The sequence below is a fragment of the Rhinoderma darwinii genome, chromosome 5 (assembly GCF_050947455.1).
Source record: "Rhinoderma darwinii isolate aRhiDar2 chromosome 5, aRhiDar2.hap1, whole genome shotgun sequence".
NCBI classification, from domain to species: Eukaryota; Metazoa; Chordata; class Amphibia; order Anura; family Rhinodermatidae; genus Rhinoderma; species Rhinoderma darwinii.
The window spans coordinates 145,829,200-145,951,095 of NC_134691.1; the positions used below are offsets into that span (position 1 = coordinate 145,829,200).

Below are 121,896 nucleotides of genomic sequence, written 5' to 3' on the forward strand. Positions count from 1 at the left end.
ACACGACCGATTTTTTTGACGGGCCGGGAAAACCGGCCGTCAAAAAATGGGACATGCCCTATTTTCGGCCGGGTAGCCGGCCGCCCGGCTCCCATAGAAGTCTATGGGGCCGGGTAATACACGGCCATCACCGGAATGTGTCCCGCGCACTCTCTCTCCTCCTCCTCCTCCTCCTCACAGTGCAGAGTGCATGTGAGGAGGAGGAGGAGGGTCTTTTTTTGCTCCCTGTAGGAGTCGGAATCCCCAATCCCCGGCCGGGGATTGGGGATTCCGCTACAGGAGAAGTGCGTGACTACACTGTCCATATATGGACACAGCGAAGTCACTCACTTCTGCAGCGGAATCCCTGACTCTATGGCCGGGGATTCCGCTACAGGAGAAGTGAGTGACTACACTGTCCATATATGGACACAGCGAAGTCACTCACTTCTGCAGCGGAATCCCTGACTCTATGGCCGGGGATTCCGCTACAGGAGAAGTGAGTGACTACACTGTCCATATATGGACACAGCGAAGTCACTCACTTCTGCAGCGGAATCCCCGACTCTATGGCCGGGGATTCCGCTACAGGAGAAGTAAGTGACTACACTGTCCATATATGGACACAGCGATGTCACTCACTTCTGCAGCGGAATCCCCGACTCTATGGCCGGGGATTCCGCTACAGGAGAAGTGCGTGACTACACTGTCCATATATGGACACAGCGATGTCACTCACTTCTGCAGCGGAATCCCCGACTCTATGGCCGGGGATTCCGCTACAGGAGAAGTGCGTGACTACACTGTCCATATATGGACACAGCGATGTCACTCACTTCTGCAGCGGAATCCCTGACTCTATGGCCGGGGATTCCGCTACATACTTGGGAGTTACTACATCTGAGGAACCATATGGGTTAGTAGTTATGTAGGCTTCACTTCAATTTAAATACTTGCTATGCCATCTTCACTCTGTAACTTTGTTTACTTCCGTCTGAGATTCAGACAGGCTGAGCTGAATATTCAATGTCTCTTAAATATAGCGAGTGTGGGTGAATGGAGACTATCTTTATTTACCACTGTTGTTTTTCTCCACTACTTGCTATAAGACTCACCGGTTTGGTGACACGATAGAGTATTGGACATGAATATATGTATATTCTGGTTCTTGCAGTACATTTACATTTAAACTATCTTAGAGTGACTGACATATTTCCCTTTAGAGAAATTTTCTCTTTTGTGCAGTTACTCATAACTATTGTGATCCTATTTCTCCTCCTATACATTTGGAGATATACAGTTTTTCCGATTTGTAGTCTTTTTTAACCCCTTCCCGACATTTGACGTACATGTACGTCATGGAAAGCATTGACTTCCCGCAAAATGCTGTACATTTACGTCAAATGTTTGGCACCGGCTCAGAAGCTGAGTCGGTGCCATCATCATCGGATCTCAGCTGTATCTTACAGCTGACATCCGACTGTAACGGCGGGGACTGAAATTAGCTTCGATCCCCGCCATTAACCCCTTAAGTGCAGCGCTCAAACGCGATCGCTGCACTTAAGGTGTTTGCAGCTCATCCGAGCCCCAGCAATGAAATTGCCGGGGTTCCGGTGGCTGCAATGGCAACCGGAGGCCTAATACTGGCCTCCCGGTCTGCCTAGCACCGAAGCCGGTCAAGATCCGTCCGGCGGCGGAGCCTGATCGGCTTCCGTAGCTGCCGGCAAGATGGCGCCGGGTCAGGAGCTGATCCGGCGTCATCAGCGGTGGAAGTCAGCTGTACTGTACAGCTGACATCCACCTGTAACAGCAGGAACCGGAGCTAGCTCCGATCCCTGCCATTAACCCCTTCGATGCAGCAATCGAAAGCGATTGCTGCATCGTAGCGGTTACTAGCAGATCGCCAGTCCTGAGAGGCAATCGGGACTGGTGACTGCTGTTATGGCAACAGTCACAATGGTTTCCTGCTCTGCCATTACGGAAGCCGATTTAGGCCCCGCCAGGAGGCGAAGCCTAATCGGCTTGCTGTCAGTGAATGACTGACAGATCTAATACATTGCACTACATAGGTAGTGCAATGTATTAGAAAAAAAAAAATCTGACCGTTGGACCTTCAAGTCCCCTAGTGGGACTTGAAGAAAAGTGTAAAAAAAAGTATAAAAAAGTGTAAAAAAAAGTGCAAAAAATAAAAGTTTGAAAACAATAAAAGTTTCAAGTAATCAAATAAAACACAATCCCCCTTTTACTCTTATCAAGTCCTTTATTATTGAAAAATAATAATAAACCATATGTATTTGGTATCGCCACGACCGTAACGACCTGAGGTATCAAAATATTATATTATTTATTGCACGCGGTGAACAGCGTAAAAAAAAAACGTAAAAAACTTTACCAGAGTTTCTGTTTTTTGGTCACTTTGCCCTTCAAATATTAGAATAAAAAGTGATCAAAAAGTCGCACGTATCCAAAAATGCTACCTATAAAAACTATAGCTCGTCCCGCAAAAAACAAGCCCTCATACACCTCCGTCGACAAAAAAATTAAAAAGTTATGGTTCTCACAACTTGGCGACAGAAAAAATACATTCTTTTTACAAAAGTAATTTTATTGTGCAAAATGTTGTAAAACATAAAAAAGTGCTATAAATTAGGTATCGCCAGAATCGTACTGACCCACAGAATAAAGTTAACATGTAATTTATAACGCATGGTGAACGCTGTATAAAAAAAACGAAAAAAGCTGTGCCAGAATTGCGTTTTTTTGTTTACCTGGCATCCCAAAAAATAGGATAAAAGGTTATCAAAAAGTCACATGTACCCCAAAATGGTACCAATAATAACTACAGCTCGTCCCGCAACAAACCAGCCCTCATACCGCTACGTCTATGAAAAATAAAATTAGTTATGGCTCCAATAAGTCAGGAAATAAAAAAATATGCAGTTGTGCCCGAGGGGAACATTTCTTCTGTTTCAAGAGGCGATTTATCAAGGACCTAAAATTAGGGAACCAGGAAGGGGAGAGCCCAAACATATCCGCTGGAAGCGACGGTGCCCGTATTATACCAGGACAACACTTTCCCAGCAAAATTCCCCAAACTACAAAGTTGCGGAGTGTGGACCAAAGGGGGGATAAGAAATGACACCATTTATCAGTGCGACACTGGCCTGTGCGGAAAGGATTGCTTCACAGCGTAACACACATCTATGGATTATTATTTTTTTTTTATACCACCTGACTATGCCCCTTATATACTCCACCCCGCTTACATGTACCCCCACATTATAAAACACCAGCAATACTCAAACAAATATAGTACCAAGCAAAATCCGCGCTCCAAAAGCCAAATGGTGCTCCCTCGGCTCTGAACCCTACAGCGTCCCCAAACAGCAGTTTCCTTCAATATATATGGCATCGGCATACCCGGGAGAACCCTTTTAACAATTTTTGGGTTGTGTGTCTCCAGCGTCATAAGCTGGGCATGACATATTTGCCACTGAATGGCATATCTAGGGAAAAATATAAATTTTTAATTTGCACCATCCGCAGCGCATTCATTTATGGAAAAGACCTGTGGGGTGAAAATGCTCACTACACCCCTTAATAAATGCCTTGAGGGGTGCAGTTTCCATAGTGGGGGTCACTTATCAGGGGTTTATTTTTATTATTTCAAATCTGTGCCTCTGCAGTTGTGAACCAATACTTTGTAAATCGCCAAATTAGGCCTCCACTCCGCATGGTACTCTTCAATTCTGAGCCCTGTCATATGTCCCGACAAAAGATTAGGGCCACATGTAGGGTGTTTCTAAAACCGGGAAACACCGCATAATAATTAGAGAGCTGTCTTGTTATGGTGGCACAAGCCGGGCACCACATATTGGCATATCTATGGAAAAAAAATCCCATTTTCACTCTGCAACATCGAGTGAACACTAATTTCTACAAAACACCTGCAGAGTTAAAATGCTTGCTACACCCCTTGGTAAATGCATTGAGGGGTGTAGTTTCCAAAATGGGGTCACTTCTGGGGGGTTTCCACTGTTTTGGGCCCACAGGCGCCCAGAAACCAATCCAGCAACATCTGCACTCCAAATGGCGGTCCTTCCCTTCTGAGCCCTGCCGTTTGCACAAACAGCAGTTTATGACCACATATGGGGTATTGCCGTACTCGGGAGAAATTGCTTTACAAATGTGGGGTTCTTTTTTTTCCTTTATTTGTTGAGAAAATGAAAAAATTTGCGCTAAAGCTACGTCTTATTGAAGAAAAAGGACTGTTTTTATTTTCACTGCCTAATTCTAATAAATTCTATGAAACATCTGTGGGGTCAAAATGCTCACTACACCCCTAGATGAATTCCTCAAGAGGTGTAGTTTCCTAAATGGAGTCCCTTTTTGGGCGTTTTCATTGTTTTGTCCCCTCAGGGGCTTTGCAAATGTGACCTGGCCTCCGCAAATCATTCCTGCTAAATGTGATCTCAAAAAGCTAAATAGTGCTCTTTCCCTTCTAAGCCCTGCCGTGTGTCCAAACAGCCGTTTATTACCACATGTGGGAAATTGTTTTACTCGGGAGAAATTGCTTTACAAATTTTGTGGTGCTTTTTCTCCTTCAGTCCTTCTGGAAATGAGAAAAAATTAGCTAAACCTAGATTTTTTTTGAAAAAATGTAGATTATTATTTTCAGGGCCTACTTCCAATAATTTCTGCAAAAAAACTGTGGCGTCAAATCGCTCACTATACCCCTAGATAATTTCCTCAATGGGTGTAGTCTCCAAAATGGGGTCACTTGTGGGGGGTTTCCACTGTTTTGTCCCCTCAGGGGCTTTGTAAATGTGACATGGCCTCCGCAAACCATTCCTGCTAAATGTGAACTCCAAAAGCCAAATAGCGCTCTTTTCCTTCTCAGCCACGCCGTGTCTCCAAACAACCGTTTATTACCACATGTGGGGTATTGTTTTACTCGGGAGAAATTGCTTTACAAATTTTGCGGTGCTTTTTCTCCTTCAGTCCTTGTGGAAATTATAAAAAATTAGCTAAACCTACATTTTCTTTGAAAAAATTTAGATTGTCATTTTCAGGGCCTACTTCCAATAATTTATGCAAAAAACCTGTTGCGTCAAAACGCTCACTATACCCCTAGATAATTTCCTCAATGGGTGTAGTTTCCAAAATGGGGTCACTTGTGGGGGGTTTCCACTGTTTTATCCCCTCAGGGGCTTTGTAAATGTGACATGGCCTCCGCAAACCATTCCTGCTAAATTTGAGTTCCAAAAGCCAAATGGCGCTCTTTCCCTTCTCAGCCTCGCCGTGTGTCCAAACAGCCGTTTATTACCACATGTGGGGTAGTGTTTTACTCTGGAGAAATTTCTTTACAAATTTTATGGTGCTTTATCTCCTTTAGTCCTTGTGGAAATGAAAAAAAATTAGCTAAACCTACATTTTATTTGAAAAAATGTAGATTTTCATTTTCACAGTCTACTTGCAAAAATTTCTGCAAAAAACCTGTGGGGTCAAAATGCTCACTATACCCCTAGATAATTTCCTCAAGGGGTATAGTTTCCAAAATGGGGTGACTTGTTGGGGGTTTCCACTGTTTTGTCACCTCAGGGGCTTTGTAAATGTGACATGGCCTCCGCAAACCATTCCTGCTAAATGTGAACTCCAAAAGCCAAATAGCGCTCTTTCCCTTCTCAGCCACGCCGTGTCTCCAAACAACCGTTTATTACCACATGTGAGGTAATGTTTTACTCGGGAGAAATTGCTTTACAAATTTTGCGGTGCTTTTTCTCCTTTAGTCCTTGGGGAAATGAGAAAAAAAATCGCTAAACCTACATTTTCTTTGAAGAAATGTTGATTTTAATTTTCATGGCCTACTTCCAATAATTTCTGTAAAAAACCTGTGCGGTCATAATGCTCACTACACCCCTAGATAATTTCCTTGAGGTGTCTAGTTTCCCAGATGGGGTCACTTTTGGGGGATTTTTACTGTTTTGTCACTGCAAGAGCCCTTCAAACCTGACATGGTGCCTAAAATATATTCTAACAAAAATAAGGCCCCAAAATCCACTAGGTGCTCCTTTGCTTCTGAGGCCGGTGCTTCATTCCAGTAGCACGCTACGGCCACATGTGGGATATTTCCTAAAACTGCAGAAACTGGGCAACAAATATTGAGTTGCATTTCTCTGGTAAAACCTTCTGTGTTATAAAAAAAATTGTATTAAAAATTGATTTCTGCAGAAAAATATGAAATTTGTAAATTTCACCTCTACTTTGCTTTAATTCCTGTGAAATGTGTAAAGGGTTAAGACATTTTCTAAATGCTGTTTTGAATACTTTGAGGGGTGAAGTTTTTAAAATGGGGTGACTTTTTGGGGGTTTCTAATATATAAGGCCCTCAAAACCACTTCACAACTGAACTGGCCCCTATAAAAATAGCCTTTTGAAATTTTCTTGAAAATGTGAGAAATTGCTGCTAAAGTTCTAAGCCTTGTGAGGTCATAGAAAAATAAAAGGATGTTCAAAAAACGATGCCAATCTAAAGTAGACATATGGGTGATGTTAATAAGCAACAATTTTGTGTGGTATAACTGCCTGTCTTACAAGCAGATACATTTAAATTGAGAAAAATGCGAATTTTTGCAATTTTTCGCTAATTTTTGGTGTTTTTCACAATTAAACACTGAACATATCGAGCAAATTTTGCCAGTAACATAAAGTCCAATGTGTCACGAGAAAACAATCTCAGAATCGCTTGGATAGGTGAAAGCATTCCGGAGTTATTACCACATAAAGTGACACATGAAAGATTTGAAAAATGAGGCTCTGTCAGGAAGGTCAAAAGTGGCTAAAGAGGGAAGGGGTTAACCATGTATTTTGTATTGTCCAAATAAAATTTGTCTTTTTTATGCCTCTGGCAATTCATATTTCAATAGTATCTGACTCCTTTTTCTCTTGTGTTCTATTCACTGTCCATATATGGACACAGCGATGTCACTCACTTCTGCAGCGGAATCCCCGACTCTATGGCCGGAGATTCCGCTACAGGAGAAGTGAGTGACTACACTGTCCATATATGGACACAGCGATGTCACTCACTTCTGCAGCGGAATCCCCGACTCTATGGCCGGGGATTCTGCTATAGGAGAAGTGAGTGACTACACTGTCCATATATGGACACAGTGACGTCACTCACTTCTGAAGCGGAATTCCCGACCTGTGGCAGGGAATTCCTCTCCAGGAGAAGTCAGTGACTACACTGTCCATATATGGACATTGAAGTCAGTGACTTCTCCTGGAAGGGGAAGGGGGGGTGGGTGCAACCTACAGGGGGCTGTGTGGCATCACCTACAGGGGACTTGGTGGCATCACCTACAGGGGGCTGGGTGGCATCACCTACAGGGGGCAGGGTGGCATCACCTACAGGGGGCAGGGTGGCATCACCTACAGGGGGCAGGGTGGCATCGCCTGCAGGGGGCTGGGTGGCATCACCTACAGGGGGCTGGGTGGCATCACCTACAGGGGGCAGGGTGGCATCGCCTACAGAGGGCAGGGTGGCATCGCCTGCAGGGGGCTGTGTGGCATCACCTACAGGTGGCTGTGTGGCATCACCTACAGGGGGTTGTGTGGCATCACCTACAGGGGGCTGTGTGGCATTACCTACAGGGGGCTGTGTGGCATTACCTACAGGGGACTTGGTGGCATTACCTACAGGGGGCTTTGTGGCATTACATACAGGGAGCTGGTGGCATTACCTACAGGGGGAAGGGTGGCATTATCTACAGGGGGCAGGGTGGCATTACCTGCTGGGGGCTGGGTGGCATTACCTGCTGGGGGCTGGGTGGCATTACCTGCAGGGGGCTGGGTGGCATTACCTGCAGGGGGCTGGTTGACAATACCTGCAGGGGGCTGGGTGGCATTACCTGCAAGGGGAAGGGTGGCATTATCTACAGGGGGCAGGGTGGCATTACCTGCTGGGGGCTGGGTGGCATTACCTGCTGGGGGCTGGGTGGCATTACCTGCAGGGGGCTGGGTGGCATTACCTGCAGGGGGCTGGGTGGCAATACCTGCAGGGGGCTGGGTGGCATTACCTGCAGGGGGCTGGGTGGCAATACCTGCAGGGGGCTGGGTGGCATTACCTGCAGGGGGCTGGGTGGCATTACCTGCAGGGGGCTGGGTGGCATTACCAACATGGGGCTGGGTGGCATTACCAACAGGGGGCTGGGTGGCATTACCTACAGGGGGCTGGGTGGCATTACCAATATGGGGCTGGGTGGCATTACCAACAGGGGGCTGGGTGGCATTACCTACAGGGGGCTGGGTGGCATTACCAACATGGGGCTGGGTGGCATTACCGACAGGGGGCTGGGTGGCATTACCTACAGGGGGCTGGGTGGCATTACCAACATGGGGCTGGGTGGCATTACCAACAGGGGCTGGGTGGCATTACCTACAGGGGGCTGGGTGGCATTACCTACCAGGGGGGCTATGGCATTATCTACAAAGGGCTGTGTGTGGCAACAAATTTAAATGAAATTCATCCGATTAAAAAACGGTCAGGGAAAAAAACGGATGCAAATCGGGTCCAAATCGGCCTGTAAAAACGGCAACACGGCCCGTAACGGAATCGGAACGGATGCAAACCGGATGCAAACCGGCCGGGAAAATCGGCCAAAAACGGCCGACACTCGGACCCTGTCGTGTGAATGAGGTCTTAGGGCACACAGCGATCTTTGGCCGCGGTAGGAGACAAGCTAGAATACATATAGGGCCCTTTGTTATTTGGCATTATACTGTAGCAACTATAAGGGGAAGTTATGAAACCTTCTACGTAGAAAATTTGGCAACATTTCCATTTTTTTGCCGCCTTAAGAAGATGCACCTATTTATTTAGTAATTATATTATAAAAGGAAAAAAAGTAAGGAAATTTGTATTTTTTTCCCAATTTTTGCTATTTTAACCTTAAATTAAAAAAACATTTAAAAAAAATATATACTGGTTTTGTTTTTGTACCATATTAAAATCCCACCTGTGCAGAAAAAAAATGAAAAAAATATTTTGCTAGAATAAAAAAATAAATTCAAAATATATACCTAAAATGTGTCATTCCAAAGGTGACATTTCGCTGTGGTCCAGAAAGTGGTTGTGGTCTGCAGGCTGCTGGTACTTGTAGAGTCCAGCACCTTGTGCTCTACTTTCCGTTCTCTTTTGGTATGAATTTTCTATGTGATATGATGTAATCGTTTCTCGTAAATGTCATGGCGCTTTATTAGAATTGAGGAAGTGGTTACAGAGGACACCTAGGACGCATTACAAATCCCTAGTAATTTGACTTCAGCAGGACCAATACATTTTCACGGGTTATACTGCCCTCTAGCGTCAACAGCACAGCCATCTACCAGCGTGACCCTGTCAGAAAGAAAACTGTGAGAGCCTGTGGGCGGAGCGAGTTGCTTTTCCGGCCCCGCCTTTCTCCTTGTGACTATGACGCTATGAGGAAAAACAGCCCCGCTCGTTGCTAGAGGGTATGGTGCAGTGGTGGCCGCGGAGAGTCGCGTAGTTGACGCTTGTCCCCTGTCGCGGCAGGATGTTTGAGAACCTGAGGGAGCGGCTGCTCACTGTGCAGCAGGACCTGACCAGCGGGTAAATCTGTGCTGTCATGTGCGTGGCTGAGCGCTAGTGTGGGATGTCCCGGGGCGGCTGTCACTGCGCTGTGATCTCCCGCTGCATCTCGGGACCAGGGATGGAGGACGCTTGTACTGTGTGTTGCAACTAGAAGTTTGTGCAATTGCTGCCGCTGTCTGTTGTTTGTGCCCCAGTTGTGTTTAGCTTCTGGGGGGGATTGTCGGGGAAAGTGACGCTTTTTAAAATTTTTTCTGAAATGAAGTACACAGCATTCAGTGTGAACAGCAGCAAGTGATGGGGGAATATTCACACTGCGTTTGCTCGGTGTGTGTGTCGGGTAAGGTTACTGCACATGCGATCATAGGCGCAACTCCTAATAAACCAAAATAATAAACATAAAATGTAAATAAAGACACACTTGGGATAAATAAGGCTGTGGTGTTTATTAACCCCTTCCCGCTGCTTGCATTCTGGGCCCTAAAGACCAAGCCATTTTTTAAGTTTTTTCCATCGTCACATTCGAAGAGCTGTAACTTTTTTTTTTTTTTTGCCCCGACATAGCTGTATAAGGTCTTGTTTTATGCGGGACAAGTTGTATTTTTTTAATAGCACCATTTTGGGGTACATATTTATTGATTAGCTTCTTTTTTTTTGGGGGGGGGGTAGATGAAATGGATGAAGATTTAGGGACACACTGATGACAGTTGATCAGTATTTAATAGACCTTTTTTTCCACTGTCGTTTGACTATAGCCTTAGGGTATGTTCACACGAGGGCGTCCGTAACGGCTGAAATTACGGGGATGTTTCAGCCTGAAAACATCCCCGTAATTTCAGCCGTAACGGCATGTGCAGGCGCTTGAACGCCGCGTCAATTACGGCCGTAATTAGCGCTGCTATTCATTGGAGTCAATGAATAACGGCTCCAATTACGGCCAAAGAAGTGACAGGTCACTTCTTTGACGCGGGCGTCTATTTACGCGCCGTCATTTGACAGCGGCGCGTAAATATACGCCTCGTGTGAACAGTCAAACGTCTGCCCATTGCTTTCAATGGGCAGATGTTTGTCAGCGCTATTGAGGCGCTATTTTCAGACGTAATTCGGGGCAAAAACGCCAGAATTACGTCCGTAAATAGGCCGTGTGAACATACCCTTAGGGTTATCAAACATAAATAGCAAATAATGAAACTCCTAAACCAAAGGGCTTCGTCAGAAGACTCAAGCCAAATAGTCCAATTCAAAGGTATTTTTTTTATTAATTGACCCAGTCCATCCATATTTAACTCCTTCCCGACATTTGACGTATCCATACACCAAAGTCGGGTAGGGTAAGTGTGGAGCGGGCTCACGGAGTGAACCCGCTCCATACGATGCCGGTGTCGGCTGTTTGTTACAGCCGACACTTCAGAGTAACAAGCGGCATCGCGCTCGAGCGAGAGCCCGCTCGTTTAACTCGTTAAATTCTGCTGTCAGTGGCGACCGCAGCATTTAAATCGTTAGAAAGAGGGGGCGACCCCCTCTAACAGCTCATCGCGCCCCTCCCCCCCCCCCCCCGGCAATGCAATCGCGGGGTGGCGATGGTTGCTATGGCTGCCTGGGGGCCTAATGAAGCACCCCAGGTCCGCCATCTTTGTGCATCTATTAAGCTTAATAGTTGCCTGTCAGAATCACGATATACTGCAATACATTAGTATTGCAGTGTATCGTCCAAGCGATCTAATGATCCCTGGTTGAAGTCCCCTAGGGGGGACTAATAAAGAAAAAAGTACAAATGAGTTAAATAAAGTGTTTTGGGTTTTTTTTATGTAAAAAAAAAAAATTTAAAGTTAAAAAAAAAAAAACATTTCCCCCCTAGAGCATAGTAAAAAAATAAATAAACATAATTGGTATCGCCGCGTCTTTAAAAGTCTGAACTATTACAATATATCATTATTTAACCCGCACGGTGAACGGCGTAAAAAAAATTTTGTAAACGCCAGAATCTCAATTTTTTTGATCACCTCATCTTCCGCAAAAAATGAAATAAAGTGATCAAAACGTTGCATGTACCCAAAAAAAAAGTATTATTAAAGACCACAGCGTATCCCGCAAAAAATAAGCCCTCATACCACTTAATCGACTGAAAAATAAAGTTGTGGCTCTCGGAATTTGGCGACACCAAATAAATTTTCTTTTTTACACTTAGGTTTTTACTTGTAAAATATAGAAAAAACTATATATATATTTGGTATCGCCGTAATCGTATTGACCCACAGAATAAAGTTAACCTGTTGTTTTAATTGCACAGTGAGTTCCCTAAAAATGGCGTGGGGCAACAACCATGGAGGAATCGCTTTTTTAAAAAAAATTTCTACCCAACAAATAATAATTTTTTTTACCATTTCCTAGTACTTTATATGGCAAAATCCATGGTGCTACGAAAAACTTCAACTCGTCCCGCAAAAATCAAGCCCTCATAGGACTATATCGAAAAATAAAGACGTTATGGCTTTTTGAAGGTGGGGAGGAAAAAACTAAAATGAAAATGGGCTGCAGCGGGAAGGGGTTAAATGGGCGACCACCCACTAAAAAAATATAGCGACTTGTTGTTAGAGAGGAAGGGGTGCTGCTCTGGATCCTCTTCTAGTCAGACTGACCGCTTTTCAGCCGAAGCTCAGTTTTTTTATAGACTAAACCTTCCCACCGAAACTGCTGGTGGCCAATCAAGGTGATCCACAGCTTGCCTCGCGCAGATTCCAGTAGAAGCTAGCGTTCTTCCTGGTGATAACCTAGGCCAGTAAACTCAGTGAAAGGGTAAGTACCAAGAAACCCCCCATTAAAGAGGGGGAGAGGTTACAGAGGGGAACACAGGCGCATACCACTTAAATAATTTTAAGGGTGCCATGATCACATGTGGCCCCTAGGCTTAAGGCCCCGTTGCCTTACATACTTCAAACATATCCTTAGGACCCATCCTATGCTAAAGTATCCTTTTGTCATAAGTCGGGGAGGTAAGTGTTGAATAGCACAGTCGAATACGCAATTCAATACAATGTTATGTTTTAGTACCTTTAAAAAAATGTGATTTGAATTTTTTTACTTTTATTTAGCCCCCCCCAGGGGGCTTGAACCTGCGATCATTAGAACGCTTATGCCATATACTGCAATATCACAATATTGCAGTCTATGGCAAATCGGTGCATTGCTATTGAGACTTGTCACAGGTAGGTCTCAATAGCAATCTTCCTCGTTCACAAGGCTCCCAACTGCTATAGGAGTACACCTGCTCCGAAGCAAAAGGGCCAGTAAAAAACCCTCAGATGCCGGTGGTCACACCTGACACCGGCGTCTTAAGGGTTTAAATGGTTGCGATCAGAAATTTTTCTGATCACAAGCATTGCCGCTGGGTCCCTGCTGTGTAACACAGCAGAGACCCGGCGGATATGACGCCCTCTCTACATCTGAGTGGGCGCCATCCTTAAATACCCTTTCCTGACGTAAATAGTCATATTCGTGACAGGAAAAGGATAAGGGGTATTTCCAGAATCAACATTTATCACCTATACACAGGATAGGTGATAAGTGTCTAACCGCTGGTGGCCCCACTGCTGAGTACCCCCACCGGTCGCTAGAATGGTGGTCCCGAGCCCCCTGTTCCACCCCACTGCACCCCCCGCATTGAGGACTTTAAAGTGTAGCTAAATTGTTTGACAAAGTTCTGACATGTCCTAGTGACATGTCAGAAGTTTGGATTGGTGGGGGTCCGAGCACTGAGACCCCCACCAATCGGTAGAACGAAGCAGCTGTTCGGCTTTTTCCGGAAATAAACGTATCTGTGTACGGACTCAATAGAAAGTCTACGAGCCCGTACTCCGATACATCGGCTTTCCGGCAAAAGCCGAACAGACACGAGGCGGCTGAGTGCTCACACGATCGCTTCAGCTCCTTCGTTCTAGCGATTGGTGGGGGTCTCCATGCTCGGACCCCCACCAATTCAAACTTCTGACATGTCACTATGATATGTCAGAAGTTTGTCAAACGTTTAGTTACCCTTTAAAGCCTTAAAGAGGCTCAGTCACCACATTATAAGTGCCCTATCTCCTACATAAGGAGATGGGCGCTGTAATGTAGGTGACAGCAGTGCTTTTTATTTAGAAAAACGATCTATTTTTACCACCTTAGGAGCGATTTTAGCTTTATGCTAATTAGTTTCTTAATGCCCAAGTGGGCGTGTTTTTACTTTAGACCAAGTGGGCGTTGTACAGAGGAGTGCATGACGCTGACCAATCAGCGTCATGCACTTCTCTCCATTCATTTAGTCCGTGCATAGTGACCCTGCGTTATTCACTATGTGCTGTCTTATACTGACATATTAACGTTACTGAAGTGTTTAGACAGTGAATAGACGTTCCTTCCAGCCAGGACGGGATGTCTGTTCACAATCCTGATACTTCGGTAACGTTTCTGTGGTACTTACAGCAGAGCAAAGCGTAATCTCCCTGTAACCTGTCATTTACAGCGTGATCTCGCGAGATTATGCTTGCTCTTCTGTAAGTACTACAGAAACATTAACGAAGTGCAGGGATTGTGAATAGACATCCCGTCATGGCTGTACAACGCCCACTTGGGCATTAAGAAGCTAATTAGCATAAAGATAAAATCACTCCTAACGTGGTAAAAATAGATAGTTTTTCTAAATAAAAAGCCGTGCTGTCACGTACATTATAGCGCCCATCTACTTTTGTAGGAGATAGGCCACTTATAATGTAGTGACAGTCAACAAACCTTTTGGATGGTGTTTTTTTTATAAAAAAAAGTCAGTGTGATTTAGTGTAACTTTATAAATAGTTTTTATGAAATTTTTTTTCAACTTTTTGAGATGCAGCTGCTCTGTATTCTCTATACAGAGCAGCTGTATAGTTCGCTATAACCTGAATCTGTTAGTCCCATGGACCTGATGGGTTCAGTGTCAGCGGATCGAGCTGTTAACAATCACATAACCTAGATGTGATAGATTACCGTTGGATCGCAGGACCCGCTGTCACTGAATCTGTCAGGTCCGTGGGACTGACGGATTCAGGTCATAGCGAACGATACAGCTGCTCTGTATAGAGAATACAGATTATCTGCTTCTTAAAAAGTAAAAACATTTTTTTAATAAAGTATTTATAAAGTTACACTGATGCATTTTTATTAAAATGAAATATGCCATTCAAAGTTTTACATAGCCTTTAAATTATACAGCGGGTGAGCATGTGACCTGCAGCTCCATTCAATGCCGTGCAATTTGCAAACTTTTTCAGTTCTATAGACTTTGAATGGAGCGCTGCTTGTCTGCCGCTCCAGTCAAAGTTCTCCTTACTGTGGGGGTGCAGTGAGGAGGAATGGGGAGCTCAGGGCTTCCAGCAAAGGGCCCCCACGATCTAACAATTAGGGTAAGTTCACATACAGCAGATTTGTTGCAGAAATTTCTGCGACTGAAAATTAGTTTCATTCAATTTAATGAGGTTGTTTCTGCTGAATGCAAATAATTTTTAGTTGCAGGAATTTCTGCAACAAATGTCGCGTGTGAACTTACCCTCCTTGCATGAAATCGCTGCACGACACATTGCAGGTGATATTCTGCCGAGGAGCCTTGACCCGTTTCCAGGTAGTTATTAGATCTATTACTATACAGAGACTTTAGTCATGCGGCGGCCGTGCACCACTAGACTTGTGACAGAAGCGTTCCTTACAAATGCATTGGGGAGTGGTACGCCAGCATATAATTACGGTGTGGTATGCGCCCTGTTCCCCATGACCTCTTATCTGTGATGTCACATGGACAAGGAGACAATCATTGATTACATTCGACTAGGGAGTTCTTCGTAATCGAATCAACGGCTGCTAGAAAAGCAACGGTCAGTAAATAAAGTTGCTTTTTATCATATATTATACTGTAAAGTGGCAAACGCCTTTAACACAAATTATTCCGGTTTCACACCGCAGTACTACGCCCTCATTCTAATATCCGTTTTACGGCCTCAACACATAATAGTCCTCATAAGGCACATGACCTCATAATATAGCTGTAGGGCTAAGGTCATGCTGCGCTATTTTTCCGGTAAAACCATGGACACCCCGATGGAAATTATTAAAGTCAATTGGTTCCATTGGCCGCCGTTGGTGTCCATTGTGCAACAGACCCAGCGCTTCCAGTTTTTCCATTGTTCTGCTCCTCTGATGGAGCAGAACAACAGAAAGTTGGACGCAGGTGTGAACCCAGCCTTACTTGGCACTTCTGATTGGAGGAGAGCCACTAACTGACAGGGCTCTTCTAGCACCTCCCGCATATCCTTTTCTCAAGAACTGTGGTATTGCCGAACAGCACCCCTGATCTCTGTTTCTTCTTTCCTAACTGCTTATAAGCATGTTATAGATGCCTGTATTTACAGCGCCATAGGCTTATGATGATGTCCCTTTAAATTCTCCACTGTAAAACACCCTTAGGCCTTATTTACACAAGCGTATTTCACGTCCGTGAAAATCACGCACGTCGCATGGACCTATGTAAGTCAATGGGGCCATTCAGACATTCCGTGTTTTTCACGCAGCGTTTGTCTGCTGCGTGAAACTCACTGCATGTCCTATACTTGAGCGTTTTTTGCGCATCTGTTATTTTGACTTCAATGGGTGTGTGAAAATCAGACAGCACACGGACGCACACCGTGATTCGCACACCTTCGTGTAAATAAGGCCTTAAAAAGATTTTAGGTGGGTGATGTGTTGCTTCCTCTGTCCTTTTGACGTACACAATTCAAGTGATGCATTTTTCAGACACTGCAGAGTAGAAGAGGGAATAAAAAAAAAAATACCATACTCTCCCCTGCTCCCATTGGCTAGTGTCTGTGCATCATGAGATGACATTTTGTCCCATGTGACCACTCCAGCCAATTACAGCGTCACATGGTTCTAGACGTCATCCAAGGAGGCTGGCTCAAGAGTCCTGCCAATGTGAGCAAGGACGCTTCATTATGGGAGTGCTAGAGGAGGGTGATATGTGTTTTGTTTTTACTTTTCTGCTCTGCAATGGCAAATCCTGCTGAAAATTTGCACCAAATCAAACATGAATTTGCTGTCGAAATTCCCTATAGAATCTGGGTTGGATTTGCTCCGCAGCCACCGTAAGCGTACCCTAACAAAGGTTTGTGTAAAAATCCCCTAATGGTTAATTCCCTAAAGCTTTAGCATATCTCGCAAGACTTTCAGAAGCTATGTAAATTAACTTTACCAGTACAAAGGACTCTGCAAAGTGTTGGTGTGGCCTGGTAGCAACTTGGATGCACAGATCGCCCCATTAGGAAAAGCGAGCGTGCTATATCGCTAGTGAACAGACGTTATTTTGAATGAAGTGTATTTAGGAAAATGCATTCCCTCCCCATCTTTTTAAGGCATGATTCACACGAACGTGTTAAACGTCCGTGGGACGGCCGTTGAAACAGCGGCCGTCCCACGGACCTATATAATTCAATGTAGCCGTTCACACAGCCGTTGTTTCAATGGACCGTGTGAAGGGTCTGTGGAAAAATAGGACACGTCCTATCTTTTCACGCATCACGCATCCCTCCATAGACTCTCATCTATGGGGAATGCGTGACATCGCGTCCCGCAGCGCTGAGCACGGATGTGAAAAACGGTAGTTTTTCACGTCCGAGATGCTCAGCGTTCGTGTGAATCAGGCCTAAGATCTAGAGTACATAGGAAATACAACATCTTATACACAATAGATTGGGAAAAACAAACTTCTTGAATCATGGCATGTCATAATGACTGCAAAGTATTGTTGGTCACCAGCAGGCTGCTTCTATGGGAAATCCATATAGGACAATTCCAAGCAGGCAGGTAGTCAAATGGCCTGAACGTTAGCTACCAGTGGCTAATAGTATGGGTTGTTTTTTATTGAGGCCTAAGAAAGATTTTATGCTACGTCACTAAAGGACTGGCTCTTAAAGTCGGGCGCGTATGTCATAAAATGACGTTGATCAACGTGTGTTCATTTGGGTTTGCACCATTTCTCGAAATGAAGTGGCGCTAGTTTGTACTCTCAAAACCATTTACATGTGAATATACATCTTTATGGGGGAGTCGGGTAACATAGCTTCTCTTTCAGCTAAAACCGCTCTTGACCATTATGTAATGTATATTACCGTTATGACACTGAATAGATTCGCTAGGTCTAAATTTCAAAAATGGCCAAAGGTGATCTGAAGTGTAGCCAATCGATACATTACAAAAACACAGACATAGTGATTAAAAAGGCACCAATGTTCTGTTAGGCCCTGTTCAGACGGCGTGTATTTGACGCGTTTTAGAAAAAAAAAGTGACAGGGCAATTCCCTTTATAAGGACATCTATAAGATGCTCATAAAGGGTAAATAGTTTGGGGGTTACTGTTCCCAACTACCACAATTTGGGACTGTCCTTGTGGCAGTGATGGCTAGAAGACCCCAACATACAGGTAGTCATGGGTGCCGCCCACATATAGCGTCATCGCCCTAACATAACGCTTCACTTGCACTCTACTCTTGTATCTTGAGCACACATTTTTCATTGACACGTTGACTATTTTCACATGAACTGCTGAGCTGGCAGCATTCTTATGGCATATTATTTTTCTGCTGTTTATACTTTCTAAATTCAAGTAAAGGAACTCTCCAGGCAAAACAGATGGTGTGTACTGCCTAAATGCAGGGCCTGAGGGGGCGGTGCCTGACTAATATCTGTGGTGTTGTCATGCACCGCCCCTTAGACCCTGCCGTTGGCATAACACAGTGTATACATTTTGACGAGGGCGTTATCCTCGCCATGGTTTGCTTCAATAGTCTGTGACAGGTATTGATAACCTAGTATTCACTTCTGAAATGAATTACAATGCTTTCCTTTATACCTCCGTCTTTGGAATTTATTCCTGGTTTTCCTTTAAAACAAAAGACACAACTGCAGTGTGTGAAATTGGCCTAAATGCACACATGATTAGAAGGGGATATGACATTCTCTGGTCCAGTCCTTCAGCTGTAAAGTCATAGTAATGTTGTTCTTTACTAGATAAAAGCACAAATATGTTACTGCTTACATCTCAGCCACATGATCTCCGTCCATCATATGACTTATGTTCTGGTATAATGCATACTGTGTAGCTCATTTATTTTATTATGAATACTTGTCATTGTAATCCTAACTTTACTTTACCCAATTACGAACCACTTAGTCTGCCAAGAAAGTTTCAAGTGAACGCGCACCCTTTGATTCAATATACTATGGCTCAAAGCAATAAAACTACATTTATTTGTTAGATTTCCCTTGGTTTACATTTCATTGTATGCAGTTATGTTCCAGGCCGCCAGCATAGACTTTCTATTGAGCCCGTACACCGCTACTTTGATTTCCCGAATAAGCCGAAAAGACCCGAAGCGGCTGAGCTAGCTGTATGAATGGCATGTGTTTATGATTCTCCCTGGGGTGACGTGTGATAGGTTCTTGTGCTGTTTGTAATGTTCTCTCAGGGTAACCCTATTTAAGGAATTTATCTGTCATGTTTTGCATTCTGTGATTTCTTAGATAAGGGTCATCTACTATCCGTGAAACCCAGTTGTATTGGGATCTAGGTAGTGAGTTTTTGGTAGCTAGGGGATGGCAGCTGGAGTAAAGGAGTAGGCCATGCTTGTCAGTATCTTAAGTATATAGATCTGTAAAGTCTACCATATTTATCTTTCTTCACCAGCGTGTCTAAGAAACTTATCTCTGCCATACTATGGTTAAGGGCGAATTGTAACTCGGGCCATATGTTGTTGAGATATACCGTAAAACTCTGGAGACTATCTAAGGGTCCATGCCATAAGCAAAAAACATAATCAATGTACCTCTTCCACATAAGGGCATGTTTTTTTTTTATGTAGTGTTCGGATAAATAAATTGCTCCTCAAACGATGCCATGAAGCAATTAGGGAGGGGCCACATTGGACCCCATTGCTGTCCTTTGCAGTTGTACGTAAAATGTGTCCTCGAAGAGTGAGTATTTCTCAGTTGGTATAAAGTGGAGTTTATCACCACTTGGATCCATGATCTCAGGATGTTTCCCAGCATTGCCTCCAACCCTTTGTTATGTTGGATTGACTTGTAGAGGCTAAAGGTGGTGATTGATCACGTGTTCGAATAGATGTCAGGAAAGATGTAGTGTCAAGTAGGAAAGACCTAGTGTTTTTAATAAGAGGTGTGAGTAATTTTTCCATAAAGATAGATAATGGTGAAAAAATAGTCGGTTGACGCTACTATTCGTCGGCCTGGAGGTTTGTCTAGCCTTTTGTGAATTTTTGGTAAGATGTAAAATACCGGTGTCACCGGATGTCTGTCTGTTAAGAATGTAACAGCCTCCTGGTCTATTGTGCCATTGCCCATATGTTTATTCAAAATGTTTTGAACCTTATTCGTGGTCTGGCTAGTGGGATCGTAGTTGATAGGTTTGTAGACCGCTCGGTCTAGTAATTGCCTGTGGACTTTCTCCATGTAAGTATTCCTATCCATTACTACTATGGCGCCCCCCCCCCCCCCCCCTTGTCCTCTGGCTTAATAATTAAATCTTTGTCACTCGTGAGGGAGAGAAGGGCTTGTCTGTCAACATTACTCCTGTTAGTCTGGCATTTATAAAGACCCAAGCCAAAATCATGGCGAAAGGCCTCCACATCTCGGTGGACCAGTCCAGCGAATGTCTCAAGCGGGGGGCGAGTTTTCAGGGGGAGAAAACAAACTCTTGTTCCTCAGCCCTATGTCTTTGGAGGTGACCATGGAGGCCACAGTTGTTGTAGACGAGTCCTCTAGTCTTCGTGTTTCAACCTTGTTGGAGAAAAACACCCGGAGGCATAGAGGCCTAAAGAAGCGGTTTAGATCCATGTCCAATTGGAATAAATCATACCTATATAGAGGACAAAGGGATAGGCCTTTTTCTAAGAGAAGTTGCGCCGGACCCAGGGACTTGGAGGAGATGTTCACAACTAGTGATTGTGGTGTGTGAGTCATACCTGAGACCTTGTCGCCATCGAACGGCTTGCTTCCCCTGTGTTTCCCACCTCTCCTTGACCTCTTGGGCGTCTGCCTCGGCATTGGCCTAAAAAATTGTTGCTGTAGTTGTAGTATCCTGTATGGAAGTAGTCCGAACCTTCGCCGCCTGATCTGGACTGTGGTGATCCAGATGATTGGTGTTGTCCTCTGCTTTGTGATCCTGTTATGGTAAAGCCTTCCTGCCATCTATAGACTCAGTTTAGATAATCCTCCTGATCTCTCTGGAACTTTCTTCTTTTCTGAGCTTCGATCTCCCTTCGATGTGTGTTGCGATTGGATTTTAATTTGCTGTAAAAATTTGCGTAGTCAGAGGTGTATAGTGTGGATTTTAGTTGTTGTTCTGCAGCTGAAACCTTGTTGCTTAAATCCGTGATATTCTTCAGGAAGATAGGATACCGTCAATGTCCTTTTTTTTTTTTTTTTTTTTTCAGATCTGTCAGTCGTTCACTGACTGCAATCCGATTAGGCTTTGCCTCCGGGCGGGCCTAATCGGCTTCTGTAACGGCAGAGCAGGAGGCCATTGTTAGGCCTCCTGTTGCCATATATATGTCCTACAAATAAGGTCAATTAACACAAATTAGAAAAATGCTAAATATCCTTTATTAATGAACATGTATAAGACAAAACAGATTTAAAAATCAAGCATACACTGCAACATTGCGGTGTCTTGCAGGACAGGAAAACACATGTGTATACAAAAATATATAAATGTAAACCACAGGGGAGTAGCATCAATTACATGCAATATAGATAATGGGCAAATATCCCCATGCATGAAGTTGAAAATGGTCCAGAAAAAAGTGTAAGATAATGGTTCAAAATGGTGTGAACATTATATAGTATATAGTGGTGACCACCCCCGGACGAAGGCATCCCGCCGAAACACCCGTCGGGTTGGTGTCTCTCCAGTGCAGGAATAACAGCATTGGTAAGTAACCCTGTCATTACCATGTGTCACATAGGTTTGGTCTTATAGATTTGGTTACTCTTTGTTTATTATCTCTTTTGAGAGGCTCCTTATACAATGTTCACACCATTATAATTTGCCCCCACCACTACAGCAGGGTGTCGGCTGTAACACACAGCTGACACCCGGGGATGGTGGCACGGACTCCGCTTCTGAGCCGGTGTCCATCATTTGTCGTATGGATACGACAAATTGCGGGAAGCACTGGCTTTCTATGACGTATGCATACGACAAATGTCGGGAAGGGGTTAAATGCCATAAATTTTCACTGGATCATTTTTTTTTAATTTTTTTTTTAGTATATCGCCAACTGGTGTTCGCAGTGTATAGTTACGTGCAGGTCCACGTACTGAGCAGAGTGCTGGTGGAAAGACCTGCTCCGTTACTCACCAAAGTCGGTTCTCTTCATTGTGATCTTCTGTTCACTGTGGAGCAACCGATAGAAATCACTTTCTGCCATGCTTGTCAGGGAAGGAGCAGAGCTTTTGCACTAGTATAGCTGAGGAGTCTCCTTCTGCAGGGAAAGTAAGAAGGGACTATATCGTCAGCTGCCAGAGGAGGAAAAAAGACTGACTCGGCTCAAAACCCCTCACCAGCATCAAGGGGGACATGGTAGCAAATAATTTTTTCATAAACTCCTCAACACAGGAAAAGTGCAGGATGTACAGAAAAAAAGAAAAAGTATGTTTGTTTGTTTTTTTTTGTTTTTTTTAAATTTTATTCTAGAAACACTTTAAATTACTTAAACAGCTTGTAACAGCGTTTTGGTATGAAATGTTTTGTATGAAAATGATTCATGGGATAACACATTTAAAAATATAAAAAAAGGCAGAACATTTCTAGAAATGTGACATAAAGACTGCTGGGTGTTATGACTGATTTCACTGTGCCAAGCCAGCAGCATCCGTTCTATGTAGCATTTAGGATTTTTTTCGCTAATTACTCGGTGTCTTACTTAAAGACCTAACTGCAGGAACAGCGTAAATTAAACCTATATTATTCTCTTTTCCCGTTTGTGTTGGTCATTTCTGTTGTTCTCCAACGAAAATGACATCAGTCACTGATCCATCACATGACGTACACCAACGACAGCGACAGATCCCATTAACTTGGGTTGCGTTGTGTTTCCGTCATTTCACTGGACAACATAGCGCTGCATGATTTGCTATTTTGTCTGGGATTTTGACGGTATCCGCAATTGAGGCTCTTAATGGAGTCTCCAGCGCGGATGTGAACACAGCCTTAGCCATTAGCATTTTCTATGTCTCATTGTTTTCAGAGGGTTTTTTTTTTTTACTTATTTATTTAATATTTCAATTGCAGGTTGAAAAGTTTGGGTGACAAATCAAGAGATGTGAACATCAAAAAGCAGCACAGGTATAGATAAAAATGTGTTCTCTCCCTTAAGGCTGACTTCCCGTTTAGTTACAAGTTGGGACATACGGTAGCATTTTGTGTATGTCTGTGGTCTCCCCTGCAACAGCTCCCGTCTTCTCTTATTACTTCCTATATTAAAGATGGCCGTAGACATTAAAATAGATTAACCTGCCAATTTCAGTGCAACTGGCTGATGACCTAATGTGTATGGGTGGAGCCTGAAAGTCCTGTGAGGCCAGGCATTGGGGCAATCTGAAATTACGGATCTCAACATGCCTAATCCTGCCCTCCCTCCCCCCCCAGGAAGATCCGTAATAGGGATGGTCAGAAGCAAAAATTGTTGGCGGACCGAGCTGTCTGTCAATCTAATGTGATAGCCAGCGTTCTCTCCTGAAACAGTTATGCTGGATATAGTGTGTGTGTGTGTGTGTGTGTGTGTGTGTGTGTGTGTGTGTGTGTGTACACACAGAGGCTGCATAGTCTGGTTCAGATTAGGATTGTATATTTTTTTAACCTTTTCAATCTGTAGTGTAAAGTCTTGCAGTTTTCAGAATATCTCCCCTTAAATTCCCCATCTATGAAGTAACTGCTTATGAATAATAAAAAAAAATTTATACTAACTTTTTAGGTCAACAGAACCGTTTGTCAAGTTTCCAGCAGGTGTGGAACTTCTTAGCAGGTAATCGCTTCACCAATCTGTAATCCCTTGTGATGTGGCTGCTAAGAAAAATGCAATAGACTATATTAAATCCGTATTACTGAACGCTCATTTAGCTCAGTGCTTTTTTGTTTGTTTTTTTTAAATCAATGTTTGTACCTGGCACAACACAAGAAAATCGCTGCAGAGTGGCATAAATATTGATCTCTGTACTTGTGTGCCTACTTAAAAAAAAATTGCTGTGTAAATTGTCCACTTATGTAGATTCTCTTTCTCAACACATTTCCTTCTATTCCTTCATCCAGTCTTGTTATGTATGTTACTGTTTTTTCATGGGTGCTGGTATTTGTCCATCACAAAATAAAATAACTAAACTTTATTTCATGAACAAGTTATTTTGTGTTTGCTTTTTTAATCATCTATAATTTCCATGGTCAAGAAAGCCATTGCTGTGCGCCTATGGAGGAAACCTGTTTTCTTTACTGTAAGCTTTTTGTGTCCATTTTGTTGTCTCTAATTCCACTTTAGGAAAGGGTTGACACTGCGGCATCTTCTCCACAAACACACACACTTCTACTGTAGTGGTGGCCAGTCAAGCTAAGTTCAGCCCAAGTTAATAATTGAACAAACCAGGAGAAGGTAGACCCTTGTTTTTACTACCGCTTTTCCACACTGTGTGCTTTGTTTCAGGAGTTGGCAAGATGTCTTTCAGATTGGCAATCGGGGACATTTTTGAATCCCTGTTTTTTCTAGGTTTAGTGCCTCTCTCAAGGGGTTTTCCTGTAATCATTATTTATCACCTCGGTCACCGCTCCATAAATTTCTATGGGGCTGCTGAAGATAGTGCTTGGCAGCCCCATAGAAATTAATGGAGCAGTGGTCGAGCATGCGCGCTGCCGCTCCATTCCTATGGGGGTCCCAGGAATGGCAAGGTAAGCTCGTGATCGGTGGAAATCCCAGCGGTTAGACCCCCACCCATCAGATATTTATCGCCTATACTGTGGATAGGTGATAAATAATGATTATGGTAAAACCCCTTTACAGAGAAACTGACGGGATCACAGTGTCTGACTCTCACTTTTATGACACTATCAAAAAAATAACATGCAATCCGCAATCTAGTAGTCCCGGCCATTATCTTTCTGTGATGTGTATTAACATGCGCTGCCAACCTCCTTTACTCAATGAGTGACAGTGCCAGATCAGTATAATAATGTGACGAACCACTGTTATACAGAAATATACAAATTTTAAAATTCATTCGCTACTATAACTAACAAGCAACCTAGTAGTCTTTCTCACCACAAGAAAACCCCATAAATGCAATTGTTTGAGTAATCTCGCACTAACATACAAACATTAAAAACAAAACCGATACACCATATGTCTAAGTACACACTATGACTTATATGATATACACCATTTATTAGGAAGAAACGAACTGTAACTACATATTTAATAACAATTCACTTTCAACAATGTCCCAGCATACATGTATCTACTGGTTGCAAGTATGGCATTATTGTTGCAAACACTGTTCCCTGTTTTCCCTTAGCTGCAAGTCCGCTGCCAGTAGCAAATGAATGGAGCAGCGGTCGAGCATGCTCCTTGCTGGTCCATTCAGAGTGTATGGCTCTGACGGAAATGGCCCTACACTCTGCTTGGCTGTTTCCGTCAGTGCCATTGACAAATTTTAAAGGGGGTTATCCGGGGACCAAAAATTGCAGTAATATTTTTATGTAAAAAGAAGTCCCTTACTAATGTACTTTAATTTAAAATTCGGTACTAAATTGTGCCGTTCAAACTCAGTGAATTGTTCCCGGAAGACCAATAGCTTTTCCAATATTAATGATGCGCTCACACGGCCCCACGTGACTTGCTTCCTGTGCTGTTCATGTCGGTGTGTTATCAATGGCATGACCGCAAGGGGCTGTCACATTGCCTATTGTTGGAGTCCCTGAGCAGATCATCAGCTAGCGCTTTGCTCCGGACTCCAGCACTGCTCCCGACATTTGGTTTTCAATAGTTTTTTATTAAACAGTTTTTTGTAATATAATAATAACACAGACTCGCAGAGTCTCAACTTTTGCATATCAATAATACAATTAAACAAAGTATTAGACCAACATGGTCTCCAATAAATCTCACATTATATATCATTCATGATGTCAACACTTCTGCCAAATATATAGTATATAAATGCCTTCATTACTAACATAGGTAACCAATCTTGACATCACATTGCTTTATAGAGTACCTTAACATGGCCTCTAAGGAAAAAATATAAGAGAGAAAAACAAAATACACACAATAAACAAAAGAAGGATAAGGAGGGGGGGAAGGAAAGGTGTAGGGTAGAAGGGTCTTCTAACCATCTCTATGTATTCACGAAAATGTGTGGTTCCTCCATGGGTCCCAAATGGCATCAAATTTGTCTAATGTACCCGCCAGCTGATGTGTTAGGCGGTCATTAACCATTATCCATGAGATCTTAGCGATCAACATATCCATAGACAACGTGGGTGTTCGCCAGGCCCTAGCAATAGTTATTTTAGCTGCCAGAAACACATATCGGAGAAATTTACATGCGGGGGCCCGAACCTCGGGAATAGGACCGCATAGCAGAGCCGTAATCACATCCCTGGGGGGTTTGACTTGGATCACTGTGTTAATAAGCTGGTATACCTGGTTCCAAAATGTGGCAACCACTGGACACTCCCATAGAATATGCATTAGTGTACCCTCCGCACCACATTGTCTAAAGCAGTGCTTATCCACCAATGGGTTAAAGCGAGCTATACGAGTAGGGACCATATACCATCTCATTAATACTTTATAACCCGCTTCCACCAAGGATGTATTGATAGATAGTTTTGAGGTCGTACATGCCATCTCCCGCCACTGCTCCAATTCCACTCCCGTACCTAGATCATGTTCCCATCGTGTCATGTAAGGGAGTTTACCTTCCGGAGTAACCAGATCGGAATATATCGTGGAAATTTTATGTCGTAAGCCAGAAAGCCAACACAGCCGTTCAAAAGTGGTCAATGTGCTGATGTCCCCCCTCCTGGATTTCCAGTTCAACAAGAAGTGGTGTATCTGGATATATCTAAAATGCTCCGATGGGGGCATCGAGTGTGAGTCCTTAAAGTAATCCAGAGTTCTGATGTCCCCCCCTACAAAAAAGTCCTTAATCCTGTAAAACCCCTTATTGAGCCACCACCGGAATTCCATTCTACGCAAACCCGGAGGAAAGGCAGAATTACCCGTGATGGTCATGAGCGGATTATGGGGTGATTTAATATGGAATCTCTTTCTAAGCGAGTCCCACAGCTGTAACATCTGAGAAAGCACAGGGGAGAGAACCGGAGGCCTGTCCGAGGACTCCATCCACAGTAGCGTTTCCAGCGGGAAACTGGTACATGCGGCCGTCTCAATTTGCGTCCACTGGGGACAGTATGGTCTCGCATACATATCTGTAAATTGCGCCAGACGTGCTGCGTGATAGTATTGTTGGATATTGGGAACCCCCAGACCCCCCGCCGTTTTAGGGGTGAATAAAGTTTGTCTCTGTATTCTCGGTCTTTTAGAACCCCAAATAAACCCCATGATGAGCCCTTGGATTTGTCTAAGCGCCTTCTGAGGGACCACAATAGGGAGCGTGCGAAAATAATATAGCAATCTGGGCAATATCGTCATTTTGATGGAGGCAATGCGGCCAAACCATGAAAGATTAAGAGGGGACCATCTAGTGAGATCCGTAGCTATTTGTTGAAAAAGTGGAGGGAAATTGTCCTCGTAAAGGGACTCTATGGTAGGTGTCAATTTAATACCCAAATACGTCAATCTACGTGCATCCCAATGAAAATCAAAGTTAATTTTTAGGAGCTTCACTACCCCTATTGGCAATGTAAGATTCATTGCCACCGACTTGGAGTGATTGACCTTAAGCCCAGACAGCTTGCCAAACTGATCAAGAATATGAAAGAGATTCGGCAATGATGTGAGAGGTGTCGATATGAAAAGCAGTATGTCATCCGCAAACAAGGCACATTTGTGTTCTACTCCTCCCACCTTCACCCCCCTAATGTCGGGAGAATCTCGTATGAGGTTGGCCAATGGCTCAATAGCCAGCGCAAACAGGGAAGGCGATAGCGGGCACCCCTGTCGCGTTCCTCTGCATATTGGAAAAGCTCCCGACATAAATCCCCTAGAATTTATTTTTGCTGTAGGAAGACAATATAAGATCTTAAGAATAGACAAAAATCCCGTACCGAAGCCCATTCTCTCAAGGACATAAAACAAATAGTCCCAGGATAGCGAGTCAAAGGCTTTCTGGAGGTCAAGGCTTAATAACATACTTTGACGTCCGGAAGTGCCATCCCACCCCGAACGAACAGCTGAGATAATGTCCACAGCCCGTCTCGTCTGGTCTTCCGCCTGGCGGAGGGGTATAAATCCCGCCTGATCCTTATGTATATATGTGGCTATGAATGAATTCAATCTAACCGCCAGAATTTTTGTCATAATCTTAAGATCCACATCAAGAAGGGATATCGGGCGATAGTTAGCCTGATCTGTATGATCCTTATGAGGCTTGGGGATAAGATGTATATAGGCTAGATTCGAAAAAGGGGGCAAATTGTTACCCTCCCGATAAGCATTGAACAATTCAACCATGTGCGGGGCCAGGACCTCCCTAAAGTGTTTGTAATAACCTGAGGAAAACCCATCTGGCCCCGGGGCTTTGTGAGCCTTCAGATTTTTAATAACATCCAATACCTCCTCCAATCTAAATTCAGCATCCAGTGTTTCTCTATCCCCTTGGGAAAGTTTCGTAGGGAATGTTTTTTCCAACAAGACCCTAGCCTTATTTTTATCAAACTGAGGTGGAGCTGAGTACAACGCTGAATAAAAATCCTGAAAGGCCTTTACAACTTTTGTGGGATTCTGTGATAAAGATCCATCCGCCAATCGCAGTTTCGGTGGTGTTGAGGTGTTAAATCGGGGCGTGAGGCGTCTAGAGAGTAATGTTCCCGGTTTATCCCCTTGTGTGAAAAACTTATGTTGTGACCAACGCAGACTTTTTTCCGCCCAACTTGTCAGACATAAATTTAATTCTGTTCTAGCTTCTGCTAATTTTGCTTTAATAACTGCTGAGGGGTCTGTTTTAAATTTCTTAGACAGGTCCGCAAAATTCCTCTCCTTTAACGCCAGAACCTCCTTCAACCGTTTCTTATTACGCGAGGCTATCTGGATGAATTTCCCCCTAATCACTGCTTTGTGAGCCGCCCAATTGGACATAATTGAGGTGTCTGGTGCCTTATTAAGTAGAAAATATGTGTCCAATTCCCTTTGGATTTCTTTAACTATCTCCTGATCCGATAGTAATGACTCATTCAATCTCCAAGAGGAGATAGGCGGTCTCCCACATAAATCTGACAACCGAACCACAATCGGGTCATGATCAGACCAGGGTGTAGCTAAAATCCTAGCATCCGTGACCTTAGGGAGTAAGCTAGTTGACATCATAACATGATCAATACGGGTGTGGATATTATGGGCTGAGGAGAAATAAGTATAATCCCTTGCTGTGGGGTTAAAATCCCGCCAGACATCTATGACGTCCACCGAATGGAAGAAACGTGCTACTTGTATGCTGGTTGACGTAGGAGGTATAAGTCGCACCCTGAATGCGTGGGATTTATCCATGGACGCGTCCAAGGCGATATTAGAATCCCCACCCATGATTATCGGGCCCTCTATCGATGAATGGATCTTGCGCCACATACCCTGGAAGAACGCCGGTTGATTGGAGTTCGGGGCATAGTAGTTAATAAAGGTTATTGGAGATTCATGTAACAGACCCGAGACCAGGATGTACCTGCCATCCGGGTCAGAGATCGTGTTGTGAGGTGTAAACGGGACCGACCGAGACAACCATATGCCCACTCCCCTGTGCTTAGTAGAGGCACTAGCCAAAAATTTTTGTGAGTAGTGTTTATGAAAGTACGATGGAGCAGAGGAGGTAGAAAAATGCGTTTCCTGTAAAAATAGTATATCAACATGAGAGGATTTATAATACAAGAAAGCTTTTCGACGCTTGATCGGGGAATTAAGGCCCTGCACATTATGTGTGAGTAAGCTAAAGGTTTTAGCAGATTCCATGGCCGCCATCATAGAGCAGGAGGTAGAACCATGTGCGTATTAGGATCCCGCCATAGAGACAAAGGTCAGAAATAGGAAAGAAAGGAAAGGGAAGGGGGTAAAAGACAGAACAAAAATAAGACATACACAAGGTATCAATAGTACCGAACATAGTCTACCGACTAGGCAGTCAAGGAAGACTGCTAACAGGGGGACAGCAGACCGTCGTGAAGGCACAGCATTTCCGAAAATATATATCCAGACATTCAACCCCTTAACCTATATCAACCCTGAGCATAATAGGCATTCACATGTTAAATATAAGGTAAAGCAAACTTTCATATTTTTTTAAAAAAAAACAAAACAAACATATCTATAGCCAGAGTACCAACTCACTGCGAACTTGACCCATCCAAACCCTTCCTCGCCTTTTTCGGGTCAGCTTATAAACAAATTTCCATTACTATAAGTGGGAGTCCAGAGAAGCAAAAGAAATCCCCCCATCCCCCCCAACGTATGGATCCCCAGCTCCCAGTCCGCTGAGAACTGCAAATGGCGGTATCCGGCTGAAATTCAGCCTCCATGCCGCTTGAAGACATCTCCGGCCGATATGAAGAATAAAGAAAGAGAAAGAAAAAGAAACTATCTGCTTCTATAATCGACCTCCTTTCCGTCATGTCGGATTCAATTGTTGCCGACGAGATTCCACCCTCTGTTCCCGAGGAAACTCTGGACGGCCTCCTTGGGTACGCCATATTGGTGACAACGGGGGATCCCGTATGGGGAGTCGGGAGGAACTGGCTTTATCCTGGGGTGGTAGAATATGTAAGTCCCTCAGCAGGTCCTCTCCCTCCTGTAGCGTAGAGAAGCCATATTGCCTATTATTGCGCATGAAGAGGAGACGAAATGGGAATGCCCACCGGTATGGAATCGCATGGTGTTTGAGGGTCTGCAGAATAGGGCGAAGCATCCGCCTTTTTTGAATGGTTTGGGGAGCCAAATCAGCATATATCTGAACCGCTGTATTATAAATGGTGATCACCGGAAGCTTCCTAGCTCTTTCCATCACCTTCTCCTTAATCGAATAATAGTGGAGTTTCACTATAATATCTCTGGGAAGTCCATCCCTCCTCATGGCCGTCAAAGCTCTATGGGCCCGGTCAATTTCCATATGTGATTCCGATATATCAGGTATCAAGGTAGTGAGTAGCAGGCGAACCACCCCCGGTACCTCCGTCTGAGATTCCGGGACCCCTCTGATCCTGAAGTTATAGCGTCGAGAACGATTTTCCAGGTCCTCAATTCTGGTGTTCGCTTCCTCCAATTGCTCCTGCAGATCCTCCATAAATCTAGTATTCTGGTTAACTCTTGCAGTGACTGAGGTCATTTTGGTCTCAATAGCCTGCATATGCGCCCCCACTTTGTGTAAATCTTGATGTACCGCGGCTATCTTGGAGCTTATTTCCCCCATCTGAGCTTGCATGGCTCTTGATATGCAGGAAAAGATGGCGTCCTCTGTCAACCCGGAAGTAATGGCCGGCTGCATGGGCGAGTGCTGTGAGACGTGAACGGGCGCTAATTGCGGCAGTCCCAGGTCTGGGATCGGGCCCTCTTCTTGTAAATCCTCCTGTGCCTGCAATAGTGATGTGCTGCTATTTTCCCGCAGGAGCACAGGATAATCCTGTGATAACACCGCCGAACTGGATTCTATCTGTGTCCCCTGCTGCTGCTGCAGCAGGCCTTGCTCCGCCATGTTCGGCGCCGCCATCAGCATATCTGCCACGGACCTCTGAGCCTGGGTTTGCTTACCCCTTCTTCCACTCCCTCTGGCCATAGGTGGATGCCCGAACCTCTAAGGTACCTCTCCTTTCTTTTATGGGTCTCGATGTCTGCTGTTAGCGATATATATGCTGGAATGCCTTCACGAGGTGCGGAGCCTGGTTAGAACGCGTCCACCATGTTCAGCTGCGCGCATGCGCCCCTGCTCCCGACATTTGGTCAGTGACTTCAGGGGTTTCCTATCGCTGTAGTCCCCGAGCAGAGCATCAGCTAATTCTCTGTCTGGGGACTCAAGTACTGCTGCTGACGTCACTGTCCATATATAGACCGTGACATCGGCAGCAGTACTGGAGCCCCCAGGCAGAGCATCCGCTGATGCTCTGCTCGGGGACTACAGCGATAGGAAACCCCTGAAGTCACTGACCAAAAGTCGGGAGCAGTCCAGCAATCGGCAATGTGAGAGCCCCTTGCGGTCATGCCATTGATAATACGCCGACACAAACCGCACAGGAATCAAGCCCTCAGTCACGTGGGGCCAAGTCGGCGTGTCATCAATATTAGAATATTCAAAGGGCCCCATAGTCTCCTTTTGGGTGGAGGGTATCCCTGTGCAGCATCTCGCCTCTACCCAGCTGATTGACGCTATCACATGGTGTTTTTATTGTCTGAAAAAATCTCCCGTTTTTGTTGTTGTTGCAGTACAGCGAATACTAGAGGTTAGATTTTTTTTTCACCAGCGGCTGTACATACAGTCACAGTATAAACCCATACATAATAAACAAAGGTGTGTGTGTGTATATAAACCCATATAACACACGCAAGTACAGTGTGCATTATATAGGTATATGCTGTACCTGTGTGTATTCTATATAGGTATATGCTGTACCTGTGTGCATTCTCTATAGGTGTATGCTGTACCTGTGTGTATTATCTATAGGTGTATGCTGTACCTGTGTGTATTATCTATAGGTGTATGCTGTACCTGTGTGTATTATCTATAGGTGTATGCTGTACCTGTGTGTATTTTCTATAGGTGTATGCTGTACCTGTGTGTATTATCTATAGGTGTATGCTGTACCTGTGTGTATTATATATAGGTGTATGCTGTACCTGTGTGTATTATATATAGGTGTATGCTGTACCTGTGTGTATTATATATAGGTGTATGCCGTACCTGTGTGTATTATATATAGGTATATGCTGTACCTGTGTGTATTATATATAGGTATATGCCGTACCTGTGTGTATTCTCTATAGGTATATGCTGTACCTGTGTGTATTCTCTATAGGCATATGCTGTACCTGTGTGTATTATCTATAGGTATATGCTGTACCTGTGTATATTATCTATAGGCATATGCTGTACCTGTGTGTATTATCTATAGGTATATTCATTGCTATAGGCAATTACATTACTTTTGCCTTACACTAGTTTTGAAAAATCTACCCCATAATGCCTAAAACTCTATTTATGCATGGGAACATTGTTATCAGTTACAGCAATGTTTCTCTTCTCAAACAAGGAGCTTTGAACGACACATATACCCATGTGCTATTAAACTGAGTCTCCGCAATTTAACTTGTAAGTACTGCTTGGCTAAAAATTACTCCTTTTTAAAATTTTGAGAAGAGTATTTTTAATTTGCTGGAAATATATACTGTAGTGTGACCTGTGGATCACACCATCACCAAGAGTCTACCTCCTATTGTAAATCTAAATATAGGAGACCCGGTCATCCTCCCAGGATAAATTCCCGTTCTGCATTCAAGCCCTTGAACCATAGGTCCAAACTCAAAAATCTTTGACTGCTTGGATAGCTGTGAAGGGTCAAGCTTCAATTTTGTTGTAGTTTGTGTTTCAGTTTTCTATATTTTTTCTATGTTCTCTAATCCTTATTTCAGGGGTCTAGATATTCTGCCTATATAATATATATTACATGTCTAATAGACCTAATATTACACTCCACCTTGTGACTGCATCCAGTTTAAGCATCAGCCCACATTAGTCATTAGTCTGAAGAATTACTATGGAAAACTGTCCATTTATTAATTATTATGATTATTATTGACATAAGAAGGCAATGCAGCTAGGTCTGCATTGGCTGCATATAGTCTAATTATTAGATTAGACTACCAGTGCCCAAGGTTGAGTTCATGCATTGCTCGAATGATGGCAACAACTGAGCATTTTTAGTCTTCGCTGCAGGTGGAGAGCAAATCCATGTGTAGTTTGTTTTTTATTGAATTAAATGTGAATTACAGAGAGCACCATGGGACTGCAGCTTTAAAGTCCTTCCCCTACAATGTGTATATACTGTATTTCCCTTAATGCAAAGTCATAAACAAAATTCTTCCTGCCGGGGACAGTATGGAGATTGTAAGGCCTCGTTCACATCTGTGTTTGGTATTTCTGTTGCTTTCTATCATAGGAGCAGAGCAACGAGAAAATCCAGTAAAGCACCGATCCTGTTGCATGGCTGACCTCATCAGTGCCCGACGAAACCCATTGACTTTAATGGCTTCTGTCAGGTTTCCGCCATGGTGTCCGTTTTACCGGACAACATAGCACAGCATGCTGTGCTAGTTTGTCCAGCATTTTTGACTGGATCTGTGATGGAGACGCCTAACGGAGCCTCCAATGCGACTGTGAACGAATACTTAGTCTATGCTGTACTCGCTGTTCACATCAGATTCATGTTTTGTTTTTACTGTGCTGTGGACCTCATTTATCACAACTGTCTAGGAGAATAGGTGGCCTTGTTGGCTGTAGTAAGTGGAATCCATGTTTTCATTTATCTAGTGCATTTTAAAATATTTAAAGCTAAACTGTGATTGGTTGCAAAGGGAAGACCACCTTCTTTGAGTTCAATTTGATAAATGATGATCATGTTTTCCGGCTCAAATGAGGCAATAATTACTTTGTACCTTTGTATAAAAGTGTGGTTTTCCGGGCCTTGTCTACTGTCCTTGAGAGAAAATGTCAACAGTCTGATGTCCTAAACCAGAGTTATTCTGCTCTTTATGAAGATTCTATGACAGTGTTCATTCGTTTTGTTTGTTACAGAAGTTGAAGTCTTAACAGTAGAGCTTACATTTCATTGTGGACATTCTTCATGTATTTCAGTGATTTTCATTTAGATTTTCTCGTATAGGTATGAAGACTCCTGGGCTATTCTACATAAAGGCGCAAAAGAATGTGCTAAAGGTGGAGAGGTAAATATTGCCAGTGTGTGGGACATGAAACGCGTTGGTATGATATGTTCTGCCTTGTGAAGAGGTGGCACCAGTTTATATATATATATATATATATATATATATATATATATATATATATATATATAGAGAGAGAGAGAACGCCAGCTTCTAGGATAAAGCAGCAGCTGGAGTCCTGGTATGCTTACCCCAGTACTCTTGTATGATTTTTTTTATTTAATTTCTCAAATAATTTATAATAGTATATTTATACGGCAGAACGTTTATGCTATGTATTCGGTATCGCTTTCTTTGCAGCCAGTGATGGTAGCTTTGATAGATCTAGTAGAATTTTTATCAGTGAGTGTGTAACACCCCCCCCCCCCCCTCCATCTCTGGGTGCCCCCTAGTATTGGCAAGCCGAGAGTGCCACATATAGGAGGGAACCAATTCTAGATGTGTCAGAGCATGTTGTTGGTTCTCTCCTTTTGAAGTCTAAAAGTTACAGAAACAACTGAGCTCTGGATGTGCCATAAATGGCTTCAAGGGGTTGAATGACAGGTCAGAGATTTCTCTTATCCTGGCAGTTACTACTGGAGTGCGGTTGGTGATCACCTAGGCCCAGCTGCTGTGTCCATACAATCGCCTCATGGTTACATAGGAATGTGCAAAATAACTCGTACTGATGATGATCTATATTTGCATTGCTGAATTTCTCCTCTTTCTTGTTTTAAAATTTATTTTTAGCCGCTTCTTGGTTATATTTATTTTTGGAAAAGCTGGTTAGCAAAAAATGTTTCAACTACAGCCTCCACATGTGTTGTCAACTAACTTTCTAGGACTTTTGAATGGTAAATCCTTCCTAGTTATGCAGCTATACAGTTCCTGCTCCCGTTTCCTCCTGTAACTAGACAGAAAGCTAAATGACATCCTGTGTGCAGCCTTAATGGCAGCCGTATTGATGCTCTCTGTCTTCCTGAAACCAAATATATAGGAATTCTATATAGGGTGGCTGAATAAAAGTTTTAACTTAATAAAGGGGGGAGTCCATTGATTTTAGGAGAAAATGTTATTTATGGGGATGCTAAGTGTGTATGTCTTGCATGTGCTGGTCTGGAAAATTGTTGTTTTTTTTTATTTATGGCTAACTATATATTCATATGTAATTGACCACTACATTAATTCCGCCACTAGAGGTCATCATGTACGCTGACAACATTACTTATCATGCTGTTCAGTATATCTTGCTCTATCATTACATACCAGATGTAACATGTGGCAAATCAAGTTTTATCTTTTTTTGTTTTCTTCTCTATGGAATATTGAACTTTTGATTTATCGTTTCCAAAATTTGTAATGTTTGTGGTCATTTTCTCATGTTTGCAGCTAGTTGACAGTGAGGTGGTGATGCTGTCTGCTCACTGGGAGAAGAAGAGAAGCGGCTTGGTGGAACTACAGGAGCAGTTGCTTAACGTACCCGTATTTCTTTCAGATCTTGAGTCCGTGACAGATAAACTTGGTATGTAACTTTCTAGAAATAAGTTTCATAAGTTTCTATTGCTACAAATTAGTATACAAGCTAGTTGCCTTTTGAAAAGCATCTTTCACCAAAATTGTATTTTCTTTGTATTTAGACCAATCGGTTAGAATGTTTTATTTAGAATATTTTACACTATGTGAGAGGTGTTTTCTTTACATATAATTTACGCTGATCCTCCTGAATTTTATCCGTGTATCTTACTCAAAATAGTTACTTGTGAATGTTCGTGTTTCGTCCTCTAAGAATACAGAAGTTAACAGGCTACTCCACATGCAGATTTCAATGGGAGGCGGAGGCATTTTATTTTCTGAACGTCTATAGGCCGCTCGTGGGAGAAAAAAGGCGGTATGTTCTTTCTTCCAGTGGTTTCTGCCTCTAACCTCCAATTGAAATTCATGGGAGGCAGAAAAAAGCTGCAGAGCTCTTTTGAGTGTTTTGTTTTTTTTGCCCACGGTCCTTGCATTAGGCTACATTCAACGATCGTGAAATACGGCCGTTTTGACGGCCCCACGGCTCCCATAGAAGTCAATGGATCTGTTTTTACCGGCTGTTTTTTATGAATCACTCCTTGTAATGGCCGTTAAAAACTGATCCTGCCGAGGATTCCCGCACCCAGGGCTACTTTTTGAGCGCTGAGCCCGTGGAAGCCCTTGACATTACTATCCATATATGAACAGTGATATCGGGCTTTCAACTGTGGAGTCTCTGGCCAGAGCATCGCAAGATCTCTGGCTGGGGACTCCTGTCTCCCTCTGACCCGTCCACCCCCTGTAGGTAGCGGCACTCCCCCGCCCCCCTCCCTCCTCCAGATAGCACCGCTGTAGCTCCTTGAAGGAGCGGAATCCCTGGCAGACACTCTGGCCAGGGGATTCCGCTACTGGAGAAGCCCCTGGCGTTGCTGTCCATATATGGACAGTGACTTCAGTGGCTACCTCTGGAATCTCCTGCCAGAGCGGAATCCCCGGCCGACGCTCTGATCAGGGGATTCGGCTACTGGAGAAGCCCCTGGTGTCACTGTCCATATGTGGACAGAGACATCAGGGGCTCCCTCTAGGAGTGAAATCCCCAGCCAGAGGGATTCCGGGCCTACAGGGAGCTACAGTGCCTCTATCTACGGGTGTGCCAGTGATCACTGTGGCACTATGTGGGCACTATCTACAGTGGGCACTGTGGCATTATCTATGGGAGCATTGCAGCACTAGCTACATGGGCACTGTGGTGTTTTCAGGGGGTTTGGACAAAAAAACCCTGACAAGTTAAATCCATCAGGATTTTTTTTTTTTTTTAACGGCCATGAAAAACGGATGACAAACGGCCATTGACAGTTAATCAGTTTTTAATGGCCATTTGTTTTCATTGTCGTGTAAAAGTAGCCTTAGATTCAACAGCCACAGGCAAAAAAAAACACTGCGAGAAACACGTAAAAAAAAGTTCTGGCAGATCAAAATCTGACTCAGAATTTCTGAATGAATTTTGAGGCATGTTTTGTTTTTTTCTACCTGCATAAAAGACTGACCCCTAAGTTTACCTTTTTTAAAAAAAAAAACAATGAATTTATGGCTACATTCACACGAAAAACGGCCGCGCGACAGCTGTTTTTTGAACAGTGATGTATTATGGGTGTATTCACACAGCCTTTTTTTAACGCTCTGTAAATATTGGCCGTCGAAAAATAGAACATGAGATGGATCCGTTTTTAACAGTCGTCAATACATGTACAACCGTTAAAAACAGATCAGTGACATGGGCATTAAAGAGGTAAGGTTCCCTTGCTGGCTATCGGCGGTGCGATGACGCTGAATGCTCTACACACTCACCAATGCAGCGCCGTCTTCTTTAGGTGTGGTCTCTAGTCTTCACGGGTTCTACGTACGCAACCTAATGACGTCATCGAGCCGCCTTCGCAGATCCTGTGTAGACGAGAGACCACACGTGAAGAAGACGGCGCCGCATCGGTGTGTGTGTGTGGAGCTGTGTGGCATCCTCTACAGGGGGGGGGCTGTGTGGCATCCTCTACAGTGTGTGTGGAGCTGTGTGGCATCCTCTACAGGGGGCGGGGGGGCTGTGTGGCATCCTCTACAGGGGGGGGGGGCGGTGTGGCATCCTCTACAGGGGGGGGGGGCTGTGTGGCATCCTCTACAGGGGGGGGGCTGTGTGGCATCCTCTACAGGGGGGGGGGGGCTGTGTGGCATCCTCTACAGGGGGGGGGGGCTGTGTGGCATCCTCTACGGGGGGGGGGGGCTGTGTGGCATCCTCTACGGGGGGGGGGGCTGTGTGGCATCCTCTACGGGGGGGGGGCTGTGTGGCATCCTCTACGGGGGGGGGGGCTGTGTGGCATCCTCTACGGGGGGGGGGCTGTGTGGCATCCTCTACGGGGGGGGGGCTGTGTGGCATCCTCTACAGGGGGGGGGGGCTGTGTGGCATCCTCTACAGGGGGGAGGGGCTGTGTGGCATCCTCTACAGGGAGGCTGTAAATATTGTCAAGGTGAACATGTGACGTTCCTTCGGGTGTTTTCAGGGGGTTTGGACAAAAAAAAAAAATGATGAATTTCATTGGTCAGGCTTTTTAACAGCCATGCAAAACGAATGTCAAACTGCCATTAAAAACGGACAGATGGACTGGAAAGGGATGAAAATTTGGAGACGCACTGATGCAAAATGGCCATGAAAAACTGACCGTTGTTCTGTTTTTAATGGCCGGTTTTTCTGTGAATGTAGCCGAATTCAAAATGACATTCACATAATTATGGGTGGTTTCACATACAGCGCTTTTTGGAAAAACGCTAACATTTTTGTGGCAGTCTTTCATGCAATTTTTTGAGCCAAAGCCAGAAATGGATTCAAAACAAATGGGAAATATAAAGGAAGCACTCCTTCCCGCTGGATCCACTTCTTACGTTGGTTCAAAAAACTGCATCAAAAGCTGCAGTGGCATTTCTTCAAAAAACTGTGAAATCACCCTAAAGCTTTGTCATTTAATTGCTTTTATTTATGTTTATCCCCGTTGCAAGACTCCAGAATCCGTATTCTATATACATCATGTCCAATATTTAGATGTGTGTTGTCCAGCTTCTTCCCAGTGAAAACTATGAAGCTTGTGGGTAAACAGCAGGGGCATAAGGTCAGGAGTGAGTCTAATGGGTAATCCAGTAGATTGCAATATTGTCCGTTGCCTTTCATCTTCTGATCAGAAGATCCTGTCCTGTGTTGCAGGAGTCAAAGGAAAGCCATTCTCTTGCTCTAAAATTCCGGTGAAAAACAAGATGTTATTTATACGGCTGCCATGTCTACGCTCTTTTATATCATACGTCATTTCTTCTGACATCCACCCGAAAACAAAATGTATTCTGACTTATTGGTTATGAATCCGTGTTCTAAGGGAGCTGTTCCCAATGTGAAAAGACAGTAATAAATGGAAAGCAAGCTGCATTATTTCTGTTTTTTCTATGTATATTGGTATTTTGATGTGTTGGGACATTGGCTGCACATGATCCGGCAATGTTTGCACATCCTGCTTTATATTTATTTGCCTTCAAGTAGAAGAAGAGTAATTCTTTGGGCAGCCATGCCTGCTGTATAATCCTAAATATTGCAGAGCTGTCATTTCTCTGGATATTCTCCCTAGCAGGGATTTTAGAATCTGTAAATTGCTGTGGTAAGCCGGGCTAAGATGACACCGCACACATTTCTGTTTTCGGTTGAAGAGATAAACAGTTGAATTTCTTCTGCCGTTTTTCCAGCCCCTTGTGTTGAAGAAAACACAGAATCATTTGTATTCCTTTGGCTCTTTTTAGATGGCATGCTGATCTGTAAAGAGCCGGCTTTATGTACCAGTCGTACAAACCCCTATACTGTGAACTGTTCAACTGTTAACCCCATAGAGGTAGTGCTAAAAATTAGACCATTTCTATTCCATCAAATTTCAGTATTGGGTTATATGCCTGTCCAAAATTTGTGGAGTGCAGAAAGTGTTGATGAAGCCATTAGGAGTCATGCCAGTCTTTGCCGAATCCCTTCATCCCATGTCTCAAAATTAATAACAATTAAATATTAAACTCGCTTACTTCCATAACTATCAGAAACCACATTGCGGTGAGGTTCTGTGACATTAAATCATGACGCCTAAAAAAAAATATTTATATATTTTTTTTTTTTTAAGTTTTACAAAGTATTGTTTCTACCTTTTGCTATAATAGTGTTTTTTTGTTCACTGATCAGTTATGCTGGAAGGAAGTTTTGAAGACGTTGAGAAACGCTTGGCAGACTTGGAGGAACTATGTGAGCAATGTGAATTTCAGCGGTTCCAGCACATGCAGTACATACAGCTAGAAAACTACAAAAAAAAGAAAAGGTTGGTGTCCGTATTATGCACATAGAAACTAAAGTGTTCATGTAGCGTAGCTGGGCAGCTTTCACGCTGCGTTTTATAGTCTGTTTGACCTATGTGCTGGGAAAAGCTCCCAACTTATATGTTAAACGGAGGCTGTGACAGATGCGTAACAGTGGCATTCGTCACCATACAATATAATGGTAACCGTTTTAACAGATACATCATGAATGTTTGACGCTTTTTATGATATATTCGTTAAAGGGATATCATTATAGTCCCTGGGTGTTGGATGCCTCTGTCAGGCATACGTTTTACTGATCTGTCATCTATAAACTATAATGGCATCCGTTTAACGGATATGTCATGATCAGCTATTGAAAAGCCCATGACCTTATTTGTCAGTGGCATCTGTCAGCTATAGGCTACCATGTTCTAAAAACCAATGGATACATCTGCATAGAATAGTGTAGTCTACTACTCTATACTATTCAGCAAAAAAAAGTATAGCCGGCGTATACCGGCCAACGGAGCCCAAAAGAACGCCTTTTTTATTTTTTTTTTATTTTTTTTTATAATAGTCGCAGTTATAATAGGAGCCTATGGATATGTTTGATGTATGCGCTGGGTGGTTTTTGGCGCGTATGTCAAATGTGTAGCAAAAACGCAGTGTGAAAGGGGCGTTAGTGTGACCCTTACACGAATGTATCTAGTAGTTAAATAAATATACTGTATTTTTCTAATTTTATGACCCTTTTTTTTACTAAACATTCAGTCTTCTAGTTTAGAGGCATGTGGCTTGGCAGCGCCAGACCCTCCTGAACGTTTCTTTAATGATCATAATGCGCTCTGCCTAATCAGAGATAGAAGTGAGCATCTGTTTTCTCTGTCCTGTACTTATCTGTATGATCAGGGCAGGAACGGAAGATAAATGCGATGCGCATGTTGCATTCAGCTTCTTCTCCAAGGCAGGGTGCCACACATTACTGGAGTGGGGGAAGGTTAGAAAGCCACCAGTTATTAACCTCTTCTTTTACCCTGACCGCCAGGGAATAAAATATTGTGGGTTTATCCACTTTGGACAATCTCTACCTGTTGGAAGATTCTCTTGACAATAAACTGATCACAAAGTGTCCCCCTGCTGGGACCCCAAGCCATCAGCTGTAATATGTGAGGAGACCTGGCAGTAATTGTTGACTATCCGTGCAGTGCCACCACAGGGGAAATTAAACTGTACCTGCACTTATGACATCCTGCCCAACCTATTAACATGCGGCTGTTTGCACATGCGCTACTGAAACTTTTAGGGATATTGATACGTTTAGCCTGTTGAAGGAGTGTATCTTTTTTTTTTTTGATGAAGACCAGAATAGAATGTCGTATTATCTCGGGACAGGCTCCCCCACAATGTAATTTATTCCACTGGTGTTTTGTAAATATTTATTGACACGGACGACTGCAGCTATATATAGGATACTTAGCAGAAACTAAACTAATATCCCTGAGGAAGCCACGTTCGTGGCGTTACATGTGGGGGGACTCTGGACCTTCCCCCAATGCTCATATATTGGTGATATGGAGATTGTTTGCCCTGTGATGTTACTTACTACTGTACTATTAGTTTGTACTGCATTATAGTGATACATTGTTTATAGACTGTAAGGGGGCTTTATTCTGCGGTGATCTGGGTTAGTGGCTGCTAATTTTTTAGTTTTTGTCTTTCCCCCCCCCCCCCCCCCCCCCATTTGCTTTCATGAACATTATTTTTTTTCTGGCTACTTTCTCTGTAAACATCCTCGAAAATAACACATTTCAAAAATAGATTTAGAGACTTTGGCGGTAGACCGCAGACTGTGCCTTTAAAGAGGCTCTGTCACCAGATTCTCAAATCCCTATTGCATGTGATCGGCGCTGCAATGTAGATAACAGTAAAGTTTTTTGTTTTTTTTAAACGTTCATTTTTGGCAAAGTTATGAGCTATTTTATATATATATGCAAATGAGCTTTGAAATGGACAACTGGGCGTGTTTTTTGTCGAATGTCCAACTGGGCAGGTTTTTTTTCGTATGTCCAACTGGGCGTGTATTGTGTTTTTAACTGGGCGTGTTTACGTGTATGACGCTGACCAATCAGTGACCAGTCAGCGTCTACACTCCTCTCCATTCATTTACACAGCACATAGTGTTCTTACTAGAACGATGTGCAGCCACATACACAAGTGTCCTGATAATGAATATACATGAAATCCAGCCTGGACGTCATGTGTATTCAGAATCCTGACACTTTTGAATCTTTTCTATGAGATTTCCAGCAAGGGAAACAAAATCTCGTTTACCTCGTAATCTCGCGAGATTACCCGTGGCTTGCTGGAATCTCACAGAAAAGATTCAGAAGTGTCAGGATTCTGAATACACATGACGTCCAGGCTGGATGGTCATGTGTATTCATTATCAGGACACTTGTGTATGTGGCTGCACATCGTTCTAATAAGAACGTGATGCTGCTGTGTAAATGAATGGAGAGGAGTGCATGACGCTGACTGGTCACTGATTGGTCAGCGTCATACACGTAAACACGCCCAGTTAAAAACACAATACACGCCCAGTTGGACATACGGAAAAAAACACGCCCAGTTTTCCATGTCAAACCTCATTTTCATATATATAAAATAGCTCATAACTTGGCCAAAAATGAAAGTTTTTTTAAAAAAAACAAAAAACTTTAGGGTTATCTACATTGCAGCGCCGATCACATGCAATAGGAGATAGGGATTTCAGAATCTGGTGACAGAGCCTCTTTAATGCTACTAAATGCGTGCATGAGTTTCTCCTACACTCCAATGCTAAAATGGATTAAGCTCGTCAGTGTGTGTCAGCTGGATCAGAATGTTACATAGTCTGCTTGATCCCCGTTGTGTGTAAGGGAGTTGACATAAGCACCAACCATAGAAGCAATTGCTTCAGCAATCAGGTGGTTGCTATGGAATTCCATGACATCATTATGACAGCCAAACATTTTGATCCTTGTTTCCTGTGATGATAGATGTCGCCATAGATATGAGATTGTCTGTGTATTTGCTAACAAAGATGAATGTCTTCCTTTCAATACAAGGTGGTGTTTTGTTTTTTAGTTTTATCATTGTGTTTTTCTTACACTGAGATCCAAATTGGCTGCATAACCATAAAGAAGAGATTAAGAACTTACTGCATACACTTCAATGTATAAATAGTATGCAGTGAGGTAGTAAGCTCCCCTTAGCGGTGCCTGTAAGCAGCCAGAACGTTAACATTTAGGCTTCCTTTCACACACATTTTTTTCTGGCATTAATAGCCTAATATAAAAATGCTTTTTAAAACACCAGCGTTTTTTATGGCGTTCTTGGTGGCGTTTTCCATTTAGTTAATTCTTTCTTTAATGCTGCATTTGAAAAAAAAATGCCACTGACCACAAAAATACAACAAAAACGTCACAAGCAAAATCTCAGTGTATGTATTTTATATTTTACTATAGACTTTAATTGAACGTCTGGCTGCACAAAAAATGTGCCACAAAAATACAAATGAAAATGCAGCAAAACGCTGTGTTATACTAGCCTTAAAGAGGCTCTGTCACCACATTATAAGTTCCCTATATGGTACATGATGTGATCGGCGCTGTAATGTAGAATATAGCAGTGTTTTTGATTTAGAAAAACGATCATTTTTGACGGAGTTATGACCTATATTAGCTTTATGCTAATGAGTTTCTAAATGGACAACTGGGCGTGTTTTACTATATGGCCAAGTGGGCGTTGTACAGAGGAGTGTATGACGCTGACCAATCAGTGACTAATCAGCGTCATACACTTCTCTCCATTCATTTACACTGCAGATAGCGATAGAGCTATATCGATCGCTATGTGCAGTCGCATAAACACACTATAACATTCCTGCAGGGGATCTGTATCAGAAAAGCTGAACTTCGACTGCTTTAGACATATATTAAGAAATTAATCGGGACAGGATTTTGGACCAATTGGGATAAAAATAAAAAAAAAGCAGGATTGTTTTGACATTTCCTGTAAAGCTGTAGTTCTTTGAAGAGAACCTTGTACTGTATGCATATAAACGTCACGGGGGGGGGGGGGTCCCTATGGCCGCCAACAGCTTCCACTTTCAGTAACCAACCACTTTATAAATAAAGATAATACAAATGATTAATCTAATGTCTTACTCAGGAGAATTAACGCATAACTTTGTGTACATAACATATCTGTCATACCGTAATGTGCATCACCCCAAACTTTTGTTGCATTTGAAGAATACATGTATTTTTTTCATTGCATTTTTTTTTCATTCAATTTTCTCCACGGTGAAGTTCACTTGTTTCCTTGTACAAATGTAAAAGTATATGGAGAATAGCAGCCACCATGGGAAAAATGAACGTGTCCACATTGTTTTACTAATGGGTGCCTTCAATGCAATAAAACGCGAGTACAGAGACATTCTTAAGTGTTGAACCTCCCCCAACCGGGCTTTTACCTACTAATTTTGTCCTGACCTGCGAGACGAGATTGAGATGCTTTTAAATTATGATAAATTTAGACTGCATACAGAACACTGGGGCTTTGTGGACAGGATTAGAAGTGCTACAATAAGGCTGCAGAGGGGCAGGAAGTGAGAGAATTCCACTTTCCAGTGCGCTTTGTCATTTCTTTGTTCTGCAAGTGAAAAATGCCAGATAATCCCTAAATCATGTGATTTCCTTTTATTTTTTTCCCCCTTCTTTGGATGCGTTTCTCTGCCTCTAGCAATGGATTGTAATAGTTTCCTTCATTAAAAAAAACAAAACACTACAATTTAATTTCGAACATTGATAAAAATAAACATTTACCAAATTGGCATCATATGTTTTGGCGAATAATCTCCTCAAGCTTTAATTAAATTAAAGGGGTTGTCTGGTTTAGAAAAAAAACATTTTACCTATAGGGAGGGGGTCCCCGCCCCGTACAGGCCCCTCATCCCTAAGTCATACTGGAGAGTGGCTACAGTGTCCATTGCTTTGGTGGACGTATCTGTGCATTACATGGATACTGTATTGACTTAAATAAGAACTGTTCAATGCTTTATTTACCTTTTGGTGGCGTTGCAGGGAAAGTGAACGCTTGCTGCCTTGTTCACCCAAAGATTATAGGAGTTCACTGGGGGTCCCAACAGCAGGACACAGTGGAACAGATTTACTATTTAAATTAAGAATTTTGGTGCACGTGCCGTGTGCCACATTATTAACTGGTTTTTAGACACTTTTTGCACCTTAGATGATAGGGGCATGGTCTACCGGAAAGGGGGCATGGCGTAAATGGGCATGGCTTAAATTGCGCTAAAATTTTGTTGCAAAAAATTGGTGTAAACTAAGCCAAGGGCCTTTTTCTTTTTTATCAGCGTGACAATACCCTAATTCCCAAAGTTTTGCAACATAGTTTGAAGTGCACAGTTCTCTAGAATGTTATTGTAAGACTTTGTATTGTTAAACTTTCTCTCCACGTGAAATAAGGGATCCAGCCCCAACCCTTCTATTTAGTCTCCGATCATTATTCCTCCTTCGCCTAGGTTTCTCTTGGCTTCTACCTAAACCAGATTCACCTGTCAGACTCCTGGATGGAATGTGATTTATTGATACAGAGAACAAATTTTTAGAGCTCGATAGTCCGGTGGTGGTGGGCGCTAGACCATTTAACTTATTCTTTGCTTTGTGCAAGCATTGTCTGGCTACTTGGCCACAGAAACCCATTTAGTAAAGCTCCGAAGAGGCATTGTGCTTACATGAGCATACACTTGTCCGCCTACCGCTTCACGGACTGAGATGTTGTTGCTCCTAGACACTCCCACATCTCAGCGCTAACATTTTAGGCAGTCCTAAATGGGCAAAAATTTTACAATTTGTGCCAAACTGAAAATTCCTGTATTCGTCAGTACCAGCCATTCTAATGCTTTACTATGAAGACTACATGCCTGTGTTCTTGGTCTTCTGAATCTACCGGCAATGGGTCTGAAAGGGCTAAATGCATAAATTTTAAGTGGTGTTCGCAAGTTCTTATCATTTAAAGGAGTTGTCTAGTTTAGACTAACCCTTTTGTATATGGCCTACAAAGGCATGTTCCGGTAATACACAGGGATCACTCATTTATTAAGGACCCACCGATGTCCATTGAAATCAATAAATTAGCATTGATTTCAGTGTGCCCCAATGTACTACTTTTAAAGAGGACTTCCACACAAAACTTAAAACTGATCATACATTAGTAAGTCAAGTTAAAGGGGTTTTTCTTATAAAGTGATGGCATATTGCTAGGATGAATCATCACTTTCTGATCTGTGGGGGTCCAACTGCCGATCCTGAAAATGAAGGGGTCGCAGCACTGGTTTAGTACTGCAGCCCCTTCAGATTTTTTTTCTCTGACCAACAGCACTTCTGGTCAAGTAAATCTGGCTGTGCACAGTGCTGTGGTTTCTTTATTCTCCTGTTCGGTATGTAAGGGTTGGAGTCCCACCAATTAGGCCTCATGCACACGACCGTAAGGGTTTTTACTGTCCGCAAATACATATCTGACAGCTACGGATACACGTTCATAGCCGTCCGCAATTGTGGGAAGCGCCCATAGACTTCTATGTTTTGCGGGTTATTTCTACGGCACGGACAGACAGCTGTAAATATATGGAAAGGTGTCCGTTGCCAATGGAAATTAATGTGTCGACAATTTCATCCGAAAACTACGGTTGTGTGCATGGGGCCTAAGAAAGTGATTGCAAATCTTGGCCATCACTTTATGAGATTGGCAAAATCCTGCTTAACCCTTTTGTTGCCATGACAATTTTCACAGACTCACAACCTCTCATAGTAATAAATGTGCAATATAAGCAGAGTTCACACATCGCTTATGCCTATGTCTACATGCACATGTCTACACAAAATAGACCAACATTTTTAGCGAGAGCACGTATACACTCTGATAGGTAATATGGTGATCACCTGACTAAATATTCCTGTCTGTCCTCCCACCCCCCTGTAACAGGTTGTGGTTTTTTATTTCTACTGTCACCTGCAGGCCCCCCCCCTTTCCACCCCTCCCTTACAGAGAAACAAAACCAGGCAGAAAAACCTTTTCTCCCTGCTCCCCCACTACAAATGTGTGCTTGAATATTTCACCTAATACTGATCAAATCGAAATTAATTCACTTACATCTGATCAGTATTCGGCCCTGTTCACACAGTTTTTGCAGGCAGAAAAAAATCTGTCTTGGGGTTTGTTCACACTGAGTTTTTTGACAAGTTTTTTTACGCGGAAACCGCTCCGCAAAAAACGGCCGAAAAGGCCTCCCATTGATTTCAATGGGAGGCGGGGGCGGTTTTCTCCCGCGAGCAGTAAAACGGGCTCGCGGGAGAAAGAAGGGTCATGCCCTATCTTCGCGCGATTACACCTCTGACCTCCCATTGACATCAATGGGAGGCAGAGAAAGCGTATTTCGTGGCATTTTATGCCGGCGGCACTCAATGGTCGCGGGCGAAAAACGCAGCGAAGAACGCAGCGAAAATCGGCGTGCAGGCAGAGGAAAATCCGCATCAAACTTCCAAACTGAATTTTGAGGCAGATTTTCCGCCTGCAAAAAACTGTGAACCCGGCCTTAGAATTCGTTCAGGAATTTTGAGGCAGACTTTGAACTGCCTGCGCTTTTTTTCGGTGTTTTTTCGCGGCGGTTTTCACCCACGGCCGTTGAAGCTAATGCAAGGACTGCGGGCAAAAGAAACACTGTGAAAAATGCTCAAACGAGCGCCGCAGGTTTTTTTCTGCCTACCATTAATTTCAGACATGCCTAATAAATGGCGTGCAATTTCAGACGTTTTTTGGCCCCGACTCCAACGTGGTTTCCTCATCAAAATCCACGACAAACTTTGCGTGAACTGACCCTTCGTGTTAGATTGTGTGTCAGAGGCACACAGGAGCCGCTGTCAGCCGAGCCGTCAGTCCAGCTCACTGTTTGATTCGGCGAACAGCAGCATTTTGCAGCTCAGCTGTCTCTGTTGGGCCCATAGTCATTGAATGGAGTGGAGGGGCACATACGTGACCGGCCCTTCATTCAAAATCCTCCTACTTGCGATTGCGCAGTAAGGAGGAATAGCGGTTGGGTCTAGAAATTGGTAGAGGTCTCAGTGGTGGGGGAGCCCCCAGCAATCGTACATTTATCGCATATCCTGCGGATAGGTGATAAATGTTCTTAGTAGGAAAACCCCTTTTAATGTACAGGAAAGGGCCTTTTTATTTTGTGACAAGTCTCCTCTATCATTTATAAATTGGCAATAAGTATTTCGAAAAGCAAAGACTGCTAGTCCTCATTACCAGTGATTGTAACATGTTCTTGTCTTTTTGTTTTTCTAGGAAAGAGCTCGAAAGTGTAAAAGGTAAATTATTTGATATTTTCATATCCTCATATTTACAATGTCAATTTATGAATGTACCCATCTGTTTGCCTCCCAATCAAAGATGCCAGTTGCATTATTTTTGATACATTATTTAAGAGACCTTCTCAAGGATCAGCACCTATTTGGACAACAGGGGAGCTGTACAAATCGCACGTACCCCAAGGTAGTACCAAAATATAAAAACGACATCTCGTTCAGCAAAAAACAAGCCCTCATACAGCTATATCAATATAAAAATAAAATATAACTCTTGGAATGTAAAAACAAATTATTTGTGCAAAAGTAGTAAAACAAAAACCTATACATTTATGTAGACGGAAAATTAGTTATTGGCTTTCTGAATGCGGTGACCAAAAAAATTTGTGCAGGCTTTTATGCCAAAATAGGCTTGGTACTTAACCCCTTAGTGACCAGCCCATTTTAGGCCTTAATGACCAAGCTATTTTATTCGTTTTTCTATAGTCGCATTCAAAGAGCTATAACGTTTTTATTTTTTCGTCTACATAGCTGTATGAGGACTTGTTTTTTGCGGGATTAGTTGTGCTTTTTAATGGCACCATTTTTGGGTACATATAATTTTTATATTAACTTTTATTAACCTTTTTGGGGGGGATTATAAAAAAAAACTGAAATTCCGCCATTGTTCTATGCGTTTTTAAATTGACGCCGTTCACTGTGCGACGTAATTAACATGTGACCTTTATTCTATGGGTCGGTACGATTACGGCGATACCACATATGTGGAGGTTTTTTTATGTTTTACGACTTTTGCACAATAAAAACACTTTTGAACTAAAATTATTTGTTTTTGCATCGTCGCTTTCCAAGAGCCGTAATTTTTTTATTTTTCCATCAATGTAGTGATTTTTTGGGCTTGTTTTCTGCGGGACAAGACGTAGTTTTGAATGGTACTGTTTTGGGGTACATGGGACTTATTGATTCATTTTTATTATGACTTTTTTGGGGGGCAATGGAAAAAAATTGCAATTTCGCCATAGTTTTTGGCGTTTTTTTTTTTTACGGTGTTCACTTTGCGGTTTAAATTACATATTAACTTTATTAATGGAGTCATTACGGTCGCGGCGATACCACATATGTGTACTTTTTTTTTTTTTTTTACACTTTTACTAAATAAAACCACATTTTATGGAAAAAAATGGTTTTATTTATTTTTTTTACTGTACTTTTTATTAATAATCTTTCACTTTGATGACTTATTTTATTAGTCCCACTAGGGGACTTTACTGTGCGATGTTCCGATCGCTGCTATAATGCTGCTATAATGCTTCGTATACCAGAGCATTATTGCCTGTCAGTGTAAATCTGACAGGCAATCTGTTAGGACGTGCCTCCGGCGCGTCCTAACAGGCATATGTCCAGGGCAGACCTGGGGGCTTTTATCAGTCCCCCGGCTGCCATGACACCCCATCGGAGACCCGCGATTGCATTCGCGGGCCGCCGATGGGTGACAGAGGGAGCGCACTCCCTCTGTAAACAAAGTTAAATGCCGCGGTCGCTATTGACGGCGGCATTTAACGGGTTAAACGGCCGCGATCGAAGTAAACTTCGATCGCGGGCGTTGGAGCAGGAGCTCAGCTGTCATCAGACAGCAGAGCCCCGGCTCCTGCCTGCACGGGAGACCCGTGCAGGACTTAGACTAGGCTGACGTGAAAAGGCGTCAGCCTAGCCTAAAGCCCAGTAGTGAATCACGTAAAAAGGCGTATTAGTGGTCACTAAGGGGTTAAGGGGCACTACTGACAGGTCTGTTTAGGAAATACTTGAATTTCCCATAAAATAACATTTCTGGAGCATCTTTTCTTAGAACTTTGCGTTGTACCGTTCCTCTTTTAACTCCTCATAGTTTGTGAATAAACTACCAACTGGGTGTTACTAGTTATGGGTATATCCTTACATAGTCTGACACTGTCCAATCCGTGCTCCGTCTCACCAATGTCTAAAGGGACATGTCCCTACACAGTCTAACAAGGAAGCACTGGTTGCTGTTTATGAATCTATGGGACTATTCTTGGTGCCAGGGGCCACATAAGCATCAGCCATTAAACCCTTTTTTGAGTACCGATTATCAAAATGAATATATTGTTTATTAACCTGTTAATGTTTGCATATAATTTAAATTGTATATAGCTTTGTATACTCTTAGGCCTCATGCACATGGCCGTGCCTTTAATCACAGCCCGCCGACGTCCGTGCGCCGCATTTTCGTGCCGTGCTCGGCCCGCAAAGTCTGAAAAGTAGGACATGCTCCATATTTCCCGGCACGGTTCTACGCCATGGACACCTTTCTGTAGCGCTGCGGAAAGGTGTCCGCGGCCAATAGAACCGGGCGGGTCCGTAATTGCAGACCGTATTGGTATCCATGGTATTTCCACTCATAACATTGTTTATTTGCACTATTCCATGGTCTTTGTCAAGCACAAGAAGCATCTTAAAAATTACAGAATATGAGGCAAATCTTTCCTGAAGTTATTTCTGTATTGTGTGTTTCATTTGTGATGATTTTAGCTTGCTTTTGTCTGAATGATTAGGTACAAAATATCCATGATAGACTATTTTGTTTAGGCACATTTTAAGAAGCGACTATGCTTCTCCCTCTAAATCCTTTTCTGCTAATATCTCCTTTTAATTGCCCATGGTACATTAAAGCTGAAGAACTCGAGGCAATTACAGTTTAATTATGAGGAATGGCAGTCTACATCGAGCAGCTACTGATTTGTTCAGGTTGGCTTGTTGTCACTTGTAGCAGGATGTGCGTCCTTGTTTTTCTTGCTGATTTTAATGGCCGTTTTATTTTTATTTTATTTTTTCTAAAAAAAATAATAATAATTTTTTTGCGCGCTTGCTGTTATTTCTTTTACATCATCAAAATATGCATTGTAGACTTCACAATATATTGATTTGAAAGGAGACTGAAGTTTGAGGTATAGAATACCACAAATCTGCAGTGTGGTGTAGTATTTTCTAGATGTCCTAGATCCCAAGCTATGTGCTACGCTCGATGGCTTACACTTATTATTCAAGCAAAATAATGTGACGAGGACGGCTTGTGACACTTTTGGCATATTTCAGTACACCCTAAGCAATATTTCTTTGTCATGCAAGATCAAAATATAGACCGTGATAGGACACATCATTCCCCTCTCAATGGTGCGAGTCCATTCGATAGCTTCTCCCTGACCTTTGCGGTGATCTTGGCCTACATGAGTTTTTTATCAGTGTGGGAAGATTTTCATTTCTGCATGCCCGGGTCTCCAGGTTTTCCTTGTTTGATTTGTAAAGCTCTTACGCCTCATGCACACGACCGAGTGTGCCGTCCATTTTTCACGGACCCGATTCACCCGCTAAAGTGAATGGGCCCGTGAAGACTATCGGTGCCACTCGGATGCCGTCAAAAACGGCCCGAGTGGCACAACGGTCATGTGCAAGAGACCTTAGTAGCAGGTGTGCATCATTTCTAGTCCATCCTCAATAGTTGCCATCCTATGCTCCATGTCTTCCAAGTCTTAGTGCATACGTAGGTTCTTCAGACATTTGGGGATAGATGCTTTTGACTGCTCAAAGTTTGAAAGGCATGTGTCAAGAGGCATGCTCTTTATTGCAGCTTTACAACCCGGCTCAAAACTACTCTGTAGGAATAGTACCTGAGATCTGAAGGGCAGATTTAGTCATCTATTTGTTGGTGATGATCCCACAAATAGGATTGGGTCAATAAAATGAACACTGCACACTGCAGGCACTTATCGGATGTTAGGTCCTGCTTCGGTATTCCAGTGATTTTAGGTTTGCAACACCAAATTTAGCAGATCAATTTTTCTGAATTTTCCCTAAATAGAACAGTAGTTAGGATATAACAGTAAGCTGTAATTACAGTAAGAACAGAGGAACTAAACCTAATGAAATGGTTGGAATGATTCATGGAGTGATGATTCAGGAGCTTGTAAATTGCCACTGACATAAAGTGCAGTCAGCAAAGGATTCTGACGCTAGACTCTTGTAAAGAAGCTTCTCATTGTGTTTGTTTAATCTGCATACTTGAAAGCCTCCATGAAAAAATGTAATGTAGTCGCTATGACCAACTTGGAGCGCCCAAAACCAATTTGACTTTTGCTTAGGATGACTGAAAGTGTCTCGGTGCAGTTTTATGAATTTAAGGCAGGGATCTCCAATCTTTAGGTGGCTCAAGAGCCACATTGAAAGATAAAGATGTCGGAGAACATTAGGTATTATAAATAAAATGCTGTCCCGGTTTACCCCCCAACTTGCATTCGAGGTTGTGCCTTCCCTGCAGATGGGCTTCACACTTGGTTGACCTGCCCAAAAGCCAGCAGGCTCTGGATATGACTCTACCATCTAATCCACCCCGTTACCAGTTTTAACCTAACCAATAGACTTATAGAAGAGTGCCTACCATGGGTTTCTGAAGTGGTGTCTCGCGCAAAGTAAAAATGTATACATTTCTTTCTTGCCACCAAACCGACCATAGTGAGAGCTTGGAAGCAGCAAACTCTTGACTTCTCTGAAGTTAGGCGGCAAATTAATTACTGTGTGATTACCTAGAAGCTACCGGCCTTTGTCGTGGTATACCTTTTAAATCTTTTGAGAAAACTTGGGAACCTTGGAGGGCCTATGCATTCCCAACTGCTTACGCACCTTTTTGACAGTGCTATTGGCTGCACTACAGGCGTGACCTGAGCACCATCCCCATTAGTCCAAGCTTAACCTCGGTTGTTATTACTGTTGATCCTTTACATATGGACCCCCACTTACATCATAGTCCCGGGCCCTGATTGGCCAGCAGGGTTTTGTTTTTAGGTCACCAACTTTTGTCTTCTTGTACTCCTTTTATTTTAAATGTGACAAAGTCAAATGGCTATTGAATTTGTTAACAATTTATTAATCAACACAAATAAAATTGTCTCTGGTCGGCAACACATCTCCCCCATGTAAACTGGATGTGCTTCCGACAAGAAACAAAATGTATGCGGATGAACTGTCATATTAACTATTTTTCGTCCCCGTACGTTTCAACCATTGATATATTTAATGGAGCTATACAAGCGCTGATCGACGTGCTATATCGATGATCGGTGCTCGTTACCGGCCAGGAAATCCGCTGTCATGTTTCGATTTTTGTAAAAATGAAATTTAGATTGCCAGCAGCTTTTGTGATATCTAACAATATTAGTTGAAGGCAATAAAAGGGTCTTTTGTGCACTTTCACACCCCTTGAGACAGGTGACAAAGGGTCGACGTGAAGGTGAATAGCGTTTACATCCTGTACTCATGTGTATACATCTGACATTTGGAATATCAAAAGGTGCTTCTTACAGTTCAAAATATGATTATAATAAGTTTAATTGTAATTATCTTGTTCTAATCCAATGCTGATAAGGTGCTGTTTCTTGCCACATCAATAACTGCCCCAAGGCCTTTCAAAGCTATTGGGGTCAATCCATCAGCTTCTCTTCTTAAACTGATTTTGTCATAAAACAAGGTATTTTTTCCAATATAGCTGGGTACTAATAACTAATTCCAAAAAAGTTTGCAAAAAATGACTTTTTTTTTATCCATATGAATGTCCGTATTGCGTCTGTGTGGTATTTGTGTCATCCGTTTTTCTCGTCCATATTTTCCTCTGCAAGCACTTGGTTTGTTTTCTTTTTTAATGCGTTATTTTAATCCCCTCTATGAAAAATGGACAGCACACAGATGTCGTCTATGTCCTGTCCGTTTTTTTAACGCACTTATAGACTTTAATGGGCTCGTCTGGTTCACAAAATAAGACCAGAATAGGGCATGCTGCGAGTTTCTCCCAACAGACACACGTTTCATTGAAAAAAATGGATAGTACACGGATGAGAAGTACGATCGTGTGAATAAGGCCTTCTACAAAGATTATTTAAAATTGGCTGCTCACATTCTATAGCTGTTAACTGACTCCCCCTGAACACGCCCAATATGAATGTTTATTTCATTTGGGAAAGGGGAAGAGGCAGCTGCCAGATATTGTGCCATTTACCACCATAGGGAATGGAGGCCAGAGGCCAGTTTAAAGTAGATTAAAATCCAACATGCACAGTCCTTAATTTCTCAATGATTCTAATAATTGTCAATAGTGCTGATATTCACGTGACTGTTAAGCAGACCAGACTTAAAAAATAAAAATAAAAAGTTGGAGCTTATGCCAATTTGCCTTAAGGGAGGTGGTTCTGGGCCGTTTTGAGTGATTTCTTTAGTAGGGTTTAAAAATGTCCCACAATTTGTGATTTTAAATGCTGGTAAGTACGTGAGAGATGTCAAGAACTCTTGGGTTGTGCCCATACACATTAGATTTTTGGTGGTTCCCCAAAAAATGTCATGTGTATGGCCATCTTAAAGGGGTAGTAAGGAATTAGAATAAAGCTCTTTTCTGAAACAACCCCCTTTAACCTATACACGTAGATTTTAAGAGATTGCAGCAAGAAACAAAAAATCTGATGGTCAATTAATTTAGCAAGTGAAAAAAAGTCAAGATATGTCCGTGCAAGCCCAAGACAGGTCAGAACATTTATATTGACTGCCTTTTTTTTATTTTATTTAATTTATTTTTTTTACAAGCTGCATGATACAGATTACTTAGAAATTATTAGTTCTGAAAGGTGTTTTTTGGTGGTAATTTGTTCTTGCCTGCAATACACTCAGCAAGCATTGCTAGTTTCCCAGGATATGTAGAATAAGCAGATTTCTTTATTACAAGTCTGAATTGTTTTTTTTCTATACCCTCTGGGCTTATAAAATCTTTTCTAATTGAAATCGCATTTTATTTACTGAACACAAGTGTAAACCTAATTAAAAGTCAGGTTCCTGTGCAATGTAAAATATATTGAGACATATTTCAAGGCCTATAAACCAAGGCTTAGGCCTCATGCACACGAACGTAAAAAAACGCCCGTAATTACGTCCCGTAATTACAGGCCCATAGACTTCTATTGGCCACGGGTACCTTCCCGTATGCTTACGGGAAGGTGCCCGTGCCGTTGAAAAATATAGAACATGTCCTATTTCAGGCCGTAAAAACGGCACTGGCTAGGCGACGTCAGGGGATAACTGATCGGCAGTAACTCTTTCAGCACCCGGGACAGTGACTACTGCTGGAGTTAATAGTATTAACCAGTTCAGGACCGGGCTATTTTGCGCCTTCAGGACCAGACATAGTTTAGCCATTTTTAGCACGTGCTAGTTAAATGGCTATAACTTTTTTATTTGTTGGGCTAACGACGTGATTTTTGCGACGTTTTTTCCGTAGACAATGCAGGTTTCATTTTTTATCCTTTTTATACACATCCTTTTTTGCTATTTTAGAATTTTTATTCATAAAGTTTGAAAATAATAGTAAAAAAATAAGCTTTTTTACGTTTCAGCTATTTTTTTTGGTAATAACATAGTTTTACCCTAAAATAGACCTTTTATTTGTGATCGTCATCGTCTACCGTAAATTTTAATATATTACATGTCTATATTAGGGTAATTGGGTCAGCGCTAGCGTTACAACAATGATTGGCGGGGGTGGGAACGTTTTTTTTTGGGGTGGGTATTTTGTGTATTTTAAAAATTTTTGTACTTTACTTTATTATTTTTTTATTACTATGGTCTGTGCCTCAAAGGACAAAAAAGACCTTTGGGGAACTTTATATATTTTTTTTCTTTCTTTTACACCATGGTTTTCCACTGTAACTGGGGCTGCACAACAGCCCCAGTTACAGGGGAAATCAGCCCTCTCATAGTGACGATTGTCACTAATAGGGCTGTGCTGGGTCTAGTAAGACCCAGCAGCAGTCTGTCACTAACGGCACCCGGCAATCATGTGACCAGTCACATGATCACCGGGAGGAATAGAGACCGCGCCGCTGCTGCTGTCTCTATTCATATACACAGCGTTCATTGAGCGCTGTGTAAAAAGACATCGGAGAAAACAGAAGCAGCTAAAGCTGCTTCTATCCTCTCAACCAGGGTCCCCGGCAGTCACTGACAGCCGGAGACCCGACATTCAGCTGCCCGATCGCGCGGGCAGCAAGTTAAAACCTGAGCCGTAAAAAGTCTATGGCTCGGGTTTTAAGGACCCTGACCGCTGGCCGTAAAAATACAGCCAGCGGTCGGGAACCAGTTAAAAGTTAACTTACCCAGAACTCCTGCTTCTTCACCCAGTCCGACCTCCCGGGATGACGTTACAGCCCATGTGACCGCTGCAGCCAATCACAGGCCAATCACTGGCTTCAGTGGTCACATGGACTGCCGCGTCATCCAGGGAGGTCGGACTGGATGTCAAAAGAGGGACTTGTCACCAAGACAACGGTACGTATGAACTTCTTTTACTTTCAATAGCTGCGGAAACTCTGCGCGAAAGGGCTTCCCCTTCTCTCTTTCCAGAACTGATAGAGAGAAGGGGCTGCCGATTAGTGCAGAGAAAACGGGTCCGTAAATACAGGTGGAATACTGGTGACACCGGACCTGTATTTACGGGCACGGGTCCGTAAATACTGGTGGAATACGGGTCGACTACGTTTGACAAAGGACCAGTATTTACGGGAGGAAAAAAATACGTTTGTGTGCATGAGGCCTAAGCAAGTGTTGAACAGGCATTACTTTTTTGGAAATATATACTTAAAGAATTGTTTTACTGATATTACCAGGCGAACCTGTCAACAACTCTATGCTGCCCCCTATGAGAGCGTTATAAAGTAGCGACGGAAACACAGATATTAGCGGTCTGTCACTTATTTCAGAATGTTATGTTATTTTGGAGAACTTACAGTTTAAGCGTTGCAGCGCTCACATCGTGCTGTGAGGAAGGATTCTGGTGTATTAAATATGAGCTGCCGCTTCCCCACTAGCCGCTGCTGATTGACAGCTTTCTCACTATGCACAGAAATTGTGAAAAAGCTGCCATGCAGCAGGGGGGGGGGGGGGGGAGACGACGTCCGCTCATGAATACGCCAGACTTCTTCCTCAAAACTCTTGATTCATGCTACAACATTTAAACGAAGTTATCCAATATAAAATAACATTCCAACATAAGTTAGACTTTTGAAATCGGAGAATGTTGGACTTAAGAGCTACATGGTACCAAGTCACTTTAAGTTTAGGTATATGAGTAACATGCAGTGACCACTTCACACGAGCGTAGCCCACCTCTGCCGTTTTCCACATCCGAGGTGGACCCGTTCGGGACGCGGTGTCACAGATCCCCCACAGACTACAGTCTCTGGAGGGATGCGTGACACGCAGTAAAATAGGACATGTCCTATTTTTCAACGGAGCGTTCACACGCTCCTTGAAACAGCGGTTGTGTGAACGGCCCCACTGAAATGCATGGGTCCGTGTGACAGCCATTGTTTTAACGGCCGTGACATGGACGTGATTCATGCTCGTGTGCATGAGGCCTAACACTCGACAAATTTTACTGAAAGCCAGTAAGGCTCATACCCTTACCATTCTTTCAACCCTTGTTCTGTCCCCATATACGAAAGAAAGATCCCAGCCAAAAGAAGGGTTTTTCACAAAGAAATGTGCAGATTTAAACGTGATCAAGAATATGCCTGTGTAAAAAAAAATACTTCCTCCTTTCTTCAAGAGTGTTGAGCCGCTGTGAAGGGCACTCTTTCTGGTGGACCGCGCACATCTGTAAATTTAGATGGAAGGCCCATATATGGAGTACTGTGCTGTCTAATGCGTTAGTTCCCCTACATTGTTGCTACAGAAGAAGTGAACAATGGCAGCCAGGTTTTCCCAATAAAGGCCAGTTGATGGGGGAGCCTGCCGCAAGGAAAATTTCCTTTTTTTTTTTTTTTTTTTTAATTTGTTTTTATCAAAGTTTACACAACATACATGCAGTGTGACAGTGAATAGCAAGTATAAGGCACACCTCGCAGGGTAGCACGTGTGGATGAGAAAAACGTAATACTTGCGTAACCTGTAAAACATATAACCACATACAATAAACACGTATAAATGAGTATTCCAGAACATCGGAATACCCAAGATAATACAAAGCCATTCAATGTCGAGACCAGAACATTACCACAAAAAAACAAGAAACTAAGATTTGTGGCTGAGAGGCCTCTCGCCGCCACATCTGCGAGAAGGGGTATAGGGTATTGTTAAAATATCTGGGGGAGAGGGGGATCATCACATTAATTGAAAAAACTGCAGGAGTACTTTCCCGGTTAGCTGGTCATATCGGGAGAGGCAGACGTATGTTGAGGTGTCTTATGTGTAATCCAGGCATTCCATGCACGGAGGAACCTTCGTCTACTATGTTGTTCCCACCCACACAGTTCCTCAAATCGGAAAAGCTGATGAACTTTCTCACACCATTGCTGTATGAAGGGGGGTTCTGTATCTCAAGTAATCAATGTTTTCTGGGTTTGAATTCGGTGGAGGGGGCCTAGAGTAGAATGGTCTCAGGGACCAGAGACGGTCACCCCACAGATAACCTCTATCTCTACTTTTACTGCTTCCCAGAAGGGTACAATCCCTGGACAGGTCAACCAGATGTGAGACCGCGTACCTGGTTCGGATGAGCACCTCCAGCATAGGTTTGAGGCACATAGGTTGATCTTGTGTAAGAATGCCGGTGTTCTGTACCAAAGGGCTAGTCGGTTAAATGAGCTCTCCTGGATTCTCGCACAACGGGAGAAGCCCTGAGAGTTAGACCATATAGTTTTTTATTTCTATCTCTGAAAATTGCTTATCAAGTTCCTGTTCCAAGTCACGTATATAGTATGGCTTGGAGGTGTAGCCCTGTAGAAGCAGCAAGGAGTAGATATTCGATATGGATTTAGCCTTAGGTGAAGAGTCTGTGAGAAGTTTCTCCATCCAATTTAAGTCTCTCAGTGGGCAAGAAACCTGTCGAAGAAACTGCCTAAGAGTCTGTCTAAAAGATAGGTTGTGTAAAAAGGATGTGTCTGCCGCTTTCCCAAGGGATCCCAAAGAGCAAACATCTAAACCAGGGTCTTGGGAGCAATTGTCTTTTATGGCAGAATCAAAGAGGTTGAACCAAGGTGCAACAACATCCACCGCACAGGTGGTTAGCCAGGAGGGAATAACTCCTATTGGCATCAAAGGTGAATGTATATCGCTAGATGCAAGAGAGACCTTAAGGTCTTGGTAGTCTCTGACCATGCCTCTAGTAATCGTGCTGATTATGTCTGATTTCTTAGGAGAAATTATGGAGGTTCCTACAAAATAGGTGGCTTGTAATCCCAGAAGCGTCTTTTCAATCTCTACATGTATAGGGGCAGGAGATGGCGAAATGAAGTCCAGCCAACGAGAGATATGATTCGCCCTATAATACGTATAAATCTCAGGTAGTGCAAAACCTCCCTGTGGTTTTTTTCCTAGTCAGGAGAGAGTAAGCTAACCTGGGATGCTTGCCCTTCTACAAGAACCCGGTAAACAAACTACGGAGTCGGTTAATGAAGAGTTTAGGCAAAGCAATGGGAATCATTTGCAATAAATATAGGACTTTGGGTAAAATATATAGGTTTTAAATATGTTTTTGTGGCCCACCCAGGATGTAAACGGCAGTCATATTTTCTATTTGCGTCTTAATACTAGAAAGTAGAGGGACGTAGTTAAGGGAGTATAGGAGGTCAGGGTTAGATAGAATCTGTGTTCCCAGTACTGTACTGTTCTAGATTTCTCAGGCCATTTGAAAGGTGTAATGTGTTTTAAACTGGAGAGCACCGAAGGGGAGGCAGAAACATTAAAAATTTCGGATTTATCCAGATTAATTTTAAAATAAGAAGCTTTACTATAAAGGTCAAATAATGCAGGATTGATAGCCTCAGTCGGATTGGTAAGCAAGACAACCAAGTCATCCGCAAAAGCTGCTGTTGTGTGGACGTGGCTACCTACCTTCAGCCCATGTATCTCTGGGGTTTGCCTTATATTTTTTGTATAAGCAGCTCTATAGTCAAGGTAAAAAGAGCTGGGGAGAGAGGACATCCCTGCCTAGTACCATTTTTAATATGAAACTGTTGATAACGTGCCATTAACCCTTACCCTGTCCGGCATGAGTAGAGGGAGAAAATGGCTGGAAAAATTTGGCTTCCCTCCTAGTTTAGTGACAGAGTAGCATGCATGAAGCACCAATGCACACGGTCAAAAGCCAAGTGGTATTTTGTGTTTTGCATAAACCACAGAATGTATAGCGGTGTTAAATTTATCTTCTCTACCAGGGATGAATCCTATCTGTTCTGGGCCAATTGGAGTATCCAATATCCCAGAAATTCTAGTCGCCAAAAGCTTTGACCACCATTTTAAGTCCGCATTGAGCAATGATATCGGTCAATAGCTAGAACACAGTTCTGGATCTTTGCCATCTTTAGGGATAATGGAAATATGTGCTTCAAGTGCCCGCACGGGCCAGGAAGACCCCATCAGGAAGAAGTTACACACCTTTACAAATTTGGGAATCAGTATGTCTGAATTTTTTTTCGTAGTAAGCTATCGGGTAGCGGTCTTGACCCGGACTCTTGCCATTAGGGATAGAGGAAAGAACCATCCTCCGCACAGATGCTGTTACGGGAGCAAAAGTTTTATTTTAGCCTCTTCCGATAATTTAGGTAGATTGATTTGAGTCTAAAAATAAAGAGACTGAGTCAGGATCTGAACTGTTTTCCTTGCTATTTCCCTCAGACGAGACGTTATAAAGAGCTTGGTAATCTTGTTTGAACTCATTTGCGATATGGTCAGTTTCAGTAACGCTTGTCCCAGAGCAGGACTTCACTGCTTGGACAAAGGTCCGCACTCTCTGCTTTTTAAGAAGTAATGTTGTGATCTTGGAGCCCTTATCCCCATGGATGTAGTGTTTATATTTGCACAAATGCAGTGCCCTAGCTGCTTTAACATTCAACAAGTGTTGCCGGAGTAGTAAGAGATCACCCTGAGTGTCCTGTACAGCAGCATGCTTAAAGGGAATTTGTTGCCAGCAAAACATGTTTTTTTTTTTTTAGTTAAACAATTAGTGTGTAGGTGATTAAACATTGTTCTAATTTTTTTTTTTTTTTCACGAGTCAGGAAATATTATAAATTGGATTCAATTGGATTCTAATTTATAATATTTCCCATTGCTGGTCACTAGATGGAGCCATTCCCAAAATTGCAGCATTGCATGTGGTAAAGCAACCACATTGCTTTATGCTGCAAAATTGGGTAAAAAGCCCTCGCTCTAGTGAGCTCTCAGCATCCCCCCCTCCTTTATCCTGGCTAGTGCCGGGAGAAACGAGGGGTTTGAACGGTCTAACCTCCTACACTGTGTGTCGCCATTTTTTGAGCTAACACACAGTGTAGAAGGTTTACATACAGTAGTAAAACACACTGAAACACAAACATACATAGAAATCCCTTACCTGCTCCAGTCGCCGCTGCTCCCTCCGGTCCATCTGCTCCGTCTGCTGCCGCTGCTCCATGTGCACAAGTCCGGAAGCCGCGACCGGAAGTAGTAATCTTACTGTCCGGCCGCGACTTTCGGTCTACAGGAAAATTGCGCCGGACGGCGCGCATTTCAAATTGAACTGTGTTCCCACACAGCGGCGTACATGTTAGTGGATGGAACGGGCCCCGTTCGCAGACCCTATGGGACTGGAGCTGCCGTATTCCATGTCTGTATGTGTCGTTAATCGACACATACAGAAATGGAAAAAAAAATGGCAGCCCCCATAGGGAAGAAAAAGTGTAAAAATAAGAAAAAGTAACACACAAACACACAAATTAATCCAAACGTTTTTAATAAAGCACTAACATCTTTAACATATTAAAAAAAAAATTGTGGTAAGACTGTTCCTTTAAGAGGCTCTATCTCCTATATAATGTGGTCGGCGCTGTGATGTAGATAACAGCAGTGGTTTTTATTTAGAAAAACGATAAATTTTGACCAAATTATGACCTATTTTAAATTTTTGCTAATGACTTTCTTAATAGACAACTGGGCGTGTTTTTACTTTTTGACCAAGTGGGCGTTGTAAAAAGTGTATGACGCTGACCAATCAGCGTCATACACTTCTCTCCTTTCATGTACTCTGACATCGTGATCTTACGAGATCACGATGTGCTGTCACTTACTCACACATTAACTTTACTGAAGTGTCTATTCACTCTCAAGACATCACCTCCAGCCAGGACGCGATGTCTATTCACAATCCCGACACTTTTTGCTAATGTTTGTGTATGACTTACTCACACAGCACAACATGATCTCGCTGTGCTGTAAGTCACACAAAAACGTTACCGAAGTGTCGGGATTGTGAATAGACATAGACATCGCTTCCAGCCAGGATGCTATTCACTCTCAAGACACTTCAGTAAAGTTAATGTGTGAGTAAGTGACAGCACATCGTGATCTCGCAAGATCACTATGTGCTGAGTACATGAATGGAGAGAAGTGTATGACGCTGGTTGGTCAGCGTCATACACTTCTCTTTACAACGCCACTTGGTCAAAAAGTAAAAACACGCCCAGTTGTCTACGAAAGTCCTTAGCATAAATCTAAAATAGGTCATAACTTGGTCAAAATGTATAGTTTTTCTAAATAAAAACCAGGTATGGAGTTTTTTTTCTTGCGTGTTTTTCCCCAATTGGTTTCTCTAAAATACAAAATAGAAAATGCTACCAAAAATGCATATATAAAATGCCATAAGTACATTTCATAACGCAGGGAAAAAAGTGTGTAAAGGATGCCTAAATCACCAGTCCAGAGGTCTCGGATCCCCTGTTCCTGACCAGCGTGGCTGAGTTTGTATAAAGCAACAGTTGCGTTTTATGGGCGTTACGGAAACAACAAAGTTAGATAGTGATTATGTGAAGTTACAGGCCTTAAGCCTGAGATGCACTACTAAGACTGTAATGAAGTTTTCTGTTCTGCTTTCTGTTTTTACACGGGCATAATACAGGTGCTTTTTTTTTTTTTGCGCCTGTATTACGGATGCGACACTCCGACCTCCTGCGGTTCATCAGAACGGGTGTTACGTCAAAAAAGCACCAGTATTACGCTTGTGTAAAAGTGGCCTTTGGTGCAGTTGTGCAGATAACATCTTGGCTCGAATCCCATAATATATGGATGTTCCCACATATACACACACCTATTCTGGCCAGTATGTATTGTTTGTAAAGGGTAACTACCTTATGTGGATTCAAAACACCAAGCACAAAGTGTGGCAGTGGCCCATGCTTCATTATTATTTGGAATGTGCAGTCCAATTGGAACAAGTAGCATGTAATATTTGTTGACCATCACGTAATTTACAACTTATAACATCCCATGGGCTTGATAAAATGCCACGCCCCAAATTCCTGCATGTGAGGATAACCTCAAACTGTTGGTCTTCTCAAAATATATAGTTAATTATGATATACGCTACACTTTGTTTATATTATTTTGGCACTTGGCCCTCCTTCCAGAAATGTTTGTGATAGAGATTGAGTGGAGGATTATACTTTATATTTTGACTGTTACAAGGGTCTGTTTTTGGTTTAAAGTGTAGCTAAACTTTCAACAAACTTCTGACATGTCATAGTGACATGTCGGAAGTCTTATAATCGGTGGGGCTCTGAGCACTGAGACCCCCACCGGTTGCTAAAACAAAGCGGCAGAAGTGCTCGGGGGAGCGCTGAGCCGCTTTGCTTCTGATCTGCTTTTCTCGGAAAGCCGAGCAGTTGGTGTACGGGCTGATAGACTTTCTATTGAGTCCGTACACCGTTACATCGACTTTCTGAGAAAAGTAGATCAGAAACTAAGCAACTCAGCGCTGACCCGAGCGCATCTGCCGCTTCGTTTTAGCAATCGGTGGGGGTCTCCTTGCTCAAACCCCCACCGATCAAAACTTCTGAAATGTCACGATGACATGTCAGAAGTTTGAAAGTTTAGTTACCCTTTAAATGTAAGCTCACAATGGGTTGCCAGTGTGACTGATGGATTCATGTATCTATGTTGACTTCAGATTTATCTCACTGTTTTCCACAGACCCTTAGATTAATTGGATCAGGGATATGTGTTGATGGGTAACCCAGCAGAGCAAAACATGTTGATGGGAAAAGCTTTAATTAACTCGAAGGAGCATGTTCTCTCATTTATATTGTCATCTGTATTTTTTGTTTTTCCTTCTTCTAGTATAAACTTCCCCTATTCTATGTTTACAGCATATTCTTATATCTAAGATTTATATCCGCTATTTGATAATTGGTTTGTCAATGCTTTTCTGCTGCAGCTATCCTCTGGATAAGGCCGGATTCACACGAGTTCTGTCCGTTATATACGGTCCGCAGGTCGGCCGCATTTCCTGGACTGAGCACACTGCAGGGAACTGGGCTCCTAGCATAATCGTTATCTATGACGCTAGGAGTCCCTACCTCTCCGCGGAACTACTGTCCCGTACTGAAAACAAGTTTTCAGTACGGGACCGTTTTCCCGCAGCGAGGCAGCGACTCCTAGCGTCATAGATGACGATAAGAGCCCAGCTCCCTGCAGTTTGCTCAGTCCAGGAAATGCGCCCGACCTGCGGACCGTATATCACGGACTGAACACGCTCGTGTGAATCCGGCCTTAAAAACACTCTTATTTCTTGCCTGATTCACACAGGGGAATTGGGGACAGAACATAAAGGCAAATTAAAGCCATCAGAATTACCGTTAGTGGACTACAGTACAATTTCCTTTTAGGTTAAAGTAGTCCCCACATGTTTCTCTCTTACCTAAACTTAAAGTGAATCTCTGCCTTCTGACAGCATGTAGTTTTTAGGTCCAACATTTCGTGCTGATTTGTCTTTATAGCCTGTCGCCATTCCTTTTTTTCCGATACAGAGCTGAAAATACCCTGCATAGACACTGCTAAATAATACACTTCTGACTGTTTGCCACCACTGCTAGGGGTTCAATGCTGAAATCCTCCCCTAGTGGTGATTGTAGGCAGCTATAACTTTATAGTTTCTGTACAGAAAAAAGAGTTCTTCTTTAAAAAAAATTAATCCACACAGGAGTTTGGGCCTACTTAGATTATAAAAAAAATAATACATTTGTTTAATGTTTTATTTTTTTTTTATGTAAATAAATGCAGCTTTGAAATATGTTTTATTAGAGGAAAATAAATGCAATGAAGCAGTACTTTGCATGTCCATATGCAAAATAAATTGATGATCCCATCCACAGTATATAAAAATTACGTTGGCAGCACTCCAAACTCCTAAAGCAAAGAAAAAAGGATTTTTATTCACCCTTCTAACAATGCTTCAACCCTCTCATTGGAGCTTTTTGTGAGGAAAAACACAAAAAGCCCTAATACGTTGCTGCATGGGTGAATAAATCTTTTTCTTTGATTCACAAACTTGAAGTGCTGACGTCATTGTTTTATCTTATTAGGGGAATGTGTCTTTTTTCTCCCTCCTAGACAGCCAGTTCCTTTTTCCCTGACTGCAGGCTTTCTGAATTATCAATAAAAAGTTCTCAGAACCCAAATATCTAGAGTAATATAACAGATACAAGGCAACGGGGGATGCAGCTCCGTTTTTTTGTATTTTCTGCATCTCTCTTTATCATGTGTCTGGGGGACTGCACGCATGAAAAGGCTTCAATGCGGGTACATTTCAACCTGCAATACAGAAATGTATTGTGCAGCGTGTTACAGCCCGCATAATTCTGAAAACAGTGCTTTTAGGGGAGCACTCAGTCCGCTATATTGGAATCCATTGGGGGCATTAGTTTAAAGAAAAAAAAAAGCTGTATTTACCACCATATGTTGATACAGTGGGGTGCATGGCCCATTGAAATGCATGAACACCATAAATTGGGTCCGTGTGATACAGATCTCAAATATTCTTGTCTGTACGAACACGACACTACCATCGCAAAAAGAAGAGCCCATCCACTCACCCGGCATGTAGAAAAAAAACATGCAGAGGAATTGGAAATTGCCTAAAACCACCTCGACCACATCCTTAGGAGTGATTGTGAATTGTAGGTTCATGGTTCTTTAACATTGCATACTCCATAGTCTAGCGTTATGTAGCAGACCTCTTGGCAGCACTTTAACATTGTCAAGCACATCTGCCAAGACTGAGTTCCAGACGTCTCCTACTGCTTTCCAGTTGATCATTATACTGTGACGGGTTAAGGACAGTATTTCAGCCTTCGTATTGAATTAAACAGGTGGTAGAGCCTTTCATAGGCAGGGTTTGAAATAAATTCCTCTTCCAAGTAGATTATATATGATGTTTAAAAGCTCGTCTGTCTGCAAATAAGAGCTGCTTGTCAGAATAGAATTTGTCTATTCCGTGCTATGATTCTAGATATGATGAAAGAATAGACCTGATTAGAACGGCATTATTCGCATGCTGATATACCTTAGCGCTAGCTTATGTCTTGGATCTTGACACATTCACGGTAGTTTTATTATTTTTGGTGCTTCGTCATAGAACAAAACTAGATTCCTAAAACGGGTCGAGGTTTTCAGACTATTGTAGACTCCTCTATACTGTGACCCTGCATAGTAAGTATCCTTCTGCGGTTGATTTACAGATTATTTAATGTATAGAAGCGAATCATTTTCCGAACTTGAGAAAGCAGTTTGAAGCACGCTCTGAAAATGTAGATCTTAACCTTAAGAATAAGCGCTTTGTGATCTGATAACAATGTTTTGTCATTTTCTCAATTCAGTGAATGTGAAGTAAAACCTGATGCAGAATAGGGACAGGCAGTGACAAGAATGTCAAGGACCCCTAAGAGGGTCGTAGGAAAATTGCCACTTTGCATCCATGACAGGGGTGATGGTACTTGCTGTTATAATGTAGCTCTTACCGAAACCCTCACAATTTGTTTTTTATTTATCTTTGTTGTTTTTCCGTCCGTAATGAAGGCCTTTACATTTGTCATATTGGGGGTTTGCAGTGGGTAACGCTGCTAAGAAATAATGCTCGTTTGGGCCACCCCTTTCTTTTTAGCCGCATGTGGTACATTCCTCTAATAGATTCATGAATCTGTGTGCACCAGCGAACCTGACAGTTCATCTTCAGCCTTCGTAGTGGCAGAGTCGGTAATGTCCATGAATGAGTCTCTGTGCAGCAGCAAGCGATTCATTTATAAAGCAGGCTGCCGGAATCTTTCCACAATTTAGAGGATGAACTACAGTGCCTGAAAGCTTGGACAGCTCCCATCTTCCGTCTGCTCACTGAAACCTGCCAGCAATGTCATCCCCAGGATCCACTGGGAGCAGCCAGAGGAATTCCTGTAGGTACAACTCCTCTCTTGGGCCACTAGGATATTTGGATTAGGTGTAGACTATTAAAGTTGTCTAGAACAGGGGCGCTGCACTGCAGTGCTGGCACAGTCTAGTTTAGGAAGCATGTGTTGATTCGCCACTTCCTTTCATTTTGCCCACTGGCAGAATGGTTTTGCTTTCTCTCTGTAAGAAAAAAATCCTACTTACTGCTTGATGTTCTTTGTCACATTTTTACGATGCGCTGAAAAACGACCGATTTTTTTTTTTTATGTCTTTCTTTTTGTTATCATTTGCATGCACGTCCCTTTAAATTCAATCCTATTCCTGAGATTTGTATTTCGTGGGTGGGAAACAGGGCTGTAAGAATAGATTGTTGTATTTTATTATTTTACCTGCAAATTGTAAAAGTATATTTAAAAATCCTAGTAATTGGATTATATTGATTTCTTTGCACTGGATGCTTAATAGGATTTTCTTTCTCCTTCATATATTTCTTTTATTGATCTGTGATGCAAAAGGAATGCGAGTGCTGGAATGTTGTAGTGAACGTTGGGGAGTCCTGGCTGCTTTGGTGCGTAACAAATAAATTGGTTCTTTTGCAAATCAATATGGGATTCATGGGGCCGGGTTCATAAGCACGTTTTATTCTCTTTTCTTTAATTCATCATTGTTGACCCTCTGTGGGAAGGATCTTGCACTAAAATCGCTGTTTGTACATAATCTGTGGAAGCAACAAATAGCCTTTGGGGATGAGTCACGGCATACAATGCTGCTGCCTACATCGGTTTATAATACTCGCTTGCTGGTGGTCAAGGACTAGATTCAAGTGGAGTTTAAAGAGTGTATATAGTGCATCGTATGGTTCAGACTCTTTAGATTTTTGTCCAAAATATGTAATGCCTTTTTTTTTTCCTTTTTATTTGTGCGGTGTTTTCCTGCTGGTAGGCCAAGTTCACATTTGGCGTTTCAGTACGGTATTTCCATTGTATTTTTCTGCAGTGAAAAAAAAAAAGCACATCCAGATGTTACATACAGTGAGAGTTGAAAAAAATTGAATGTAAAGTTTAGCGTTTAAAACTTTGAAAGACATTTTTTAGAATTAGCTGCCCTTGTAAATTTGCTGAAGTTTTGCCCTTTTACATCCGTTTTTAAGAGCAATGTATTGGGCTCTGATTTACATCTACACTACAACTTCCGTTACTCTGTTTTGTCATTAAGGGAAAAATGGAAGCGTTGGATGGCAGAACCAAACGACGACTTACGGAACCCATTGACTTTAATGGGTACCGTCTGGTTTCCATAATGGTTTCCGTTATCTTGCCAGACAAAATAGCGCTGATTCCTGTATTTTCTCGTTAATATAATATGAGGTACACCGCATCATAGGTATATGCCCCTGCCACTAGGAGACTGACAATAGGTAGGAAAAAAATCTTCTCAGCCCAGGAAGGCCATACCGCTTACACAGACACTGGCTAAATCCGTTTTTAGCCTAGTGTCTGTAGGAGGCAGACATGATTCTCAGGTCTTCTGCTATTTCTTTTCTGTCTGAGCTGCAGGTGAGTTGTCAACCTATTTAAAGGCTAGTCAACCCACTGTGGATGCCAGGAAACCAGGCAGTTTTCTGCACTGAATTTCCAGTCACCTACCCTAATTTTTTGCATCTGCAGACAGAGTGCCAGTAACCCCACTATAAGTGCGTGGTTACTGAAGAGGTGATCATGCGCACACCTGAAGATGCCGGAGGGTGAGTTTGAGACATCTTTTACAACCCCTCCCGTTGAGCATACTATTCTGGGCAGTCTAGCTTTCCCTGGTAGATGAGACCCCTTCTTTTATTGCTGGTCCAGGCTATTCTAGGCCCTATATAGTCCTGGTTAGTGGCACAGGGCAACACCCACTGTAAGTAAGCCTCCCCTCCATGCAGCAGGGTGTGGGGACTGTACTGGGAAGGGAATAACACCAAGTCTGGTGGGCCCTACTATCCTGGGCCAGACTAGCTTCCCTGGGAGGCCTAATGCCGGGTCAGGGGAAGCATGGAAGGGGGATATCCCCGCCAGCAAATCCTCTCAAATGTAGCGCAACTGTTTCGGCGTTTTACCGCCCACCTATTTTCCTGGATTTTGATCTGCTTGTGGCTGAGAGGGGGTTCCTGAGGGTGGTTGTCTTAGCGCGAGCCTCTGTGATGCTCAGAACACGTAGTTTCCGGGAATACACTTCAGCACAGGTCTGCAAATATCCGTCTCTCGATGGACAAGATCAGGAACCTTTGGGCAGAAATTATTCTCCTTCACCGGAGCATTCCCTCTTCCACCCACTTCTTCATTCCATCCATGGCTAGGATGGGTCGTCCTTCGAGGCAGTTCCATATTCACTATTTCTCTGAGCCCCCTAATTGGGCGATCCTTCACGATGGAAAAAGTCTCAGACCCCTCTGGACAAGCTGATTTTCCTGACCTCTCGGTTTTGTCAGGCGTTGTCGGTGGAAGACCTCTCTAGGCATCTCGTTGGAATGGTCCATTCTTTCCCTCCAGCGGCTTGTCATCTCAACGGATGCCAGCAGTCCCATGTAAGGTGCAGTTTTGTGCCTCCACACGGTCCAGGATACTTGGTAGACAGAGAAGTCATCCTTACAGATCAACCTTCTGGAATTGAGGGTGATATTGCTGGCCTTCTTCTATTGGACTAATCTGGATCTAAACCAACAATTCCTTGTCGGTTGCCTACTTGTACCACTGGGGCGACACCAGGAGATGATTGGCTCTTTGGGAGTCCTCTCGGATTTTCTATGGTCAGAGTGTCCTCTACCTGCACTGTCAGCAATCCACATACCATGAATGGACTACTGGGCCACAGACTTCCTTAGCCGAGAAAAACTGGATCCAGGAGAGCGGTTTCTTCACCTAGAAGTGGATCTCTCTGCGTCAATCCTTTCCCAAGGTCCGCTTTTCACCCCACTTTAAATCAGAACACTTATAGGTAATCTGTCAGCAGTTTTGAGGCCTCAGACTGAGAAAAAATTTTTTATTCCGCGGCACACTGATCTCTAGTGCCACTAAGGCGGGCACTTGATGTACAAGTGCTCCTGCACTGCAATCCCTGTACCTACGCTCCGAATTTCGGCTCTAGCGGTTTCCTGATTGGCCGCTAGAGCCGTTACTCAGAGCCAAAAGTGGCACTTGCAACTCCTGTGGCGGGGGTATCAAACGTCCTTTTCTCGGTCATGCAACATGCATGACTGAGAAAAAAAAGGTATGTACACAATGCCTTCCCCTATATTGCTATGTCAGCATTTTGAGGCCTCAAAAATGCTACCGATTCCATTTAACACCGTGGCTGATGAAGCCGAGGTTCTTAGCGCCTGTGGTCTCTCTGAGCCAGTCCTTCAGATAATGTTGAAGGCCAGGAAACCTCACCCAGCCAGGGTTTACCACCGTAAGTGAACAGCTTATTTTTCCTTGTGTGCCCAGAGTAGTTTACATCCATTGGTATGTTCCACACCTAGGTGCCTGTCCTTCCTACAATCCAGCCTTAAGCTGTGACTTATATTGACTTCCCATTAAGGTCCGTTTTCTGCTCTGTCCATACTTTTTCAGCAGTCTATGGCCATTTGTGTTAAAGTTTCGATTTTCCTGCTACGAGTGGCTCATGCGATCCCTCTATTTTCGTATCCCTCTTAGCATTGGGATATCAATAGTTGTGGGGACTCTTCAGGTTGATCCTTTTGAACCAAAGAGGGAAGTTTCGCTTCATCTACCTTCCTGAAAGGTTGCATCCTGGGGGTCTTACTTCCACCAGCCGGGTTTCGGAATTGGCTGCCCTATCCTATATGTCCCTCTTTTTGGTCATTCATAGCGGTAAGGGATTTTTGTTTTTCCGTCCTGTCCCATTCTTTCTCTTGAAGGTTGTCTCGGCCTTCCATATCAATTAAGAGATTGTCCTAGTCTCTTGTGCTTTTTTCCCATCTCATCTGGAGGAACGGTTTTGGCATTGGCTCAATGTGGTGAGAGCAGCCCACATCTATTGGCTTCTACGTTTCAGCGCTCGATTCTCTAATTTTTTTTGTTCTTGAAGGGCCGCACGTGGATTTGGCAAGTCTGTCATCATTGCGTGTTGGGCCTGGTCTATGATTTCAAGGGTAAAAGTTCTTCCCCTCCGGATCACTGTCCATTCTAACTGGGCAGTCAGGCACAGGGCTTCAGTCACTCTGGTCTGCAAGACTGCTACCTGGTTTCGGTGCATAATTATCAAGATCCCTCCCTCGTTTTTGTTTGTTTGAGGCCCTGTACTTCTTGTTCTGGTTTTTTATTTATTTTTTTTTGTTTTTTTTTTTCCCTCCTGGAACTGAGGACTTTCTTTTCCGTTTTTTTCTTTTTCTTTTCCCTTTTTTTTTTTTTCTTTTTTTTCATACAAACTGATTTAGCCACTAGTGACCAAGGGCCTATACTCATGGGGATGTGTCCGCCAATAAAAACGACAAAGATTTTGCGGTGAGTATAAAACCACATTTATTTTATCCAGCAAAAATTACAGAATCTGCGATGGAGCACTATTCTTCCCATCAAATTTGACAAAATTTGCTATTGAGGCTCTGAACGGAGCCTCAAAAGCAAATGTGAACAAATTCTTGGCATGCAACTTTTTATTTGTGTTCCGCTTCTACCCCTTCAGTTGTGATGTAGCTGTGTACCACGCTATAACTCAGTTTTTACCTGACTGTAAAGTGGTTTTCCACTTAAATACTTTTGACATATTTTTCAGACAGACCGTAATAGTGAGATTGTGGGGGGTCAGGCAATGATGACTGCGTAATCTACAGAACAAAGTGTTCCCTGTACCTGTTCCAATCATTGTCCATGGAAATAAAAAGGAGTCAAGTGCCATGACGTTACATTTTTACCCAAGAGTGATGTTTTATGAAAGCTAGTTTTGCTCATATAATATGTAATCTAGTGAAAATTGAGTGATCATTTGATCATAAATGTTGTAGTGTGTGTGTGTGTGTATATACACGTAGCCTTGTATACAAAGGCTACGCTAGAATGGAGTATGTGCTTATTTCCTGTATATAAGAGACAGATGTGTGACCCATGCAGATAGAAATGTGCCCTTCCTGTTTAGGTAGAGGTCCAGAACTTATTTTTTAGTTTTGTCATTACGTCACACATCTCCTCAAACCTCCATCACTTTCTTAATAGTTTCCAAGGCAGATAAAAGTACATTCTAAGCTGTTCTTGTGATGTCATGTGGTATTTACTGTTGATTTCTGTCACAGGAACACTAATATACATTCCAGTTTACATCTGTTGACAATTTCTGACTGTTTTCTAGTTTGAGATTAAATGCTCGCATTTGACTAGTAATCTCCCGCGATACATGCTGGGATGACAAATTGTGGGGTGTAGTGATGACATTACTCACTGGTATATACTGATAATTCTTTAGACCCCTTCATTTGTCCCGTTTTTAGAGAAAATTCAGTGTTGATCTGAGCTTACATGAAAATATATGAGGTATTCTGTTTTGCTACAGGTTGAGTTGTCCTGTTGGTTGAACTCCCCCCAGATTATGGTTACAGGAAACACTATGTAGTTATGTTAGGTAGGGAGGGTATTATTTGACCTTCTATTTTATTTAAAGGGATTTTTCTCAGAATCTACATTTATCACCTATTCTTTGATCCTCCTCACTGCACCCCTAGCAGTGAGTGGGATTTTAAATGGATTGGCAGTCGAGTATGCGCCTGCTAATCCATTCAATCTCCATAGGATTGATGGAAACAGCCGGGCGATGTACTTAGCTGTTTCCGTCATTCCCATAGACTTTGAATAAAGCAGCTGTGCCCATTCTTGACTGCTGCTTTGTTCAATGTCCTCCTCACTGCTTGACCACAGGGTTTTAGGACCACCATTTCCTCGCTTTGGTGGGGCCCCCAGCGATCAGACAAGTCGATTCTGGGAATACCGCTTTAACTCTGGACTGAATTACACTTGCAGTTCTTCTGCTTTTTCTAACCACTTAAAGTGAGTACTGTTTGAAAAGCAATGTGGAATTTTCCCACAGGAAAGCGTCCTGTTTTTGGAAATGTGGCTGCTGTAGATTGATCAACGTGTACTTTTTTTAAGGTATGCGCATAGAAGAAGTTATAGTTAAATGTTCAATTTTACTATAAATTCTGAAGGGCAAAATCTGCCTGTTTAACCCCTTACCACACCAGGACGCACCGGTACGTCCTGTATTGCAGTGCTTTAAGGAATCGGATTGTATCGGTGCGTCCTGGCTAAAAACGAAGGACAAGGTGACAGAACTGTGCCGTCAACTGTTTATGACCGTTGATCATCACAGTAAGACGGCAGGGGACCAATTACAGCGGTCCCCGGACGGCGATTTGCTGTGATTGGTCAGTCACAGCAGACTGACCGATCACAGCTCCTTGAGAAGGTGTATGTGATGGCGCTGGCTCAGAAGCTGAGCCAGCGCGATCACCGCCGGTTATCAGATGTCCGATACCCCACTGCAACGGCCAGGACCGGAGCTAGGCTCCAATCTGGCCGATTAACTCGTTAGATGCATCGATCAAACCGATCGCTGCATCTATGTGTCTTCTAGCCTGTCGGTAACCACGATGGTTGCCACGGGCGCGGGTGTCGGCTGTTTGTCACAGCTGACATCGTGCTCTAACGGCCAGGACCGGAGCTAGGCTCCGATCCGGCTGATTAACCCCTTGGATGCCGCTATCGCTGCATCTAAGTGATTCGATCGCACCCTATGGTTGCTAATGACAACCATCGGCACCCGCGGGTGTTCCGATGGTTGCTATTGCAACCGTAGACTAACAATCGCTTCCTAGTACAGAAGCCTATCAGGCCCCGCCGGGAGGCGAAGCCTAATAGGCTTGCTGTCCGTGAATAGCTGATAGCTCTAATACACTGCACTATGTAGGTAGTGCAGTGTATTAGAATAGAGATCAGGGCTTCATGCCTTTAAGTCCCCTAGTGAGACAAAAAAAAAAAGGTAAAACAAGTTAATAAAAATGTTGTAAAAACGTTAAAAAAAATAAGTAATGTTAAAAAAAAAAAAAAAAACACTAGCAGCCTTTTTTCCTATAATAAGTCTTTTATTATAGGAAAAACCCAAAAACATTTTGAAAGAAGTACACATATGTGGTATCCCCGCGTCCATAACGACCCAAACTATAAAAATATCACGATATTTTACCCGCACGGTGAACACCGTAAAAAATGTAATGAAAAACTATTCCAGAATCGCTGTTTGTTAGTCACTACCCCTCGTAAAACAGAATAAAATAAGGGATCTAAAAGTTGCAAGTACCCCAAAATTATACCATTAAAAACTGCAGCCCGTCCTGCAAAAAACAAGCCCTTCCACAGCTTTTTTTTTGATAGAAAAATAAAAAAGTTATGGCTCTCAGAATATGGTGACACAAAAAATAAATTATTTGAAACAAAAGTGATTTTATCGTGCAGACGCTGCAAAGCATAAGAAAAACTATATGCATATGGTATCGCCGTAATCGTACCGACCTGCAGAATAAAGTAAAATTGTCATTCATAGCGCATGACAAACGCCGTAAAAAAAATAAAATAATAAAAACCATCAGAATTGCTGGTTTTTGGTCACCTTGCTTGCCAAAAAAATGAAATACAAAGTGATCAAAAAATCACATGTACCCCAAAATGGTACTAATGAAATCTACAGATTGTCCCACAACAAATAAGCCCTCACGCAGCTCCGGTGGAGAAAAAATAACAAAGTTCTGGCTCTCAGAATATAGCAACGCAAAATGTGCAGAGTGTCCAAAAGTGGATAACATCTGGCACCATTTATCAGTGCGACACTGGCCACACATCTATGAATTATTATTTATTTACCACATTATTATACCCTCTTATTATGCCCTGATGTACTCCGCACAGATAACATATGCAACCACATCATAAATACCAGCAAAACCCCAAACAAAACTATTACTAAGCAAAATCTGCGCTCCACAAGCAAAATGGAGCTCCCTCCCTTCTGAGTGCTGCAGCGTACCCAAACGGCAGTTTACGTCCACATATATGGCATCGCCATCCCCGGAAGAACACGCTTAAAGAGGCTCTGTCACCAGATTTTGCAACCCCTATCTGCTATTGCAGCAGATAGGCGCTGCAATATAGATTACAGTAACGTTTTTATTCTGTAAAACGCTGATCTTACCTGCAAACGCTGATGCTGCTGCAGAATCAACTGTAGCCTCTGGTGCCGATGTGGCCGTCACGATGCAGGACCTGTGAGTGACGTCACAGATCTGCACTGTCAGAAGCTGGGCGTTCTGAAGAGAAGAGGATGTTACTTCTCTTCAGAGCGCCCAGCTAGTAAAAGTATTAAAAACGCCCCGATGTACGCACATAATACACGCCCACTTGGACTTTTACTTTTAAACACACCCACTTGGACTTTTGCAAGCCTCATTTGCATAACTACAAAAATGGTCGTAACTTGGCCAAAAATGCTCGTTTTTTAAAAATAAAAACGTTACTGTAATCTACATTGCAGCGCCTATCTGCTGCAATAGCAGATAGGGGTTGCAAAATCTGGTGACAGAGCCTCTTTAACAGTTTGAGGTATTTGTCTTCAGTGGCACGAACTGGGCACAAAATATTGTGCACTAAAATGCCATATACCTGTGGAAATTTGCAATTTTCACTTTGCACCGTCCACTGAGCGATTTAATTTCTAATAGAAAAAAAAAAACCTGTGTGGTCAAAATGCTCACTACACCCCTTAATAAAATGCCTTCAGGGGTGCAGTTTCCAAAATGGGGGTCACTACTTGGGGGTTTTTTTTTTTACTATTTGACCCCAGAGCCCTGCCATTGTGGGCTAATGCTGCGAAAATCACCAAAATAGGCCTCACATGCGCCTTTCACTCCAAAGCCCTGTCCTATCCAGGCAAATGATAAATGCCTTGAGGGGTGTATTTTACAAAATGGGGTCACTTCTCAGGGTTTTACACTCTACTCTGGTACCTAAGAGCAATCTGCAAATGCGACATGGCGCCCATACACCAGTCCAGCAAAATCTTTGCTCTAAAAGCTAAATTGCGCTCCTTCCATTTTACGCTCTGCCATGTGCCCAAACAGCAGTTTAGCGCCACACATTGGGTATTGCCGTACTCGGGAGAAATTGGGTAACAAATTATATGTTGTTTTTTCTCCTATTATCCCTTTGTGGTGCAAAACTACATATTTTTGGGAAAAATGTTTTTTTAATTTTCACTGACCATTCTAATAGTCTATGAAACACCTATGGGATCAAAATGCTCAGTACACCCCTAGATTACCCTGAGGGGTATAGTTTCCAAAATGGAGTCACTTCTCAGGGATTTCTACTGTACGGGTACCTCAGGGGCTCTGCAAATGCGACATGGCACCCAAAAAACAATCAACCAAAATCTACATGCCAAGTAGCACTCCTGCCATTCTGAGCCCTGCGGTGTATCCAAGCAGCAGTTTATGACCACATATGGGGTATTACCGTACTCGGTAGAAATTTCTTAACAATTGTTGGGGTGCTTTTTCTCCTTTATTCCTTGTGAAAATGAAAAAAATTCCACATTTTAGTGGAAAGAATGTAGATTTTAATTTTCACTGCATAATTTCAATAATTCAGTAAAAATAACAGTGGAGTCAAAATGCTCACTATACCGCTAGATGAATTCCACGAGGGGTGTAGTTTCCCAAATGGGGTCACTTTTGCCGGGTTTGCACTATTTTGGCCCCTCAGTGGCTTTGCAAATGTGACATGAGGCCGCAAACCATTCCAGCAAAACTTGAGCTCCAAAAGTCAAATGGTGCTCCGTCCTTTCTAATCCCCGCCGTGTGTCCAAACAGCAGTTTATTACCACATATGGGGTATTGCTGTGCTCAGAAGAGTTTGCTTTACGAATGTTGGGGTGTTTTTTTTTCTCCTTTATCTATTGTAAAAATGAAAAAATGTGAGCTAAAACTACATTTTATTAGAAAAAATTTAGATTTTCAATTTCACGGCATAATTCCTGTAAAATTCTGCATAAATTCCTTGAGGGGTGTAGTTTCCAAAATTGGGTCACTTTTGGGGAGTTTCCACTGTTATGATCCGTCCAGGGCTTTGCAAACACGACATGGCACCGAAAACCATTCCAGCAAAATCTGCGCTCCAAATCCAAATGGCCCTCGTTCCATTCGGAGCCCTGCCGTGGGTCCAAACAGCAGTTTATTACCACATATGGGGGGGGGTATTGCTGTAATCGGGAGACATTGCTTTACAAATGTTGGGGTGCTTTTTCTCCTTTATTCCTTGTAAAAACTAAAACATTGTATGTTTTTTCAGAAAAAGATTTTCATTTTCACAGACTAGTTCCAATAAATTTAGCAAAAAACCTGTGAGCTCAAAATGGTAACTATACCTCTTGAAAAATTTCTTGAGGAGAGTAGTTTCCAAAATGGGGTCACTTTTGGGGGGTTTCCACTGTTTTGGCACCACAAGACCTCTTCAAACCTGACATGGTGCCTAAAATATATTCTAATAAAATAGAGGCCCCAAAATCCACTAGGTGCTACCTTTGCATCTGAGGCCTGTATTTCTGTCCATTACCACACTAGGGCCACATGTGGAATATATCTAAAAACTGCAGAATCTGGGCAATAAGTATTGAGTTGTGTTTCTCTCGTAAAACGTACTGTGATTCAGAAAAAACTGTATTACAAATGAATTTCGTAAAAAAAAATGTGTAAATTTCACCTCTATTTTGCTTTATTTCCTGTGAAACGCCTAAAGGGTTAAAATAATTTCTGAATGCTGTTTTGAATACTTTGAGGGGTGCAGTTTTTAAAATGGGGTGATTTATGGGGACTTTCTAATATATAAGGCCCTCAAAGTCACTTCAGAACTGAATTGGTCCCTGAAAACATAGCCTTTTTGAAATTTTCTTGAAAATATGAGAAATCGCTGCTAAAGTTCTAAGCCTTTTGAACGTCCTAGAAAAATAAAAATGTTCCAAAAACTATCAAACATAAAGTAGACATATGGGAAATGTTAACTAGTAAATGTTTTGTGTGGTATTATTATCAGTTTTACAAGCAGATACATAAAAATTTAGAAAAATGCAGATTTTTGCAAATTTTCTCTACATTTTGGTGTTTTTTACAAATAAATATTGAATTTAATGACCACATTTTTTCAGTAACATAAAGTACAACATGTTACGAGAAAACAATCTCAGAATCGCTTGGATAGGCTAAAGCATTCTGGAGTTATTACCACATAAAGTAACACATGTCAGATTTGCAAAAATCGGCTGTGTCCACAAGGCCAAAACAGGCTGTGTCCTTAAGGGGTTAATGGATGTTCCAGTTTTTGTTTTTTATAGAATCGGATATTATGTGATTTTCTAATCTAAATATTTTTAGAATTCTGCTCACTTAGTTTTCTTATATCCGTGCAGTTGACTACTGTTTGCGCAGTAGAATGGTATAGCCCATGGATCAGTCCTGTGTAATGCATACATATCCTAACTATTTAGGATTAAACATGGATTTATGACACCCCCCTCTGTCATGCAACCCCTAACATTCAGTAAGCAACGGGGTTACATGACATACATGTGCTGAGTCAACGCACAGGACACATCCATGAGCTAACTTATTAGGACTAATAGAGGAATAAGGACAACATCAGAATATAATAGTTTATGCTCTCCCTGTGTTTGCGTGGGTTTCCTATAGGTTCTCCATTTTTTTTCCCACTCTCCAAAAACATATATGGTATTTAGATTGTGAGCCCCGCTTGGGACAGGGACCGATGTCTGTGATGACAATCTCTGTAAAGCGCTGCAGAATATGTTGGTGCTATATAAATAAATAAATTAAAAATAAATGATTAGCTACTTAACTGTGCATGTATTTACTACACAGGGCAGATACGCTACGTAAAAGTACACAGCGTATCGGCCCTGGTCCCCACGGGATTCCACACAAAAAACTGCACCAAATCCTGTATATGGAGCAGCTGTATCCTGCGCTGAAACCTGTCTCCGTCAGGCAGCGGCACTGACCAGTTCAGGGACAGCGGGTCCTGCATGTCTGGAACACGCATGATCGAGCTATTATCGATCACATCTAAGTTCATAACTTAGATTTGATTGATTACAGGTGGGTCCTGCGTGGAATTTGGTATCGCCGGAATCGTACTGACTCGCAGAATAAAGTTAGCACGTCATTTATAACGCACGGTGAACACTGTATTAAACTGTCAATTGCTGTTTTTTGGTCACCTTGCCTCCAAAAACAAAAAGGATAAAAAGTAATCAAAAATTCGGATGTACCCCACCCAAAAGGGTACCAAAAAAAACTATTGTCCCACAAAAGATAGCCCTCATACCACTAAATCTATGAAAAAATAAACTAAGTTATGGCTCCCATAAGTCAGGAAAGAAAAAATATGCAGTTGTGCAGGCCCTTCTCTTTTCATGAGGCGATTTATCAAGGCCCTAATATTAGGGAACCAGATAGGGCAGGGCTCAAATCTTTCTGCTGGAAGCGAGGGTGCCCGTATTATACCAGGACAACACTTTTCCAGCTAAACTCGCCAAACTGCGAAGGTGAAGAGTGTGTACCAAAAGGGCGATAAGAAACTACACCATTTATCAGTACGACACTGGCCTGTGCTTAAAGGCATGGTGTCGCCCCAAAAACATGTTTTTTTTTTTAAATTTAAACATTTAGTGTGTGGGTGATTAAACATTGTTCAAATTTTTTTTATTTTTTTCGCGAGTCAGGAAATATTATAAATTTTTTCAAATTTATAATACTACCCATTTTTGGTCACTAGATGGAGCTGTTTGGAGCTAGTTCCCAAAATTGCAGCATTGCAACATTGGGTTAAAAGCTATCGCTCTAGTGAGCTCTCAGCAATCCCCCCTCCTTTATCCTGGCTAGTGCCGGGATAAACGAGGGGTTTGAAAGGTTTAACCTCCTACACTGTGTGTCGCCATTTTTTGAGGTAACCCACAGTGTAGTAGGTTTACATGCAGTAGTAAACACACACAAACACTAACATACATTGAAATCGCTTACCTGCTCCTGCCGCCGCGGCCCGTCCGCTCCCTTTGCTGCCGCTGTTCCATGTGCACTTGTCCGGAAGCCGCGACCGGAAGTAGTAATATTACTGTCCAGCCGCGACTTCCGGTCCACAGTAAAATGGCGCCGGACGGCGCCAATTTCGAATAGGACTGTGTGGGAGCGGCGCATGCGCAGTTCCCACACAGACGCCGTACACGGCAGTCAATGGGACGGGAGCCGTTCGCAGTCCCTATGGGACTGTGGCTGCCGTATTCCATGTCTGTGTGTGTCGTTAATCGACACACACAGAAATGGAACAAAAAATGGCAGCCCCCATAGGGAAGAAAAAGTGTGAAAATAAGAAACAGTAAAACACAAACACACAAATGAAAATAAACGTTTATATTACAGCACTAACATCTTTAACATATAAACAAATTATTTGTGATGACACTGTTCCTTTAAAGGATTGCTTCAGAGCGTAATAAACATTTATGGATAAGTTTTATTGTTTGTTTTTTTTACTCCATTATTATACCACCTGCCCGTCTTACCTATGCGCCCACATTATAAACTAAAATACCAGTAATACTCCAAACAAAATTACTACCAAGCAAAATCCACGCTGCAAAAGCCAAATGGCGCTGCCTACCTTCTGAGCCCTACACCGTGCTCAAATAGCAGTTTACTTCTATATATATATGGCATCGCCATACCCGGGAGAACCCTTTTAACAATTTTTGGAGGGTGTGTCTCCAGTGGCACAAGCTGGGCACAACATATTTGCCACTGAAATGTCACATCTAGAGAAACATTGTAGTTTAGTTTGCATCATCTGCAGCGCATTAATTTTATAGAAAAGACCTGCGGGGTCAAAATGCTCACTACACCCCTTAATAAATGCCTTTTAGGGGTGTAGCTTCCAAAATGGGGTCAGGGGTTTCTTTTATTGTTTCACATCAGAGCTCTGCAATTGTGAACCAATACTGTGTAAATCACCAAATTAGGCCTTAAGTTTGCATGGTACTCCTTCACTCCTGAGCCCTGTCGTATGTCCAGGCAAAAGATTGGGGCCACATGTAGGGTGTTTCCAAAACCGGGAAACACAGCATAATAATTATAGAGCTGTCTTTTCATGGTGGTACAAGCTGGCATATCTATGGAAACCTTGCCGTTTTCACTCTGCAACATCGAGTGCACACTAATTTTCGGGAAAATACCTGTGGGGTTAACATGCTCATTCCACCCATAGGTGAATTCCTTGAGGGCTGTAGTTTCAAAAATGAGGTCACTTCTGGGGGGGATTCCACTGTTTTGATCCCACAGGGGCTTTGCAAAGGCGTCATAGTGCTGAGAAACCAATCCAGCAAAATCTGCACTCCAAATCCAAGTGTGTGCCTTCCCTACGGAGCCCTGCCATGTTCAGTTTATGATCACACATGGGGTATTTCCATACTCTGGTGAAGTTGCTTTACAAATGTTAGGGGGCTTTTTCTCCTTTATTCATTATATATATATATATTTATATTATTATATTATTATTATTATTATTATTATTTATTTATTTTTTTACGCTAAAATGTCTCCTTACTGGAAAAAAATTAAATTACAATTTTTCATTTTCCTGGCCAAATTCTAATAAAATCGATGAAACACCTGTGGGATCAAAATGCTCACTACACCCCTAGATAAATTCCTTGTGGGGTGTGGTTTCCAAAATGGGGTCTGGTTTCCAAAATGGGGTCTTTTTGGTGCGTTTCCTTTGTTTAGGCACCACAAGACCTCTACCTGGTGTCTAAAATATATTCTAATAAAATGAAGACCCCAAAATCCACTAGGTTCTCCTTTTCTTCTAAGGCCTTTGTTTAAGTCGAGTAGCACAATAGGGCCACGTGTGGGATATTTCTAAAAACTGCAGAATTTGGACAATAAATAATTGATTTGTGTTTCTCTGGTAAAACCTTCTGTTACAGAAAAAAATAAAATTCTGCAAAAAAAAAAATGAAATTTGTACATTTCACTTCCACTTTGCTTTAATTGTTTTGAAAGGCCTAAAGGGTTAAGAAACCTTCTGAATGCTGTTTTAATACTTTGAGGGGTGCTGTTTTTATAATGGGGTGATTTATGGCGGTTTATAATATAATGCCCCTCAAAGCCACTTCAGAACTGAACTGGTACCTAAAAAAAATTGGCTTTTGAAAGACATATGGGAAATGTTTAATTAGTAACTATTTTGTGTGGTATTGCGATCTATCTTTCAAGCAGATACTTAAATTTCGAAAAATGCTAATTTTTGAAAACTTTCTCTAAATTTTGGTATTTTTCACAAATACATGCTGAATGTATCGACCAAATTTTACCTCTGACATAAAGTACAATATGCCAAAAGAAAACTGTCTCAGAGTTGCTCGGATAGGTAAAAGCATTCCAAAGTTATTAGCACATAATGTGACACATGTCAGATTTGAAAAATGAGGCTCTGTCAGAAAGGTCAAAAGTGGCTGCAGCGGGAAGGGATTAATAATGTTTCTGGAAGAGAAACGAGAGCATCTTTGTGCCATAGTGAAGCAAGTAGTGCTCAATGGTTTCTTGGTTCATACTAAATTAAACCCTTGCCGACATTTGACGCAACTGTACGTCGTGGTTGGCAAGGGGTTCCCACCATTTTCCGTATAGTTCCGGCAAGCTGATGGTGCAGTCCCAGAAGCTCCAGTGTAACATGGCAGCCTATAGGTGACTGATATTACTGTATGGCATCTGTCACAGGCATATCTCTAGAAGCTCCTGACTTAACTGTCCATATAGGGACAGTGATTCCAGGAACCACCTATTGCCGGAGTTACTGGACAAAGCATCAGAAGAACTCTTCCCAACTTTCAAGCATCACAACCGATGCGGCGAGTGCAGCGCATTGCAACAAATTTTCTTTTGAGCCACACCTCTAATCCCACCCAATCCCCACCCATACACAACCGGTTCATCCCGCACAATATCATGCCCAAATATATGCCCCCACACAGTATAATGCCCCTATAGCTGCCATCCATATGGTATAATGCCCCCATACAGTATACTGCCCCATAGCTGCCCCCATACAGTATAAAGCCAACACAGAGGCCCCCATATGGTATAATGCCCACATAGCTGCCCCCATGCAGTGTAATGCCCTGTAGCTGCCCCCATGCAGCATAATGCCCCATAGCTGCCCCATACAGTATAATGCCCACACAGATGCCCCCATACAGCTTAATGCCCACATAGTTGCCCCATACACTATAATGCCCCCATCCAGTATAATGCCCCCCTAGCTGTCCTTATACGGTATAATTCTCACTTAGCTGCCCCTAGTACCAGTGCCCTTGTAGATGGCACCACCGTGTCCCCTGTAGATAGTGGCCCTATATAGTGCCACAGTGTCCTGGTAGATAATGCCACACCCCCCTTGAAGCTACCCCCCTGTAGATGGCGCCATTGGGATGCTTCAACTTCTTGTGGTTAAATGTTCAAATGTAATTTATCCTCAAAGGAAGCAGGTGCTCTGTTATTTGCCATTGTCAAAGAAATATAATTTTAAGTTAAATGGAAAACCGTATAAGAGTGAGACATTTATTTAATATACTGTCGCGCCCTAGAGGTATTTTAAAATGGACTTGAGCTTTTGTGTTTTGGGCTTCCATTAGTTTCTATACCTTTTTGTTAATTAAATAAAATCTTCTGTGTAATGGCAGGGATTTCCTCCCCCGCAGATTTAAAATATATCCGATAATAGGCCTTGATACCATCAATTAGGGATCAGTGTATAAGCGATTTTTTTTAATTATTATTAGTTTAACCCCTTCCCCCTGCTTGCATTCTTGGCCCTAGTGACCAATCCATTTTTTACGTTTTTCCAGCGTCACGTTCCAAGAGCTATAACTTTTTTATTTTTGCGATAACATAGCTGTATAAGGTCTTGTTTTTTGCGGGACAAGTTGTATTTTTTAATTGCACCATTTTGGAGTACATATTTATTTATTTTACTTTTATAAACTTTTTTTGGGGGGGGATAGAAAACCTGAAATTTCGCCACTCTTTTTTGCGTCCTAAATCTACGCCTTTTACCGTGTGGTATAAATAACACTAACTTTATTCAATGGGTTGTTACGATTGTAACGATACTAAATCTGTATAGATTTTGTATGTTTTAGTACTTACACAGTAAAAACACTTTTTTTCTAAATTATTTGTTTTTGTGTTCCCATATTTGAAGAGCCATAACTTTTATTTATTTTTTCGCCGATGCAGTTGTATGAGGGCTTTTTTTTGCGGGACGACTTGTAGTTTTTATTGGTACCATTTTGGAGTAGATGCATCGTCTTGATCACTTTTTATCACTTTTTTTTTTTTAAGTCCGGATTCACAGAAAACAGCAATTTTTCCATTGTTTTTTATTTTATTTTTTACAGCGTTCACCATGCGGGTTAAATAATGTAATAGCTTTACAGTCAGTGTCGTTACGGAGGCGGCGATACAATATGTGTAACTTTTTTGCTTTATTTTGGTTTTTTAATAGTGAAGCATTTTGTAAGGGGAAAATGTGGGTTTTTAATTTTTATTTTTTCAGTTTTTTTTTTCACTTTTTTTACTAGTCCCACTAGGGGACTTTATTATAAAAGCGATCGGATGATCGAATATTACACTGCAATACTTCTGTATTTAAAACGGACAGGCATCTGCCTCTGGCATGACCTAGCAGGCATTCACTACAGGCAGACCTGGGGGCCATTATTAGGCCCCCGACTGCCATCGGAGACACACACAGACACTCGACCATCTTAATGCCGGTGGGATGGGGGGAAGCTCCCTCCCTCTCTCCAAAACCACTCAGATGCGGCGCTCGCTATTGAGCGCCGCATCTGAGGGGTTAAACAGGTGAGATCGATACTAATATCGATCTCACATGTTCGAGCAGGGATGCCCCCAGCCCTCAGCTACCTCTGGCAGCTGAGAGCAGGGAGATTTAACGGCTCCCTGCTCTGTTTGTTTATTCTGATGCAGCCCCGTGAAAAGGCTATTGCATCAGAATAAAGCCCACTAATGACCACCGTGAAAAGGCTTATCGGCGGTCATTAAGGGGTTAATACCAGAAGGGACTGTGTAAAGTCTGTGCTGCCGGCGGCTCATGGCTCTTCATTAGGAGACAGAGTGTACTCTCTCCTACGCTCCCGCCTCCAGCGTTGTAGGATCACATTACATTGTACAGCGCTGGTGGCCGCTCTGGATACAGGAGCCATGTAGTTGAGCAGGACACTCTGTCTCCTAATGCAGAGCTATGAGCCGCCAGCAGCACGGACTTTACACAGTCCTCGCTGAAGTAAGAAGAAAAATCGCTAATCAAGTTATTTAGAAAAACTTTTGGTGCGCACTCCTGCACTATAATAGTTTTTCTAAATAATATCTGTATAATTAGAGGTTTGCTTTAACATTAAAAATATTCTTGGTTGAAAGGATATGGTCCAAAAATGTTACTTGATTAGAGTCAGGGGGGGGGGGTTCTTTTACAGAGAGCTTGGGTGTCACGGTCACAGGTCATGTGGCCCTACTAGGCTGCTTCGCCGTAGCAGAGAGGCAGCTGACTAGGTCTCCGTTTATACAAAAGTCTATAGCGGTTTGTAACACTCGGGTACCTGAACTAGTCCGGACAGTGGCTGTGGCTTCAGCACGAATGGAGTTCGGTGCAGCAGGTTGCGTCAGACGTGGCAGGCAGTACAAGATCTGGCAGAGGACACTGGACGTGGCAAACGACTTCAGGTGCAATAGGACACGACTCCAACACTAGTAGGCACAGGAACAAGAACACAGCACGGGATACAGGAACAGATAACAAGGCACGGGTAACGATTGGAACGGGAAACCCTAAGGGACCATTTGCAAGACAGACTTGGGATATTCTAAGAACGCTCAGGCAAAGATCAGAAGTGCTGGGGCCTTCCTATAGTCCAGGAAATTATGTGGGTTGATGATGATGATGACACAGTGGAGCGGAAGTGATCGCTGGCGTCTCCTAGGAAGGAGATGGGGACCAGCGCTCACAGATCCATGGCTGCGGGCGTCGGGAGGGGAGTAAACCCGACGGCCCTCGGCCATGGATGCTACATTGGGTCTGCTAGTTCCCCAGATGAAGGGTGGCTGAACATTTCTCTTACAAGCATAGAGTCAAAATTTATTGTTCGAATAGTCTATCCTAGTCTGAGTGGAGAATAGGGTGTCTTGTCTGCTTCTCTACTGTCAGCCTTCAGTTTAAAATGTTAGTCTATTGTGAAAGTCTCGTTGCTAGGGATAGACTGCCTGACCACCATAGCCATTTCAATGAGATCGCATGTCCCTAGTAACCACTTTGTCTTTCATTACTACACAGGTATTTAGCTCAAGGCAGAATTGCTGCTGAACGGAGGGCAGAGAAAGGGCATGGAAGTTTATCGGGACTTTGAATGTCACCTATTTGCTTCAACCATATTTTTTATATGGTGGATGCTAATTTTTTATTGTTAAGCGGCTTGAGTTAACAAATGCTTGCCCAATGGATACACCTTATGTAGGGAAGTCCTCTAGTGAATAGAAAAGTGCTCCAGGAGTTTGCTCTATTCTCTGTTCAAGTATGGACCCAATGGTCTACTCCTGTCGCAATGCCTGAAGCACCGTAGTTAAGAACCCATTTAATCACTGGATAAGTGTATGTGTGAGTTGCAGTAATGCCGACTGTTTAACAATGGTACGATACCTGAAGGTTATTGTTAATATTTTTGTTACTAACCTGACCAGGGTCTAATAATTGGAGAAAAATGTAAAAAAAAAAAGGCTGAGTTTTTTGCAGGCGGAAAATCTGCCTCAAAATTACGTTTGGAAGTTTGAGGCATATTTTCCTCTACCTGCACGCTGATTTTCGCTACGTTTTTCGCCCTCGGCCATTGAGCGCCGTGGGCATAAACCGCCGCGAAATACGCTTTCTCTGTCTCCCATTGATGTCAATGGGAGGTCAGAGGCGTAATCGTGCGAAGATAGGGCATGTCCCTTCTTTCTCCAGCGAGCCGGTTTTACGAGCTGTGCACGCTTCGTCTTCAGCGGCTGTCAGCTGTAATACACAGCTGACATCCCGCTGCAACGGCGGCGATGGCAGCAATCGCCGCTGTTTAACCCCTTCAATGCGGCTGTCAATGGCGTCCGCCGCATTGAAGTGGTTGACAGAGGGAGGGGGCTCCCTCTGTTCTCCCCCCGCGAGAGATCGCGGGTGGCTATGGCAACCAGGAAGCCGTTGCTAGGCTTCCTGGTTGCCCAGGTACGGAAGCCTATTCGGTCCTGCCCGAGGCAGGACCTAATAGGCCAACTGTCAGATGAAGAATGACCGTTACAATACAGTGCACTACATACGTAGTGCAGTGTATTGTACCGGGGATCAGAAGATGAGATCTTCGAGTCCCCAGGTAAGTGTAAAAAAAAAAGTGAAATGGGTAAAAAAAAATGTTAAAGAAAAATAAATAAATAAAAAGTTTTAACTAATTAAAACAACAATCTCCCTGTTTTCCTGATAAAGTCCTTTATAATTAGAAAAAAAATTAAAACATGACCGCATTATATTTTTGGTCATCTTGTCTCAAAAAATGTTTTTAATAAAAAGTGATCAAAAAGTCGCAAGTAACCCAAAAGGGTACCAATAGAAACAGAAACTACAGTTCATCACGCATAAAACAAGCCCTCCCGCAGCAATATCAACTGAAACACTTGTGGGGTCAAAATGCTCACTACACTTCTAGATGAATTCCTTGTGCGATCTAGTTTTCAAAATGAGGTAATTTTTTTTGGGGTTCCACTGTACTGGTACTATAGCTCAATGCGACATGGGGTCAAACGAATCTTGTAAAATCTCCACTCCAAATACTAAATGGCGCTCCTTCCCTTAGAGCCTTGCTGTGTGTCCCAAATAGCAGTATATGACCACATGTGGGGTATTGCCTAACTCTGGAGAGAATGCTTTACAAATGTTGAGGTACTTTTGTCCTATAGTCCTTGTGAAAATGCAAAATTTTGGGCTAGAACTACATCTTTTCGCAAAGATTTTCATTTTTTTTTTTATTTTCACATCCCAATTCTAATAAATTCAGCAAAAACCTTTGTGGTCAAAATGCTCACTACACCCCTAGATTAATTCCTCAAGGGGTGTAGTTTATCAAATGGAGTGACTTTGAACTACTGCTACGTCTTATTGGAAAATTAATGTAATTTTTAATTTTCTCTGCCCAGCCTATTTCCAATAAAATCTATTAGACGCCTGTGGGGTCAAAATGCTCACTACACCCCTAGATGAATTCCTCAATGGGTGTAGTTTGCCAAATGGAGTCACTTTTGGGGAGTTTCCACTGTACTGGGGGCTTGGCAAAAGCGACATTGTGCAGAAAAAACAATCCAGCTAAATCTGCTCTCCAAAAGCCAAATGGCGCTCCTTGCTTTCTGAGCCCTGATGTGTATTCATACAGTAGTTTATTACCACATATGGGGTAATGCTTACTACACCCCTAGATGAATTTCTCTAGGGGTGTAGTTTCCCAAATGGAGTCACTTCTGGGGGGTTTCCACTGTACTGGTACCTTTTAGGAGTTTTACAAATGCGACATGGTGCAGAGGCATCAATCAAGCAAAATCTGCACTCCAAAAGCTAAATGGCGTGCCTTCCCTTCTGAGTCCTGCCGCTTGCCCAAACCGCAGTTTATGACCACATGTTGGGTATTTCCGTACTCTGGAGAAGTTCCTTTTTCAAATGTTGGGGTTCTTTTTCTCATTTATTTGTTGAAAAAATTAAAAATTCTGAGGTAAAGCTACATCTTATTGGAAAATCTAATTTTTCATTTTCACTGCCCAATTCTAATAATCTATGAAACACCTGTGTGGTTAAAATGCTCACTACACCACTAGATGAATTCATCAAGGGGTGTAGTTTCCAAAATGGGGTCTTTTTTGGGAGTGTTTCCTTTGTTTTTGCACCACAAGACCTCTGCTAACCTGAAATGGTGCCTGAAATATAATTTAAAAAAAGGAAGGCCCTAAAATCTACTAGGTGCTCCTTTGCTACTGGGGCCTTTGTTTCAGGCCCGTAGCACACAAGCGCCACATGTGGGATATTTCTAAAAACTGCAGAATCGGGGAAATAAATATTCAGTTGTGTTTCTCTGGTAAAAACCTTCAGTATTACAGGAAAAATGGATTAAAATAGAATTTCTGAAAACAAAATGAAATTTGCAAATTTCACTTCCACTTTGCTTTAATTCCTGTGAAACGCATAAAGGGTTAAGAAACTTTCTAAATGCTGTTTTCAATACTTTAATTTGTGCAGTTTTTAAAATGGGGTGATTTGTGGGGGTTCCTAATATATAAGGCTATCAAAGCCACTTCAGATCTGAACTGTTCCCTAAAAAAATAGGCTTTTGAAATTTTCTTGAAAATGTGAGAAATTGCTGTTTGAACTTTTTTATAAGCCTTGCAACATCCTAGAAAAATAAAAGGATGTTCAAAAAATGACGCCTACATAAAGTAGACATATGGGAAATATAAACTAGTGACTATTTTTTTTGTGGTATAACTATCTGTCATACAAGCAGACACATTACAATTTTGAAAAATGCAAATTCTTGCAGATTTTGTCTAAATTTTGATGCTTTTCACAATAAAAATATTGAATTTATCAACCAAATTTTTTCACTACCATAAAGTACAATCTGTCACGAGAAAATAATCTCTGAATCGCTTGGATAGGTAAAAGCATTCCAAAGTTATTACCACATAAAGTGACACATGTCAGATTTAAAAAATGAGGCTCTGTCATTTGGTCCAAAAGTGGCTGTGGCGGGAAGCGGTTAAAGCTAAGATTCCTGTCTTTAAAACATGACAAAGATAGCGGCTGTAGCCTGTGCTATAGCCACGTGTAACAAGGACATATCAGATACGTCCTTGGCTACAGAAGTTCTTCCCTCCAGGACACGCGCAATTGGATATGGGGGGGCCCTCTTTGTAATGACTTAGATGCCGGAATCACTATTGACCGTGACGTCTCTGGGGTTAAATGAGCAGGATGTATATTAGAAAGTAGCAGAACTTTTCATCATACAGATATTTATTTAGGAGTCCGACTGTACAACCCTTTTAATAACTGTGAATAGAGTTAATTTGCCAATGAATGAAATGTTAGGTGTCTACTAAATTTACAACGTGTATAATGTTTGTCTGTATTATAGATGTAAATAGTGTAATAGTACAGTAGCTGCCTTGGCTATCACTCGGGGATGTCTCTGTGCAGACTGAATTTTTAACTGTGGCCCAGCTGCAATTACAGTGAATGGGTCTTTTGTGCTACAGTGGCCAAAGTCCCCCCCAGGACTTCTGGAGAAAAACCAGGGCACAGTTAGGCAATGTATATACTCCCTAATGGATTTCTATTTAAAATCAATTTTAAGTTTGGACGGAGATGTGGTTTGACAGTGTAACTGCTTGTTGTATGTTTAAATGTTAAAATAAGCGAACAGACTAGAAAATAATTGTTTAGGAAGAATGGGTCAAATTTCAGAAACTGTCACTTATAATTCTGTTTACTAGTGAACTGGTTTGTTTTTGGGGTTTTTAAAGGGTGCTGCCTCACGTGGCATATTTTGCCTTGTATTTCTGCAGCGTAAAAAAAAGACACCGTGAAAAACTCTACAATGTCCAATGGCAAAAAAAACAGACAAATTTCTAAATTTTTTGCGTTGCAAATTAGTTTTAACGTTTTATTTTAAAGATTTCAGAGGCAAATACGCTACACATTTAAATTTGTTTTCATGAACAAGTCTGGAATTCATGCATCTACCTGTTGCCTTCTATGCATATTATGAGAAGACATCGTAAACGCCAACCATAAGGGAACATAGCCCCTAAAAAATATTATATTTTAGGGGCTATGTTCCCTTATAATTCCCTTATAATCACTAATATTCCCGCGTTTAGGTTGTCTACTTGTATAATGGGGACCCCTGTTTACGCCATTTGTTTGGTTAGAGGTTCTTGTAGGTTGTTCTATGCATATTATGTATGCAAATAATTGTTAGGCCCCATTCACACGACCGTGGTTTTCATCTATAATTATGGATGAAATTGCGGACCCATTCATCTCTATTGGCCACGGACACCTTTCCATATATTAACGGAAGTGTGTCCGTGCCATAGAAATGATCCGCAAAATACAGACTCGTCCATAGAAGTCTATGGGTGCTTCTGCAAATGCGGACGGCTACGGATGTGTATCCGTAGCCTTCGGATCCGTATTTGCGGACAGTATAAACCCTTACGGTCGTGTGTATGAGGCCTTGCAGCATATTCTTCATATACTATTATGAAAATTAATCCGATTTGAGCTGTTGAGGCTGAAAATCAATTAAGTGCTTAACTTTCTAACCTAGAATTTCGCCATTGCCTTTGAGTAGCCCCAAAGTTGGTGTATCAGTGGCCCAGCAATGTGGGTTGCTGCATCCCAGATCATGAGCACGTACTCATAAGTCTTCGTACACATCTGCGTCGGGCTTGGCTCCGACGTTCCGTCTGAGCTTTCCGTTGGAACGGAGCCCTGACACAAACGGAAACCGTAGGTTTCCGTTTCCATCACCATTGTCTCCGCTGTGCAAGGGTTCTGTTGATTTAACGGAATAAATGCCCGTAGTCTACTACGGTATTGATTCAGTCAAAACGACAGAACCCTTGCACAACTGAAACAAACGGAAACTATTGGCACCGGATCCGTTACCATTGAAATCAATGGTGATAGAAACCTATAGTTTCCGTTTGTGTCAGTCAGGGCTCTGTTCTGACGGACACCTGGTTTAAAAAAGAATTCCTTACTAATATCATCCCATTGTAGGGATCAAAGTGGGATGCAGGTTTCTAAAAGAGTTGTCAGTTTCCCATATTAAACCCAGAAGGGGAGCTAGCACTCATTGAATTCTGTATTCTCTTCGGGATTGGATGACCATGTTGAAATGCCAAAGCCTCAAGGAGATTACCTCAAGAAATTGTGTCATTCAGAGGTATTGCACAACTGCATTGAATCTAGTCCAGATGAGGGATTTATCCTTCCTATCCAAGGCAAGGTCTGCTTCTTGTACATGCAAAACCGCCCCAATGAATATGAATGTTTTGTTCTGATTTTATGTTGGTGTAACTCCTGGATTGAGTATTACATGCGTGGGCATCATCCACACTACTAAAGGGGTTTTCTGACTATATACCCGTATAACATATTTATAGGTTCCATCGTAAACTTTGATTGATTTGGATTCTGACTAATGGGACTCCTCTCCAAAGCCCAAAAAATCCCATGTCCACTGCTTGCAGAGGAGAAAAGGAGGAACGTCTGCACAATTACCCTTGGGGTATGTTCCCACACACAGAATACGCTGCAGATTTTCGACAACAAAAAAAATCTACAGCAGAATCTCAAACAAACGCTGGTAAATCTGTCACAAAAATCTGTACTAAATAGTGTGTTTTTGCTGCACATATTGCTGCGTGTTTTTTCCACGATCATTTTTTTACCTACGGATTGCAAGTCGCGCATTAAATATATATGTGCACGTGCAGGTTTATTCAGCGATTTCCGCTGCACAAACGCTTTACAAAACTCATCGTGCTGAATTCAGGCTCCGCATTGACGTCTATGGGCCAAATGCGCAGCATCTCCACACAGAATACACCAATTTTCAGAAGCCTTGGCTACCGGGCTCCAGGGATCTGTCCAACTGTTACATTTTTATAATAGTGTAAATTCTAGTACCTTTTAGTATTATATAGTGTAGTGCCTGGTGTTCTTTAATCTGAATTTAGGTTATGCATGTCCAGAAGCCTACTGGGAAATTTGAGGGTACAAGCAAGAGCATAAAAAAAGTGTTGTCTTATACAAAATCCTGCTAAACCCTGTCCCTCTTAGGCCTCATGCACACGAACGTATTTTTTCCCTCCCGTAAATACTGGCGTAAATACGGGTCTGGTGTCACACGTATTCGACCCGTTTTGTACCCGTATTTACGGACCCGTGCCCGGAAATACGGTTCCGGTGTCACCAGTATTCCACCCGTATTTACGGGCACGTTTTCGATGCAAAATTGCACTGCACTAATCGGCAGCCCCTTCTCTCTATCAGTGCAGGATAGAGAGAAGGGGCAGCCCTTTCCGAGGTAAAAGTAAAAGAAATTCATACTTACCCGGCCGTTGCCTTGGTGACGCGTCCCTCTCTTGACATCAAGCCCGACATCCCTGGATGACGCAGCCGTCCATGTGACCGCTGCAGCATGTGATTGGCCTGTGATTGGCTGCAGCGGTCACATGGGCTGAAACGTCATCCAGGGATGTCGGGCCAGATGTCGAGAGGGACACGTCACCAAGGCAACGGCCGGGAGACCGGACTGGAGGAAGAAGCAGGAAGTTCTCGGTAAGTATGAACTTTTTTTTTTTTTTTTTTTTTTTACAGGTTGATGTATATTCTGATCGGAATTCACTGTCCAGGGTGCTGAAAGAGTTACTGCCGTTCAGTTAACTCTTTCAGCACCCTGGACAGTGACTATTTACTGACGTCGCCTAGCAACGCTGCCGTAATGACGGGTGCACACATGTAGTCACCCGTCATTATGGGAGCTCCATAGACATCTATGGGCCTGCCCGTGCCGTTATTACGGCCTGAAATAGGACATGTTCTATCTTTTACAACGGCACGGGCACCTTCCCGTAAGAAAACGGGAAGGTACCCGTGGCCAATAGAAGTCTATGAGCCCGTTATTACGACCCGTAATAACGGGTGTTTTTACGGTCGTGTGCATGAGGCCTTAGGCTGTATAAGTGGTTTATTCACTTGGTCAGCCTTTTATGTTCAAATCCATAGAAATATGATGTTTTACAAAGTCCAGCAATACAATGAAGGCCTTATTTACACGAACGCTGCGCATCTCAGACGTGAAAAACTGCAGTTTTTCACGTCCGAGGTGCATCCGTGCTCAGCACTGCGGGACGCGATATCACGCATCCCCATAGTTGAGTCTATGGAGGGATACGTGATGCGTTAAAAGATAGGACATGTCCTGTTTTCCCACGGACCCTTCACACGGTCTATTTAAACAACGGCTGTGTGAACGGCCACATTGAATTACATAGGTCCGTGGCACAGCCGCTGTTTCAACGGACGTTTAACACGTTTGTGTAAATAAGGCCTAATAAATGAAAACCCTCCAAGGAAATATCCGTGTGATAAACGATTCAAGTATTTCATCATTCACTCCTCTTGGAACAATTATGTCTGTAGCAGAGTATTGACCCATACGTATGTACATTTGCTGGCGGAGCCGTGTAAAGTAAATATATTCTTGACTGAAATGGCTTTGCTCAGTGGTTGGATAGCTAATATAAGCCTGGCAGGACTGGAGTGGTAGTCCTTGACAAGCACGGTTTTTCATCCCTTATAGCTAAGAGACCTTTCAAAGGCTGACTGGTGTTTGCCGTAAGTCTGATTGATTAGAACACGCACATAAAATAAGACCTAAGCACGGATTTAATATGTGGTCATGGATACTGCCTGCGCTATGTAAAAGAGCACTCCTATCAGCGGATACTTCACTATTAAATAGAATGTGTATTGCGTTACCATGGCACGCTGTAACTGGTGATCAATCAATTCATGTACTGTACAGATGCTTCGACAGTGCTTTGTACAGAAGCAGTAATGTCATTTATTGGCTTCCTAGGAACCTTACCCGTGGGAAATCCTAGATTAGATTGTGAGCCCACTGGGTTGGAGGATCGTGGTTTCACTCACTGTATCGTGCTTTACAGTACAATATATATGAAACTGCAATAATACTTCAATATGCATTACAACTTAGTACTTTTACTAGTTACTTACATTCGATCTACATTACCATATATTCCAGAGATAAATGACTTGTTGATCCTAAAAAAGGTTAAATATCGCTAGAATTGTTGCGATCAAAGAAAAACTTGGAAATGGGATATTGCCCAATCAAGTGAATGTGGCTAAACTGCAATGCCAGAGACAGCCCATAAACAAGAGAAGCGCTGTTTCTGGGGAAAAAAAAGTCTGCAAAAACTGACCCATTCACTTCCATTGAATGCGGACACCTTTCTGTATCGCTACTGATGAGTGTCCATGCCGCAGAACTGTGCCGTGAATTATGGAGCATGTCAGTTTCTGGTCTGCAATTGTGGCACGGACTCCTCAATAGAAGTTTATGGGGGAAGCCAAAATGGCGGATGGTAACGGAGGTGAGTCCGCAAATACGAATAGCTGTCCGCAAATACAGAAGTGTTGCTAAGCAACACAAAGGGGATTTCCCATCAACCAGGCCTCTTTTTTTGCGGATCCGTATATACGGATGCACTACGGACTGTATTTGCGGATACCATTCAGCAGAATTGGGTACGTTGCTGATAACTATAAAGCAATACGGAACCGTATGTGCATGAGGCCCAAAGCCTACCTATCAGTAAAGTAGTTGTCCGGGATTCCCCCCAAAAAAAGGGGCCATGGATAAATGGCGCTGTTACAGCACACTTCTTTTCAAATCCTGAATAACCCGTTTTGTAAGAGTATTTTGGGGTCTTTTTTTGTAAAGAGGACCTGTAACCTCCCTCTCCTGACATATCTGTATAAGTAAATACTGGAATTGTATTCCCCATGAAATAACAATTATGGAGGATTTTCTCTTAACTCTACATTGTGCCGTTCCTCTTTAGAAATTTATGAATATATTGGCAACTGGACGTTACCAATTAGGGGGGTGTCCCTACACAGATTTGCACTGTCCAATCAGTGAGACTGTAGTATACACACCTTTTGACAAGAGAAACGGTGACACACAGTTGTCAATTTATTTGTACATTTCTAGGCGGAATGGCACAGTGCAGGGTTCTAAGAAAATATGTTACAGAATTGTAAAATAGACCTGTCAGAAGAGATGACCGATCCTCTTTAAACTCTGCCATTTTAGTGTCTTTCATCCAGTTTTTTCTTTTTGTTTTTCAAACTCCATTGAATTTAGATATCATATGAGCTGCAGTATGCCGTGTGATATAAAATAGGTAATGAGTGTAGGAATACACCCATATAAATTAGGGGATGAGAATGGTTCCACAGAAGCCTATTGGTACTGTATTAGGGACCTATTCTGTACAGGAATATTACATTATTGGTTGGCGAGCTTGCGTCCTTTTGGCCAAAATGATCACTAATACCCCAGGTATTTTTCATTACTACGTATATTCGCTTCTCTTGGACACAGCCGGGTCTTTGATGCTGGGAGAGCATGGTGTGTTGTTGTTTGGCATAGCAAGCAGGGTAGCCCGCTCTATGAACTATCAAGGCGTCACAAATAGGCTTCTACCTGGCTATACACGTTGTGCCTCATGACGTACACACTATCCCTCCACGTTTCACACACTTGCACCCCATTATCCATTTATTTCTATTGAGGCACTTCTCATTACTGCCCCCTATATTTCACTTATAGTATTACACTTGCACACACACTATTCATTTATTATTTCTTACTACACATCCCATGCACCACACACACACACCACTCCCCTCAAGACTAGTGGGAGTGGCTATTATTATTTAAAGGCAATGTGTTGCCAGAAAAACATGTTTTTTTTTTTAAATTAAACATTTAGTGTGTGGGTGATTAAACATTGTTCACATTTTTTTTATTTTTTTCACGAGTCAGGAAATATTATAAATTGGATTCAAATTTATAGTATTTACCATTTCTGGTCACTAGATGGAGCCATTCCCAAAAATATGTGGTAAAGCAACCACATAGCTTTTCTGCTGAAAAATTGGGTAAAAAGCCCTCGCTCTAGTGAGCTCTCAGCATCCCCCCCTCCTTTATCCTGGCTAGTGCCGGGATAAACGAGGGGTTTGAACAGTGTAACCTCCTACACTGTGTGTCGCCATTTTTTGAGCTAACACACAGTGTAGTAGGTTTACATACAGTAGTAAACAAACACGAACATACATTGAAATCTCTTACCTGCTCTTGCCGCCGCGACTCCCTCCGGCCCGTCCGCTCCGTCTGCTGCCGCTGGTCCAAGTGCACAAGTCCGGAAGCCGCGACCGGAAGTAGTAATATTACTGTCCGGCCGCGACTTCCGGTCCACAGGAAAATGGCGCCGGACGGCGCCAATTTCGAATTGGACTGTGTGGGAGCGGCGCATGCGCAGTTCCCACACAGACGCCGTACACTGAAGTCAATGGGACGGGAGCCGTCCGCAGTCCCTATGGGACTGTGGCTGCCGTATTCCATGTCTGTATGTGTCGTTAATCGACACAGACAGAAATGGAACAAAAAATGGCAGCCCCCATAGGGAAGAAAAAGTGTAAAAATAAGAAAAAGTAAAACACAAACACACAAATGAATATAAACGTTTTTAATAAAGCACTAACATCTTTAACATATAAAAAAATAATTTGTGATGACACTGTTCCTTTAAAGCACCTGCTCACACTCCTTCATCAGCGTTTCTGGACTGGCTGTGTCCATTTGTAAGTATGGCCTTTTTCGGTGGTTTTTGTATATGTCCCCTTGTTTTTATCTGTTTTGTCTGTGCATCAGGAATATTACAGGTTCGGAATAAGCAAATATAAATGAGGCATTATACAGGAGCTCCCCTTTTCTAACAGAACCACTGCTAAATATTTTACTTTGTGGGTAATCACATTTGACAGGAAAAGCAAGGCCAATCTTAATTGGAGTCAGACAGCTTCAGTGCTCGGCAGTATTAAAATTGTCCAAACAGTCATTACAGTACATCCACCAATTTTCTGAAGATTTCCACTACTTTAATCTGATCATGGAGAAAGAATTCCACAAAATGCATTTTTCTATTTATAGATCATTTAATAATAGATCTTTGGGTTGGCCTGTGAGCGAATTTCTTTTTCCTATTGATATGAAGTTACGGAATCTCTTTGACAGTGTTTCACATCTAATTTGAAGATTACGATCACTTTCTCAACAAGCTTTAAGTCTCCTTTGGCACTGCGCAGGGCAAGGTCAGAGCTTGACATATTAATATATGATTGTATACAGTCATACAATCCCTCAACCGGCAGACAATTCAGATTGAAGCTTAAACAGTCAAATATAATATAATCTGATTAAAAACAGTCCAGTAAAGCACCTGGGGTCTTTTTCATGCTTGCGTGTGCTTAACTCGTAGGTTTTAGGAGTAATAACTTAACATTCAATTTTTTTCTTTTTATTTAAAGCGTACCTAATTTTTCAGGTGGTTTTTCAGAACATGAGGAATAACACCATTTCTGGCTAATATATGACTTGTATTCTGCATTTATTTGCTGTTTTTGTTTCTCTGCAGGCTCTATCGCTAACTCTATCTCTAACATGGCTATCATGTCTCATTATACACTGCACACATAGAAGAGGAGAATCCTTCCCTGCTATCTCGATCATACACACATATATTATATATAATAGCGCACAAAAATGGTGATGGCACACTAATGCCACCTAAGCCGCTAAATATAAATAAAGATGCATTACTGCTAAATCTACTTACAAATAGGGAGGTACTTAGGGCACATTTTGTTCAATGCACATACACCCAGAACTGGGACTAAATATACACATCTAACTTTAATCCATGCCTGCAATTATTGCTACTTCTGCTGCTTTTCCAGCTTCCTGTTGCTAAGTGGTGGAGGCCCATCTTATTGTGCTTTAGGGCCGTATTAGTTCCAGTTACGCCCTGGGTCGAAGCTAAACCTCAAATACATAATTTTCTTATTCATGATTCACATCGTCCTATATTCAGAACAATATTCAATTTAATAGTTAAATGCAACTCGCCACCACTGTATGCAGTCTATGATTTTCTTATTGATACATCTGTCATGTGAGAGTTGCATGAAAAGCTCATGTAGCTCCATGTATATTCATTTGCTTGTTTTGCTGCAGTGTTTATTGTGGTATTTTTGGTGGTTTTTCTCTAGAACTTTAGAAGGCTTTGCCTTTGTGGGGCAGAAACTACCACCACTATCACTGGTTGTGTGTAAAGCATGCCTTATACAAATACTTGTGAGGATTGTCTTCTATAGGCGACCTTTTTTGTTACAAGGGTCATGCCATCAGCTGTAATCTGTGGAAAAACCCAGCAGAACATTTTTCAATTCTCCTGCAGTGCCACTGCAGGGGAAGTGAGGTATTACACAGTTTACTTAAAGAGGCTCTGTCACCAGATTTTGCAACCCCTATCTGCTATTGCAGCAGATAGGCGCTGCAATGTAGATTACAGTAACGTTTTTATTTTTAAAAAACGAGCATTTTTGGTCAAGTTATGACCATTTTTGTAGTTATGCAAATGAGGCTTGCAAAAGTCCAAGTGGGTGTGTTTAAAAGTAAAAGTCCAAGTGGGCGTGTATTATGTGCGTACATCGGGGCGTTTTTAATACTTTTACTAGCTGGGCGCTCTGAAGAGAAGTATCATCCACTTCTCTTCAGAACGCCCAGCTTCTGACAGTGCAGATCTGTGACGTCACTCACAGGTCCTGCATCGTGTCGGCCACATCGGCACCAGAGGCTACAGTTGATTCTGCAGCAGCATCAGCGTTTGCAGGTAAGATCGACTTACCTGCAAACGCTGATGCTGCTGCAGAATCAACTGTAGCCTCTGGTGCCGATGTGGCCGACACGATGCAGGACCTGTGAGTGACGTCACAGATCTGCACTGTCAGAAGCTGGGCGTTCTGAAGAGAAGTGGATGATACTTCTCTTCAGAGCGCCCTGCTAGTAAAAGTATTAAAAACGCCCCGATGTACGCACATAATACACGCCCACTTGGACTTTTACTTTTAAACACACCCACTTGGACTTTTGCAAGCCTCATTTGCATAACTACAAAAATGGTCATAACTTGGCCAAAAATGCTCGTTTTTTAAAAATAAAAACGTTACTGTAATCTACATTGCAGCGCCTATCTGCTGCAATAGCAGATAGGGGTTGCAAAATCTGGTGACAGAGCCTCTTTAAATCAGTGGGCTGTCCGTGTGATGTATGCGCCTGCCTGGTTGTCCAGTGCAAGAGATACTCTTTGTAGCCAATGTAACTTTGTAACCATATTTTTTCCTAATTAAAATCATATACTGAAACATAATTGTTTCTAAATTATTATTTTTTTGTTCATTGTATATATTTTTTTATTCTATGTACTTTACAGAATTATGGGGGCAGCCATCTTGACTGAGCTGCTTTTTACTTCATTTAGAAATATATGAAGTGTGTGTGTGTGTGTGTATATGTATGTATATATATATATATATATATATACACACTACCGTTCAAAAGTTTAGGGTCACTTAGAAATGTCTTTATTTTTGAAAGAAAAGCACAGTTTTTTTTCAATGAAGATAACATTAAATTAATCAGAAATACACTCTATACATTGTTAATGTGCTAAATGACTATTCTAGCTGCAAAACGTCTGGTTTTTAATGCAATATCTACATAGGTGTATAGAGGCCCATTTCCAGCAACCATCACTCCAGTGTTCTAATGGTACATTGTGTTTGCTAACTGTTAGAAGGCTAATGGATGATTAGAAAACACTTGAAAACTCTTGTGCAATTATGTTAGCACCGCTGTAAACAGTTTTGCTGTTTAGAGGAGCTATAAAACTGACCTTCCTTTGAGCTAGTTGAGAATCTGGAGCATTACATTTGTGGGTTCGATTAAACTCTCCAAATGGCTAGAAAAAGAGAGCTTTCATGTGAAACTGGACAGTCTATTCTTGTTCTTAGAAATGAAGGCTATTCCATGCGAGAAATTGCCAAGAAACTGAAGATATCCTACAACGGTGTGTACTACTCCCTTCAGAGGACAGCACAAACAGGCTCTAACCAGAGTAGAAAGAGAAGTGGGAGGCCCCGCTGCACAACTGAGCAACAAGACAAGTACATTAGAGTCTCTAGTTTGAGAAATAGACGCCTCACATGTCCTCAACTGGCAGCTTCATTAAATAGTACCCGCAAAACGCCAGTGTCCACGTCTACAGTGAAGAGGCGACACCGGGATGCTGGCCTTCAGGGCAAAGTGACAAAGAAAAAGCCATATCTGAGACTGGCTAATAAAAGGAAAAGATTAATATGGGCAAAAGCACACAGACATTGGACAGAGGAAGATTGGAAAAAAGTGTTATGGACAGATGAATCGAAGTTTGAGGTGTTTGGATCACACAGAAGAACCTTTTGTGAGACGCAGAACAACTGAAAAGATGCTGGAAGAGTGCCTGATGCCATCTGTCAAGCATGGTGGAGGTAATGTGATGGTCTGGGGTTGCTTTGGTGCTGGTAAAGTGGGAGATTTTTTTTACAAGGTAAAAGGGATTTTTAATAAGGAAGGCTATCACTCCATTTTGCAACGCCATGCCATACCCTGTGGACAGCGCTTGATTGGAGCCAATTTCATCCTACAACAGGACAATGACCCAAAGCACACCTCCAAATTATGCAAGAACTATTTAGGGAAGAAGCAGGCAGCTGGTATTCTATCTGTATTGGAGTGGCCAGCGCAGTCACCAGATCTCAACCCCATAGAGCTGTTGTGGGAGCAGCTTGACCGTATGGTACGCAAGAAGTGTCCATCAAGCCAATCCAACTTGTGTGAGGGCCTTCTGGAAGCATGGGGTGAAATTTCTCCCGATTACCTCAGCAAATTAACAGCTAGAATGTCAAAGGTCTCCAATGCTGTAATTGCTGCAAATGGAGCATTCTTTGACGAAAGCAAAGTCTGAAGGAGAAAATTATTATTTCAAATAAAAATCATTATTTCTAACCTTGTCAATGTATTGACTATATTTTCTAGTCATTTTGCAACTCATTTGATAAATATAAGTGTGAGTTTTCATGGAAAACACAAAATTGTCTGGGTGACCCCAAACTTTTGAACGTGTGTGTGTGTGTGTGTGTGTGTGTGTGTGCATATATATCAGCCACATGGACCATAGGAACCTGTGAACAGGAGTGGACCCATTGACTTCTATGGGAGAGTTTTCTAGGCATGCTCTGTGACCTGTGTAGAGGTCACTGTAGAAGAAAGAATAGGAGGGGAGCAGTGTCCATCACCTATTGTCAATTCTGCATCCTGTTATCTATATAGAGGTGTTACCTGTCATTGTAAACCTGCCTGTGATTATGAGATGACTACTGAGAAGAGATCTCTACGGAACAGGAAGTGTCAGTTTATTGTAGGGTTGCACAATGGATCGAAACTTCGATACTGTGCACTCTCAAACGGTTCAAGACTGTTATTTCATATATTTCGATACCAAGCAGCATTGTAAAACATGAATGTAGTTAGAGGTGGTAGTATGATGTGATGCGGCCAGCGCTGCACTAATGAGTGCCGGCACTGAAGGCAGAGATCATGGCGGCGCACTGCAAAACACCCCATGTTCTGCCTTCAGTGCCTGCGCCGCTGCTCATTAGTGCAACGCCGACCGTATCACCTTATGCTGACCACGCGCACACACTTATTGTCAGTAGCAGGGCAATGGTTGTATTAAATCGATTACATTATCTAAACTGCACGGTGAACGCCATTAACAACCGCCAGAATTGCTGTTTTCTGTTCACTTTTTATCAAATTTTTTTGAAGTTAGGATGATCAGTCACATCTACTCCGAAATGGTACCGATAAAAACTACCAAGTCGTCCCGCAAAAAAAAAGCCCTCATACAGCTGCATCTGTCAAGAAATAAAAGTTATGGCTCTTAAAATATGGCGACACAAAAACAAAGAATTTTTAAAAAAAAAAGTGTTTTTACTGTGTAAAAGTAGGAAAACGTAAAAAAAAAACCTATATAAATTTGGTATCGCCGCAATCTTAACGATCCGCTGAATAAAGTTATTATTTATACCACACGGTAAACGGCGTAAAATTAAGATGCAAAAAAGGGCGAAATTTCTGTGTGTTTTTCCCAGTACCCCACTAAAAAAAGTTAATCAATAAATTATTTGTACCCCAAAATGGTGCGATTATAAAATACAACTGCTGATAGCACCACTAGCGCTCGTCCATGCAGTTTTCCAGCACGGCTCCCTGCCTGATGAAGGTCGCTTAGACCGAAACGTCGCACTCTGCCACTGGCATTAAAAACAAAATAAAAATACCTTTGTTTGAAAATTGGTGTGCCGGATACTTTTTTATACTCCTATTTGGGTTGGGCCCCTATCCGTGCAAAACCCCATCCTTCCACATATCTGGTGCTGTCTGAACCTATACACATACATTCATATCCTGTGATTACATATGTATTCATAATACTGCCCCTATGTACAAGAATAGCACTACTATAATGCTGCCCCCCATGTACAAGAATAGAACTACTATAATGCTGCCCCCCTATGTACAATAATAGAACTACTATAATACTGCCTCATATATATACAAGAATATAACCTGTGTAATACTGCCTCCTATATACAAGACTATAACCTCCATAATACTGCCTCCTATATACAAGAATATAACCTGTATAATACTGCCTCCTATATACAAGAATATAACATGTATAACACTGCCTCCTATATACAAGAATATAACCTGTATAATACTGCCTCCTATATACAAGAATATAACATGTATAACACTGCCTCCTATATACAAGAATATAACCTCTCTAATATTGCTCCTATGTACAAGAATATAACCTCTATAATACTGCCCCCTATGTAAAAGAATAGAACTACTATAATGCTGCCCCCCTATGTACAAGAATATAACTACTATAATACTGCTCCTATGTACAAGAATATATAGCTACTATAATAATGGCCTCTCTGCCAAAGGGGGTAGTATTATAGGAGCTATAGGCTTCAAACAGTAGGATTTTGTTTTACCCACGGCCATTGGCAAAGTTTCTTCCTTTTTTTTAATTTATTTTTTTAATCAAATGTAGTTGCAGATGTGCAAGCTTCTCCTACAAAATGCTTATTATATTCATGTCCATCTTTGCAGACCTACTGTGGTCATTAGTTTGCCCTTATGGAATAAGCCTATAAATACAGTATGTACAGGAGCTAATTAAATCCATTTAGCTAAAAGATTGTCCAGCCACATGTGCAATTCCTCCTCCAGGACACCCGGGACAGGAAATCTTGGCCCATCTTGTCGGGTGTTGCGTATTAGCCAATCTAATGACAACCCAGACATTTTTGGCTTTTCCCACAGACACTGATCTACACTGGCTCTGGTGATATTTTACACTCTGGCCCCTGGTAAAATTAGAAAAAGGAGGATATATATACTTTCATATGCTTTCATTATAGGGGAAAAAGTGGTTACGCTTCCTTTTTAAATCTGTTGTCCTGCGTGGAAACCAATTAAGAAAGTCAGTGTGGCATTATATGCAGGTTAAAAGGCCATTCGCTTTGTCACATGTGAACTCTTTAAAGAGACTGTCACCAGATTTTGCAACTCCTATCTCCTATTGCAGCAGATCGGCGCTGCAATGTAGATTACAGTAACGTTTTTATTTTTAAAAAACAAGCATTTTTGGCCAAGTTATGACCATTTTTGTATTTATGCAAATGAGGCTTGCAAAAGTACAACTGGGCGTGTTGAAAAGTAAAAGTCCAAGTGGGCGTGTATTATGTGCGTACATCGGGGCGTGTTTACTACTTTTACTAGCTGGGCGTTCTGACGAGAAGTATCATCCACTTCTCTTCACAACGCCCAGCTTCTGCCTGATCACGCTGTGACGTCACTCACAGGTCCTGCATCGTGTCAGACGAGCGAGGACACATCGGCACCAGAGGGTACAGATGATTCTGCAGCAGCATCGGCGTTTGCAGGTAAGTCTCTTTTGCAAGCCTCATTTGCATAAATACAAAAATGGTCATAACTTGGCCAAAAATGCTCGTTTTTTAAAAATAAAAACGTTACTGTAATCTACATTGCAGCGCCTATCTGCTGCAATAGCAGATAAGGGTTGCAAAATCTGGTGACAGAGCCTCTTTAAACTCTAACTTACAAGTAGGGAGGGGAAACTCATCGGGGGGAAGGGATTTATTACGACCTTGCGTCTCATACGGCAGTCTAATCTAAAACATGCTGGAGTAAGGTGCTACTAATTTATTAAGACGTGGCAAAAAAAAAAAAGCTGTTCCTCAAGATAAATGATGGGAGCACAGCAAAATATGCCTCAAATGTACATTGCATCAAAGAAAAAAAGAAAAGAGGGGCATCAAATAATATGTGCACGTCTAAAAAAAAAAACCCCACCAATTACCAGAATAGGGGTCCCGTTACTCGCGTTCCTTGTCAATGCATGACCGCAGTAAGGAGGACTTTGAATGGAGTGGTGGTCGAGCATGCACATTGCCACTCCATTCGAAGTCTATGGGACCGACGGAGACAGCCGAGTACACCGATCCTGTGGATAGGTGATAAATGTTGGTCTTGAGATAACCCTTTTAATTGTCTGATTCTTTGGATAAATAACTTTCAAACTAACTTTTCTAATTTCTTAGTCAACCATAGTTACATTCCAGTTTAGGTGAATCTCATTTTCTGGACATAATGACAATTCTTCTGCACTTTTTACATTGTTTGCATTCAATTCTTGCTTTTCTCTTATGCAGTTGAAGAAAACCTTGTTGGTATTGACGTAGTATTAATCATTGTTAATTATAGGGGGCAGCATTGACTGCATGGTGGAGAAGTACAATGTATTTGTTGTAATGTTGGCTGGAGCATGCATGGGACAATTCTATGGCAGTTTTTATGATATATTTTAAGGGAACTCTTTATATCATATCTATACATAAGAACATATCTTCATGTGCCTGGTCTAAAAAAAAAAAAGTGCTCACGTGCTGCTACTGCTTAGTAAATAAGTGGCTTAAAGAATTTTTCACACAAAAAACTCATGACATGTCAGTCGGATAAGTCTTAAACGGTAACATGTCAGAAGTTTTGATTGGTGGGCAGAAGTGCTCATGTGCGCACTGAGCTGCTTTAGTTTCTGTTCGACTTTTTCCGGAAAGCCGATGTAGCGGTGTGCGGACTCATAGACTTTTTATTAAGTCCGTACACCGGTACATTGATTTCCGGAAAAAGTAGAACTCTAAACTAAGCGGCTGAGCGCTCACACGAGAACTTCTGCCGCTTTGTTTTAGTGATTGGTGGGGGTCTCAGTGCTCAGACCCCCCACCAATCAAAACTTCTGACATGTTACTATGACTTGTCAGAAGTTTGTTGAATGTTTAGTTACCCTTTAAAAGTGTTATGAATGGTGGGATCTGGCCATTGTGACCCCCACCGATCTCTTCCCTCTCATCCATGAAGATGTTGCATTACATTAAAGTGACTTGGTGTTAATGAAACCTCATCCTCCTAAAGCTAGCTCACCTTAGTAACTTTTGGGTTCTACAGTGTTAATAATGCTTGTTGCAGTAAACAATTCGGAGCTGTTGTCTCCCCCATATTTGTGTGCAAACTAGAGGGCAGATGATAAAACCCACAAATACTCACAGAAGTGCTACCTAGTGTGTTTGAATGATCATGATGGCACCTTATGTTGTGTTAGAAATTCCAGTTTATGATCTGTCGTAGAATCTCATGTGGATTTCTTCTTTCTCCTTTTGCCCCATAGCTGATCTGGATTCAGAACACACTCAGAGGGTCTTGGACATGGAGTATGCCCAGCAGATGAAGCTAAAGGAACGACAAAAGTTCTTTGAAGAGGCTTTCCAGCTGGACATGGAGCAATACCTCTCTACTGGATACCTGCAAATAGCAGAGAGACGAGGCAAGTGGCAACGCTATATAGAATTTTTATATATATATATATATATATATATATATATATATCATGTCATTGTTTAATATATTGTGTCTCTCCATGAGATAATGGCAAGACATATTTTTTTTTTTATTCTTTATTTAAAGGGAACCTGTCAACAGTTTTGAGTCTTCAAAACTGCTGACTGGGCTATTTACAGGTTGGGAAATACAGCGTAACCATACCTATGTTGCTGGTAGTGCACGTTACATGACTGAGAAATCTCCATTTATGTCTGTGGTGCAGCGTTGCAAGTGCCACAGAGTGTGGGCCTCTTCATGTTTATTGCATAACTGACAACATAGTTACGGTCAGGGCCGACTCCAGGTTTATATGGGCCCTTGGGCGACACAGACTTAGTAGGCCCCTTTGCGGGGGAACTCACGACTGCAGTAAAATGGCAGAAAACGTCACTTTGTGCCCACATATAGATGTTAGACCCTGTTTATGCCCCCATATAGAAGTTGGGCCCCCAGCTTGTATCCCCATAAATTTAGTGCCCTCTGATAGTGCCACACAGCTCCCCCTCCCAGGTAGTGCCACACAGCCCCGCCCTCTCTCCCAGGTAGTGCCACACAGCCCCTCTCCTCCCTGGTAGTGCCACACAGCCCCCTCCTCCCTGTTAGTGCCACACAGCCCCCTCCTCCCTGTTAGTGCCACACAGCCCCCTCCTTCCTGTTAGTGCCACACAGCCCCCTCCTTCCTGGTAGTGCCACACAGCCCCCTCCTTCCTGGTAGTGCCACACAGCCCCCTCCTTCCTGGTAGTGCCACACAGCCCCCTCCTCCCTGGTAGTGCCACACAGCCCCCCTCCCTGTAGGTAGCGCCTTTGGGTTCCCTCTAGGAGTGGAATCCCCAGCCAGAGCATTGCCGACGCTCTGACTGGGGATTCCGCTTCAGGAGAAGCCCCTGACGTCACTGTCCATATATGGACAGTGTTGTCAGGCACAACCCCAGAGCCATAGTCCCGGGCAGAGCACTACTAGCAATCTGCCAAGGACCAGGGGCGTAGCTAAAGGCTCATGGGCCTAGGAGCAGGAATTCAGCTTGGGCCCCCTACTCCTCCCCAATACCACCAGACCCCTGTGCACGCATATGCCCAGCAGCCTTGCCTGACAGACCCCATGAATGCCCCCACAGTATAATGCCCCCATAGCTGCCCTCACAGTATAATGCCCCCCATAGCTGCCACCATGCAGTATAATGCCACCCCATAGCTGACCACCACAGTATAATGCTCCCCATAGCTGACCAATACAGTATAATGCGAACGATAGCTGCCCCCACACAGTTTAATGCCCCCATAGCTGACCACCACAGTATAATGCCCCCCATAGCTGCCCATACAGTATATTGCTCCATACACTAATGCCACATACAGTATAATGCCCCCCATACAGTATAATGCCCTTCATAGCTGCCACATACAGTATAATGCCCCATACAGTAAAATGCCCCCCATAGCTTCCCCATACAGTATAATGCCCCCCATAGCTGCTCCATACAGTATAATGCCCCATACAGTATAATCCCCCCCCCATAGCTGTCCCATACTGCCATGAGCCCCCCTCCCATACCCAGTATAATGCCCCCCCATATGTATGTACCTAATAGTAATTATGTTATTATTTTTCTTACCTATCCCTGCTCCCACGACGGGTGGAGATCCTTCTCCTCCTCTGCACTGTGCTGTGAGTGACTCAGTGCGATGACGTCACAACATCGCACCTGCCTGCGCCGAGCTGCTCGCGGCACAGTGATACCTGAAGCGGGGTTCCAGCATTGTACCTAACTGAATGTACGTCCTGCGGACGCAGATTCAGTTGGAAGAGGGACGCCCGCGGTCAGCGCTGTGTGGCAATGGGGACCGTTGCGACCCCTATAGCTACGCCATTGCCTGGGACACTGCTCTGCTCCTGACAACACTGTCCATATATGGACAGTGATGTCAGGGGCTATCCCAGAGACGGAGTCCCGAAGCAGAGCCGCTTCTAGCGCTCTGCCTGGGACTTCTTCTCTCCTCCTTACATCACTGTCCATATTTGCAGCGTCAGCACCCGGCCCTTGTTACGGTTACACTACACTCCCCCAACCTGTATATAGCGCTGTCAGTAGGTTTGATGGCTCAAAACTGCTGACCGGTTCCCTTTAAAGCAAAGGTTTTTCAATATGCTGGAAATAATGAAACATGATGTCTAATTTGATGTGATTTAAAAGAGTGATTGCTCTTCACACAAGTCCATACATGCAGTATAATCTTGTTGTTTTATTAAAGAACCAATAGGAAGTATGTCTTCTATGGAGGTCAACGTCGACATGTTGGAGCAAATGGACTTGATGGACATGTCTGATCAGGAAGCACTAGACGTCTTCTTAAATTCAGGAGGAGAGGACAACGGCATACTTTCTCCCATGATAGGTACTGGCACATTTCATATCCTCTGTAACTCTCTAAGATTGTGTATTTAGAACTAGTTTTACAGATTATATCTTCCAGGTATGCAGAATGTTGTCTCTCAAACCGGCCGTGCATTTATGGAACGATCTTCCCAATAAACATGCAAGTTTAGATTGCCTGAGAATGGAGGTTTATTACTATAGGGAGAGGTGGATAAACTGCTGCTAAACACCTCAAATGACACTCATCTCCCAGGGAACAAAAGAACTGAACATTTTAACCCTTTCAAGACTAAGACCTTCCGAAGCCTGAATTGTCCACAGCAAAATTTCCCTTTTTGAAATGTAGCAGTGAATATTTTTTTTGATTATTTTATTCTTTGGCCAAATATATTTTTTTGGGGGGCACAGATGGGGCTTTAATGTGGTACCAATACATACATAATGAAAATATTTTATGTAGGGTAAAATAGGTCTAAAAAAATGAATATTTCCTTCGTTCTTCTGGGATTGTGAAAGTGATGACCTTTTGTTAAGGTGGGCTATTAATATTAGATTGGTAGTGGTACAACTCTGCACCTGCCGATCAGCTGTTAGAAGGGGCCATGGTGCTTGTACGAGCTCTGCAGCTACTTCATCATTTACATCGGCTCCATTTATGTTCGTACTTGCACACGCCGTTGCTTTCGTATCGGTTGTGCGAGGTATTGCAGCACTGTCCTATTTACTTGAACGCGCTGTGGCCACTTCAAACCGCTGATCAGCGAGGGTGCCGAAAGTCAGACCCCCACTGATCTCATATTTATGGACAATACTAAGGATAGGCCACCAATTTTGAAATCCTGGACAACCCCTGTAACATAGTTTAACCAGGCCAATTTGTGTCACAAACTAATCCCTGCACTTGCTCATGTATAGCGATACCAAATATGTCCTTTTTGCCCCATTTAAGTCATCGCTATAATTCCTGAGAACAACGGTCTCCATTTTTTCTAGCGCGCCATTGCTAGGGAGACTAAATCTAGTGAAATCTAATTTGATATAACACAGATTCTGCCAGGTGAAATTCGTCCATGTCACAGAAAATAGTTGTGGGTCGGTTGGAGGAGGTATTAACCTCTTCCCGCACCTTGGCGTACATGCACGTCCAGGTGAGCAGTAACTTCGCAGTGCACATGGCTACGGTCGTGTGCATGAGGCCTTAAACATTAGCCCCATGGACCCTGTGGAATTATTGAGGACTGCAGCTAGATCTTTTGGATGTTCTTACAATGATGCTGGCTAAAGCGGTGTGTGAAAATGACCATGCATAGATGAGGCCTAAGCAGACTTTTAGTATATTGTCAGGTTTATGGCTGGTCGCCTAGGATTATGCTTTTTTTTTAAATTTTATTATTATTCTTCATACTATAATAAGAGAGTGTATTGATTTCTAGGTGTTAAATAAAAAGTTTGAATATTGCGATTGTGGCTGAAAAATGAAGAAAAAAAGTATTAATTATTAAAATTAAGGGCACGAGTGACAAAAGTTTTTGATTTTGCTTTTTGAGTAGATCAAACTGAGTTAGGAGCTCTACCAGGGACAGGTATGTGTGAAGTACACTGCTGCAATCAGAGGTCGCAATGACGCCTCTATAGGCATCATCCTCCTGCATGCTTTGGATTCAGTCTCATGCGTATTTCTACACGTAAGACTAAATTTGCTTCAGGCCGATAGCACTGGCAGCTCAATACTGGAGCTAAAATTAGTGCATAATATGAGGTTAGCAAAGATAGTGCTCGACAGCCCCACTGAAATGAATGGAGCGGTAGTCGAGCATGTTCGACCGCTCTGTTCCTATGGGGCTCCCGGGAATTGCAAGGTAAGCCCGTTCTAGTGATCGGTGGGGCTCCCAGCGGTCGGACTACCACTGATGAGATATGTATCACCTATCCTGTTGATAGGTCATAAAATAATGATTATGGGAAAATCCCTTTATCGATGTTAAAAATTTGTATTAAAAGTTTAATGCGAAAGTGTATTAAACGCGTTACTTGACTTTTTCATGTATGTTGTATTATACACATGCTTTATATAGAATAGTGTAGTTGTCCGTATCGAAAAATGCACAGTATCACCCCGTAATATAGATGATTTTGTCAAAATCGATCTAAGTTATCTTTCTATCTATCTCTATGGTCTCATTAAGATGGCCACATTTTAGCAGTCTTATTACGGCCGCAAGTCCTGGCTCAACGGCAGGTCTAATGACTTGAACGAACAGCAGTCTTGGCCTGACCGCAGGTACTGTATAGTCACTATGATGCTGTTAGTTTAGGTCATAAGACTGCTAAAATATGGATTACGGCCATCTGAATGATCTATATTAATTTCTATATAGAAACAAACTCTCTGCTGTGTGTGTGTGTGTGTGTGTGTGTGTGTGTGTGTGTGTGTGTGTGTGTATATAATGTATGTGTATAAACTCAGTGGTAAAAAAAGTCTACACACTTCTGTTAAAGAGGCTTTGTCACCACATTATAAGTGGCCTATCTCCTATATAAGGAGATTGGCGCTATAATGTAGGTGACAGTAATGCTTTTTATTTAATAAAACGATCTGTTTTCACAACTTTATTAGCGATTTTAGATTTATAGTAATGAGTTGCTTAATGCCCAACTGGGCGTATTTTTACTTTAGACCAAGTGGGCGTTGTACAGAGGAGTGTATGACGCTGACCAATCAGCGTCCTGCACTCCTCTCCATTTATTTACTCAGCGCATAGGGATCCTGCTAGATCCTTATGTGCTGTCTTATACTTACACATTAACAATACTGAAGTGTTTAGACAGTGAATAGACATTCCACGGAATGTCTATTCACAATCTCTGCACTTCGTTACTCTGTCTGTGGTAGTTACAGCAGAGGAAGCGTGATCTCGTTGTAACCTGTCATTTACAGCGAGATCTCGCGAGATCACGCTTCCTCTGCTGTAACTACCACAGACAGAGTAACAAAGTGCAGAGATTGTGAATAGACATTCCGTGGAATGTCTATTCACTGTCTAAACACTTCAGTATTGTTAATGTGTAAGTATAAGACAGCACATAAGCATCTAGCAGGATCCCTATGCGCTGAGTAAATGAATGGAGAGCAGTGCTGGACGCTGATTGGTCAGCGGCGTACAGAGGAGTTTATAACGCCCACTTGGTCTAAAGTAAAAATACGCCCAGTTGGGCATTAAGCGACTCATTAGCATAAATCTAAAATCGCTAATAAAGTGGTGAAAACAGATCGTTTTATTAAATAAAAAGCATTACTGTCACCTACATTATAGCGCCGATCTCCATATATAGGAGATAGGACACTTATAATGTGGTGACAGAGCCTCTTTTAAAATGCCAGGTTTTTGCTATGTTACAAAATCAGTCCAAGATTAATCATTTCAGAAGTTTTTCCACCTTTCATTTCACATATATAATCTGTACAATTGTATTGAAAAATAAACTGAAATCTTTTAGGATGGAAAAATAAAAATAAAGAACAAAAATGTGGCTGCATAAATATGCACACCCATAAACTAATACTTTGACTTTATGACAGCATTCAGTCTTTTTGGGTAGAAGTCTATCAGCATGGCACATCTTGACTTGGCAATTGTTGCCCACTCTTCCTTGCAAAAGTGCTCCAAATCTGTCAGATTGCAGGCATCTCTTGTGTACAGCCCTCTTCAGGTCACCCCACAGATTTTCAATGGGATTCAGGTCTGGGCTCTGGCTGGGCAATTCCATAACTTTGATCTTCTTCTGGTGAAGCCATTATTTTGTTGATTTGGGGGTATGCTTTGGGTCGTTGTCGTGCTGAAAGGTGAAATTCCTCTTCATCTTCAGCTTTTTAGCAGAGGCTGCAGGTTTTGTACCAATATTGACTGATATTTGGAGCTGTTCATAATTCCCTTCACCTTGACTAAAGCCCCAGTTCCAGCTGCAGAAAAACAGCTCCAAAGCATAATGCTGCCTCCACCATGCTTTACTGTGGGTATGGTGTTCTTTTGGTAATGTGCAGTGTTGGCTTTGCGACAAACATACCTTATGGAGTTATGGCCAAAAAGTTCAACCTTGGTCTCATCAGACCAGAACACGTTTTCCCACAAGCTTTTGGCAGACTTGATGTAGGTCTTTGCAAAACATAGCCGGGCTTGGATGTTTTTCTTTGTTAGAAAAGGCTTCCGTCTTGCCATCCTACCCCACAGCCCAGACATATAAATGAATACGGGAGATTGTTGTCACATGCACTACACAACCAGTACCTGCCAGAATGTCCTGCAGCTCCTTTAATGTTGCTGTAGACCTCTTGGTAGCCCCCCGGACCAATTTTCGTCTTGTCTTTTCGTCAAGTTTTGAGGGACGTCCTGTTCTTGGTAATGTCACTGTTGTGCCAAATGTAATCCACTTCTTGATGACGTCTTCACTGTGTTCCATGGTATATCTAATGCCTTGGAAATTCTTTGGTACCCTTCTCCTGACTGATGCTTTTCAACAATCAGATCCCTTTGATGTGTTGTAAGCTCTTTACGGATCATGGCTTTTTTGCTGTCACATGCAACAAAGAAAATGTCAGGGAAATCCTAATAGAACAGCTGAACTTTATATGGGGTTACTCAGAATCACTTTAAATAATGGCAGCTGTGTACTGACAACTATTTAACATGAGTTTCATTGTGATTGGCTAATTCTGAACACAACCACATCCCCAATTATAAGAGGGTGTTCACACTTATGCAACCACATTATTGTAGTTTTGTTATTTTTAGTTTTCCCCTCTAAATGATTTGTTTGTTTTTTAATGGAATTGTACAGATTATGGGTCACATTAAAGGTGGAAAAGTTCTGAAATGATTCATCAAACCTGCCATTTTAACAGGGGTGTGTAGACTTTTTATATCGTGTGTGTTTACATATATAACTGGTTCCCGACCGCTGGCTGTATTTTTACGGCCAGCGGTCAGGGTACTTAAAACCCGAGCCATAGATTTTTTACGGCTCTGGTTTTAACTTGCTGCCTGAGCGAATGTCGGGTCTCCGGCTGTCAGTGACTGCCGGTGACCCTGAGGAGAGGATAGAAGCAGCTTTCGCTGCTTCTGTCTTCTCTGATCACTTGTACACAGCGCTCAATGCGTGCTGTGTATAGGAATAGAGGCAGCAGCCGCGCCGCTTTCTCTATTGCTCCCGATGTTCATGTGACTGGTCACATGATCGCCGGGTGCTGTTAGTGACAGACTGCTGCTGGGTCTAACTAGACCCAGCACAGCCCTATTAGTGACAATAGTCACTATAAGAGGGCTGATTTCCCCTGTCACTGGGGCTGCTGTGCAGCCCCAGTGACAGGGGAAAAGCCTGGTGTAAAAAAAAGAAAAAATATCTATAAAGTTCCCCAAAGGTCTTTTTTGACCTTTGAGGGACAGACCATAGTAATAAAAAAATAAAAGTAAAATAAAGTTCAAAAAAAATAAAAATAAATACCCATCCCAAAAAAACGTTCCCCTCCCGCCAATCATTGTCTTAACGCTAGCCCGGACCCAATTACACTAATATAGACATGTAATATCTTAAAATTTACGGTAGACAATGACTATCACAAGTAAAAGGTCTATTTTAGGGTAAAACTATGTTAGCTGAAACTTAAAAAAGCTTATTTTTTTACTATTATTTTCAAACTATAAGAATAAAAATTCTAAAATCGCAAAAAGGGTGTGTATAAAAACGATAAAAAAAGAAACCTGCATTGTCTACGGAAAAAAAACATCGCAAAAATCACGTAGTTAGCCCAACAAGTTATAGCTATTTAACGAACGCGTGCTAAAAATGGCTAAACGGTGTCTGGTCCTGAAGGCTCAAAATAGCCCGATCCTGAACTGGATAATTAGTTACTCATTGCACTTACTCCACAGACATGCTCCTGTGCTTCTCCACCCCAACTTGCTCTGTGGTGTACCTTAGCCATTAGGGTTTGTGTGAGCCCCACCAGTTAATAGCCCTGTATGATTAGTCAATGAGCCCACTACTTAACATGATGCACCAAATTCATAAGAGTGGTGAATAACGTATGATAAATTTGGCGCATCTTACTTTTATCTGCTTAACACTTTTCTCATTCTTACCCCACCTTTGACCAGAATTTTGGGCCACTTTTAAAAAGTGTTTAGTGAAGCGTAAACATCTGGTTTAACAAGAAATGCACCAAACTGCGCAGGATTTTGCCACAATTAATGACACATTCGAGCTACAGACACATTAGTACATCTGCCAGAGTATGTGAGTGTAAACTGGCTTCTGGGTGTATTTCTAAATCATGTTTATTACACCGTAATAATAAGGAACAGTCCACATGTAGCATAAATACTGTGGATTTCCCGCAACGTATTTTGCTGCGGAAAATCCGCAGCATAATATAGTAGCAGAGGTGTGGATGAGATTTCAAGAAATCTCATCCACACACTGCGTACCTGATATGCGGAGATTCCCCACACAAATTGACTTGCGGTGCGGCTTTTTTAAGCCACATCATGTCAATTGTGTTTGCGCAATCACCGCTATTTTGCTGCAGGTTTTCCCCATTGAATTCAATGGGGATCTAAAACCCGCAACAAACGCTGCAAATATCGCAACTCAGAAAAAAGAAACCACCTACTTACCTCTGACATTCCTCAGGCAAGCCTCCTGAGATAACGTTTCATCCAATGTGACCGCCACTGCAGCCAATCACGGGCTGTAGCGGCGATCACATGGGATGAAAGGGCAGGCCAGCTGATTTTACAGTTTTCCACAGTGGACTTTCTGGGCAAAAAACTGCACCACAATTTGGTGCGGTTTTTTGACCGGAATTCCCTGCAGCCACCAAGGTGGATATGCTGTGTATCTTTTACGCAGCGTATCCGCCCCGTGTGAACTCAGTCTAAGGGTGCAGTTACACGCGGCGGAAATCCAAACACCTACAGAAACCACCTCATTAAAATTCATGGAAATTATTTTCAATTGAAGAAATTTCTGCAACAAAATCTGCCGCGTATGACTGCACCCGAAGGCTGAGTTCACACATTGCGGATTTTCATTGCAGATGTTACACTTTGCAATGCAAAAGGGGGAGATCTGCATCAAATCCTTAACAAAATCCGCCTATACTCACTCACTGGAGCAGATTTATCAAAACTGGTGTACAGGAAAAGTGGAGGTGTAGTGTATATAGCTACTAATCAGATATTTTATTTTAAAAAGGTCCTCTAAAAAATTAGATCTAGAATGTGATTGGTTGATATGAGCTCCACTTTTCCTTTGCATCAGTTTTAATACATCTAACCCATGGTCTTTATATGTGCTCTTCATTGCCTGAAAGCAGACCTCATACCTTATTACTGTTTTTTTCTTTGTGTTCCCTCCTCATGTTGAATGCTAAAGGCCCCGACTTTGACAGTTGTCGAACTGAAATAACGCTTCAGGTTCCCAGCCAAGCAGAACTCAGACAAAAACTTTCATCCTTGTCCTCTACCTGCACTGATTCAGCCAGCCAGGAAAACAGTGAAGACGGTGGAGAGTCGCCCATTATCCAATCAGATGATGAGGATGTTCATGAGGACTCTGTACCCGGTGTCAGCCATGTTGCAAAAGCCAGTTCTAATGCGAGTGACGAAAGCGATACCCACACGGCGTGAACGTGAGATCAGTATGGCTGCCATATCCTGGAGTGTTAGCCATCTTGTACTAATCCATCTTTAAGAGCCAAACCCCTCCAGACGCAGTGCAAGTATTTCCCTACTGATTTACACAGAGTATTGTGTATTGGAGTCCTTTTGCGAACAAAATGGTATTAAAATAGTGTTTTTTTATTGCGACTATAGAATAGAGGAGATCGGGTATGCTGCACAGTTACGCAGTTATACTTGTGCGCTTAGTTTTTTTTAAGCAACATATTTATCTCTGAGAAGATGGGACTGAAGTCCTGCATGAACAACCACTGTAATATTGATGCTTATATCTAGATGTTTAGCTAGGCCAAGCATTTTTCATGATATGATTAAAGTATTCTCTGGAAATGCCTGGTATACTAGCAGCAAGGGTAGAGTATAGATTATGTGGGTGACAAGGAAGGCACTGGATTTACAATTAGAGTAGAGACAAACATAGCGGCCGGACCCCAAGGGCAAGCCTACAGACAGTTTTAGCTCAAATTGGTACGTCTTTTAAATGATGATGTCCATTTGTTTCTACGGTAAAAATGAACAGTTTAAACTGCAAAAAACACACCAATTTGCACTAAACCTGCAAACAAGCTCGTTCACTATGTGTGTCTCCACCTTTAGGACTCATGCATATGACCGAATTTGAGATTTATATCACATGGATCCCAAATATAGTGACCATAGAATTTTATTGGCTCTGCTGTACCTCTGTGTTTCACCAATTGTCATACAGAGCACATGGACAGAAAAATTGTGGCATGTAGCAGGAGGTATTCTCTCCTAGAAGTATGGCAGTCCATGTACTGCCGAATGCCTCTGTGTACCCTATATTGTTGTGTACATTGATTCGATTAATGTAAATTTTGGCATCCACCAAGAACCCTGTTTGTTTTGTTTTTTTTCTCCCAAGGAGTCCAAAAATTCTGCACGCCGCCTCTATAAATCCAGTTGAAGTGCTGTCACTGATACATTCATCCATACAGTATTTAACTTCTTCTGTGCCAACTAGTGTGTACTTGCCTTGATTAATTAAATAATTTCATACCATGATGACTGAATTGTTTTACTGCACTTGTAGGTCTGAGCATAGACTGAAAACAAATATTAATAGTTCCAAGGTATGATTTTACATGATATAAATTGTATACAATTGTAAGATTTCAGATGTTTTTAAATTGTATTATTTTTTTCTGAAACTTAAAACGACCATCCAGTTAATTATCTGGTGCCCACCTTTTCAGCCGCAAGCGCTTCTCAAACTAGCCGATGCACACTGTGCTTCTGTAGTCTGAGACACACTCTCTCTTGCTACCCGATCAGCTGCTCATGTAGCAGAGCGGGCTAATCGGAGAGCAGGGTAGGGTGACAGACTACAGAAGCACAGTGTGCAGTGGGTAGTCTGAGAAACGATGCTGCCATCTTGGATGAAAGAAGATCGGGATCGGCGGCACAATAAGCGAAAAGAAGGGCACCAGGTAAATTGATTATGCATTCACTAAGATTATATTTTTATGTAAACCCAGTGGTTCCCTTTAAGTGTTTGTCCAGATTTAGAAAAAATAATCTGCTCTCTCTTCCCAGTAACAGCGCTACTCTTGTTCATGGGCTGTGTCTGTTGTTGCAGCTCAGCCCCATTCGCTTCAATTTGAATATTACTTTCACTATTGAATAGAATTGTGAAATGAGTGTGGATTGAAAAGAACTTTTGCTACGAAACAAAAAAAAATGCCATTAAAAGCGTACCTTCGTTTTCAGATGACTTTTCAGAATAAGCTAGTAAACTATAGGGAAGGAGCAGGCACCGCTAAACAACATAATAAATGGGGTGCAACACAACCGTCAACAACACAGCTTGCTATCCAAAATAGACCACTCAGAAAAGAAGTATGCACACGGGTGTGCATACTTATCTGAGTGGTCGCTTTTTGTATATTAGGTTTTCAGAATAAGCTGTCATGTGCGGGTACATGAGGAATAACACTATCTGGACATTATGACTTGTAATCTTCTTTTTAGTTTTCCCCTCTGCAGGCTCTATATCTAATTCTCAGTCGTCTCAGCTAGTATGCGTAGCCTAACTGCTATGATGTCCTGCTCTCCTATCTCTATCCATCACAAAAAAATAAAAAGCTGCAGCAGCATAGAGGACATTATACAGCAGTAAAGAGCAGTGTAGCTGAGAATCCAGCACTGGGATGAGACAGTAAGGCCTCATGCACACGACCGTAGTCATGTGCACGGCCGTGATTTTCGGGACGGCCGGCAGCAGAGTGTCACCTGCGAGCCCCCCGCAAATCGTGGGCCGTGCACATGGCCGCGTCCATTATTTTCTATGAGCCTGGACCGCAGAACATTGGCGTAATAAGACATGTCCGTTCTTTCTGCGGTCCAGGCTCCTGGGCCATGCACGGACCGTGGAAACCACTGTCGTGTACATGGGCCCATAGAAATGAATGGGGCCGCAATTCTCCCATGGATTTTCGGGGGAATTGCGGCCGCAAAAGTACGTTTGTGTGCCTGGTAAGTGTTAGCACTTAACAAGAAGCTGGAGCACGTCTGTCTGTGTCTCTGTCACTCTGCTCTCCCTTCCCTCTCCATAGACTTGTGTGGGCAGCGTGTTTGTGCCTGCGTTCTTCTCCCCCTGCTGCCCTCTCCCTCTTCTATGGGCAGTGTTTGTGTCTCCTCTCTTTGCTCCCTCCTCCTGCTCCCCCCTCTTCATAGACTTCTATTGGCAGGCAGTGAAGAGAGACACACCCCCCCGCTTTCTGCAGGCCATATCCTCTGCTCTGTAACTAGAGGCAGATTTTGCATGACATATAATTTACATGGAGAAAACCACGAAATTGTAACCGTAAGTAAAATACAAAGTGCATATATCACAGGTATACTATTAGATTAGCATATGGCGTTTGAAAAGTTGGTGTCCATTTAAATAGAAGTCTCTGTGCTGTTGACTTCAGTTACATTGTAAGGATCGTGCACACGTTGCAGATTTTGTGCTTGCTGCAGAAACAACCCCATTCAGTTGAATGGAACAACAAAATCTGCGCCTTAAAGCCGGTCGACTACAATACTTCCGCCAGTGTTCAGACAACAGCTCACATCTCCAATGACATCCAAAAAGTTGTATTTATTCGTCAAACATCATAAGAAAACAGCAATGTTTCAACCCGTCATGCGGTTGGAATCAGCGGCAAGAAACGCCCTAGGTCGCAAAGCAGGGAAACCTTTTTCAATGGTTTTGTTTGGGAAAGTTTTCTCGTCTTTCTCTTGACTGAATCGGATCCCGTTTTTAGTACAATTATCTACAATTTTAACCCCTTCCCGCACTATGATGTACGGTTATGTCATGGGTGGAAAGTGTTTTCAGCAAAATGCCATGTACACATGGCAC

General features: G+C 42.4%; 1 protein-coding gene across 3 annotated transcripts; it reads left to right on the forward strand.

Moving 5' to 3' along the window:
- The first annotated feature begins 9,436 nt into the window (after window positions 1-9,436).
- On the forward strand, window positions 9,437-119,549 carry DTNBP1 (dystrobrevin binding protein 1). Of its 3 annotated transcripts, none has more exons than XM_075826612.1 (10): window positions 9,437-9,613; window positions 22,959-23,012; window positions 23,641-23,691; window positions 34,749-34,809; window positions 36,175-36,307; window positions 40,547-40,679; window positions 49,069-49,091; window positions 108,203-108,358; window positions 110,666-110,809; window positions 110,888-110,972. In XM_075826612.1, the coding sequence occupies exons 1-10, from the start codon at window positions 9,558-9,560 to the stop codon at window positions 110,944-110,946; spliced, it is 870 nt and encodes a 289-aa protein (XP_075682727.1). In that variant the 5' UTR covers window positions 9,437-9,557; the 3' UTR covers window positions 110,947-110,972. The 3 variants fall into 3 exon arrangements, with proteins under 3 accessions (XP_075682727.1, XP_075682725.1, XP_075682726.1); XM_075826610.1 differs by lacking the exon at window positions 110,888-110,972 and adding an exon at window positions 118,222-119,549 and having other exon boundaries at window positions 9,438-9,613; XM_075826611.1 differs by lacking the exons at window positions 22,959-23,012; window positions 23,641-23,691; window positions 110,888-110,972 and adding an exon at window positions 118,222-119,549 and having other exon boundaries at window positions 9,438-9,613.
- Window positions 119,550-121,896: the final 2,347 nt, after the last annotated feature.

What these genes read in the sequence shown, in the direction of transcription:
- DTNBP1 (XM_075826610.1), top strand. Translation starts at nt 9,558, where the DNA reads ATGTTTGAGAACCTGAGGGAGCGGCTGCTCACTGTGCAGCAGGACCTG. An exon ending in AACATCAAAAAGCAGCACAG is followed by an intron (nt 23,013 to 23,640) that starts GTATAGATAAAA and finishes CTAACTTTTTAG; the next exon opens with GTCAACAGAACCGTTTGTCA. An exon ending in AGAGCTCGAAAGTGTAAAAG is followed by an intron (nt 49,092 to 108,202) that starts GTAAATTATTTG and finishes TTTGCCCCATAG; the next exon opens with CTGATCTGGATTCAGAACAC.